This window comes from Euprymna scolopes, chromosome 45, assembly GCF_053919585.1.
Source record: "Euprymna scolopes isolate OS-2025 chromosome 45, ASM5391958v1, whole genome shotgun sequence".
In the NCBI taxonomy this organism is placed as follows: Eukaryota; Metazoa; Mollusca; class Cephalopoda; order Sepiida; family Sepiolidae; genus Euprymna; species Euprymna scolopes.
The window spans coordinates 67,618,219-67,762,397 of record NC_136526.1 but is presented as its reverse complement, the minus strand read 5'-3'; the positions used below and the strand labels follow the sequence as shown (position 1 = coordinate 67,762,397).

The 144,179-nt window shown below is 32.1% G+C and overlaps 2 protein-coding genes and 1 pseudogene across 4 annotated transcripts in view; 2 read left to right on the top strand and 1 right to left on the bottom strand.

Moving 5' to 3' along the window:
* Positions 1-3,400, top strand: part of LOC145269873 (serine/threonine-protein kinase DCLK2-like) — a 107,011-nt gene extending 103,611 nt beyond the window's left edge. For both annotated transcript variants that reach the window (XM_080125619.1, XM_080125618.1), the window contains exon 16: positions 3,181-3,400. In XM_080125619.1, the coding sequence (XP_079981745.1) occupies positions 3,181-3,261 (81 nt within the window). In that variant the 3' untranslated portion in view covers positions 3,262-3,400. The remainder of the gene's footprint in view (positions 1-3,180) is intronic.
* Positions 3,401-25,148: 21,748 nt separating this feature from the next.
* Positions 25,149-114,171, bottom strand: LOC145269872 (RING-type E3 ubiquitin-protein ligase PPIL2-like). The gene is made up of 20 exons (XM_080125616.1): positions 114,018-114,171; positions 110,208-110,303; positions 104,466-104,528; positions 103,259-103,310; positions 101,397-101,448; positions 98,758-98,849; positions 93,432-93,521; positions 92,143-92,218; positions 90,871-90,971; positions 85,609-85,656; positions 85,385-85,460; positions 81,471-81,577; positions 69,588-69,677; positions 66,416-66,449; positions 64,706-64,823; positions 62,581-62,637; positions 59,513-59,582; positions 53,216-53,278; positions 49,642-49,781; positions 25,149-25,317 (listed from the first exon to the last, which is right to left on the bottom strand). The coding sequence occupies exons 1-20, from the start codon at positions 114,047-114,049 to the stop codon at positions 25,224-25,226; spliced, it is 1,551 nt and encodes a 516-aa protein (XP_079981742.1). The 5' UTR covers positions 114,050-114,171; the 3' UTR covers positions 25,149-25,223.
* Positions 114,172-121,305: 7,134 nt separating this feature from the next.
* On the top strand, positions 121,306-124,032 carry LOC145269096 (E3 ubiquitin ligase Rnf121 pseudogene; annotated as a pseudogene). Its single transcript, XR_013864953.1, has one exon. The product of XR_013864953.1 is annotated as an E3 ubiquitin ligase Rnf121 pseudogene (transcript).
* The last annotated feature ends 20,147 nt before the right edge of the window (positions 124,033-144,179 follow it).

Sequence of the window (144,179 nt, the reverse complement as noted above, 5' to 3'; positions counted from 1 at the left end):
TGTGCGCCTTTTTCTGTATGTCCGCCAAAGGCTTTTTCCGCCGGGCTTCTCGGTCGGCTCACTCCTTCTGAAAACTTTTTATATGCTGTCTAAATCATAATATATATGACTTAAGAAAGCGAATGATGGGACGGGGGAAACAGAAACTGGCTTGCAGCGCAAAACTAGGTCAAACATCACGCAAGTTAGCATTCTCGCACCTGTCAATTTAATTTTATAAACGTTAACTTAAGACGCTTATTACTTCCTCCCCCCTCGTGGCCGAGATGGTTAGGTCGCAGGTTTTTTTCCATTTCGTTTCCCCCTTCGCGTCAAGGCTCTACTGTGAAGAGGTGGGATTTAGCTGCTTGTTGGGGGGTTTCACATCGAAGGGGTACAAGTGTTTGTAGTTCATTAGAGCATTCACCATTACAGTACTTGTAGAACAGGCAGAGGGATGCAACATTTCGTCGATGGGACAGAGGCTGAAGCTTAGATGACAATTCAGGACCTATCAGATTGGTAACTCTCTTTTGAACCCTGTCAAGGAGTGAGAGACTAGTAGCAGATGTACTAGCCCAAATGTGACAACAGTACTCCATACATGGGCGAATGGTGGCCTTATAGAGGTACAGGATACTTTCAGGTGTAAGTAGCTTTCTAGCACGGTAGAGAGAGACTACCTTAATGCTCTCAATTTATCTATTTCCCTATAAAGGTTAGACTGAGTTTAAAGAAAGTACTTTCGGGTAATTTGTTCTTCGCCATTGTTATTGGTGGTAGTGAAGGTTTCTTGTAGTTATTGCCGGAAACAATCTTAGTCTTGGCAACATTGAATGTGACCATCCATTTTGTCCCCATTCCACTACTGATTTGAGGTCATCCTCTAGTGTTTCTGCCATTTCTTTAGATATGTGTTTATTTTCTCCTCGTGCCTGTTATCGAGAGTGGTGTTATCAGCAAATACACCCATCTCAGAAACAATTTTATGAGGGAGGTCATTTATGAATATCAGGAATAATAAAGGTCCAAGAATAAAGCCTTGAGGTACTCCCACATTTATATCATATTGTTTAGATGTACGATCATCGAGGACAACCTGGATTTTCTCCTACTTAAGAAGGATTTAATTACATTATGTATTCTTCCAGTGATACCATATGATCTAATTTTCCTTAAAAGACCATCGTGCCATACCCTGTCAAAAGCCTTAGATATATCGAGGACTACCGCTCTATCCTCCTCTGTTTATACGTTCAGAGATTACAGTTAGGATATCTGCTGTCGAACGGGCTTGCCTAAATCCATATTGTTTGTTGGTCAGGAGTTTAACTTGTTTCTTCGACAAGGGTCCTGGTAAAAAAAAGGATAATTATTCACTGAAAATTACAAAATTCTGATCATTCATAAGTTTTTGGCTCAAGATGCTTCTATTAGTATAATATGAGGGCTTCTTCACAGTTTGAATTCAATGGTTCGAAACCGAGTAATACTTAAGTCAAGGGTTTTTGTTTTCTCTGTATCTCTGACCGCCACTTTCAACAGGAGGGCCCATTGCTTTCACTCTCCATTAGGTTTCTACCTTTTACCATCACTCACGTGGCAGGGACCCTCCTCCTCTTGCTTGATTTGCATAACCAAGGGTTTTTCCTCAAATGCCATATTATATAAGTAAAGAAATAAATACATTTAAGAGATAAGCGAATTCCCAAACAACAATTAATGGACACTTAAATTCGTATCCACCATCTTTTTTTTTTTTTCCTATCCAAAGAAATTCATAATATCTGGCCTATATCTCGGGTCACCCACAAATAACTTGGCCACCCCAAAAATAAGGTTACCTGTTTTTCTTAACAAGGGTGGTATTGAGATGAAACTTGTCAAATTGCCAAAAAGCGCTATTTCTAACATTTTTCGAGATATCTTTGTAATCTAAAACGTCAACTTTTTCAGCTGATGTGTTTTTAATGGCTGCTTGTGCCAACCCCAATTACCAATGGAAGAAGACAATTTTCTCCTTTATCCAATTTATTATATCTACAAATAATTGTGTGTACATTGAATTAATACAATAACAACCTTTCTTAACAATGTTTTTTCTTTCCATCATCATCATCATCATCATCATCATCATCATCATCATTACTGTCTCATGTACAAATTTGGAAACTCATTCGTCAAGGAGAATTGTCTAACTAGAGAGGAATGGGCTGGGCAGATTAGTAAGATGGATAGGGTAAAAAAAAAAGTGGGGAGAGAGAAATATATAGAGACGGATATATAGAGAGAAAGGGGTAGAAATATATAAGTTGTAATATAACTATGTTGCACTTTTTTCCTGGACAACACAGGATGGCCCTGCTAGTGATCTCTATTATTATATAAAAGGAATTTTGTGTGTGTGTATGTGAGAGAGAGAGAGAGAGAGAGAGTTCCCTATGGACTCGAAAACAGCTGGGCTGATTTTTATGAAATTTCACATGAAGCTACTTGATATGCCTGGCAATGTTCTTAGATAGGTTTTGTATCGGAATGTCTTTGATAAGTATCAATAATCGATAATCGAAATAATCCGATGAAAGAAGGGGCATGCGATTTTGACCAAAGTCAACACCTTATAAAGCCTAACATCACAAGTGCATTTGTGAAGTTTGATTACCACACAAGCTGAAAGGCCCGACATATAAACTCAACAGTAGGTTCTTTGATATGGCAGGTGCACGTTCAAAATGAATGTTTCCGTTTACAGCACAATAGAAGCATGATACTTGGTTTTGCATTTTAAAATTTAATTCAAGCCATTATTACCGCACAAGCAGTAAGGCCAGGCATATAAAATCAACAGTAGGTTCTTTGATATGACAAGGACGCGTTCGAAAATAATATTTCTGTTTAGAACACGATTGAAGCATGAAACTTGACGTTTTGCATTTTTGTCAGGTTATTTGGGAGTATTTACATCGAGGTGGCATAAATGCTACGAGTTTGTCAGAGAAGAATACATTAAATTACTTGTAAAATAGACACAGAGATATCGCTGTGTGATGGGACAGGGTTTGGAGCTTGGTTGATAATGCGGGACCTATTAGATTGGACACTTCCTAAGAGGGACAGACTATAACAATAATAACCAAGATAATTGAAACTGCCTGAAAATTACTGAACTTATTGTTTTTTTGTTTTTTTGTTTGTTTGCAGAATACAGCACTTGACAAGAGATCCAGGTTTTTCCAGGGACGCGGTGGTTTCAGCCTTCATCCACAAGATGAAATATTCTAATTCAAATCAAGAAAATTTCTTTTCCTCCTCTTCGATGTATTTTAAATTGAAAAATCTATTCTTGTTTAAACCGAGTGAATTTTCAGTCATTGTCGTTTTTTTTTCTTTTCTACGTTTAATAAAGAATTTTTCCTCAGAATTTTCCAATCGTTTTTTTTTTTTAGTTTGTACCGGAAGTTACTGTTTTTTTTTTTTTGGAATTTTTTCATAAAGATTGATAGTCTATATACTAATAAAACTCAGATCATCTTGCTTGCTTGATTGGGCGTTTAAACTGTCCATCCGGTTTCTGACTTCCAGTTTCAAAAAATTTGTCTGCTTATCTATTTCATGGCCGCCATGTCTTAAGTCCTATATTAAAAGTTACTTCTGCTATTCAAATCATACGCAAGGTCAACAATATGTTTTTGTTGTTTTAACTTATTTTAACGTGTTTTCCTTACAAATAAATGTAATTTAACCATGTGGAATTAAAAAAAATTATTTAAATATACATATACAATATATAGCAATAATATATTTACTGCTTTTAGTAGCGCTCTTGTGGATTCTGACGATTTATTTTTTTCAGGCCTTACTTAAAAAATATTTTCTCTTCAAGGAGGGGAGGTAGAAACTTGATTTTAGTAGTGCTTTTAATAGGGCCTCTTTAATTTAAATTAGTGCTTGCATTGGTGCTCTGGAGGCTTACTGGTTTTTTTTTCACTCATCACTTAAAAAAATGTTTTCTCAAGACAATGAAATACAATATAATCTCAAAATCACTTTTTATTTTGAACATTTTTCATCTTGCCCTTTAAGGGCCAACGAATAGACTAATATATATATATATATATATATATATATATATATATATATATATATATATATATATATATATATATGCTCTCTCCCATCATTATATATAGACCCAAATCTTCCGACTCTCTCGTCAATGACCATCCCTCTTGAAAAAGCCCGAATAAATCAGGCGAAACATTGAGTATTCAGGTCCTTTCACCTACATTTTATTTCATATCGTCGGATTTCATCCAGCTCAACAATTATATATATATATATATATATATATATATATATATATATATATATATATATATATGGTACCCGGAAAACTCGTCCCGGGAAAACTCGTCTCCGGAAAACCCATACCCGAAAAACTCGTAGCCGGAAAACTCTCTCCTTTTTGCTAGGTAGGAAAACTGGTCCCTTATTGAATAAATATCGATTGAAAACACATTTTATGACCGTTCTTGAAGGAGATATTGTTTTTAAAAGAGACTATGTACCCCCATAATATTTTTAAAAAATATTTTAACTCTTGCTTAAAAAAAAATAAACTTTATCACGGAGTCAAGATACGAAAACCGAAACCAAATATTTATTTTTAAAAAATACTCTAGTTTTAACACTTTTTGTGTCATTACAACACGTTTTATCAAAGAAAATAATTATTTTATTTAGAAGAATTAATTTAGTTTAAATAATTCTTGTGTTATTACAAAACAACAAAAAAGAAAACACGGTCTTATGTCATTTTGGTACCGTGCTGAAATAATAACGTTATTATTTCGAAAACCATTCTTAACATCGGGAGGGGAAGGTATCGTTTAAAAGTCATTTCGGGGGCACTTGTGCAGTACTTAAAAATATACAAATTTATTTTCTTTTGGAGGTGGGGGAGGCTCGTTTTAAAACCATATCTACCTCAGTATTTTCTTTAATTTTCGGACATTTTTTTGTTAAAAATTATTTACTAAGTAATGTCGAGTGCGACATTACTTGTTATTTCTTTTTAATTAAATAAACTCTTTAAAATAAGTTTAAACACCAAAACTTACAAAGCTAGGTAGAAAACGGAAACTTAGAAAAATCAATTTAATTTTTTTAAAACAATAAACATGTAAAAATATTTTTCAAAAATATTATGGGATGTACATTATTTCCTAAAAATATACAAATTTATTTTCTTTTGGAGGGGGGGGGGCTCGTTTTAAAACTATATCTACCTTAATATTTTCTTTATTTTTTTATTTTTGAGCAATTATCCTCCTAAGACGTGATCCTCTTATGTCGGACATTTTTTGTTCATAAGTAACACTCGACATTACTTTTTTTTTTTTAACTAAATAAACTCTTTAAAATAAGTTTAAAGACCAAAAACTAGATAGAAACTAAACTAAAACTAATTTAATTTTTTTAAAACAACAGTAAACAAGTAAAAAATATTTTTTTTAAATATTATGGGATGTGTATTCTCTTTTAAAGACAATATCTTCTTCAAGAACCGTCATAAAATGTGTTTTCAATCGATATTTATTCAATAAGGAACCAGTTTTCCTACATAGCAAAAGGGGGCGAGTTTTCCGGAGTCGAGTTTTCCGGGTACGAGTTTTCCGGAGATGAGTTTTCCGGAGACGAGCTTTCCAGGGACGAGTTTTCCTAAATTCATATATATATATATATATATATATATATATATATATATATATATATATATATATATATATATATATATATATATATATATATATATCGGCAGTAGAGTGAAAAGCATATCTTATTTTTCTTTTCTTAATGTTATTGGAATTTTTTCCTTTTTTTTTGTGAATTATTTCATTGATTTCTGCATTTGGATTATTTTGGACCATCTTCCAATTACGGAATTTCCTTGGATTTTACTTGTGCAAATGGAAATTCAATTAACTTTCTTGAAGTTTGGATTTTACCGTCATTGGATTATTTATCTTTCACCAGACTATCAATTCACGTGTAATCACCTTTTTCTTTACCATATTCCCTCTGCTTCACGTTTTTGTTATCAAGTAAAATCTTTGACTTGTTGTTTCATCAAATACTTTTGTATGCAAAATCCGATCCCGCATTTTGCTAATTCCTACTCTCTGATGAGAAGGAAAGTATTTCTTCGAAACTCCGCGGATTAAGGACTATCCGCTTATCAAGTGTGTCCTTTTCAGATTAAATATGTTTTTAACTCTTTTTAAAAGTATTTTTAACATATTTTATTAACTGTTTGCTCATATTTATATATATATATATATATATATATATATATATATATATATATATATATATATATAGAGAGAGAGAGAGAGAGAGAGAGAGAGAGAGAGAGAGAGAGAGAGAGAGACTAGTATTGATATTAAATAGGGAAAAAATCGGCTATGAAATTCTGTTAATCGCACATAAAGGTAGGCCCTAACTTTCAAACACGCCGGCAGGTGGCGCCTACATCTGCCAATTGTGATATGGAAGCACAAAATGAGTATGATTTTAAAATATATTTTATGTTTATATTATAAAAATATATAAAAATAAGTAAACATTTTTAATTTATCGATTAATTTTTTACTTTTATCGCATATCTTTTCAAATATGAAAAAAAAAACGTAATTATATTTGAAAAAACAAAAAAAAGAAAAGGTAAATATATTTGAAAAAAAAATATTAACAAAAAATGTCTTAATATTTTGCGCAAGCATATAAATAAGCAGTTTTGGAGAATATCGGAAGTATTGCATCCATTTTGTGCTTCTATGCCTCAATGGACAGACGTGGGCGCCACCTACCGGCGTGTTCGAAAGTTAGGGTCTCCCTTTGTGCCCAATTGCCGAAATTCTGGCGGAATCTGGAAATTTATCCTTTCTAATTCACTTAAACAGAAAACTCTTGAAAATACGTGAAGAATTATTCACGTGCCGTTGTGTGTCAGAAATTTCGTGAAAAATAGTGAATAATTCCACCCCGTCTTTCCAAGCTTATAACTCCTCGAAAAATGTAATTCAAGCCCTAATTTTTTTTCAGTTAAAAGGAGCAAGGACCAAGGTTTCATTAAAAAAAAAAACAAAAAAACAAACAACGTGTTTTTTTTAAAAAAAAGGTTTTAAACTTCGAACTTTACAGGTACATTTCTAAAAGACACTACTTTTTTGTTTTAAATTTGAATATATTATTTATTGACATTTTCTCTTCAATTTGTAATATATAACACTTTGGGGAGTAAATTAATTATTTCCTTTTTAATAGACATTTCAAAATGGGAGGCGTGAATTATTCGACCCCCTGTCTTTACAAGCTTATAACTACTCGAAAAATGTAATTAAAGCCCTAATTTTTTTTTCAATTAAAGGAGCAAGGACCAATGTTTCATAAAAAAAAAACAAAAGAAAAAACAAACGACGTGGTTTTAAAAAAAAGGTTTTAAACTTCGAACTTTACAGGTAAATTTCTAAAAAACACTACTTTTTTTGTTTTAAATTTGAACATATTATTTATTGACCTTTTCTCTTCAATTTGTGATATATAAAACTTTGGTGAGTAAATTAATTATTTACTTTTTAATAGACACTTGAAAATGGGGGGGGGGGGCGTGAATTTAAAAAAAAACGTTTGTCTAAAATAATATATCCGGTTTATTGGAAGAGCATAAAATTTCACATTGACCCTGAAAATATCGTAAAAATAGAATCAATAGAAAAATTTTGATAGATTTTTAAAGTTTAAAAATTGAAAAATATTGAGTTCGTAAAATTCATTACTGTTTTTTAAAAAATAAAAAAAATATATTTCTCTTACTTTTAAAACAACTTTAATAGTTTATTCTGGAAGTATAATCCATAAAGAAAATAAACAACCCACTTTTAAAAGAGAAATTACGAGTTTTTTATATTTTATTCGCAGTTTCGTGTTAGGGGTGTCAAAAATTCCTACAAAAATCCTGATACACTTAGCCGTTCGCACTGTAAGCGGCAGAAATGTTTAGTTCATTTTCTTCTCTCTTAGAGGAAAAAGGAATCGCTCACTTTGGTGAATGTACTATTCTAAAGCGTGGAAGAATTTATGCAAAGAAGAAAAAAAAACGTACGAGGTGCTAAACATTATTTAATTCATTTTCTACCCCTCCATTAAATATCTCTCCTGATGCAGTTCTCTACCTATATGTAAGCCAAGTATATCCAGGGATGGAATATTGTCGCCACAACTGGGCAGGAGCTGCCAGAAGCAGCTTATCCTACTCTTGACAGAGTTCAAAATAGACTCCGTAACTTAGTGGGGGATGGATGCCTTTTTCTCTTCCCTGCAACCTCTTCCCCACAGAAGGGCCGTTGCGAGCCTGCCTTTGTTTTATCGGTGATTCCACGGCAAGTGCTCGTCTGAGTTCCAATCTCTGCCCCCCTCGCCAATCTTTCATTAAAAACACCCGTCTAGCTGAACCCACTATCAGTAACTTTCCCCACTCTATATCTGTACCTAAATCAAAACGTAGATTCCATGAACAAAGCTTCTTTCTTAGAAGTGCACGCCTGTGGAACTCTCTTCTGTTTGCCTGTTTCCCATCTGGCTACAACTTGGTTGTCTTCAAGTCCGACATAAACAAATTCTTGAAGAACCGCGCCCTTAAGTAATCCAATCTACCAAATTTCCACTAATAAGGACTACTACGATAGTATCCCTTTTATTACTGTACACTCAATAACTCTTATCCTCGAGTGGCCTCAGGACTTTGATAAGTGTTGACTTCTTTGTAAAAAAAAATTGGAATTCATTACTAATTTGTATTATTTATTGCGGATTATTATCCTTATCTTTTAGTTGTTTCACGACGTTTCGGCCAACTATTCCTCTGGTGGTTAATTCGTCAGGTGCTAAGTTGAGGTTGTAAAATAAAAACATAATCAGCTCTTCTAACATATTGAGCACTTTTTATCCCATTTTTTACCACTCATACTTGTAAGTATATATATATAAATTTTAAAATTCAAAATGGCGTAATGGAAACATATCATAAGGTATTTGCAGCTTCTCTACCAATTTTCGAATTTTAATCATTTCAAATCACACTTCAATTCCTTTTGACGGATCGATTGTTGCTATTTCTTCTAATCAGTTAAGGGCAAAATAGATTCACTGATTGATATAATAATTGATTGATTTTGTGCTACGAAACAGATACTGTCAAGAATTGTAAATGTCAACTGAATTAAATGAATAAATTATAAGATGGTCAACACCATGAATTTTGGAATATAAATTTTTATCATTTATTCTATATATTGCTCTGTAATCACATTGAGCTTCTTATATAAGGATTGATATATAATAAGAAAATATATTTCTACAGAAATATATATATATATATATATATATATATATACATATATATATGGTTAAAAATATCCAAAAGTAAAAACCATTGAATTCGAACAAGCTTGTTGATAGCGCTCAATAAAAATTCAATTAAAGTAGACAAAATTACTATAAGTCGCTACAATAAATCTACTGTTTCAGTTTAAAAAGACACGCCCGGTCTTACTCGAGACTAGTCTTTTAATGAAAATGAAAAACGAATTTAAAAAAATAGAGAAAAAAAAAATAGAAAAAAAAAAAACATTTTTGGAGGGCTTTTTCTTAAAATTAATAAATTCTATATTTTGCGTCTAGACATATGGAAACTAAGAAAAGAGAAAGTTGGTTTAAGCAGTTATAATGAATATAGCTTTCGTTACTTAAATTAATAATCGTCTCTCTCAGGTGGGAGGGGAGTTAGGTAGTTTTGGTCGTGGTGGGACATTTATAGCGACGATGATGGCGGCTTCCAAGTGCGAATGGACACTCCACACACCTGTGGCCGTATCCGGGGTTTTGAAATGGAAAGAGTGTGACCGAGGCTCTGGAAACCCCTCGTTCCTCCGCCCTAATTTTGGTTACAAGAATCGTCCGGCTGGGGATGGGAGGAGGGGGGGGGGGGTGAAGAGGGCAGAGCAGAGGCTCTTTTTTTATTTTTGTTTTTTTTTTGTTGGTGTGATAACTATATTTTCCGGCAGAATGCCAAAGTCACGTGAAGTTTTGTACCGGAAAAAGAAAGAGTCAGGGGAGTAGGGGTAAGGGTTTAAAGAAAGAAAAGAGGGGGGGGAGAACAAAAGAACAAAAGAGAATGCTCACGAGAAAGGAGGAAAAAGAAAAGCATAAAAGACAGAAAAGAAGAAGAAAATAAAAATAAGAAACTTGCGTAGATCATCGTATAACGATTTGATCACTGTCTGTATGACGTAATGAACATTTAAATTAAAAATGTTTAAAATTCAATGCTATTTCACACGGTTAATAGTAGCCGAATGGATACGGCCTCCGCTAATCGAGCCAGAGATGTCTCGTGTCGCGGGGTTCGAATCGTTCGACTGGTAGTAATCGTGACACCCTGCACTGAAGAATCCCGAGAGGATGAAACACTAGTGTCTGTAGGTATTTGATTATTATAGTAAAAAAATTATTATATATATATGTATATATATATATATATATATACACACACACACACACAAGGTAGAACGATAAAATTGTCGCCCTAAAGAAAACAACGCTACAGCTTTATTTTAAAACTTTTATTGAAAAATCAATTCAGGTAACTTGATTTTGTAGTAGAACTGACATCTATTCAATGTAGCTGCCTTCAGCCTCAATCACTGCCTCGATACGGTCCGGAACTGGGAGCATGCCTTCCACAAGCGCTGGCGAGAGCTCGGCGAATACCCGGCAGATGGCAGCGATCAGGCTGGCTTTGGTGTTGTGGGAGGTCATGTTGGTGATGTTCTCGACGTATGACCAAACGAAGTAGTCCAGCAGGTTCAGGTCGGGGAGGAGGGGGGGGAGTCAGTGAATGAGGACTACAAAGTCATAGCACACTTTCTAAAGCCAAGCCTGGGTCTCTTATGACGTGTAAGCTGGCGCCGAGTCTTGCTGCCACACCCAGGTTATGCCAGTGGCCACCTAATTGCACCAGAGGATCACCACACTCCAGTAGAACCAACTTCGAACATGTGAGGTGGTATGATGTGGCTTCGTGGTTGGAAACTGTGTTTTCATCACCCTAGACATATCCCTGTTATTCATGGCAATCCAGCAATCTAGCAATACATTTTGTGGATGCTGGTCCTGTTGTCATAACTTGGATCGGTAGAGAGCATGAGTTGTACAGCGGCGCATCTCCGATCTCGTTCATTGAACATTGTGTCACTTTCACACATGATAAAAGGCTCATATCGCTCTTGGGATGTGTACATAGCTGACCAACTAATCTGCAAAAAAAAAAAAAAAAAGAAAAAGAAAACCAGTTTTCGTGAAACGGAAATGGAATCATGTCGTCTTTTCTAGGGCAAGAATTTTATCGTTCCACTTCGTGAGAAAAGAAAAAATAAGAGAAAAGGAAAAAAAAAAAAAAAAAAGAAAAAATAGGAAAAAGAAAACAAAAAGAAAAAATAAGAGAAAACAAAAAAAAAACGAAAACAAAAATCAGTTCATTCTTAACATTTTCAACGATGCAGACCATCTTGTTAAAATGCGTGAACGTCTCTAAAAATATGAACTTCACAGAAAGAAAGAGAAAAGCGAGGAGGAGAGAAAGACACAAATACACGCGCACATATATGTTGTATGTTAAGTGGTCCATTGTGTCTGGTTTATCAGCGTAGACACACAACTTTCCAAATCCCCATATTAAGTAATTTAATAGGGTTCAATAGTATGAAATTACATAAAATTATTCGTTTATCAAATGTTTCCATCAGTAAATTGATTGTATCATTTGCAATTTGTCTCTTCACTGTGAATTGCCAAACCAAGCTGAATTCAAAGTAACCGATAATTATAGAAAATAGAGCTGCCAATTTAAAATTCACCGTTTCACACACACACACACACACACACACACACACACACACACACACATATATATATATATATATATATATATTAAATTTATTTATACAAACATTAATGGCTACATATGTGCATATGTGCATACATGTTTCTGTAATCACCCGCGTTGGGGGACTACGTCTTCAGGCCAAGAATTACCGTCGAAAACTGATATTTCAACCAAAAAACATTTTCCTATTTAGTTTGTAAAGTTAGAATGTAACCTGGGTGGGAGTCATAACGCGGTGAAAGAACAAATGAGGTCTTTGAAGATAATAAACATCTTCTTTTTCATTTCCCTTTTTCTCTATCCATCCCATCTTTGAATAAATTAAGTAGTTATATATATATATATATATATATATATATATATATATATATATATATATATATATATATATATATATATATATAAAACGAATTTAGGAAAACTCGTCCCCGAAAAACTCGTCTCCGGAAAACTCGTCTCCAGAAAACTCGATCCCGGAAAACTCGTCCCTTTTTGCTAGGTAGGAAAACTGGTCCCTTATTGGATAAATATCGATTGAAAACACATTTTATGACCGTTCTTAAAGAAGATATTGTCTTTAAAAGAGAATACACATACAATAATATTTTTTTTTAAAATATTTTTACTTGTTTACTGTTGTTTTAAAAAAATTAAATTAGTTTTAGTTTTCTACCTAGTTTTGAAAGTTTTTTGTCTTTCAACTTATTTTAAAGAGTTTATTTAGTTAAAAAAAAACAAAAAAAAACAAGTAATGTAAAGTGTTACTTTTGTACAAAAAATGTCCGACATGAGATAATCACATCTTGGGAGTCTCGATAATCACTCAAAAATAGAAAATTAAAAAAAATACTGATGTAGATATAGTTTTAAAACGAACTCCCCCCACCCCCGATAATAAATTTGTATATTTTTAGGTAATGTCCAAGAACACTGCTCGGAAAAAAATCAAGCTACTGGATACGGTTGATTATGTAACGAAACCGAACGAAAGACACGAAAAACGAAACCGAACGGAAGACACGAAAAACGAAACCACATATTTCTAAAAAATACTCTAGTTTTTAACATTTCTTGTGTTATTACGAAATAAACAAAAAAAGAAAACGCTTCTTGTATTATCAAATAATAAAACAAATATTTTATTTAGAAAATTTGGTACTTCACGGGAACGTGGGCCCTGATGTTTTTATTTAATCATTACTCCTTCAAAGCACATGCGCAAAAGGTTTTCTTTGGTTTATTTAATCACGAAAACCTTTTGAAGGTACTATTTGGGGCCAAAAAAGGGGGGGAGCAAAAGCATTATTTAAATATGTACGAAAAATAATTTAACAAAAAAATAATATTTAGTGGAGAAAATAATAAATAAAAATTAAATTAAATTAAACACTGCGCAATGACTTTTAAACGATACCCTCCCCTCCCCATGTTAAGAATGGCTTTCGAAATTATATGGTTATTATTTCAGCGCGGTACCAAAAAGACATAATACCGTGTTTTCTTTTTTGTTGTTTCGTAATAACATAAGAATTGATTAAACTAAATTAATTCTTCTAAATAAAATAATTGCTTTCTTTGATAATACGTGTTTTCTTTCTTTTATTTTTGTTTCGTAATGACACATAAAGTGTTAAAACTAGAGTTTTTATTTTTAATAAATATTTGGTTTCGTTTTTCGTGTCTTGACTCCGTGATCGAGTTTATTTTTTTAAAACAAGAGATAAAAATAATTTTTAAAAATATTATGGGATGTGTATTCTCTTTTAAAGACAGTTTCTTCTTTAAGAATGCTCATAAAATGTGTTTTCAATCGATATTTATTCAATAAGGGACCAGTTTTCCTACCTAGCAAAAAGGGGGGGGTCCGGGGACGAGATTTCCGGGGACGAGTTTTCGGGCACCATATGAAACAGATACTGTCAAGAAATGCAAATATCAACTGAATTAAAGGAATAAATTATAAGATGGTCAACAACATGAACTTTGGAATATAGTCTTTTGTCATTTATTCACTATATTGCTCTGTAATTGCATTGAGCTTCTTAAATAAGGATTGGCATATATTATAAGAATATATATTTCCACAGAAATATACATATATATATATATATATATACTTGTTTATTGTTATATAAACATGCTCACATCCCGCTGCTACAAATAGCCACTTGTTTCAATCAAACAACAGATATCATCAGGCAGCGACTTGACTATTCAAAAGTTCAATGAATAATATTATTCATTGAACTTTTGAATAGTCAAGTCGCTGCCTGATGATATCTGTTGTTTGATTGAAACAAGTGGCTATTTGTAGCAGCGGGATGTGAGCATGTTTATATAACAATAAACAAGTATTATCAGCTCTTTTTATTGAGCACTATCTAACAACCTCGTTGAATTCATTAGTCCATTACTTTTGAATATAAAAAAACCCCGAGTATATATATATATATATATATATATATATATATATATATATATATATATATATATATATATTTCTTCAGTTTTTATTAATTACCATTTCCACTAAATATATATATATATGTTTGTGAACAGATATATTTACATTTGATGGATATATTCAATGAAGTTATCCAAAATTGTCACAATTAAATAAGCTCAGTAGAAATAGATTTACACTTTCAGAACATATATTTAATATTCCAATGCCATAGGCAACTTTGGCCATATCTTATTTGTTTTAAAAAATAGGTTCTTTTCACCAAATGTTATAAAATTTTAACCATAGAATAGAATTATAATCTTCAAAAAGCCTGCAAAATTTCATGTAGAACCAAAGATATGAACATTTCAATATTCAATTTGACTACGAGTATCAAGAATAGAGCACGCCGAGCAATTCCTGTCCACATGTACTCCATGTTAGGGTGTATCTGACTCTCTTTTACAGATAGAGGATTGCATCAGCAGTGAGGTACCTACTGGAGCGGTAGAGTTATCCAACAATTTTTTTTTACATTGGACTTTATAGCTACCATGTTGTATTCAACTAGGAAGCAAGCCAACAGAACAGTGTTCCGCAGGCAGTCCTGGGAAAGGAGGTTTGTTTATGAAATTTGCGTTTAGATTTAGGCGTATATAGTTATTGTAGGTAATCGAGTGTTTTTGTGAAAGTTTTGCAAGGGGAACGATAGATTGAAGTTTATTTGAGCACTTGCCACTAAAATAAGGATAGAAAATCTCGCAAAGTCTTCTTGCAGGAAAGAGTAAAGGGCATCATATACTCGGTTTCGAAGCCGGTCTTGAATTGAATCAAGATAAGACAGGGCGCACCGAGCAGTTCCTGCTCAAATATGGTAACAATACTCCATTTTAGGGCGTACCCAGCTCTTAAACAGATAGAGGATTGTAATTGTCTGTATTGTTGAGATGAGGTGTTTTCATTGATTGAGATTATCGGACTGACTTCCTCATCTTGGTTGTTATCGTCACAACGTTTCAGCCGTTTTGCCCTCCGGCCTTCATCAGGTGTTTTGTATCGAACTGGAGAACCCTTTATTAGGAGTCTTGAACCCAACCCTTTATTATTATTACGGGGGTACCGTGTTCGGACTCCAGCTAGGCTCTGGGACATAGTTGCTGATTCTCTGTTCAGCCTAGCTGGAGTCCGAACACGGTACCCCCGTAATAATAATAAAGGGTTGGGTTCGAGACTCCTAACAAACGATTCTCCAGTTCGATGAAGGCCGGAGGGCAAAACGGCCGAAATGTTGTGACGATAACAACCAAGATGAGGAAGTCAGTCCGACAATCTCAATCAAAGATAGAGGATCGCACCGGCAGCAAGATACCTACTAGAGCGGTAGAGTGATCCAATAATTTTTTCAGCAATGTTGGCAACAGATTTGATGTATGTGTTCGATTTCAGATCAGGAGTGAAGGTCAGTTCCAAAAGTGTGTCAAGATATGGAGCTTCCCCGAAGCCATTAATTTCAACTGGGGCATGATTATCCGTCATGTCTATTATAGAACTTGGTGTTATCAGCAAATATACCCATCTCAGACATAATTTTACCAAGGAGATCATTTATGAATATCAGGAATAATAAAAATCCAAAAATCGCGTTTCTGAGACACACCTGCATTAATATTGTTGTTTAGACGTACGGCCATCAAGTACAACATGGATTTTTCTCTTGTATAAGAAATGTCTGATTATGTGTAGTATTGTTGCATAGGTGTCATATTTAGAAACAATGGGTACATATACAATTTGATGAGTTTATTTATACAGTTCTGTGAATGTTTCTTTTTAACACATGTATTAGGAGAGGGATGAGTTATCAGTTCTTTTATCACAGGAGGAGACAGTCATTACTTATGATAGAGAGGGAGATACATTTCTTAAGATGATGGAGAGACACATTACTTAAGGATGGGATTTATACACAAAGTTCATATAAGATTACACATTACCTTTGTTTGTTGAGACGCAACACGAAGACGCAATTACAAAATTGGTGAGACGTTCCTTTATTACTTTGGCCAGTTGCAATGATTTCACATCCAGGAATTCAAAAGTCCACTACATGATTAAAACTCGCTAACCCTTCGCTTCCAAAGGGGGATTACCTTCTGTCTCCCGTCTGTCCAACTCTGACTCTCTGTCCGACTCTCTCCCTCTCTCTCTCTCTCTCTCTCTCTCTCTCTGTCTAATCTCCTCAAACTAGCAAACATTTCTCCATGACGCCATACGCGTGTCTGGTCACATGTTCAGTCCATGTGGCCTAACATGCGTCCGTCCGGCACGTTTCCAAACCACTTTTTTAGACAATGAATTTCTCTAACCTATTTCTCGACCTGACTTATTTTCCAACATATTTAAATTTGCTATTGTTCGTTCTCTTAACTGACCTTATTTTAATTCAGTTTTCATAAAAAAGAATTGACAATCAAAATTCCTTTTTACACAAACATCTCTAAACAATCGAATTCCTTCTGAATCTATTTCCTGAACCTATTTCCGAACCTAGCTTACCAAGTTCAAATCTCGGTCTATCCTATCTCATTTTACTTATTTAATGTTTTTCTTACTCACAAGTAAGTATTTTTTTTTATTCAATTTTCACCCCAAACAAGGCACAGTGCCACTTTGAAGCAGGGGGCTACTATCAGGGACTTAATTAGCGGGGTCATTATGAAGGGAGATGAGTAGAAAGATGTTTGTTAACATTACACTTCTTGAACTTCTGCATATCAGTGCAGTTGGGAAAGCAGAATCCCGGAAGGGAGTTCCAAAGACCCGCAGTTCTGGGGAAGAAACTATTGGAGTAAAAGGCTTTCTTGCACCTAGGGATCTCTACTGTAAAAGGATGAAACTTAGTAGCTTGTCGGGTTTGTCGGGGGTAGTTACGTCGGGGAGGTACAAGTGTTTGCAGTTCGTCAGAGCATTCACCATTAAAGTATTTGTAGAACAGACAGAGGGATGCAATATCTCATCGATGGGACTGAGGCTGAAGCCTAGATGACAGTTCAGGACCTATCAGGTTGGCAACTCTCTTTTGAACCCTGTCCAGGAGCGAGAGACAAACAGCAGATGCACCAGCCCAGATGTGACAACAGTACTCCATACATGGGCGAATGGTGGCCTTATAGAGGTATAGGATACTGTCAGACGTTAGTAGTTTTCTAGCACGGTAGAGGGAGCCAACCTTCCTTGCAGCAGCCTTGGCAATGCTCTCAATGTATCTATTCCAGTTCATATTCCCTGTAAACGTTAGGCCGAGGAGTTTAAAAGAAGTACTTTCAGGCAATGTGTTCTTGGCCATTGCTATTGGTGGTAGAGAAGGTTTCTTGTAGTTATTGAAGGAAACAAGCTTAGTCTTAGCAGCACTAAATGTGACCAACCATTTTTGTCCCCATTCCACTACAGTTAAACGTTCGCAACATCTCTTCAGTGAGAAAGACGTTGTAAGAAAGTGTTAAGGGAATCACATACTAGATTTCGAAGCTGGTCTTGAATTCTATCAAGTTAAGGCAGAGCGCACCGAGCAGCGGTTCCTGCCCAGATGTGGCAACAGTACTCCATTTTAGGGCGTACCTGGCTCTTACACAGATAGAGGATTGCATCGGCAGTGAGACGTCTACTAGAGTGGTAGAATGATCCAATCATTTTTTCAGCAATCTTGGCAACAGATTTGATGTATATGTTCTATTTCAGATCAGGAGTAAAGTTCAGTCCCAGAAGCTTGTCAAGAAATGGAGCTTCCCCAAGACGAAAGCCATTCATTTCAATTGGGGCGTGGTGGGGGTCAGAGATGGACGGAGATGCATTATTCAGCAAGATAGTGCTCGAAACGTGACAAGAAAAGCACTTCGAGACATGTGGGTGACGTCACAGCTGAGACGAAAAGTCACACATGGGCAGAGAAGGAAAAATAAACTGTTTAAATATTAAAAAAAAAATGTGTTGTTGAAAATACGAGATATAAAGGCTTTTTTTTTTAAATACAGTGAGTCGATTTTTTTTTCTGTTTCTAGAAGTGTAAGCCATGTTTAGTTTCAGAACAGTTTCCGATGGTTCGTTGTTCTACACAAGTCCTGAGAGTTAACTAGTTTGCAGTAGACAGTTCTCGAGTTGTAGTCCACAGAGCAAAAGATCTTTCCCATGTCGAGACGGAAAAAACATATGCGAAATTGCTACAGAAAGGTTTAATATTTATGGAGCAATTCTGGTTTCTCATTGGTTGGTAGCAGAACATGAATTAATTCGATTCGTCAGTTCCTAGCAGCATCGTTTATAAATACAATCTCCCGACTATCCAGGATCATACCCCATTATATTGCAAAAATATTGTAACAGAGTCTACAACGTGTTGGGTCCAGTAAAATGTAACGGCACCGTTTTACAAAGATATACAATATTACACGATGTTCTGCCGTTGCCCGGAAAAGTAGGTTAATGAAAGAAATTTCTTACTCTAACCTTTAAGTATTGAATTATTGTCTGCTTATTATAGTCCAGTATGAACCCTAACCCCACGGAACTAACGTAAAACAGCAACCAAAAAATATTTAAAAAAAAAAAAAAAAAAAAAACTTTGTATGAAATTTGCAAATTATCACCTGCCGTAATTATTGTTTTTGTGGGGTAGGACAAAAAAATGTAAAAGAATATCGCTTGTAATAAGAATTGAACCTTCAACCTCCAAAAGACTGTCATTTAGAAGTGTAATCAATGCCTTTATCCATTACACCATATGTCTACGTGGAATAAATGGTTAATCAAAATAGGTTTGATTTTGGCGTAAAGATTTGCAAATTTGAAAAGACGCACCTGAAGAAGGTCGGAGGTTGCATCGGACAAAATATTGTGAAAATAACAATCGCGATGAAAATAGTGATCACAATAATACCAATTATCAATCCTCATCTCAAAAAATCCGAATCATGTATAGAAGTATTGGGATTCAGTAATAATAAATACACCCTCCCCCTCCCCTCCCCACCCCCCACCAAAAAAAAAATGGGTTGATATGCCGTCCAGCAGACAGATCCAAACTAAATCACACTGGTTCGTTCTTTTCTCAACGACAAATGATGATAACGGCTCGCTCAAATTACTCTTAATGTGTTAACGATATCGTCGCAGCCATTTTGGCGTCCGGTCAGAAGAAACGCAGCCGACGAAAGTAGACGATAAGTAATTAAAAAAAAAAAAGAAAAGAAAGAAAGAAAGAAAGAAAGAAAGAAAATCATGGGAAAAGCTGAATATTTTTTTACATTTTGTGGTTGTCGCGACATACAACTGACCGAGAGACGAACCATCCAATATAATTTGGCAAACGATAAATCTTTTATGGATACGAATTTCCAGGCTTGGACGAGTCAGAACAACGGACACATGGAAGCATCACTATTTATTCTACTTTGATTTCTTTCGAACATTCATTTCGGGCCAATACACACACAAAAAAAAAAAAAAAAAAAAAAAAAATGCACACACAACATACAGAAATGAATATACAAATTGTACTTAGTTAAATTTTACATTGAACGCTGGGGTTATTAGTTAGATTAAGATCCACAGAGTGATTGAGGTATTTTGGTAAATGTTGCCAGTCAAGAGTAAGACTTCAAAGTCTCATCTGTTACATAGTCAAAAAGACCCTGTACCCTCCCCCTCCCAATTTCTTGTAGGGCCTTGTGCCTAATTTTGTTGAATTGAATTTTTTGTACGTTTTTTATGTTCAATTTTTTCTTTCTCAATAAAATATATAAACAAGATCACAGTGTAGTATCTGTTCTACTGCTAGCCCTCATCTTTTCTGTCCTCGGTCAGTGGAGGAAAGATCCTTCATGACTGAAGCAAATTTTATTTTTGCTCGTATCCAGAGTACCACATTTAGGAGGGCTGGATTTTCTCTACATTAAAAACCGACTTTGTGTTCACCTCTGCCCTCGTGAAAACTATTGAATAATTCCACCCGCTATCTTTCCAAGCTTATAACTCCTCGAAAAATGTAATTCAAGCCCTAACTTTTTTTTTCAGTTAAAGGAGCAAGGACCAATGTTTCATTTAAAAAAAATAATAAAATAAAATAAATAAAAAACAACGTGGGTTTTTTTATAAAAAAAAAGTTTTAAACTTCGGACTTTACAGGTAAATTTCTAAAAAACACTATGTTTTTGTTGTTTTAAATTTGAATATATTATTTATTGATCTTTTATCTCCAATTTGTGATATATAAAACTTTGGTACATAAATTAATTATTTACTTTTTAATAGACATTTCAAAATGGGGGGGGGGCGTGAATTAAAAAAAAAATTGTTTGTCTAAAATATTATATTCGGTTTATTGGAAAGAACATAAAATTTCACATTGACCCTGAAAATATCGTAAAAATAGAATCAATAGAAAATTTTGATAGATTTTTAAAGTTTAAAAATTGAAAAATACTGAACTCGTAAAATTCAATTAATTTCATTACTGTTTTTTAAAAAATATTTCTATTACTTTTTATACAACTTTAATAGTTTATTTTGGAGGTATAATCTATAAAGAAAATAAACAACCCACTTTTAAAAGAGAAATTATGAGTTTTTTTTTTATATTTTCAATAGAAAAATTTTGATAGATTTTTAAAGTTTAAAAATTGAAAAATATTGAGTTCGTAAAATTCATTACTGTTTTTTTTTTAAATAAAAAAATATATTTCTCTTACTTTTAAAACAACTTTAATAGTTTATTTTGGAAGTATAATCCATAAAGAAAATAAACAACCCATTTTTAAAAGAGAAATTACGAGTTTTTTAATATTTTATTTGCAGTTCCGTGTTAGGGGTGTCAAAAATTCCTACAAAAATTCTGATACACCTAGTGTTAGAATGTCCGTCTAATCTTGACTAAAACAAAAAATTGTGTGTGTGTGTGACAGAGAGAGAGAGAGAGAGAGAGAGAGAGAGAGAGAGAGAGAGAGAGAGAGAGAGAGAGTTTCTTATAGACTCCACAACGGCTGGGCCGATTTTTATGAAATTTCACACAAATGTACTGTACGGTTCTTTTCATATTTTTTTTTCTACTTGTGTTCAACCCAAACAAGGCATATTGCCGCTTCTTGGACGTAATGGGCTACTATTTGGGACCATGCCTAAAAAAGATTAACAAGATGTTGGTTTACGTTACAGTTAAATTTCTGCATATCAGTACAGCCAAGGAAGCGGGCAGCAGAAAGGGATTTCCAAAGTCTAGCTGTCTGAGGGAAGAAACTATTAGAATAGAAAGCTTTCTATAAGTTTTCATATATATATATATATATATATATTTTATTACATTTTCACCCCAAACAAGGCACATTGCCACTTTGGTGTAGAGGGCTACTATCAGGGGCAACAACTACTGGGGTACTATGTAGGGATTTGGGCAGCAAGATGTTGGTTCACGTTGCACTTGAACTTCTGCATGTCAGTACAGTTGGGGAAGCAGGGACCTGGAATGGAATTCCAAAGTCTAGCGGTTCTGGGGAAGAAACTACTAGAGTAGAAAGATCTTTTACATCTAGGGATCACTACAGTGTGGGGGTAGGATTTTGCAGCCTGTCGGGTTTGTCGAGGGTGTTAATGTCGTGGGGGCACAAGTGCTTGCAGTTCGTCAGAGCATTCACCATTAAAATACTTGTAGAAAAGGCAGAGGGATGCAACGTTTCGTCGATGGGACAGAGGCTGAAGCTTAGATGCCAGTTCAGGGCCTGTCAGATTTGCGACTCTCTTTTGAACCTTGTCAAAGAGCGAAAGACTAGTAGCCGATGCACCAGCCCAAATATGACAGCAATACTCCATACAGGGGCGAATGGTTGCCTTATCTCTATAGGATACTTTCGGGCGTTAGTAGTTTTCTAGCACGGTAGAGAGAGCCCACTTTCCTTGCAGCGGCCCTGGCAATGCCCTCGATGTAGTTGTTCCAACTCATGTTTCGTGTGAACGTTAGGCTAAGGAGTTTGAAAGACGTACTCTCAGATAAAGAGTCGTTGGCCATTGCTATTGGTGGTAGAGAAGGTTTCTTGTAGTTATTGATATATATATTATAGTTATTATATATAGTTATATAGTTATTATATATAGTTATATAGTTATTATATATATAGTTATTATATATAGTTATATAGTTATTATATATATAGTTATTATATATATAGTTATTATATATATAGTTATTATATATTATAGTTATTATATATATAGTTATTATATATAGTTATATAGTTATTATATATATAGTTATTATATATAGTTATTATATATATAGTTATTATATATTATAGTTATTATATATATAGTTATTATATATAGTTATATAGTTATTATATAGTTATATATATAGTTATTATATATATAGTTATTATATATATAGTTATTATATATATAGTTATTATATATATAGTTATATATATAGTTATTATATATATAGTTATTATATATATAGTTATTATATATATAGTTATTATATATATAGTTATATATATATATAGTTATATATATAGTTATTATATATATAGTTATTATATATATAGTTATTATTTCAATGGTTGTCGTTCTTTCATTTGAGTTGTTTATCTCTTTCTCAATACTGGGACATATAATATACTAGCGAGGGTATCTGGCGTTGCCCGAGTGCTTGGGGGGTGGGGTAAATCAAAGCAAAATGAAAAATAAAGAACGTAATAATCCTGTTTAAATGTAATTTTTAAAATTTTTTAACAGCGAACGTGATGCAAACGTGAAGCGAACGATGTTAAAACTTTTTTTTTTAAAAATCCAAAAAACAAAAACAAAAAAACATGATGAAAAAATAAAAAAATAAAAAACGAACGAAAACGTGGCATAAATAACCGTTTCAATATTAAGACTTTAAAATTAATTGCAGTTAATTTTTATCTTTTTTTGCACTAGCCCGTTTTTTTTTTGTTTTTTTTTTTTTACACGGTAGTCACCACTTATCAAGGCCCGGAAGCCACTCTTGGATAAGGGTTATTGCAAGTACAGTACGTTAGTGTGGAGATTTGATGAAGTGTTTACTTAAAGGGGCGGTACATTAGGAATTTGTTAACTTTGGACTTGAAGACATCCAAGTTGTAGTCAGGTGGGAAGCAGGCAGACGGAACAGAGTTCCACAAGCGTGCAGTTCTAAGAAAGAAGCTTTGTTCATGGAATCCACGTTTTGATTTAGGGTACTCGTTGCTATTTTGATTGAAACAAAAGTTAATTTTTTTTTGGGGGGGGGGGGTTGCTCAATAGCTTTACTCTACCACTTCTCCACACCCGGGCAACACCGGGTACTCATGCTAGTCTATTATATAAATCTCAAACGTCAGTTTGTTTGTGTGTTCATAAGTGTGCTAAAAACTTTTCTCATTGGCATCAGACCAGGTCAAAACTGGTACCATCTGAAAAACCCGATCCCTCGGACGCATAATATGTGAAAATTAGAAAAAAATATTACTTCTGTGGTCGTCAACTTGATCATTTCTTGTAAGGAAGGGGGGGGATCACTTTTTGTGTTGAGATTTTCACAAGTCATACACGCGTAGCAAACTGAAAGCATGTTTAAAAACGTTATTAACTTTTTCTCTTTTGCATTTCAGGTTTTGAGCCTGCCTACCGCAGCTAATTTTTTCATTTTTGGCGTTCGCATGACACTTGCTGCTATTGTGATTGAAATAAAAGTTGTTTTCATTCAATTATTCTTTTGGGGGGGGGGGAAGGGTTCCAGCGTACAGGCTGCCGAAATGGTGGGGAAGTTGTCATCTACTTCTTTTGCTGGGTGATTCCATTCTTTTATGGGGGTTGTTCAATATCCCTAGCATAGCAGCTCTGTCCAAACCGAACTTCATAACTACCTGGGCAATGCCGGGTATCCATGCCAATTTAAATTCATATAATGTCATATACACCAATATGTAACAATTCAAGAACTCAAGTTTATCGTGGTAGAAAAAGCAATAATATGCATTGTTTTCTTCCTGGAGAGTGAGTAGCTTTTTCCGTTGAAGTTGTGTCCGTTTGGGGGGGGGGGGGGGCTTTTCTTCTTTCAGGTCATTAATCTATATATCTACAAAAGCGAGACTGTATTTGTGGATGCGTGAGGACGATTCTCAACCTATATACTCAACGAATTTTCGATCTACAGATTTGAAACTTGGTATATAGAGTATTCAGACATGTGGAAAACTTTTTAATCAGTTTTTATTAGGAAAAAAATGGGCTGTTAAGGGGTCATCGAATTTTTATCTATTTTTCAACTGTTTCATGAATGCGCATGCGCGAATTGTTCACATGACAGATTACTTATTTTAAAAATAAGTTTGAAAACATTTTAAAGATCGTGTCAAGTTGGCCTAATGGTTATCGTACTTGACTCACTGTCTTTAGGTGTTAGTTTCGATCTATATTTATGCATATTTTATGATTGGGCAACACCTCATATAAAAATAAATCTGTAGTTCTTCCAAGATGAGGTTCTTTTTCTTTTTTTAGGGATAATATTTGTGTGTGTGTGTGTGTGTGTGTGTGTGTGTGTGTGTGTGTGTGTGTGTGTTTGTGTGTGTGTGAAGTGGGGGGGGTAGATTATTTAGAAATTTCTTTTTATTTATTTTATTAAAAACCTAATAATTCGACATGAAATAAAGCAAAAACAAAAAAATATTTGAATACAAAAAAGAAAATTTTATTTTTTGAATTTTGTGATCATGTTGAAAAATGAATTTGATTTTCTGGTCGTCACCAGCCGCTAAAATCTTTAAATCCATATGATCCTTTCAGTTTCTTTTTTTCCGTTTCAGAAACGGTGGATCCGGTATCGTCTTTGCGTTTCCTAAAAAGAACAAAAAACAGACAAAATTTAAAAACATTAAATTCAAAAATTGAAAAATCGATTTGTAAAGTGTGTTCGATTCACAATTAAACGTAACAGACAATTATTTAAAAATTTAATGTTTTTTTTTTCTTTACTCACGTTCAACCCTAGCAAGAACTATCGCTACTTGGACTTAAGGGGCTAATATTTGGGACCATGCAGAGGAAATATAAACAAGATGTTGGTTTACGTTACATTTAAAGTTCTGCATATCAGTACAGTCAGGGAAGCAGGAAGGGAATTCCAAAGTCTAGATGTTCGAGGGAAGAAACTATTAGAGTCGAAAGCTTTCTGGTATTTAAGAACCTCAACAGGGAAGGGGTGTGATTTTGTTGTTAAGCGGGTTTGTCGGAGATATATACATCAAGGGGACACAAGTGCAACAAGTTCATCAGAGCACATTCCATTAAAAAATACTTGTAAAACAGGTATAGAGATGCAACGTTGCAGCGATGAGACAGGGATTTGAGCTTAGTTGACAAAGTTGGACCTATTAGATTGAAAATTCGTTTTTGGATCTTATCTGTAGAAGAGGGAACAGGATGGCCTGCTTGTGTTATTGACGATCCTGTCCCCAATGTGTATGTTTGATGAATTGAATGGTAGAAGGATTGAAAAGCAAAAGGTCGTATAATGACGACAAAAACACACCGGTATAAAATCAGCGAAAGAATGCAGATTTATTTACATGAGAAATATTAAGAATACAGATAGAAAGCATGACAGTTCGTTGACAATAAAAGTTTGTTACTTGCGATTGATAACTGCGAGAGACTGACGGATAGTCAGGAGCGCTGTTGTTGCCCCCACCAAGAGCGACTCTTCGTTACATGTCGACTGGTCGAGGGTTCAGCGGAGAAGAGGGAGAAATATGAGAGACAGGAAGTCACGTGGCTATGTTGCTCTTCAGTTATCAGAGTTAAAGGGCGACAATCAAGTTAGCCTGGGAATTTCCATTCCCACAATCCAAGAGGTAGAGACTAGTTGGCAGATGCACAAGTTGTTGTATAGTGGGGGAAATATTGCCTTTTATTTACTAGAATTTTATAAATTTTCCAGAAATGACAAGTTCCTCTCTTTTGCAATTCTAAGCGTTTCCTGGTTATTTTAGCAAGCTTTCTTTTGGCTGTCGCTATTTCTTAAAATACAATTGAAAATGTTATTTGAAAATTTGGACTTAACACAAAAATTAAAATGATATTTCAAATTTGGATGTAACACACAAATAAAAATGATATTTAAAAATTAGATGTAACACACAAATAAAAATGATATTTAAAATTTGGATGTCACACACAAATAAAAATGATATTTAAAATTTGTATGTCACACACAAATAAAAATGATATTTAAAATTTGGATGTAACACACAAATAAAAATGATATTTAAAATTTGTATGTCACACACAAATAAAAATGATATTTAAAATTTGGATGTAACACACAAATAAAAATGATATTTAAAATTTGAATGTAACACACAAATAAAAATGATATTTAAAATTTGAATGTAACACACAAATAAAAATGATATTTAAAATTTGGATGTAACACACAAATAAAAATGATATTTAAAATTTGGATGTAACACACAAATAAAAATGATATTTAAAATTTGAATGTAACACACAAATAAAAATGATATTTTAAATTTGAATGTAACAAACAAATAAAAATGATATTTAAAATTTGAATGTAACACACAAATAAAAATGATATTTAAAATTTGAATGTAACACACAAATAAAAATGATATTTAAAATTTCAATTATTTTAAAAGTTTTAAATTTAACTGAGTAAACGGGTAAAGCATAAAGGATAAACTACCATCTTTCTCTATGGCTGTGAAACGTGACCTATGAGAATGGTGAATTTGCGCAAACTGGAAGCCTTTGACACCAACGATCTTCACAGCATTCTGCATTGCTGTCAAGATTGTGTTTCCGGTTTCTACTTTCCGCTGAAGACTAAACCTATGCCATCTGCTATCCATCCTCTTCAACAATGATCTTGGTGATTTGCACTTTCGACCCATCGACCAGAAGGAGAGCTCATTCACAAGGCCCTTTTCCCCCCATTGTCTGGCTGGCACAAACGTGTTGGTGGGCGATGGAAGACCTGGGTGACAACAATTAAGGATGACCTGATGATATTATCGGTAGTTGGTATCAGCCGTTGATGGAAGCAAGATTGCTTAGTCAGAACCTGTCACCTGGTCCAAGATCAACAAAACTAGACTGCAATGGTTTAAGATGCAGTTTGTGCTCAGAAGGAAACCAGGTCAAGTACAAGTTTGACCAAAATGAACAAATCTAAAAATGTAAAATGATTTTTTTTTTTATTGATTGATTTATTGATCAATCCGTTGTTTTATTGATTGATCCAGTTTTTTTATTGATTGATTTATTGATCAATCCGTTGTTTTATTGATTGATCCGGGTTTTTTATTGATTGATTTGTTTTTTTTATTGATTGATTTATTTTTTTATTGATTGATCCAGTTTTTTTATTGATTGATTTATTTTTTTATTGATTGATCCAGTTTTTTTATTGATTGATTTGTTTTTTTTATTGATTGATTTGTTTTTTTATTGATTGATTCGTTTTTTTATTGATTGATTCGGGTTTTTTATTGATTGATTTGTTTTTTATTGATTGATCCAGTTTTTTTATTGATTGATTCGGGTTTTTTATTGATTGATTAATTTTTTATTGATTGATTTGTTTTTTTATTGATTGATTCGTTTTTTTATTGATTGATTCGGGTTTTTTATTGATTGATTTATTTTTTTATTGATTGATCCAGTTTTTTTATTGATTGATTCGTTTTTTTATTGATTGATTTGTTTTTTTATTGATTGATTCGTTTTTTTATTGATTGATTTGTTTTTTTTATTGATTGATTTATTTTTTTATTGATTGATTTGTTTTTTTATTGATTGATTTGTTTTTTTATTGATTGATCCAGTTTTTTTATTGATTGATTCGTTTTTTTATTGATTGATTCGTTTTTTTATTGATTGATTCGTTTTTTTATTGATTGATTTGTTTTTTTATTGATTGATTTGTTTTTTTATTGATTGATTTGTTTTTTTATTGATTGATTCGTTTTTTTATTGATTGATTCGTTTTTTTATTGATTGATTTGTTTTTTTATTGATTGATTTGTTTTTTTATTGATTGATTTGTTTTTTTATTGATTGATTCGTTTTTTTATTGATTGATTTGTTTTTTTATTGATTGATTTGTTTTTTTATTGATTGATTTGTTTTTTTATTGATTGATTTGTTTTTTTATTGATTGATTCGTTTTTTTATTGATTGATTTGTTTTTTTATTGATTGATTTGTTTTTTTATTGATTGATTTATTTTTTTATTGATTGATTCGTTTTTTTATTGATTGATACGTTTTTTTATTGATTGATTTGTTTTTTTATTGATTGATTTGTTTTTTTATTGATTGATTTGTTTTTTTATTGATTGATTTGTTTTTTCATTGATTGATCCAGTTTTTTTTATTGATAGATTTGTTTTTTTATTGATTGATTTGTTTTTTTATTGATTGATTCGGGTTTTTTATTGATTGATTTGTTTTTTTATTGATTGATTTGTTTTTTTATTGATTGATTCGTTTTTTTATTGATTGATTCGTTTTTTTATTGATTGATTCGTTTTTTTATTGATTGATTTGTTTTTTTATTGATTGATTTGTTTTTTTATTGATTGATTCGGGTTTTTTTATTGATTGATTCGTTTTTTTATTGATTGATTTGTTTTTTTATTGATTGATTCGTTTTTTTATTGATTGATTCGGGTTTTTTTATTGATTGATTCGTTTTTTTATTGATTGATTCGGGTTTTTTTTATTGATTGATTCGTTTTTTTATTGATTGATTCGGGTTTTTATTGATTGATTTGTTTTTTTATTGATTGATTTGTTTTTTCATTGATTGATCCAGTTTTTTATTGATGGATTTGTTTTTTTATTGATTGATTCGGGTTTTTTATTGATTGATTTGTTTTTTTATTGATTGATTCGTTTTTTTATTGATTGATTTGTTTTTTTATTGATTGATTTGTTTTTTTATTGATTGATTTGTTTTTTTATTGATTGATTCGGGTTTTTTTATTGATTGATTTGTTTTTTTATTGATTGATTTGTTTTTTTATTGATTGATTCGTTTTTTTATTGATTGATTTGTTTTTTTATTGATTGATTTGTTTTTTTATTGATTGATTTGTTTTTTTATTGATTGATTCGTTTTTTTATTGATTGATTTGTTTTTTTATTGATTGATTTGTTTTTTTATTGATTGATTCGTTTTTTTATTGATTGATTTGTTTTTTTATTGATTGATTCGGGTTTTTTATTGATTGATTTGTTTTTTTATTGATTGATTCGTTTTTTTATTGATTGATTCGTTTTTTTATTGATTGATTTGTTTTTTTATTGATTGATTCGGGTTTTTTTATTGATTGATTTGTTTTTTTATTGATTGATTTGGGTTTTTTATTGATTGATTTGTTTTTTTATTGATTGATTCGTTTTTTTATTGATTGATTCGTTTTTTTATTGATTGATTTGTTTTTTTATTGATTGATTTGTTTTTTTATTGATTGATTTGTTTTTTTATTGATTGATTCGTTTTTTTATTGATTGATTTGTTTTTTTATTGATTGATTTGTTTTTTTATTGATTGATTCGTTTTTTTATTGATTGATTTGTTTTTTTATTGATTGATTTGTTTTTTTATTGATTGATTTGTTTTTTTATTGATTGATTTGTTTTTTTATTGATTGATTCGTTTTTTTATTGATTGATTCGTTTTTTTATTGATTGATTTGTTTTTTTATTGATTGATTTGTTTTTTTATTGATTGATTTGTTTTTTTATTGATTGATTTATTTTTTTATTGATTGATTCGTTTTTTTATTGATTGATTTGTTTTTTTATTGATTGATTTGTTTTTTTATTGATTGATTTGTTTTTTTATTGATTGATTTGTTTTTTTATTGATTGATTTGTTTTTTTATTGATTGATTCGTTTTTTTATTGATTGATTCGTTTTTTTATTGATTGATTTGTTTTTTTATTGATTGATTCGTTTTTTTATTGATTGATTTGTTTTTTTATTGATTGATTCGGGTTTTTATTGATTGATTCGTTTTTTTATTGATTGATTTGTTTTTTTATTGATTGATTTGTTTTTTTATTGATTGATTTGTTTTTTTATTGATTGATTTGTTTTTTTATTGATTGATTCGTTTTTTTATTGATTGATTTGTTTTTTTATTGATTGATTTGTTTTTTTATTGATTGATTTGTTTTTTTATTGATTGATTTGTTTTTTTATTGATTGATTTGTTTTTTTATTGATTGATTTGTTTTTTTATTGATTGATTCGTTTTTTTATTGATTGATTTGTTTTTTTATTGATTGATTTGTTTTTTTATTGATTGATTTATTTTTTTATTGCTTGATTCGTTTTTTTATTGATTGATTCGTTTTTTTATTGATTGATTTGTTTTTTTATTGATTGATTTGTTTTTTTATTGATTGATTTGTTTTTTCATTGATTGATCCAGTTTTTTTTATTGATTGATTTGTTTTTTTATTGATTGATTTGTTTTTTTATTGATTGATTCGGGTTTTTTATTGATTGATTTGTTTTTTTATTGATTGATTTGTTTTTTTATTGATTGATTTGTTTTTTTATTGATTGATTCGTTTTTTTATTGATTGATTCGTTTTTTTATTGATTCGTTTTTTTATTGATTGATTTGTTTTTTTATTGATTGATTTGTTTTTTTATTGATTGATTCGGGTTTTTTTATTGATTGATTCGTTTTTCTATTGATTGATTTGTTTTTTTATTGATTGATTCGTTTTTTTATTGATTGATTCGGGTTTTTTTATTGATTGATTCGTTTTTTTATTGATTGATTCGGGTTTTTTTTATTGATTGATTCGTTTTTTTATTGATTGATTCGGGTTTTTTTTATTGATTGATTCGTTTTTTTATTGATTGATTCGGGTTTTTATTGATTGATTCGTTTTTTTATTGATTGATTTGTTTTTTTATTGATTGATTTGTTTTTTTATTGATTGATTTGTTTTTTTATTGATTGATTCGTTTTTTTATTGATTGATTTGTTTTTTTATTGATTGATTTGTTTTTTTATTGATTGATTTGTTTTTTTATTGATTGATTCGGGTTTTTTTATTGATTGATTTGTTTTTTTATTGATTGATTCGTTTTTTTATTGATTGATTTGTTTTTTTATTGATTGATTTGTTTTTTTATTGATTGATTTGTTTTTTTATTGATTGATTTGTTTTTTTATTGATTGATTCGTTTTTTTATTGATTGATTTGTTTTTTTATTGATTGATTTGTTTTTTTATTGATTGATTCGTTTTTTTATTGATTGATTTGTTTTTTTATTGATTGATTTGTTTTTTTTATTGATTGATTTGTTTTTTTATTGATTGATTTGTTTTTTTATTGATTGATTCGTTTTTTTATTGATTGATTCGTTTTTTTATTGATTGATTTGTTTTTTTATTGATTGATTTGTTTTTTTATTGATTGATTTGTTTTTTTATTGATTGATTTATTTTTTTATTGATTGATTCGTTTTTTTATTGATTGATTCGTTTTTTTATTGATTGATTTGTTTTTTTATTGATTGATTTGTTTTTTTATTGATTGATTTGTTTTTTTATTGATTGATTTGTTTTTTCATTGATTGATCCAGTTTTTTTTATTGATTGATTTGTTTTTTTATTGATTGATTTGTTTTTTTATTGATTGATTCGGGTTTTTTATTGATTGATTTGTTGTTTTATTGATTGATTTGTTTTTTTATTGATTGATTTGTTTTTTTATTGATTGATTCGTTTTTTTATTGATTGATTCGTTTTTTTATTGATTGATTCGTTTTTTTATTGATTGATTTATTTTTTTATTGATTGATTCGGGTTTTTTTATTGATTGATTCGGGTTTTTTTATTGATTGATTCGTTTTTTTATTGATTGATTCGGGTTTTTTTATTGATTGATTCGTTTTTTTATTGATTGATTTGTTTTTTTATTGATTGATTTGTTTTTTCATTGATTGATCCAGTTTTTTATTGATTGATTTGTTTTTTTATTGATTGATTCGGGTTTTTTATTGATTGATTTGTTTTTTTATTGATTGATTCGTTTTTTTATTGATTGATTTGTTTTTTTATTGATTGATTTGTTTTTTTATTGATTGATTTGTTTTTTTATTGATTGATTCGGGTTTTTTTATTGATTGATTCGTTTTTTTATTGATTGATTTGTTTTTTTATTGATTGATTTGTTTTTTTATTGATTGATTCGGGTTTTTTTATTGATTGATTTATTTTTTTATTGATTGATTTATTTTTTTATTGATTGATTTGTTTTTTTATTGATTGATTTGTTTTTTTATTGATTTATTCGGGTTTTTTTATTGATTGATTTGTTTTTTTATTGATTGATTTATTTTTTTATTGATTGATCCGGGTTTTTTTATTGATTGATTTGTTTTTTTATTGATTGATCCGGGTTTTTTTATTGATTGATTTATTTTTTTATTGATTGATTCGTTTTTTTATTGATTGATTTGTTTTTTTATTGATTGATCCGGGTTTTTTATTGATTGATTTATTTTTTTATTGATTGATCCAGTTTTTTTATTGATTGATTTATTTTTTTATTGATTGATCCAGTTTTTTTATTGATTGATTTGTTTTTTTATTGATTGATTCGTTTTTTTATTGATTGATTCGTTTTTTTATTGATTGATTTATTTTTTTATTGATTGATCCAGTTTTTTTATTGATTGATTTGTTTTTTTATTGATTGATTCGTTTTTTTATTGATTGATTCGGGTTTTTTTATTGATTGATTTATTTTTTTATTGATTGATTTTTTTTTTATTGATTGATTTGTTTTTTTATTGATTGATTCGGGTTTTTTTATTGATTGATTTGTTTTTTTATTGATTGATTCGTTTTTTTATTGATTGATTCGTTTTTTTATTGATTGATTTGTTTTTTTATTGATTGATTTGTTTTTTTATTGATTGATTTGTTTTTTTATTGATTGATTCGTTTTTTTATTGATTGATTCGTTTTTTTATTGATTGATTTGTTTTTTTATTGATTGATTTGTTTTTTTATTGATTGATTCGTTTTTTTATTGATTTATTCGTTTTTTTATTGATTGATTTATTTTTTTATTGATTGATTTGTTTTTTTATTGATTGATTTGTTTTTTTATTGATTGATTCGGGTTTTTTTATTGATTGATTTGTTTTTTTATTGATTGATTTGTTTTTTTATTGATTGATTTATTTTTTTATTGATTGATTCGTTTTTTTATTGATTGATTTGTTTTTTTATTGATTGATTTGTTTTTTTATTGATTGATTTGTTTTTTTATTGATTGATTTGTTTTTTTATTGATTGATTCGTTTTTTTATTGATTGATTCGTTTTTTTATTGATTGATTTATTTTTTTATTGATTGATCCAGTTTTTTTATTGATTGATTTGTTTTTTTATTGATTGATTCGTTTTTTTATTGATTGATTCGGGTTTTTTTATTGATTGATTTATTTTTTTATTGATTGATTTTTTTTTATTGATTGATTTGTTTTTTTATTGATTGATTCGGGTTTTTTTATTGATTGATTTGTTTTTTTTATTGATTGATTTGTTTTTTTATTGATTGATTTGTTTTTTTATTGATTGATTCGTTTTTTTATTGATTGATTTGTTTTTTTATTGATTGATTTGTTTTTTTTATTGATTGATTTGTTTTTTTTATTGATTGATTTGTTTTTTTTATTGATTGATTTGTTTTTTTATTGATTGATTTGTTTTTTTATTGATTGATTTGTTTTTTTTATTGATTGATTTGTTTTTTTTATTGATTGATTTGTTTTTTTATTGATTGATTTGTTTTTTTATTGATTGATTCGGGTTTTTTTATTGATTGATTTATTTTTGTATTGATTGATTTGTTTTTTTATTGATTGATTTGTTTTTTTATTGATTGATTCGGGTTTTTTTATTGATTGATTTGTTTTTTTATTGATTGATTTATTTTTTTATTGATTGATCCGGGTTTTTTTATTGATTGATTTATTTTTTTATTGATTGATTCGTTTTTTTATTGATTGATCCGGGTTTTTTATTGATTGATTTATTTTTTTATTGATTGATTTATTTTTTTATTGATTGATCCAGTTTTTTTATTGATTGATTTGTTTTTTTTATTGATTGATTTGTTTTTTTATTGATTGATTCGTTTTTTTATTGATTGATTTGTTTTTTTATTGATTGATTTGTTTTTTTTATTGATTGATTTATTTTTTTATTGATTGATTCGTTTCTTTATTGATTGATTTGTTTTTTTATTGATTGATTTGTTTTTTTATTGATTGATTCGGGTTTTTTATTGATTGATTTGTTTTTTTTATTGATTGATTTGTTTTTTATTGATTGATCCGGGTTTTTTTATTGATTGATTTATTTTTTTTATTGATTGATTTGTTTTTTTATTGATTGATTCGTTTTTTTTTTATTGATTTGTTTTTTTATTGATTGATTTGTTTTTTATTGATTGATTTGTTTTTTTATTGATTGATTTATTTTTTTATTGATTGATTTGTTTTTTTATTGATTGATTCGTTTTTTTATTGATTTATTTATTTTTTTATTGATTGATTTGTTTTTTTATTGATTGATTTGTTTTTTTATTGATTGATTTGTTTTTTTATTGATTGATCCGGGTTTTTTATTGATTGATTTGTTTTTTTTATTGATTGATTTGTTTTTTTATTGATTGATCCGGGTTTTTTTATTGATTGATTTATTTTTTTTATTGATTGATTTGTTTTTTTATTGATTGATTCGTTTTTTTATTGATTGATTTGTTTTTTTATTGATTGATTTGTTTTTTATTGATTGATTTGTTTTTTTATTGATTGATTTATTTTTTTATTGATTGATTTGTTTTTTTATTGATTGATTCGTTTTTTTATTGATTGATTTATTTTTTTATTGATTGATTTGTTTTTTTATTGATTGATTTGTTTTTTTATTGATTGATTTGTTTTTTTATTGATTGATTTATTTTTTATTGATTGATTTGTTTTTTTATTGATTGATTTGTTTTTTTATTGATTGATTCGTTTTTTTATTGATTGATTTGTTTTTTTATTGATTGATTTGTTTTTTTATTGATTGATCCGGGTTTTTTTATTGATTGATTTGTTTTTTTTATTGATTGATTTGTTTTTTTATTGATTGATTTGTTTTTTTATTTATTGATTTGTTTTTTTATTGATTGATCCGGGTTTTTTTATTGATTGATTTGTTTTTTTTATTGATTGATTTGTTTTTTTATTGATTGATCCAGTTTTTTTATTGATTGATTTGTTTTTTTATTGATTGATTAGTTTTTTTATTGATTGATTTATTTTTTTATTGATTGATTCGGGTTTTTTATTGATTGATTTGTTTTTTTTATTGATTGATTTGTTTTTTTATTGATTGATCCGGGTTTTTTTATTGATTGATTTATTTTTTTATTGATTGATTTGTTTTTTTATTGATTGATCCGGGTTTTTTATTGATTGATTGGTTTTTTTATTGATTGATTTATTTTTTTATTGATTGATCCAGTTTTTTATTGATTGATTTATTTTTTTATTGATTGATTCGTTTTTTTATTGATTGATTTGTTTTTTTATTGATTGATTCGTTTTTTTATTGATTGATTTATTTTTTTATTGATTGATTCGGGTTTTTTATTGATTGATTTGTTTTTTTTATTGATTGATTTGTTTTATTATTGATTGATCCGGGTTTTTTTATTGATTGATTTATTTTTTTATTGATTGATTCGGGTTTTTTATTGATTGATTTGTTTTTTCATTGATTGATCCAGTTTTTTATTGATTGATTTGTTTTTTTATTGATTGATTCGGGTTTTTTATTGATTGATTTGTTTTTTTATTGATTGATTCGTTTTTTTATTGATTGATTTGTTTTTTTATTGATTGATTTGTTTTTTTATTGATTGATTCGTTTTTTTATTGATTAATTCGTTTTTTTATTGATTGATTTGTTTTTTTATTGATTGATTTGTTTTTTTATTGATTGATTTGTTTTTTCATTGATTGATCCAGTTTTTTTTATTGATTGATTTGTTTTTTTATTGATTGATTTGTTTTTTTATTGATTGATTCGGGTTTTTTATTGATTGATTTGTTGTTTTATTGATTGATTTGTTTTTTTATTGATTGATTTGTTTTTTTATTGATTGATTCGTTTTTTTATTGATTGATTCGTTTTTTTATTGATTGATTCGTTTTTTTATTGATTGATTTATTTTTTTATTGATTGATTCGTTTTTTTATTGATTGATTCGGGTTTTTTTATTGATTGATTCGTTTTTTTATTGATTGATTCGGGTTTTTTTATTGATTGATTCGTTTTTTTATTGATTGATTCGGGTTTTTATTGATTGATTTGTTTTTTTATTGATTGATTTGTTTTTTCATTGATTGATCCAGTTTTTTATTGATTGATTTGTTTTTTTATTGATTGATTCGGGTTTTTTATTGATTGATTTGTTTTTTTATTGATTGATTCGTTTTTTTATTGATTGATTTGTTTTTTTATTGATTGATTTGTTTTTTTATTGATTGATTTGTTTTTTTATTGATTGATTCGGGTTTTTTTATTGATTGATTCGTTTTTTTATTGATTGATTTGTTTTTTTATTGATTGATTTGTTTTTTTATTGATTGATTCGGGTTTTTTTATTGATTGATTTATTTTTTTATTGATTGATTTATTTTTTTATTGATTGATTTGTTTTTTTATTGATTGATTTGTTTTTTTATTGATTGATTCGGGTTTTTTTATTGATTGATTTGTTTTTTTATTGATTGATTTATTTTTTTATTGATTGATCCGGGTTTTTTTATTGATTGATTTTTTTTTTTATTGATTGATCCGGGTTTTTTTATTGATTGATTCGTTTTTTTATTGATTGATTTGTTTTTTTATTGATTGATCCGGGTTTTTTATTGATTGATTTATTTTGTTATTGATTGATCCAGTTTTTTTATTGATTGATTTATTTTTTTATTGATTGATCCAGTTTTTTTATTGATTGATTTGTTTTTTTATTGATTGATTCGTTTTTTTATTGATTGATTCGTTTTTTTATTGATTGATTTATTTTTTTATTGATTGATCCAGTTTTTTTATTGATTGATTTGTTTTTTTATTGATTGATTCGTTTTTTTATTGATTGATTCGGGTTTTTTTATTGATTGATTTATTTTTTTATTGATTGATTTTTTTTTTTATTGATTGATTTGTTTTTTTATTGATTGATTCGGGTTTTTTTATTGATTGATTTGTTTTTTTATTGATTGATTCGTTTTTTTATTGATTGATTCGTTTTTTTATTGATTGATTTGTTTTTTTATTGATTGATTTGTTTTTTTATTGATTGATTTGTTTTTTTATTGATTGATTCGTTTTTTTATTGATTGATTCGTTTTTTTATTGATTGATTTGTTTCTTTATTGATTGATTTGTTTTTTTATTGATTGATTCGTTTTTTTATTGATTTATTCGTTTTTTTATTGATTGATTTATTTTTTTATTGATTGATTTGTTTTTTTATTGATTGATTTGTTTTTTTATTGATTGATTCGGGTTTTTTTATTGATTGATTTGTTTTTTTATTGATTGATTTGTTTTTTTATTGATTGATTTATTTTTTTATTGATTGATTCGTTTTTTTATTGATTGATTTGTTTTTTTATTGATTGATTTGTTTTTTTATTGATTGATTTGTTTTTTTATTGATTGATTTGTTTTTTTATTGATTGATTCGTTTTTTTATTGATTGATTCGTTTTTTTATTGATTGATTTATTTTTTTATTGATTGATCCAGTTTTTTTATTGATTGATTTGTTTTTTTATTGATTGATTCGTTTTTTTATTGATTGATCCGGGTTTTTTTATTGATTGATTTATTTTTTTATTGATTGATTCGTTTTTTTATTGATTGATTTGTTTTTTTATTGATTGATCCGGGTTTTTTATTGATTGATTTATTTTTTTATTGATTGATTTATTTTTTTATTGATTGATCCAGTTTTTTTATTGATTGATTTGTTTTTTTTATTGATTGATTTGTTTTTTTATTGATTGATTCGTTTTTTTATTGATTGATTAGTTTTTTTATTGATTGATTTGTTTTTTTTATTGATTGATTTATTTTTTTATTGATTGATTCGTTTCTTTATTGATTGATTTGTTTTTTTATTGATTGATTTGTTTTTTTATTGATTGATTCGGGTTTTTTATTGATTGATTTGTTTTTTTTATTGATTGATTTGTTTTTTTATTGATTGATCCGGGTTTTTTTATTGATTGATTTATTTTTTTTATTGATTGATTTGTTTTTTTATTGATTGATTCGTTTTTTTATTGATTGATTTGTTTTTTTATTGATTGATTTGTTTTTTTTATTGATTGATTTGTTTTTTTATTGATTGATTTGTTTTTTTATTGATTGATTCGTTTTTTTATTGATTGATTTATTTTTTTATTGATTGATTTGTTTTTTTATTGATTGATTTGTTTTTTTATTGATTGATTTGTTTTTTTATTGATTGATCCGGGTTTTTTATTGATTGATTTGTTTTTTTATTGATTGATTTGTTTTTTTATTGATTGATTTATTTTTTTATTGATTGATTTGTTTTTTTATTGATTGATTTGTTTTTTTATTGATTGATTCGTTTTTTTATTGATTGATTTGTTTTTTTATTGATTGATTTGTTTTTTTATTGATTGATCCGGGTTTTTTTATTGATTGATTTGTTTTTTTTATTGATTGATTTGTTTTTTTATTGATTGATTTGTTTTTTTATTTATTGATTTGTTTTTTTATTGATTGATCCGGGTTTTTTTATTGATTGATTTGTTTTTTTTATTGATTGATTTGTTTTTTTATTGATTGATCCAGTTTTTTTATTGATTGATTTGTTTTTTTATTGATTGATTAGTTTTTTTATTGATTGATTTATTTTTTTATTGATTGATTCGGGTTTTTTATTGATTGATTTGTTTTTTTTATTGATTGATTTGTTTTTTTATTGATTGATCCGGGTTTTTTTATTGATTGATTTATTTTTTTATTGATTGATTTGTTTTTTTATTGATTGATCCGGGTTTTTTATTGATTGATTTGTTTTTTTATTGATTGATTTATTTTTTTATTGATTGATCCAGTTTTTTATTGATTGATTTATTTTTTTATTGATTGATTCGTTTTTTTATTGATTGATTTGTTTTTTTATTGATTGATTTGTTTTTTTTATTGATTGATTTGTTTTTTTATTGATTGATTTGTTTTTTTATTGATTGATTCGTTTTTTTATTGATTGATTCGTTTTTTTATTGATTGATTTGTTTTTTTATTGATTGATTTGTTTTTTTATTGATTGATTTGTTTTTTTATTGATTGATTTATTTTTTTATTGATTGATTCGTTTTTTTATTGATTGATTCGTTTTTTTATTGATTGATTTGTTTTTTTATTGATTGATTTGTTTTTTTATTGATTGATTTGTTTTTTTATTGATTGATTTGTTTTTTCATTGATTGATCCAGTTTTTTTTATTGATTGATTTGTTTTTTTATTGATTGATTTGTTTTTTTATTGATTGATTCGGGTTTTTTATTGATTGATTTGTTGTTTTATTGATTGATTTGTTTTTTTATTGATTGATTTGTTTTTTTATTGATTAATTCGTTTTTTTATTGATTGATTCGTTTTTTTATTGATTGATTCGTTTTTTTATTGATTGATTTATTTTTTTATTGATTGATTCGGGTTTTTTTATTGATTGATTCGGGTTTTTTTATTGATTGATTCGTTTTTTTATTGATTGATTTATTTTTTTATTGATTGATTCGTTTTTTTATTGATTGATTCGGGTTTTTTTATTGATTGATTCGTTTTTTTATTGATTGATTCGGGTTTTTTTATTGATTGATTCGTTTTTTTATTGATTGATTCGGGTTTTTATTGATTGATTTGTTTTTTTATTGATTGATTTGTTTTTTCATTGATTGATCCAGTTTTTTATTGATTGATTTGTTTTTTTATTGATTGATTCGGGTTTTTTATTGATTGATTTGTTTTTTTATTGATTGATTCGTTTTTTTATTGATTGATTTGTTTTTTTATTGATTGATTTGTTTTTTTATTGATTGATTTGTTTTTTTATTGATTGATTCGGGTTTTTTTATTGATTGATTTGTTTTTTTATTGATTGATTTGTTTTTTTATTGATTGATTCGGGTTTTTTTATTGATTGATTTATTTTTTTATTGATTGATTTATTTTTTTATTGATTGATTTGTTTTTTTATTGATTGATTTGTTTTTTTATTGATTGATTCGGGTTTTTTTATTGATTGATTTGTTTTTTTATTGATTGATTTATTTTTTTATTGATTGATCCGGGTTTTTTTATTGATTGATTTGTTTTTTTATTGATTGATCCGGGTTTTTTTATTGATTGATTTATTTTTTTATTGATTGATTCGTTTTTTTATTGATTGATTTGTTTTTTTATTGATTGATCCGGGTTTTTTATTGATTGATTTATTTTTTTATTGATTGATCCAGTTTTTTTATTGATTGATTTATTTTTTTATTGATTGATCCAGTTTTTTTATTGATTGATTTGTTTTTTTATTGATTGATTCGTTTTTTTATTGATTGATTCGTTTTTTTATTGATTGATTTATTTTTTTATTGATTGATCCAGTTTTTTTATTGATTGATTTGTTTTTTTATTGATTGATTCGTTTTTTTATTGATTGATTCGGGTTTTTTTATTGATTGATTTATTTTTTTATTGATTGATTTTTTTTTTATTGATTGATTTGTTTTTTTATTGATTGATTCGGGTTTTTTTATTGATTGATTTGTTTTTTTATTGATTGATTCGTTTTTTTATTGATTGATTCGTTTTTTTATTGATTGATTTGTTTTTTTATTGATTGATTTGTTTTTTTATTGATTGATTTGTTTTTTTATTGATTGATTCGTTTTTTTATTGATTGATTCGTTTTTTTATTGATTGATTCGTTTTTTTATTGATTGATTTGTTTTTTTATTGATTGATTTGTTTTTTTATTGATTGATTCGTTTTTTTATTGATTTATTCGTTTTTTTATTGATTGATTTGTTTTTTTATTGATTGATTTGTTTTTTTATTGATTGATTTGTTTTTTTATTGATTGATTCGGGTTTTTTTATTGATTGATTTGTTTTTTTATTGATTGATTTGTTTTTTTATTGATTGATTTATTTTTTTATTGATTGATTCGTTTTTTTATTGATTGATTTGTTTTTTTATTTATTGATTTGTTTTTTTATTGATTGATTTGTTTTTTTATTGATTGATTTGTTTTTTTATTGATTGATTCGTTTTTTTATTGATTGATTCGTTTTTTTATTGATTGATTTATTTTTTTATTGATTGATCCAGTTTTTTTATTGATTGATTTGTTTTTTTATTGATTGATTCGTTTTTTTATTGATTGATTCGGGTTTTTTTATTGATTGATTTATTTTTTTATTGATTGATTTTTTTTTTATTGATTGATTTGTTTTTTTATTGATTGATTCGGGTTTTTTTATTGATTGATTTGTTTTTTTTATTGATTGATTTGTTTTTTTATTGATTGATTTGTTTTTTTATTGATTTATTCGTTTTTTTATTGATTGATTTGTTTTTTTATTGATTGATTTGTTTTTTTTATTGATTGATTTGTTTTTTTTATTGATTGATTTGTTTTTTTTATTGATTGATTTGTTTTTTTATTGATTGATTTGTTTTTTTATTGATTGATTCGGGTTTTTTTATTGATTGATTTGTTTTTTTTATTGATTGATTTGTTTTTTTTATTGATTGATTTGTTTTTTTTATTGATTGATTTGTTTTTTTATTGATTGATTTGTTTTTTTATTGATTGATTCGGGTTTTTTTATTGATTGATTTATTTTTGTATTGATTGATTTGTTTTTTTATTGATTGATTTGTTTTTTTATTGATTGATTCGGGTTTTTTTATTGATTGATTTGTTTTTTTATTGATTGATTTATTTTTTTATTGATTGATCCGGGTTTTTTTATTGATTGATTTATTTTTTTATTGATTGATTCGTTTTTTTATTGATTGATTTGTTTTTTTATTGATTGATCCGGGTTTTTTATTGATTGATTTATTTTTTTATTGATTGATTTATTTTTTTATTGATTGATCCAGTTTTTTTATTGATTGATTTGTTTTTTTTATTGATTGATTTGTTTTTTTATTGATTGATTCGTTTTTTTATTGATTGATTTGTTTTTTTATTGATTGATTTGTTTTTTTTATTGATTGATTTATTTTTTTATTGATTGATTCGTTTCTTTATTGATTGATTTGTTTTTTTATTGATTGATTTGTTTTTTTATTGATTGATTCGGGTTTTTTATTGATTGATTTGTTTTTTCTATTGATTGATTTGTTTTTTTATTGATTGATCCGGGTTTTTTTATTGATTGATTTATTTTTTTTATTGATTGATTTGTTTTTTTATTGATTGATTCGTTTTTTTATTGATTGATTTGTTTTTTTATTGATTGATTTGTTTTTTATTGATTGATTTGTTTTTTTATTGATTGATTTATTTTTTTATTGATTGATTTGTTTTTTTATTGATTGATTCGTTTTTTTATTGATTGATTTATTTTTTTATTGATTGATTTGTTTTTTTATTGATTGATTTGTTTTTTTATTGATTGATTTGTTTTTTTATTGATTGATCCGGGTTTTTTATTGATTGATTTGTTTTTTTATTGATTGATTTGTTTTTTTATTGATTGATTTGTTTTTTTATTGATTGATTCGGGTTTTTTATTGATTGATTTATTTTTTTATTGATTGATCCGTTTTTTTATTGATTGATTTATTTTTTTATTGATTGATTCGTTTTTTTATTGATTGATTTGTTTTTTTATTGATTGATTCGGGTTTTTTATTGATTGATTTATTTTTTTATTGATTGATCCGTTTTTTTATTGATTGATTTATTTTTTTATTGATTGATTCGTTTTTTTATTGATTGATTTGTTTTTTTATTGATTGATCCGGGTTTTTTATTGATTGATTTGTTTTTTTAATTGATTGATTTATTTTTTTATTGATTGATCCAGTTTTTTTATTGATTGATTTATTTTTTTATTGATTGATTCGTTTTTTTATTGATTGATTCGGGTTTTTTATTGATTGATTTATTTTTTTATTGATTGATTTGTTTTTTTTATTGATTGATTTATTTTTTTATTGATTGATCCGGGTTTTTTATTGATTGATTTGTTTTTTTATTGATTGATTCGGGTTTTTTATTGATTGATTTGTTTTTTTTATTGATTGATTTGTTTTTTTATTGATTGATCCGGGTTTTTTATCGATTGATTTGTTTTTTTTATTGATTGATTTATTTTTTTATTGATTGATCCAGTTTTTTTATTGATTGATTTATTTTTTTATTGATTGATCCAGTTTTTTTATTGATTGATTTATTTTTTTATTGATTGATTCGTTTTTTTATTGATTGATTTGTTTTTTTATTGATTGATTTGTTTTTTTATTGATTGATTTATTTTTTTATTGATTGATCCAGTTTTTTTATTGATTGATTTATTTTTTTATTGATTGATCCAGTTTTTTTATTGATTGATTCGTTTTTTTATTGATTGATTTATTTTTTTATTGATTGATCCAGTTTTTTTATTGATTGATCCAGTTTTTTTATTGATTGATTTGTTTTTTTTATTGATTGATTTGTTTTTTTATTGATTGATCCAGTTTTTTTATTGATTGATTTATTTTTTTATTGATTGATTCGTTTTATTATTGATTGATTTGTTTTTTTATTTATTGATTCGGGTTTTTTATTGATTGATTTGTTTTTTTTATTGATTGATTTGTTTTTTTATTGATTGATCCGGGTTTTTTATTGATTGATTTGTTTTTTTTATTGATTGATTTATTTTTTTATTTATTGATCCAGTTTTTTTATTGATTGATTTATTTTTTTATTGATTGATCCAGTTTTTTTATTGATTGATTTGTTTTTTTATTGATTGATTCGTTTTTTTATTGATTGATTTATTTTTTTATTGATTGATCCAGTTTTTTTATTGATTGATTTATTTTTTTATTGATTGATCCAGTTTTTTTATTGATTGATTTGTTTTTTTTATTGATTGATTTGTTTTTTTATTGATTGATCCAGTTTTTTTATTGATTGATTTATTTTTTTATTGATTGATTCGTTTTATTATTGATTGATTTGTTTTTTTATTGATTGATTCGGGTTTTTTATTGATTGATTTGTTTTTTTTATTGATTGATTTGTTTTTTTATTGATTGATCCGGGTTTTTTATTGATTGATTTGTTTTTTTTATTGATTGATTTATTTTTTTATTGATTGATCCAGTTTTTTTATTGATTGATTTATTTTTTTATTGATTGATCCAGTTTTTTTATTGATTGATTTGTTTTTTTATTGATTGATTCGTTTTTTTATTGATTGATTTATTTTTGTATTGATTGATCCAGTTTTTTTATTGATTGATTTATTTTTTTATTGATTGATTCGTTTTTTTATTGATTGATTTGTTTTTTTATTGATTGATTTGTTTTTTTATTGATTGATCCAGTTTTTTTATTGATTGATCCAGTTTTTTTATTGATTGATTCGGGTTTTTTATTGATTGATTTATTTTTTCATTGATTGATTTATTTTTTTATTGATTGATCCAGTTTTTTTATTGATTGATTTATTTTTTTATTGATTGATTCGTTTTTTTAATAATTGATTTGTTTTTTTATTGATTGATTTGTTTTTTTATTGATTGATCCAGTTTTTTTATTGATTGATCCAGTTTTTTTATTGATTGATTCGGGTTTTTTATTGATTGATTTGTTTTTTTATTGATTGATTTATTTTTTTATTGATTGATCCAGTTTTTTTATTGATTGATTTATTTTTTTATTGATTGATTCGTTTTTTATTGATTGATTTGTTTTTTTATTGATTGATCCGGGTTTTTTATTGATTGATTTGTTTTTTTTATTGATTGATTTATTTTTTTATTGATTGATCCAGTTTTTTTATTGATTGATTTATTTTTTTATTGATTGATTCGTTTTTTTATTGATTGATCCGGGTTTTTTATTGATTGATTTGTTTTTTTATTGATTGATTCGGGTTTTTTATTGATTGATTTGTTTTTTTTATTGATTGATTTGTTTTTTTATTGATTGATCCGGGTTTTGTATTGATTGATTTGTTTTTTTTATTGATTGATTTATTTTTTTATTGATTGATCCAGTTTTTTTATTGATTGATTTATTTTTTTATTGATTGATTCGTTTTTTTATTGATTGATTTGTTTTTTTATTGATTGATCCAGTTTTTTTATTGATTGATTTATTTTTTTATTGATTGATCCAGTTTTTTTATTGATTGATTTATTTTTTTATTGATTGATCCAGTTTTTTTATTGATTGATTTATTTTTTTATTGATTGATTCGTTTTTTCATTGATTGATCCGTTTTTTTATTGATTGATTCGGGTTTTTTATTGATTGATTTGTTTTATTTATTGATTGATTTGTTTTTTTATTGATTGATTCGGGTTTTTTATTGATTGATTTGTTTTTTTTATTGATTGATTTGTTTTTTTATTGATTGATCCGGGTTTTTTATTGATTGATTTGTTTTTTTTTATTGATTGATTTATTTTTTTATTGATTGATCCAGTTTTTTTATTGATTGATTTATTTTTTTATTGATTGATCCAGTTTTTTATTGATTGATTTGTTTTTTTATTGATTGATTCGTTTTTTTATTGATTGATTTATTTTTTTATTGATTGATCCAGTTTTTTATTGATTGATTTATTTTTTTATTGATTGATTCGTTTTTTTATTGATTGATTTGTTTTTTTATTGATTGATTCGGGTTTTTTATTGATTGATTTATTTTTTTATTGATTGATCCGTTTTTTTATTGATTGATTTATTTTTTTATTGATTGATTCGTTTTTTTATTGATTGATTTGTTTTTTTATTAATTGATCCGGGTTTTTTATCGATTGATTTGTTTTTTTTATTGATTGATTTATTTTTTTATTGATTGATCCAGTTTTTTTATTGATTGATTTATTTTTTTATTGATTGATCCAGTTTTTTTATTGATTGATTTATTTTTTTATTGATTGATTCGTTTTTTTATTGATTGATTTGTTTTTTTATTGATTGATTTGTTTTTTTATTGATTGATTTATTTTTTTATTGATTGATCCAGTTTTTTTATTGATTGATTTATTTTTTTATTGATTGATCCAGTTTTTTTATTGATTGATTCGTTTTTTTATTGATTGATTTATTTTTTTATTGATTGATCCAGTTTTTTTATTGATTGATCCAGTTTTTTTATTGATTGATTTGTTTTTTTTATTGATTGATTTGTTTTTTTATTGATTGATCCAGTTTTTTTATTGATTGATTTATTTTTTTATTGATTGATTCGTTTTATTATTGATTGATTTGTTTTTTTATTTATTGATTCGGGTTTTTTATTGATTGATTTGTTTTTTTTATTGATTGATTTGTTTTTTTATTGATTGATCCGGGTTTTTTATTGATTGATTTGTTTTTTTTATTGATTGATTTATTTTTTTATTTATTGATCCAGTTTTTTTATTGATTGATTTATTTTTTTATTGATTGATCCAGTTTTTTTATTGATTGATTTGTTTTTTTATTGATTGATTCGTTTTTTTATTGATTGATTTATTTTTTTATTGATTGATCCAGTTTTTTTATTGATTGATTTATTTTTTTATTGATTGATCCAGTTTTTTTATTGATTGATTTGTTTTTTTTTATTGATTGATTTGTTTTTTTATTGATTGATCCAGTTTTTTTATTGATTGATTTATTTTTTTATTGATTGATTCGTTTTATTATTGATTGATTTGTTTTTTTATTGATTGATTCGGGTTTTTTATTGATTGATTTGTTTTTTTTATTGATTGATTTGTTTTTTTATTGATTGATCCGGGTTTTTTATTGATTGATTTGTTTTTTTTATTGATTGATTTATTTTTTTATTGATTGATCCAGTTTTTTTATTGATTGATTTATTTTTTTATTGATTGATCCAGTTTTTTTATTGATTGATTTGTTTTTTTATTGATTGATTCGTTTTTTTATTGATTGATTTATTTTTGTATTGATTGATCCAGTTTTTTTATTGATTGATTTATTTTTTTATTGATTGATTCGTTTTTTTATTGATTGATTTGTTTTTTTATTGATTGATTTGTTTTTTTATTGATTGATCCAGTTTTTTTATTGATTGATCCAGTTTTTTTATTGATTGATTCTGGTTTTTTATTGATTGATTTATTTTTTCATTGATTGATTTATTTTTTTATTGATTGATCCAGTTTTTTTATTGATTGATTTATTTTTTTATTGATTGATTCGTTTTTTTAATGATTGATTTGTTTTTTTATTGATTGATTTGTTTTTTTATTGATTGATCCAGTTTTTTTATTGATTGATCCAGTTTTTTTATTGATTGATTCGGGTTTTTTATTGATTGATTTGTTTTTTTATTGATTGATTTATTTTTTTATTGATTGATCCAGTTTTTTTATTGATTGATTTATTTTTTTATTGATTGATTCGTTTTTTATTGATTGATTTGTTTTTTTATTGATTGATCCGGGTTTTTTATTGATTGATTTGTTTTTTTTATTGATTGATTTATTTTTTTATTGATTGATCCAGTTTTTTTATTGATTGATTTATTTTTTTATTGATTGATTCGTTTTTTTATTGATTGATCCGGGTTTTTTATTGATTGATTTGTTTTTTTATTGATTGATTCGGGTTTTTTATTGATTGATTTTTTTTTTTTATTGATTGATTTGTTTTTTTATTGATTGATCCGGGTTTTGTATTGATTGATTTGTTTTTTTTATTGATTGATTTATTTTTTTATTGATTGATCCAGTTTTTTTATTGATTGATTTATTTTTTTATTGATTGATTCGTTTTTTTATTGATTGATTTGTTTTTTTATTGATTGATCCAGTTTTTTTATTGATTGATTTATTTTTTTATTGATTGATCCAGTTTTTTTATTGATTGATTTATTTTTTTATTGATTGATCCAGTTTTTTTATTGATTGATTTATTTTTTTATTGATTGATTCGTTTTTTCATTGATTGATCCGTTTTTTTATTGATTGATTCGTTTTTTTATTGATTGATTTGTTTTTTTATTGATTGATTCGTTTTTTTATTGATTGATTTATTTTTTTATTGATTGATCCGTTTTTTCATTGATTGATCCGTTTTTTTATTGATTGATTCGTTTTTTTATTGATTGATTTATTTTTTTATTGATTGATTTGTTTTTTTATTGATTGATTCGTTTTTTTATTGATTGATTCGTTTTTTTATTGATTGATTTGTTTTTTTATTGATTGATTCGTTTTTTCATTGATTGATCCGTTTTTTTATTGACTGATACGTTTTCAGAAAACATTTTAGTTTAAAAAGAAAAATAATTGCTTGCAACCTTTTAGCAAGAGCTGTTGAACATGCACCTTATACCTCAACACCGAAGGGCAAGAACATTCCAACATGGCCATGAGTTGGCTGTGGGTAGAGACCCATAATGTCTAAGGACAATATCATGTAACTGATCAATCTGTGTCCTGGCTGCCTAAATATTCGCATGGTTTGAAATCAGCAACGAGAATAACACATTTTGAACTGAAGAATACAGTGGAAGTTGTCTACCTTTAGTTTAAAAAATATGCAAATAAACTAAATACAAATTACAAACTGAACTCATTTTGAACTGAAGAATACAGTGGAAGTTGTCTACCTTAAATATAAAAAATATGCAACTAAACTAATTACAAATTAAAATAACTTGTCTACATCATGGACAGTGCTACTCGTCTAAAACTAAACATTCAATTTATTTGACGCCCGGACAACACTGGGTAGGTCAGCACCTGTTTCACAAAAAACAGAACAAAAATGACGGATGAGGTGAAAACAACATTCTTACACTAATGATGGGTTGATGTATTTGCCGATTCCAGACTTGTAGACTTTTGGTGCCAGATCGATTTTCGGATGAATTCGTGCCAATTTCGATTCGGCTTCAAGACGATTTTTCTCTTCTTCCTCTTCACGATCTTTCTTCAACTGAAAAAAAAATGAAAGAAGAAACAAATTTTAATTCGATTCAGATTTCCACAAAAAAATCCGTGCTCAGAAATGGCGAACATTACAGATTATCCCATCTTTTTGGATTTTATTCACACAAATCCCAAGAACGATTGGAGCCTTCTATCATGTCTGAAAGTGACGCAATGGGAGCTAGTTCAGCTGAGCATTTCTTAGTATAGCAGGGATGAGATTAGGCCCACACGCCTACAAGATGTCTAAGTATTTTATGATATCACGGACATGAGAAGGAATGTATTTTCACATTGTCTAGTGTGACTTCAGTCCGCATAGGAAAATTTAGGAAGGAAGTAGTTTGTGGGATCAAAGGTGAAGTTGGAGGTGAATCGCTGGCAAACAATTCTGCCGTCCGAGTTGCCATACACGCAACCTTCTGTTCTTTTATTCACAACACTGTTATATTATATTGCCAGAAATCATGAGTTTCTATCTTTTGCAATTCTATGCGTTCCCTGGTTATTTTAGCGTGCTTTCTTTTGGCTGTTGCTATTCTCTCTTAAAATAAAAATGATATTTCAAATTTGAATAACACACAAAATGAAATTATATTTCAAATTTGAATGTAACACAAAAATCTTAAAAATGATATTTCAAATTTGAATGTAACAAAAAAATAAAATGATATTTCAAATTTGAATGTAACACAAAAAAATAAAAATGATATTTCAAATTTGAATGTAACACAAAAAAATAAAAATGGTATTTCAAATTTGAATGTGACAAAAAAATAAAAATGATATTTAAAATTTGAATGTAACACAAAAAAATAAAAAAAGTATATTTCAAATTTGAATGTGACAAAAAAATAAAAATGATATTTCAAATTTGAATGTAACACAAAAAAAATAAAAATGATATTTCAAATTTGAATGTAACACAAAAATGAAAATATTTCAAATTTGAATATCTATATATCTATAAAAGAATGGGGCCCCAGCAAAACCAAGCTGACTTGCTAGTATATATATATATATATATATATATATATATATACTCTTTATTTGTGCCTAAATCAAAACGTGGATTCCATGAACAAAGCTTCTTTCTTAGAACTGCACGCCTGTGGAACTCTGTTCTGTCTGCCTGCTTCCCACCTGACTACAACTTGGATGTCTTCCAAGTCCCACGTTAACAGATTCCTGATGAACCGCCCCCTTAAGTAAACACTTCATCAAATCTCCACACTAACGTACTGTACTTGCAATAACCCTTATCCCTGAGTGGCTTCCGGGCCTTGATAAGTGGTGACCTCCATGTAAAAAAATAAAAAAGGCATGGAACTACCAAACCAAACAGAAATAAGGGCACTAGGGGAACAAGACGACTATAAATTCTGGAAGCGGACACCATCAGAGCAACAGAAATGAAAGAGAAAGTTGGAAAGGAATACCTCAGGAGAACAAGAAAACTCCTGGAAACTAAATTATATAGTAGAAACCTAATTAAAGGTATAAATACATGGGCAGTGTTACTAGTAAGATACTCTGGACCGTTTATAGGGTGGACAAAAGAAGAACTGAGATAACTCGATCAGAAAACCAGGAAACTCATGACCATGCATAATGCACTACACCCAAAGGATGATATTGACAAACTACGTGAAAAGGAAAGATGGTGGGAGGGGACTGATTTGTGAAGGACATGAAAAAAGAACTAGAAAAATACATAATGCAAAACACTGAAAGAATAATTATGGCAGCGAGAGACACTGAAAAAAACAAAACAGAAAACAGAGAGACAAACGACAAAATGAAAAAAAAGAAATGGGAAGAGAAAAAACTCCACAGAAGATTCATAAGAATGACAAAAGATGAGAATAACGAAAACACATGGACATGGATGCGAAAAGGACATATAAACTGAGAAACTGAATCTCTAATAACTGCAGCCAGCACAAGATAACTCGATAAGAACCAACCATATCAAAGCAAGGATCGATAAAACACAACGAAACAGCAAATGCAGACTCTGTGGACAAAGAGACGAAACGATAAACCATATAGTAAGTGAATGCAGCAAACTTGCCCAAAAGGAATACAAAAACAGGCATGACCGAGTGGGGAAGGGTGGTACACTGGGAATTGTGCAAACGACTGCATTTTGAGCGTGCAGACAAATGGTACAAGCATAAACCCGCAACAGCACACGAAAACGAGAACCACAAAATCCTATGGGACATGGACATACAGACGGACAAACCCATCCAAGCAAGAAGACCAGATGTCGTAATAATTAACAAGAAAGAAAAACCCTGTCAAATCGTGGACTTTGCAGTCCCAGCTGATCACAAGGTGAGTATGAAAGAAAAGGAGAAACGAAGCAAATACACAGAGCTAGCCAGAGAGTTAAAAGGGATTTGGATGATGAAGAAAGTCCAAATAGTACTGATAATAGTAGGAGCACTAGGAACAATTCTGAAAAACTTCAAAGAAAGAATGTCAGAAATTGGAATCAGAGGAATAACTGCAAAAGTACAATGACTAATGAAACGATTGAAATATTAATGCGGAGAATAATACAAGACAATATAACAAAGAAGCGTTACAGGGAATGAAGAACACTGAAACTGCATATCTACAAGTTCTACACCCCCCATCATGCATCCCCCCCCATTGTTTCATCACCGTTCCCCTCAATAAAAAAGGAATACCAAAGGGCCGAGAAGGGTCAATAAGGACTGAAAGACCGAGGAGCGAGTGCAACCAGACCTTGGCTGGACAAGCGCAAAGAGAATTGGGACCTTGGGAAGGCTGAGTACCACTCAAATTCCAGTATAAACCAATGGCCACTACCAGCGAGAAATCAATGGTAAGCGGCTGTTGCGATGATACAAATTCATTTGCAAATGCTATCGAAGTAGGTGGAGAGAGCTGGACGTCTGAGGACACTTGTTGTCACTCAGCTTCCAGAAAACACCACAGGTTTCCAATCAGATCGTTTGTTGACTTGTGGGAAAGCTCCATGTGAGCCAATAATAACAATAATAATAATAATAATGATAATAATAATAACAATAATAATAATAATAATAACAGTTGAAAAGATATTTTTCATTCAGTAATGAAGTTTGGAAGATTGTCGTGAAAGAAATGCAATCACCAAAATATAATCGTTTCATTATTTTTAGTCGCCAGTTGAAAAAATATCACAAATGTGACTGTTTCACTCGCAATGTAAAGCCCTGTACATCCATACGGCATATTTTTTAAAACATAGTTAGCCATGCACATGGGCATATATCTATACATATCGACCGAAAAATTGTAAAAATAGAAATGGAAAACTCAACTTCTTAGGTCATCCATCAATATATCATGTTTTTTTTTTCTTAACCATATAATTTTTGCAGAATATAAAACTTTTAAAAAACAAGAAAAAATAAGCACACCAACCTGATCTGCTGCCTCTTTGAATGGATCAACGAACACAACACAAGTGTGCAACCGGATTTCTTCCTAAAAAAAAGTGAAATAATAAAATAATTTTTAATTTAAAAAAAAAATAAATAAATAAACAATTTTTAATTGTAAAAATTAAATTCAAAGGTAGTGAAGAAGCAATCATTTTTTGTATTCAAAATGGTTATGTGTATTTCAAGAATTTTTTTCTTGTTTTTTTTTTTTTTTTACAAAGAGGTCACCACTTATCAAGGCCCGGAAGCCACTCAGGGATAAGGGTTATTGCATGTACAGTACGTTGTACGTTAGTGTTGAGATTTCATAAAGTGTCTACTTAAGGGAGCGGTTCATCAGGAATTTGTTTACGTTGGATTTGAAGACATCCAAGTTGGTGGGAAACAGGCAGACGGAACAGAGTTCCACTGGCGTGCTGTTCTAAGAAAGAAGCTTTGTTCATGGAATCTACGTTTTGATTTAGGCACAAATAGCGAGTGGGGAAAATTTTTGACAGTGGCTTCAGCTAGACGGGTGTTTTTCGTAAAAGATTTAGTTTTAACACATTCACTGCCAACTACGATTAATCTCCTACTCACTTAGCCTGGTCCACTACGAGTAAACTCATAGTAAACTCATAGTAACAAAATTATTTTTCTATTAGTCAATGCGTGGTCGGCACGTACGATAACTGCCGTTAACTTGAACTTGCATCTCAAAATAACACATATTGAATAGAATATTTATGAGTTATCTCGTATTTGGCCTCAGCCATGCATTAATGTTTTTTTCTAAAGAATACGTATATAAGTTATAAGTTGATTCATTATAAATAAAAGCTGATTTGAGTTATTTTATTACAAAAAATATGTAAACTCATAAAAACTGAGAATTCCTTTAGTAAAATGGCCAACAACTCTTTATCTGAGAGTATGTCTTTCAAGCTCCTTAGCCTAACGTTCACAAGAAACATGAGTTGGAACAATTACATTGAAGGCATTGCCAGGGCCACTGCAAGGAAAGTGGGCTCTCTCTACCGTGCTAGAAAACTACTAACACCCGAAAGTATCCTGTACCTCTATAAGGCAACCATTCGCCCATGTATGGGGTATTGCTGTCATATTTGGGCTGGTGCATCGGCTACTAGTCTCTCGCTCCTTGACAAGGTTCAAAAGAGAGTCGCAAATCTGACAGGCCCTGAACTGGCATCTAAGCTTCAGCCTCTGTCCCATCGACGAAACGTTGCATCCCTCTGCCTTTTCTACAAGTATTTTAATGGTGAATGCTCTGACGAACAGCAAGCACTTGTGCTCGCACCACGTGGACAAACCCGACAGGCAGCTAAATCCCACCCCCACACAGTAGAAATCCCTAGATGTAAAAGATCTTTTTACTCCAGTAGTTTCTTCCCCAGAACCGCTAGACTTTGGAATTCCATTCCAGGTCCCTGCTTCCCCAACTGAAACGATATGCAGAAGTTCAAGTGCAACGTGAACTGACATCTTGCTGCCCAAATCCCTACATAGTACCCCAGTAGTTGTTGCCCCTGATAGTAGCCCCCTACACCAAAGTGGCAATGTGCCTTGTTTGGGGTGAAAATGTAATAAAAAATAAATAAATAAATTAAAAAAAAAATGGCTTGTAGCAATTCCTTTAGTAAGTCATTTCAGCCCATTTTTCGGTCATTTTAGTTTATCTTTAAGAATTTCATGTCAATCCTACATTCACGCATTCATCCATTACATGAGAGCATGCAACTAATCCCTGAGTGGCTTCCGGGCCTTGATAAGTGGTGACCACTGTGTAAAAAAAAAAAAAAAAATGGCTTGTAACAATTCCTTTAGTAAAAATGGCTCGTAACAATTCTTTTAAAAATAAATAATTCAAATTTAATAAAGTTTCCATATTATATTCATATGCATTATTTATTTTTGGCAAATTACAGAAAAAATAGCTTGACAATGACAATAAATTCATAGCAAATAGAGTTATAGCTGGCAGCAAATGTGTTAATCAACGTCTCAACACAAGAACTCTTTCCACGACGAATCCTTTTTCGATACAACTAACAAAGACAATCACTTAAGCTGTTTTTTAATGATGGAAGGCGACTTCTTTTCTTGTCTTTCATTTTTACATTTAGTCTTACTTTACAGACGCTTTAAAGTGTCTGTATATCTCTTCGGTAAATATAGTCTGTTTATTAAACAAACATTATTAGTTACATATGTGCATACATGTTTCAGTGGAATCCCAATTCAAAGAGACCCACTTCATCAGACCAAAAATTATTATATTCATATGCATTATTTGTGGACTTAGTTTTTGGAAATTACAGAAAAATAGCTTGGCAATGACAATAAATTTAATGGAGTTGCAGCAGCGGATGTGTTAATCAGAAAATGCACCTGTGTGGCACAATGGAGAGCGCCCCTTTTGGGGGAGCTGGGGGCTTCTACATTAATGAACCTGTACTTGTGAGGTGCAAATGTGTTAGACAGGTGCTTTGTGGGTTTGGGAAGGTAAGAGTATGTTGTTTATTAATATTCAACCAAGTCAAAACGATTTGAGATTCTAGAATTTGAAAGGTCAAACCTGAAAGAACTCATCATCGAGGCATACGAAAACAAAACAACATTCAAACTGTATGAATATATCTTTCTCTCTCTTTCAATCCCCTTCTCTCTCTTTTCATGAAGGAAGAGAGAATTAAATATAATTATATTGTTTTTAAAACAGTTGAACCTTGTATTCTGGGGTTGGCAGCAGTTTTAGCTACATGCGTCTGGTTTCAACTGGTCTTTATAAAAATATGCTTCCTACTTGTTAAATGTTAAATAAATTATATTTTTTTTTAAAAATGCATTTGTTCGCTATTTTTGTACAAGCGTTCGATTTCAGCATGAGGTCCCAGCCAGTTAAGCTGACGATGAAAATGTTGCCTGTGATGACGCAATGAAGATAAAAGAAGTGACCCATGCTAGCCAGTCATAGTCGACGATATATAAACCCGTTGTGTTGATGTTCCTACGTGCCTATCGTTTGATATCGTGTCTAACCTCAACCAAGTAATTCTCCCCGGGAAGCAATAGTGTCACCTGCAATTTTTTTTTTATGTAATCACTAACAGGCACTTATAGATCAGGCTGTTTGAAGATACAGACTTCCTGGCCTAAAATACACCAAAACATTGATGTCAATGTGTTTTTTTTTTCTGTTTCCGAAACTCAATCAGGTTTTGCAAAACCAAAAACAACAATTTTCTTCTACAAAAACAAACACCACGAATAAATATTTAAAAATATAAAGAACTTGAAGCAAAAAACATTTTTCCAAAATTACTGAATTTAGCATAAAATAATACAAAAAAGGGTTGATATGCCGTAAAACAACCAAACCAAACCAAACCAAACACCATGAATAAATATTTGAAAATATAAAAAAACTTGAAGCATAAAAACTTTGTTTCCAAACTGGATTCAGCATTAATTGACCTCAAAAGGGTTGATATTCAGTAAAACTAAATAACCAAATCAATCCATATTTCTTTATGGTGTAATGGGTTACAAGAAAGAGGACTTAGTACAGTAGGGAGGCTAATTACTCCTACTAACATATAAATAGTTTTTCTGTCAACAAAATGATATGAAAACCTGGTGATAAACAAACAATAGATTGACAGAGGGAAACATTCGCCTCAAAAAACAATGAATTAAAGACATATTTTTTCTTGCAGATTTTTTACTGACAAACAGACAAAGGAATAGAGAAAGAAACAAAAAGGGTTGATGTGTCGTTTAGTGATGATGCATTTATATACAAAACAAATTGCTGTAAAAGAAAACAATCAAACTGGATGAAAAAAAATCAAATAGAAAAAATTGAATCAGAAACATAAAAGCTTTTTCCAAAATCACTGAATTTGACATAAAAGACTCCAAAAATTCTCCAACTGTGACAATCAGCCTGAAATCATAAAACTTGGTCAGTCATCTCATAAGATGTACAGCATTAAAATACTGAATTTTCAAGTCTTTTTTTTTTTTTTTTACACAGGCATCACCACATTATCAAGGCCAAGAGGCCACTCAAGGATAAGGGTTAAAGAGCGTACAGTAGAAATTGGAAAATAGTGTAATCTTAGTAATCTGCCGAAACAGATACTACACCCTGATCTTGGCCAAAAGGCCAAAAAAAGCTTAAAAAGCTAAGAACAACATCTATTAACAACAGATCTTTGATCTTAACCAAAAAGGCCAAGCACAAAAGTGTTACGGACAGACCGACCGACCAACTGACCAACAGACCGACAGAGTGACTTATAGAGTCGCTTGCACGCGACTAAAAACTCCAAAAAATGTTAACAGGTAGTTTTATATGAGCATACCAGGTCAATGCTGAGTAACCTGGTCGATTATTATTATTGGAAAAATAAAACAATTAGATGTTGGAAAATATAGATTTACAGTTTTGAACGTCTAATCAAGAATTTAACTCAGAAATTATATAAACAAAGTCAATTTTGGAATTTTCAGAGTAGTTATGGAATTTAAGCTAACAATAATATAAACAAAGATACATAACAAAAAACCAGCAAGGGATCTTTAGGCTATGTGTAGTAATGACATAATAGATTTGAGATTTACACATAGGAAGTTAGTTAGCAGAGATCAAGATAAGAGTTGGCAAGAAACATGTTAGCGAACAGACGTGTGGACAATCCCATTGGAAGCAGGAGGAGAAACAACTGAAAATGTAGAAAGAGACTTAGTGTGTCAAATTTCAACAAAGGAATCCATAAGACAAATAAAGATTGTGTAAAATATTACTCATTGTTATGGCGCCCATTTGGGATTTGAACAAATAAGAAGGAATATGGTTCTTTTGGTCTGAGACAATATATGTTCTCCATTTGATTGAAAGTTTATGTGTCACGTTTGTTAATTACATGTATTTGCAAATTTACATACATACAACAATAGAAAAACATTTTAACTGCTAGACGACACACTGTATATATGACAATGTTAAAGAGACATTAGTTATATAGACGTCATGCTATTTATATATAGTGACAATAATGTTATACATCCACCAGCTACATAACAGATATGCCATAAAACAAAACAGATATAGCAGGGCAATGCCAACGGTATTGCTAGTCGACAATTTTTATGATCATTGTAATAAAATGTTATCAAAGCAAAATAAACATTTACAGAGAAAATTTTTTATGTTTTAATAGAAAAGCACATAGAATATAAACAATAATCTATTTAGATTGACCTCTAGAGTCTGACGTAGTCTTATGTAGAGGTTATTTTAAACTGGCATGGACTTTAGGTAAGGCTTGGAAAAGATACATATAATTTGATTAGTCAGAGATCGTGAGTGATAGAAAGCAGATGCAATTGGAGTCAAGAGTGGGAGAAAGACGGTCTACAGATGGTGATGGCTCCCAGTAGAGGGGATCAGAATGCGTTAGTCTGGGACCAGCATTACAGTTTTCTAAAGGGGGACATCGATAATAAAGTTGCTGAAAAACAATCCAAGATTTGTTCATTCACTGGAATTGAATTTTCTTTGCAGCTTTTCTGAGGATCCATCAAACAAGATTAGGAACAGACCAGGTATGTTTCTTCGATTGGCTCGATGTTACAACCCCAGAGAACTGTTATTTGTCTTTTTCTGTTGTAACTGTTACATGTCTGTTGTTTAAACTTTATCTGTTGGTGAAAGTTTTATACTAAACGATGCACGAGTTTACGTGTACAGAACACCTCAACAATATTACAAAACAACCAAATCAATCTATATTCCATAGTCTTTCTGTCAACCAAATTTTGTGAGAATTTGATGACAAACAGAAGAATGGAAATGATTTAAAAAAATAAAATAAAACCCTGATATTTTTATGCAAACAAAGTGACAAACACAGGGGTATTTAGTTCTCTCCCAATGCAAGAACTGTCACACCAGAGTTGGAAAGTGCGATTGAAAAGTCAGCGCTCCGAGGAGGGCAATATGACTTGCAATAAACTGCCTGGAAAGCCCCGTCAGCATTCTCTGGTAATGGTGCGTAGCAATAAACTATCCCCATCTCAAAGAAAGAAGACAAAGCCTGGGAAGGTGGACCTCCTAGAACTACACAGAACCAGCACTACACCATAATCAACGGGGAACAAGTCATTGCTGGAATGGTCCAATCTCTGTTGATTTTGGGGGCTAAGGATAAAAATCCATAGCCAAGTGAACGAAACGCTGATAAAAATCTTATCCTCATCAAATATAACTCACCAATGGTTTATCGTTATCATCAGTTTCGATTTTCTCCATTTTTTCCAAAGTATCAAGACCCCCGACGACTCTGAAAAGAAAGAACATTAAAATCGGTTATGAACATAAAGTTAGGACTCTACAGACAATTTTTTAGTTGACCTTTGACAACTAAATATTTAACTATATTAGCCAAATAAAAAGTTACTAGTCAAATCCACATGATTTTTAGAATATGACATCTTTGTACCATGATGAGTACGTTCATCATAAAGATTTTTCTGTATTTTTTTTTTTAAATAAGTGTTAAGATTTGAAGATATAAACATTCGAATTTCTTCAGCTGTTTTTTAACAGCCTTTGTTAAAAAGTACTTCTTTTTTTACATGGAGGTCACCACTTATCAAGGCTCGGAAGCCACTCGGGGATAAGGGTTATTGTGTGTACAGTAATCAATGGGATAGTTTCATAGTAATAGTTAGTATTGGAGATTTGATAAAGTGTCTTACTTAAGGAGGTGATTCATCAGGAATTTGTTTACGTTGGACTTAAGGACATCCAAGTTGTAGTCAGGTGGGAATCAGGCAAACGGATGAGAATTCCACAGGCATGCACTTCTCAGAATCTACGTTTTGATTTAGGCACAGATAAAGAGTGGGGAAAATTACTGACAGTGGTTTCAGCTAGACGGGTGTTTTTCATGAAGGATTGGTGAGGGGAACCAGAGATTGGAGCTCGGACGAGCACTTGCCATGGAAATAACGATAAAACAAAGGCAGGCTCGCAATGTCTTTTCTGTGGGAGAGAGGCTGCAGAGAAGAGAAAAGGGCATCCCCCACTAGGCCACGAAGCCTATTTTGTACTCTGTCAAGGCAGAATAGGCTGTTTTTAGCAGCTCCAGCCCAGATATGGCAACAGTATTCCATCCTTGGACGTACTTGGCTTTTATATAGATAGAGAATTGCATCAGTAGTGAGATATCTTCTGGAGCGTTAGAAGGATCCTACCATTTTCCTAGTGACCTTGGCAACAGACTTGATGTACGTGCCCCATTTAAGATCAAGAGTAAGGGTCAAACTCAGAAGCTTATCAAAACATGAAGTCCCCCCCAAGACAAGAGCCATCCATTTCAACTAATGCCAGATGGGGATCAGAGCGTTGATGATATAAAGATAAAAGCTTGGTTTTAGATGCATTAAAAGTAACCAGCCACCTATTCCCCCATTGTACCACACGCTCAAGATCAGAGGAGAGAGAATCTGAAAGAACTTTGTCATTTACGGCCTTTGATGTGTTGCCATGGTCGTGTCATCAGAATAGATGTCAACTTATTTTTCTATTAAACTTTTAAAATCCTTCATTAAAAAAGTATATTTTTCTATTAAACTTTTAAAATCCTTCATTAAAAAAAGTATATTTTTCTATTAAACTTTTAAAATCCTTCATTAAAAAAAGTATATTTTTCTATTAAACTTTTAAAATCCTTCATCAAAAAAAAGTATATTTTTCTATTAAAATTTTTAAATTCTTCATTATAAAAGTATATTTTTCTATTAAACTTTTAAAATCCTTCATTAAAAAAAGTATATTTTTCTATTAAAATTTTAAAATCCTTCATTAAAAAAAAGGATATTTTTGTATTAAAACGTGTTTAAATAATTTGACTTTGCTCATTTTATTCAAACAAAAGAAAAAAAGATTAAAAAGACATTTTTCACTCAACTTTGGATGAAAAAAAAAAAAATCACCAAAAGATAAGCATTTTATTATTTCTAGTCATCACTTTGAAAAATCACTCGCAAATATCATTCATAGATGCAATTTATTTATTTTATTTGTCATACTTGAATGAATTCAACTATTTCTACAGAAAAGCATTTTACCTAAATGCTACATGGGAATAATGTTTATTTCCCCAATATGATACCTCAGGGTTCTACAGACAAATTTATTTTTACTTAACCTTTGATAACTAAATATTTTTTGTTTACAAGCCAAACCCACGTGATTTTTGGAATATGACATCTTCATTCCATGAGGAGTATGTACATCATAAAGATTTTTATGTACTTTTTTTTTTTAAATAAGTGAAATTCTAAATATGCACCAAATTTTATGTTTTTATTCAGATGTTTTTTAAAAGTCTTCATTAAAAAAAGCATATTTTTCTATTAAACTTTTATTGTTTAATAATTTGACTTTGCTCGTTTTTATTAAAAATAAAAAGATTAAAAAGACATTTTTTTGCTCTACTTTAAAAAATCACTCGCAAATGCAACCGTTTCATTTGCTATGTAAAAACCCTGAAAGTCAAAATTTGTATCAAACTATACTATAACGTTCTTAACATGAGGTCGGGGGTGTTTATTCTGAAAGCCATTCTTAACATGAGGAGGTTGGGGTGTTTATACTACACTCAGACAGGTCATAAAAAATATCAAAATAACTTTCCATACACAAACAAAACAAAACATATATTTGTTCACCAATTCAAAGAAAAAAAAAATTTTATTACCCCCCCCCCTCCCTCCAAAAAAATTCAAAGAAAAAAATTTTCATTACCCCCCCCCCCAAAAAAACCGCAGTTGCCATAAAATAAATAAATAAGTAAAATTTATGAAATTATTACGGTGTTTGTTTTATTTTCTTTCTTTTTTGTTCATTTTTGTTTTTATTGACTTCCAATCACTCGGTATAATCGGTATAATCGGCCGATTGAGATTCATGGAAAAATGTGCTTTAAACTGCAGAAGTACCAAAAAGTTTTATTTAAATAGTTTTATTAAACAGTTTTCTAACAATAAAAAAACATACCCTACATTAAAAAAAAAAGATGAATCTTACTGACTTAAAAACAAACAACGCGGGTTTTAGGTTTTCTTTACAGAAGGTCAACTGGTGTTGACCGAAAGCTGTTCCTCTTGTTTCCCCCTCCTACTAGAGTTCTTAAACCCTAAATAATCCAAAGTTTTTAGATATAACGAAAATAAAATTTTCTTTTGAGATATTTATTACCGATAATCGATCAGGAAGTGGGTGATCATTATATATATATTATCAAGTTGGTCTGGTAATTAAAAAATGCTTACCTGCCAAAAACCGAATGTTTGCCATCCAAATGTCGACATGAACGAAATGTGATAAAGCTGGAAAAGAAAGCAAACTAAATGTTCAGTCATAATAAACACAGATGATGGTTAAGCAACAGTATTCCAGGTCAATAATATATAGGTGACAGAACAATCGCCATGAGAATTCCACAACAGATTCATTAGCTCATGAGTCGGATTGAGACCTTTTAATAAACACAAAATTAAAAAATTTGTTGTATATTTTGTAAATTCATCTTAGTTTATTTTTAATCGGTTCATATGTAACGTAATCCTTCATTGAGGAGCATTAGAACTACACTGAAGTAGCCTTTTATTCCCGGGTGATGCCAGATAACCCAAGGATTTAAGATAGAGAACATAAATATAGATATATTTTAATTCACTGTCAAAATGGATATATTTGTTTTTTTTTGGTTGAAAGACCTGAGATATTTTGTTATTTGGGAAAAACTCAACAACAGAAAATGCCAGGATGTTAGACGAACATATTGTACTGGCTGAGTGATAGCTGATGACCTCGAGGTTATAGGATTTTTAGTCTTGAATGGGGTCTCAGATCGTTGGGGCTTAGCGTGATTTGATTGGCTGGGGAGACTTCCACCTCACCCACATCGGGTCGATATGCTCTAAAATTAAACAGATTGCTTGTTGAATTTAGGGAGAACAGGTCGTATAAACCCGCCGTTCCCTGGAGAGGGGCCCCCTCTACCTACCTCATCCAACTGTCTGTCGCTGTCTGTGAAGAGATTTGAGACTTTGGAAAAACTTACTACGAATTGAATGAGAATTGTAAAAACATTTTTGTACATAATTTTGTGAAAATTAAGCTTCTGTATATAGACTACAATTGTTTGTCTTTCTTTCTTTCGATATTCGCTTTCAGCATACCAGATTTCATGTAACAACCTCAGAGGAGACTAGATGACACGATCCAAGAATTCTAGAGAAATAAGAGTCCTTAACCACCTTCTCTCGAGTGAGGGGTTACATGCATGTCATGTTGGTACAGTGGTAACATCACCAGCTTTGAATGCTGCAGTTTTGATTTCGGTTTCGATTCTAGCTGATGGCACTCAAATACTTTTTTTTATTTTGAAATCACGACTCTATAATAATATATATGAAATCTGGACAAATTAAAATATCATATTTAAGCATATTTTATGACCAGGCTTCCCTGCTAGTTAAGACTTATTAATGAAATTTGCTGCTGATAGCAAAAATGGCTTCCATTTGTAATTTACATTTGTTGCTGAAAAGAAATATGTCTCTCTGTGAAAAAATATTCCGAGTATGATAAATTATTTTTGTAAATAAAAATAAAAATTTATTGTTAACAACATGCACTAACGTTCACCAAAAGGAAACTGGTGGTTAGAATCAATCATTTATTTATCAGATACAATGCTTTTAGAATAGGACTAATTTAATTTTTTATACTTTAAGGGGGGGGGGTAGTGTTGCCCGGGTTTTTTTTTGGGTTTTTTTACACAGTGATCACCACTTATCAAGGCCCGGAAGCCACTCAGGGATAAGGGTTGTAAAATACAGTTAAATATGATGTTTTAATTGATGGAGATTTCATAATAAAGTCAATCAAAAAAAACAAAAAAACTAAATAGGACTTGGGTGCCATTTTGTGTTATCAAAAGGAAAAAAAATGCCATGTGTTAGGCACGCGTAAGAAAGTTGAGAATGTTAAAAGATAGGCAAGAAAAAACGTTATTAAAAGAAAAAAAAGAAAAATACTGCATGCTGGGCACGAACTTGCAAAAGTAAAGTTTGTGAGTGAATACGTTATAGATCTGACCAAAACGGCCACCAATGTTATCACATTGCAAATTTAGCTTTTTTTAGAATCGACCATTCGCACAATCAACAAACAAACAAGATTTTTACCTGACCCCGTCCTTCAAACAAAACAACATTTCTACATGAAATATTGATGAGTTTTTTCTAATTTTTAAATATGTCCGAGAGATCGTTGTTTCAAATCGTACCAGGTTCATGCCAGTTCCATGTTGATGAAAAAAGATTTTAGCAAACACACATAAGACTGAGATTTATAGATGATAATCAGAGATAAATGATTTTTACTTACAACTGAGATTTGTTCGTGTTTGGTCCTGAATTGGCCATGCTTAAAACGCCGCGGCCCGAGTGAGTCAGGTTGGGCTTGAATTCATCCTTAAATGGCGTATCCCATGCTGATGTACCCCCTACAAAACAAAGAGAAAAAAGTGATTGACTATAGTCAAGAGCGACACAAAGCCTCCCTTTTCATTAGTTGCTGCACAGAGGCACCATTCACAAGATTACTCCATTTGTTCTTGCTTTATAATGCCAATAGGGTATCAAGTACTACTTTTTTTAAGTCTTTGGTATGACCTTTTGTATGAAAATCGCTCCAGACAAGGCATAAAGTCACTTGATGTAAGAAGTTAAAAGAAAACAACAAATACTACTTAAAGTTATGGTTCTGAATTTTTGAGATGAGGATTAATTCTTCATATTATTTGGATTCTTCAGACTACTGGTTTCCTCTTGAGTGTTATTTTCACAACGTTTCAGTCAATGTAACTTCCGACCTTCTTCAGGTGTATCTTATCAAACTCGGGAATGTTTCTGTTGAACTCAGGAATTTAGATGGAATTTTAAATATTCCCGAGTTCGACAAGATACATGTGAAGAAGGTCGAAGGTTACATCCACCGAAACGTGAAAATCACATTCAAGATGAGAACAGTAGTGCAATGAATCCAAATAATACAAACTACTTCAAGGATGACAAGTGTTAGATGGATAAATTCCGATCAAGAAAAAAAAGCAATTCTTCCCCCTTTGTCAGAAACATTGCTCGTGGAATATAAGAACTAAAGGACAAAATAATGCATCCAAAACCAAGCTTCTATCTTTACATCATCAATGTTCTGATCCCCATCTGGCATCAATTGAAATGAATGGCTCTCGCCTTGAGGAGGCCTCAAGTTTTGACAAGCTTCTGGGCTTGACCTTTATTCCTGGTCTTAAGTGGAACACGTGCATCATATCTGTTGCCAAGGCCGCTGGAAAAATGGTGGGATCCTTTTATCGATCCAGTAGATATCTCACTGCTGATGCAATTCTCTATCTATATAAGATCCAGGTACGTCCAAGAATGGAATATTGTTGCCGCATCTGAGCAGGAGCTGCTAGAAAGGACTTGTCCTGCCTTGATAGAGTTCAAAATAGACTTCGTAGCTTCGTAGATGTCCTTTTCTCTTCCCTGCAACCTCTATCTCACAGAAGAGATATTGCGAGTTTGTCTCTGCTGTATCGTTATTTTCATGAAAAGTGTTCGACTGAGCTTCAATCTATGGTCCCTTCTCGCCAAACTTTCACAAGAAACACTCGTCTAGCTGAAACACTATCAATAATTCCCCCCCACTCTTTATCTGTGCCTAAATCTAAACGTAGATTCCATGAACAAAGCTTCTTTCTTAGAACTGCACGCCTGTGGAATTGTCTTCCGTTTTCCTGCTTTCCAGCTGACTACAATATGGTTGTCTTCAAGTCTAACGCAAACTAGTTCTTGATGAGCCGTTCCACTTGTTAACAAATTTACCAAATTGCCATTACTAACGGTTACTATATTGTCCAATTTCTACTGTACACTCTTTAACCCTTATCCTCGTGGCCTCTTGGCCTTGATAAGTGGTGCTACCTATATATAAAAAAAAAAAAAGTTACAACTAACAGGATTATCTTGCCTGCGATTGTGTCGAGTCATGGTTTTACAATAAAGAAACAATTTTAAATCCATTTAATTTTACCTTTTCCAGTTCCATCAGGATCTCCACCCTGAATCTGAAACAAAAATGTTAAATAATTAGGTTGTAAATAGACATGATGAATCAGCATTAAAAAAAAAAAAAACTCTTTATAAAATGGGTTGGCCTTAAAAAAGAATATATTTTTTTTATGCTTTAAAACAATAAAATATCCTTGAAATCCCTCCCCCGCCACCTCTCAATGTAAATATCGCCACCTCACCTGACAAGTAGCCAAATCCCACTCCTTCACTGGATGACAAAAAACTACTCGAACAGTTTCTTCTCCCAAACTTTTTTTTTTTTACATTTTCATCCCAAACAAGGCAAATGCCACTTTGATCTAATTTGATCTTGGTCTTTTGGCCGAGATCAAAGTGTAGCATCTGTTCCGGCAGATGCTGCAAGCTATGACTAGCAAAGACCAGATGTGGGGGCAACCCCACATGCCTGACCTTTAACCAGCTACCATTTCCCACCTCTCGGGAGCTGGTCCCCTTTTTCCCTTCCCCCTCCCTTCACTCCTCACATTAAAAATTGGCCTTGTGCCTAATTTGCTCGGTGGGGGAGCAAATAAATACCATCTGTTCTTCAGATGCTGCACTTCAATTTCTTATTCCCTCTCAGTGAAGGAAAAATCCTTCACGACTGAGACAATATTTATTTTTGCTCCTTTTCTCCACATTAAAAAAATGACCCTGGTGTCTAACTCTGTCCCATGAAGAGGCATTGTAAATAGTTACTATCTGGGACATAAGTTGCAGGAATACTATGTATGGGAGTTGAGCAGCAAGATGCCTGTTCACATTACACTTGAACTTCTGTATGTCAGTACCGTTGGGGAAGCAGCAATCCGCAAGGGAATTCCAAAATCTAGCAGTTCTAGGGAAGAAACTATCAGAGTAGAAGGCTTTCTTACATCTAGGGATTTCTACTGCGTAGGGGTGGGACTTTGCTGCTTGTTGAGTTTGTCGGGGTTATTTACATCACTGGGGGTACAAGGGCTTGTAGTTTATCAGAGCATCCACTATTAAAATACTTGTAAAACAGGTAGAGGGATGCAACATTTCGTAGATGATAGAGGTTGAAGCTTAGGTGATAGTTCAGGACCTATCAGGTTGGCGACTCTCTTTTGAACTCTGTCCAGGAGCGAGAGACTAGCAGCAGATGAACCAGCCCAAATGTGACAACAATACTCCATATATGGGTGAATAGTGGCCTTGTAGAGGTACAGGATACTTTCAGGTGTAAGTAACTTTCTAGCATGGTAGAGAGAGCCCACCTTTTTCGCAGCGGCCTTAGCAATGCGCTTAATGTATCTGTTCCAACTCATGCTTCCTGTGAACGTTAAGCTGAGGAGTTTGAAAGAAGTATTTTCAGGTAATGTATCTTTAGCCATATCTACTGGTATTGAGAAGGTTTCTTGTAATTATTAAAGGAAACAAGCTGAATCTTGGCAGCATTGAACGTTACCATCCATTTTTGACCCCATTCCACTACAAACTGGAGGTATTCCTCTCGGGTTTTCGCCATTGCCTTGGGTATGTGTTCATTTGTTTTCCCCTCATCAAGCTTTGAAATTCATTCCCAGGTCCCTGCTTTCCTTACTGAAATTTAAATGTAATGTGAACAGACATCTTGCTGCTAACCTCCTTACACAGTATCCCCGTAGATTTGGTCCCAAATAGTAGCCTCCTTACATTCAAGTGGCGTTCTGCTGTGTTTGGGGTGAAATAACAGAACAAAAAAATATGTTGGCTTAAAAAAAAAGCATTGGTTTTAGCAAATAAGAAATATATTTTGTGTTTTAAAAAATTTAAACATGTTTTGTCCTTTAAAAAAAATTTTTTTTAATATGTATTGGCTTTACAAAGTAAGCAAAACCTTTTATAAAAGTGTTGATTTCAAAAAATGCATTGGGCCTAAAAATTAAAAAAATAAATTAAAGAATATATTTTGTGCTTTAAAAATATGTATTGGCTTTAAAAAAAGAAGAAAATATGTATGTGTAAAAAATTTTTTTCAAATATGCATTGGCCTTAAAAAATAATATGTATTGGCCTTAAAAAATAATATGTATTGGCCTTAAAAAATAATATGTGTTGGCCTTAAAAAATATGTATTGACCTTAAAAAATAAGATGTATTGGCCTTAAAAAATAAGATGTATTGGCCTTAAAAAATAATATTTATTGGCCTTAAAAAATAATATGTGTTGGCCTTAAAAAATAATATGTATTGACCTTAAAAAATAAGATGTATTGGCCTTAAAAAATAAGATGTATTGGCCTTAAAAAATAAGATGTATTGGCCTTAAAAAATAAGATGTGTTGGCCTTAAAAAATAAGATGTGTTGGCCTTAAAAAATAAGATGTATTGGCCTTAAAAAATAAGATGTGTTGGCCTTAAAAAATAAGATGTGTTGGCCTTAAAAAATAAGATGTGTTGGCCTTAAAAAATAAGATGTGTTGGCCTTAAAAAATAAGATGTGTTGGCCTTAAAAAATAAGATGTGTTGGCCTTAAAAAATAAGATGTGTTGGCCTTAAAAATAATATGTATTGGCCTTAAAAATAAGATGTATTGGCCTTAAAAATAAGATGTATTGGCTTTAAAAAATAATATGTATTGGCCTTAAAAAATAATATGTATTGGCCTTTAAAAAATAATATGTATTAAACTTAAAGAATAATATGTATTCGCCTTAAAAAATAGTGAAAATATAAAGATAACCAAACCAAACACTGAAAATGGTTAATATGCCATAAAACAAAACAACCAAACCAAACACCATGACTAAATATTGGAGCATATTAGCAACTTGAAGCATAAAACCTTTTTCCAAAATTACTGGATTCGTCATTAAAAAACCTGAAAAAGGTTGATATGCCATAAAACAAATGGAGAAAGTCTCTGGCCATTGGTTATTCAGTCGATCTTAAGAAAGAAAGAAATATTTCCATTACGAAACGCATCAGTCCCCCCTGTCGGACATGGTTATGTTTGAAATAACATTTTCATCGCTCAACGTGCAGATTAAGAAACGCATCTTAAAAATATCAACACTTATTTTCTTCTCAAATTTGAACCAATTTGAAACATCAATACATTATCAGGCTACACTAACCTAAGGCTAAGGTGACATTTCCTTGTCCGCATGCTAAATTGTTAAACTCACCATGAAGTTGCGAATCGAACGATGAAATATGGTATCATTGTAGTAACCCTGTGTGCATAGCTTTATGAAATTGTCGCATGTTTTGGGAACCTGAAAAAAAATAAAAAACAAGAAATGTCAATAAATCAACCTTTGAATATTTAAAAGCTACAACCTCCCTCTCGTCACCAAAATGTGGCATCTGTGTGCCTGTTTTACAAGTACTTTAATGTTCAGACAAACTCAAAGCACTAGTACGCCCTCAACAGAAATATCCTTAACAAAACAAGCAGCAAAATCTCACCCCTGCACTGTAGAAATCCCTAGATGTCATAAAGCATTATTGGGGGTGGGTGGGGCACTCTTCCACCGAGCAATGCCGGTTAGCGAGTACTGCTAATCTATAAATATAAAAGCGAAAATGTGTGTATGTTCGCTTTTTGTGTATGTCCAAGAAAGGCTTTTTTCCGAGAAGAGGTCGGTCGGCTCACAACTTCTTAAAACTTTTTATATCACATATAAATCATAATATCTACGAGTTAACAACGGAGGTCGCCTGTCTATTTAATTTGCTCGATTTTGAAAAAATAAATATTCAACATTTTTCGCTCGCCACATGTAGATTAGGCTTTTTCATATAATAAAAGCGACACTAATTCTGGCGGTATTTTTTTCCGGTCGCGATCGCCTGAAATGTCCGAAAGCAATCAGCTTTGATCAATGTGGAAATATTTTCCTTATATCAGAGAATTGCTATTCAATTTGGACAATCCCCTTTTTATGGGGAGCTGGTTTCCCCCACAACATCTTGGGGAAACAGAAAATAAATAAAAAAAGCTGCCCCACAGTAAATACTGGCCCACAATCAAAGCTTACTACATTAAGTCATTAAAACGTGCACCTGCCAATTCTAAATAGTTAAATAAATTCAAACGTGTTTCAATTAGCATTTCGCGGTGGCCCAATGGTTAACGTCGCACATTTTTTTTTCACCTTTAATTTCCAACTTTGCCTCAAGGGTTCGCGTTCGATCCTCATACTTACCTCCCAAAACTGCTCAAATAGTTTTTTCCCTCAAACTGCTAGACTTTGGAATTCCCTCTCAGGCCTCTGCTTTCCTGACTGTACTGATATGCAGAAGTTCAAGTGTAATGTGAACAAACATCTTGCTGCCCAACTCCCTACATAGTATCACATATAACAAATCTAATCCCTATTAGTAGCCTTTTATGACTTTGTGCCACTGTGCTTTGTTAGAGGTGAATAAACAATTGAAAAAAACAACCACCTCTATTGAGGATTGAACCTGCAACCTATTCAAGTAAAAGCTATTACTTCATTATGCTATTGATTTATGCGATAGGACAAGAACAATATACCCCCAATCGATTAATAAAATGATTTAGTTGGAAATTTTGTGCAGATTCCGGAGTTCAGAAAGATGCATCTGAAGACGATCGAAACGTGTAGCATTCGACCTTCTTCAGGAACACCTTTCTGAACATGGGAACCTTCTTGCTAAACTTGAAAACTAGCATAGAATTTTGAACTGAATCCTTTTATTTAATCCACAGGTTAGATTGTTCTCATTCCAGCAGTCTTGATTTAGTATAAGTTTTGTTTTTATCTATTATTGCTCATATTCATCCCAAACAAAGCAAATTGCTCTTGAGATGTAGGGAACCACTTTGAATAATACAGGGGCATTCTAAGTAGGGACTTGAGTAGCAAGATGTCTGAACAGACATTGCATTTAATTTTCTGCATGTTAACACAATCCAAGAAGCAGGAAACAGGGAGGGAATTCCAAAGTCTAGTAGTTTGAGTGAAGAAAATTTCGCAGTAGAAATCTTTTTGGCATTAGTGAAGACGTGGAATGTTGCTGCTGTCGGGTTAGTCAGATGTATTTATGTCGAGGGGAGGGGGCACCAATGCTACAAGTTTGTTGGAGCACATTCCATTAAAGTACTTGTAAAACAAGCACAGGGATAAAAAATCGCAGTGATGGAACAGGGGCTGGAAATTGGTTGATAGTGAGAGACCTATTAGCTTATCAACTCTTTTTTTGGACCGTGTCTAAGAGTAAAAGACTAGTGGTAGACGCACCGCTGGTCCATGTGTGGCAACAAAGTTCCATGTATGCGCGAATGGTGGCTTTGAAAAAATATAGGATACTCTCAGTGGTGAGTATTTTTCTAGCATGCTAGAATTATTAATAAAAGATTAAAATGGCTGATTTGTTTGCAAAGAAACTAAAAATGCATTCTGGTGAATTTAATTTCTGAAATGTTTTTCCAAATAGTAAAAAAAAAAAATTGTAGTCCAGGAACCAACACGTTGTAGCTTCCGTTGTAAAGTAGACAACGAATAGAAAAAACTTCAACTTAACTTTTTTTGTACATTTATTTCGTATTACTTGTTTTGATCGAACTACTGTTCTCATCTTGAGTGTTATTTTTACAAGGTTTCAGTTGATGTAGCCTCTGACCTTCATCAGGCATAAAAGACTTATCCTGCCTTGATAGAGTCCAAAATAGACTTCGTAGCCTCATAGGAGATGTCCTTTTTTCTTCCCTGCAACCTCTTTTTCACAGAAGAGATGTAGCGAGTTTGTTTTTGCTGTATCATTATTTTCATGGCAAGTGCTCGACTGAGCTTCAATCTATGGTCTCTCTTCGCCAAACTTTCACAAGAAACACTCGTCTAGCTGTAAACACTATCAATAATTCCCCCCCACTCTTTATCTGTGCCTAAATCTAAACGTAGATTCCATGAACAAAGCTTCTTTCTTAGAACTGCACGCTTGTGGAATTGTCTTCCGTTTTCCTGCTTTCCAGCTGACTACAATATGGTTGTCTTCAAGTCTAACGCAAACAAGTTCTTGATGAGCCGTTCCCCTTAAGTTAACAAATTTAATGAATTTCCATTACTGACAAATACTATATTGTCCAATTGACTACTGTACACGCTTTAACCCTTATCCTCGAGTGGCCCGTGGGCCTTGATAAGTGGTGTTGCCTTTGTAAAAAAAAATAAATAAATAAAAAAACGAAAGCACAGTAAAAAAAAAAAAAAAAACTTCAAGAATACAAAACCATCTAGGGAGCCAGTAACTGTTCTCCTTTCTTTTCCAAGATGGCAACCAGCATGCCTGACGAAGGTCGAAGGATAATCCGATCGAAACGTTGCACAAATAACACTCAAGATGAGAACAATAGTGCGATCAATACAAGTAATACAAACAATCATCTCTCATCTCAAAAATTCAGAACTGTAACATTTCTTCATTGTTGTGACGTCGTCCATGTGATCATGCTCTTGAGCAATATCCACACCTCTCACATGATCTTGAACATGCTCCACGTCTCTAATGTGATCATTCTCTTTCTCCTTTTTACAGTCTTTTTTGTTTACCAGTGGCGTAATTTCACATACATTTATATACGTGCATCCGTGCTATGTTACAGAGAGAACCCACCTTCTTTGCAGCAAACTTGGCAGTGTCTTCTATGTATTTGTTTCAATTTATAATGTATCTAGAAAGGATTTAACTTACATCCACCAGAAGACAAAAGTCATTGCCAAGCAACACCATTACCTGTTATGCAATATATTATGCGATATATTATGCAATATTTTATTTGACATTTTTCTTAAACTTTTTCTTCTAGGGGATGGGACATCCAACCAGATGTCTGACATTTACCCCTATTTTAGTGAGTCCAACCAAGACATCTTTTTAGAGTTCTAGCCGTCCCTTTCAGTGCAATCGTTTGTATTTCACTTGCACTTGGTTCACAGGGTGTGACATAGTATGTGACATGTTATGTGATATATCATGCAATATTTTATGTGATATATCATGTGATATGTTGTGTGATATGTTATGCGATGTTATGTGATATGTGATGTGATATATTATATGATGTGTTATATGATATGTGATATTTTACGTGATATGTTATGCGATGTGTTATGCGATATGTTATGTTATATGTTATGTGATATGTAATGCGATGTTATGTGTTATGTTATGTGATATGTTATGCGATATATTATGCGTTATGTTATGCGATATGTTATGCGATATATTATGTGATATGTTATGTGATATGTTATGTGATATGTAATGTGATATGTAATGTGATATGTTATGTGATATGTGATGTTATATGTTATGTGATATGTTATGTTATATGTTATGTGATATGTTATATGTTATGTGATATGTGATGTGATATGTGATGTTATATGTTATGTTTTATGTTATGTTTTATGTTATTTTATGTTATATATTATGTTATATGTTATGTGATATGTTATGTGATATGTTTGTGATATGTTATGTTATATGTTATGTTATATGTTATGTGATATGTTATGTGATATGTTATGTGATATGTTATGTTATATGTTATGTTATATGTTATGTTATATGTTATGTTATATGTTATGTGATATGTTATGTGATATGTTATGTTATATGTTATCTGATATGTTATGTGATATGTTATGTTATATATTATGTTATATGTTATGTGATATGTTATGTTATATGTTATGTGATATTTTATGTGATACGTTATGTTTTATGTTATATGTTATGTGATATGTTATGTTTTATGTTATGTTTTATGTTATGTTATATGTTATGTTATATGTTATGTGATATCTTATGTTTTATGTTATGTTTTATGTTATGTTATATGTTATGTTATATGTTATGTGATATGTTATGCGATGTTATGTTTTATGTTATGTTATATGCTATGTTATATGTTATGTGATATGTTATGTGATATGTTATGTTATATGTTATGTGATATGTTATGTTATATGTTATGTGATATGTTATGTTTTATGTTATGTTTTATGTTATGTTTTATGTTATATGTTATGTTATATGTTATGTTATATGTTATGTGATATGTTATGTTTTATGTTATGTTATATGTTATGTGATATGTTATGTTATATGTTATGTTATATGTTATGTGATATGTTATGTTATATGTTATGTTATGTGATATGTTATGTGATATGTTAAGTTATATGTTATGTGATATGTTATGTGATATGTTATGTGATATGTTATGTTATATGTTATGTTATATGTTATGTTATATGTTATGTGATATGTTATGTGATATGTTATGTTATATGTTATGTTATATGTTATGTGATATGTTATGTTATATGTTATGTGATATGTTATGTGATATGCTTTGTGATATGTTATGTTATATGTTATGTTATATGTTATGTTATATGTTATGTGATATGTTATGTGATATGTGATATGTTATGTTATATGTTATGTTATATGTTATGTGATATGTGATGTGATATGTGATGTTATATGTTATGTGATATTTTATGTGATATGTTATGTGATATGTTATATGTTATGTTATGTGATATGTTATGTGATATGTTATATGTTATGTTATATGTTATGTGATATGTTATGTTTTATGTTATGTTATATGTTATGTTATATGTTATGTTATATGTTATGTGATATGTTATGTGATATGTGATGTGATATGTTATGTGATATGTGATGTGATATGTGATGTGATATGCTATGTGATATGTTATGTTATATGTGATATGTTATGTTATATGTTATTGTTGGATTGTGTAGTGGACTTTCGGTCAGCGTTCAAGTTGTGGATAACTTGACAAAGACTAAAGTTACTTCTCATGAAAGAGGAGAACTATTTATGGCACAATGGGAGATTCCATTATGCACACATGGGCCAGTCTATTCCTTGGATTGTGATTGGCTGAATCACCTGATTGGATATGCTTGTACATAAATACAAGCCCTCAGTCCAGCTCAATCTGATGTCTGTCTTGTGCATGAGCTGGACCCTTGGTAAGTGTTGCTGTTATTATTATTATTATTATTGTTGTTGTTGTGTGTTATTGACTAACACAGTTCTTTTGATTATTCTACATCTCCCCTCTTCCCCCCCCCCACGAGTAGGCTGGGTTGTGTGAGAGGTGTATCACTCTTTTAGGCCTAGTTTGTTGTGTGGTAGTAACCTAGAAAGAGCTTGGGGTATCCTTGATCGAAAGCGTGGGGATATATGTGTGGTTTGTTGTTGGGGTTTGGTTGCTGTGTATGTCCTATTACAGGGAGATAGTGGGAGATGCAAGAATGTAGTATTGCTTGAGGGAATTGTTGGTCCTAGTGCTGCACTTGGTATTGGGGTTGGTGCAGGCTTAAGTTCGCATTTTCTGAGGAAACGGCGGTTCCTAAGTATGATCCTTCCGTATCCGTTAACCCTGATTCGGTATTGTCGATCTGGTAGGGAACTGATGATTTTGCCCGTTGTGTTCCATCTGCGATTGACTGGATTTTGGATGGTTACAGTGTCACCAGCTTGTAATGGTGGAAGGTTGTGGGTATATTTATTGTATCTTTCTACTATTTTTGCATTGCGGTGGTGGAGCATTTCCTCGCGATGTTGTGCCGCTGACACCCATTCAGGATGAGGCTTGTAGAGGATTGGCTGTGATGGGATGGAGTCACGTAGTCGACGGTGAAGTAATAATTGGGCCGGTGATAGGCCAATGCTTTGGATTGGGGTATTCCGATACTGCAATATGGCCCGGGCAACACTGTCATTGTCCAAGGAACCGTGGGGGCCTGTGTTTCCTTTCACAATCCTCTTTGCAGTTTTTACTGCGAGCTCTGCCCTGCCATTGGATTGGGGATACGCAACAGAAGATAATCTGTGCCTAACACACCATGTTTTCAGAAATTCTTGGAACGTGCTGGAAGTGAAAGGTGGGCCGCCATCGGTGCTGAGTTCTTCTGGGGCACCATATGTTTGGAACAGTTGTCGGCATATGGACATCAATTTGGTTGCAGTAGTGTGTCCTGATTCTAGGCGGTATAAAATTAGCCAACCAGTTAGCCTATCTGCGCAGGCAAGGTATGTGTGATCTCCAATATAAAAAATATCCATGACGATTTGTTGGAATGGCCACTCTGGGGATCGTGTTAGAATGATAGGCTCCCTTGGTTGACTAGGTGCGATGGTTGAGCATACCATGCAATTCGCCCTAATACTGCGGATTGATGCATCCATCCCTGGCCAGTACACCGATTTGTTGGCACGTGCTTTCATGCCGACTACTCCTTGGTGTGCAGAATGCAGGCAGTGTAGGACCTTTTTTCGTTGTGTTTTGGGGATGACGATCCTTCGATCCAACAATACTAGACCATTGTCAGTGCTAAGGCGGTGCCTCACCTCTCAATACTCACGGATTTCGGGCGCAGTAAGATTACGTGTTTTTGGGAAGCCTTGCTGTATTGTGTCTATTAATTTGTTATATTGTTGATCGCCACGACCTGCTGAACGAATTAGGTCTGGTGATAGCATGGCTATATTACTGCTGTCTGCAAATGTTGCTATTAAGGCTGTTGACTCTGTTATGTTGCTTATGTTGTTCGACTCCAGTATATCCATTTGAGAGGGTTTTGTTGGAAATACATTGAGGAGGGCTTGCACCATCGTCACTGGGTGGCGGGAAACTGCATCAGGGCCTCTGTGCCACTTCCCGGGGCAATGCTGTATGGTAAATCTGTATCTCAGGGTCTTTTCCTTTAGTCTAAAGAGCCGGGGGTTTTGGATCTTGCTCAGATCACGATCGCCAAATATCCCCTTCAGAGGTTCATGGTCTGTGACCACTATGATGTTTGGAGAACCCATGACGAACATACGGCATTTCTCCAATGCCCATGCTATTGCTGCTGCCTCACCCTCTATTGGTGCGTATCTGCGCTCAGCATCCGTGCAAAATCTGCTGCCGGCATATATCAGATGCCAACCTTCGGAACAGCAGATTGGGGCTTTTTCCATGGTACATTGGCAATGTTTTTGTAGGAGTAGGAAGCCCATTCCTTCTTTGCTCCAATCTGGAGCAAGGCAAGTTGCTCTGTCTTTGTCAAATGTTGCTACCCCCTTCTGGACTAGGTGAATTATAACTCGCTTGGAATCTTTGAATGCGTCTTCAAGGTTTTGATTCCAAGCAAATTTGGAGTTTTGTTTGACGAGGTCCCGAAAAGGCACCCTAACTGGACCCAGTGAATATGCCTAGGCTACTTGGTTGACAAGCCCAAACCATGATCTGGCATCAGTAATTGTCCTTGGGACTGGAAAATCCTGTATCGCTTGTATCATGGACTCAGAAGGGGTCACTCCTGAAGAAGTTATTTGGAGGCCTCCAAATTGTACGACATCCTGACAGAATTGGAATTTGTCGGTGTTGAGCACAATTCCATTCTTAGCACATTGGAGCAGAAAATCGAAGGTATGATAAAAGGCTCCCTCAATGCTAGAGTCATATAGTAGAGTATCGTCGACTATCTTCACCTTGCGTGGGATATCTTTTATTATCTCATCGTATCTACGAGTGTAAGCATCCCCAGATGCGACATATCCTTGAGGCATCCTAAGATACATGTATCTTCCCCACTCAGTTATGAAGGTGGTTAATGGTTGAGATTCTTTGTCTAAGAGAATCGAGTGGTATCCATCAACAGCGTCTAGGACTGTTTTCTTTGTTCTAGGTGGCACTTGCAGTGCCAACTGGAATGGCGACCCAGTATGGTGGGTTTCTCGCTTGCATTGAGAGTTAAGGTGTTGGTAATCTATTGTTCTCCTTGGATTACCATTCTTTTTGGCAGTTATTACCATAGTACTGCACCAATCAGTAGGCATACCCACGGGTACTGGAGCTATGATACCTTTTTCTACATCCTTCCAAAGGGCTTGTCTTACTGGTTCCTTGAAGTGGAAGGGTACAGGAATTGGGTTATGCCTGGCTTTAGGGATTGCTCCCTCTTTGAGGTGAATGTGGGCAGCTGGGCCGGACATGGCTGGAAATATCCCATCTTTGTTGAATGTCGTTTTGGCAAACTTTTCTAGGAGCCAGCTCTTAAGTTTGCCTATGTTATCTTCTGTTGCGGGAAAAGGGAGGTTTTTGGGGCGATTTGGCAATTGATCTACACACTTTTTAGACTCGGTGTCTACCTCTTCATGTACGTCTGCTAAAGGGTTTGGAAAATGTTTGTGCAATATTCCCACATCGATGCAGGCTGCTCTGCTGAGATAAAGCCGTTGTATGCCCTTGCATATGTAGAGGGCTTGTTTAGTTGTTTTCCCTCTGACCACAAACTCAACTGGTAGCCAACCCTGACACATGAGTGTGAAACCTCCTACTGTTCGTATGATCTTTCTTGATTGGATAAGACTAATCTCTATGAGGCCCATTTTGATTAAATGCTTTGGTCCCCCAAGACAAATGGCGGCACCACTGTCGGGAAAAACCTTTATCGTTGTACTACAACTCCTAGGGATATTGACAGCTCGTCTGGGATCTGGTTTTGGTGAGAATGGGATTACTGATGCATTTATTTCAGTTAACAGATCACCTTCTGTAGTCATAATGGTGCCCCTCATTTGATCGAATGTGATATGGGCCATGAGTGTATTCATGGGAGCTTCTTGGTCTTCAAAACTCTTTATCACTGCCGGGCGATATTTCTTTGTCCGGCACACTGCTGAGAAATGGTTAAGTTTCTCACAAGTGTTGCACATTTGATTCCATGCCGGACATGTTAAATGGCGGGCACTTGTCCTTGGAGTACCGTGTTGGTGACTACCGCAACCTATGCAGGTTTGACGGGGTTTTTTATCAGCAATGTTATCGTTGTGAGTAGCAGTAGAGCTAGTGCGAATATTGCCTCTGCTAGTCCTTTCAGCACTGTGTTTTTTTTTTTTGCGATACATTGACATCCGGACTGTAGCTATGTCTGAGGTATCAGTCATTGCGGTTTGGTCCCGTAGTGCAGACTCAAATGCCTCAGCATGACAAATATTTTGGTTGAGAGTTTTTAGCAACCCGGCTTTTGCCAGTAGATCGGTCTGAAGCGTATCATTCGATATCCCTTTGATAAATTGGTCCTTGATGTAAATGTCGGACAGATCGTGATCGCAGTTGGGGCATGAAAAATTACAGTCTATGGCCGTGGACCTAAGACGAACAAGGTATTGTTGGATGGGTTCATCTTCATGCTGTGATATAGCTGCAAATGTCATCCGATGGACCATGGGATTTGATTTTTGAGTTACCAATGCTTCTGTCATCTCTAGCAGCTTGTCTGGGTTGGTGATGAAGAACTTAGGGTACGTATTTATGATTGCGTTTTGAACGGATTCATCAGCGCAACTGTATAACTGGGTATTGGCCTGAGAAGTTGGCATGTCCGTTATTCTGGTGAATACTTCCCAGTCAATCCGAAATTTTCTGAATTGTTGAGGGGTCATTTCGAGATGAAGTTGGGGAGGCCTGGCAGCTGGTGCCTTAGCATAGGTGGTCTGGGTAGCGGGCTCCTTGGCTTGTCGAAGGATAGACAGAGCTTCTCCCATTGTTGTGATTCCCAATTCTCTTAGCATGGCTCGATCCATTACTTGAAGGTTTTCTTTCCTCAGTTTTTCCTTCACAAAAGTTGCAGCGTAGCTCTTGGCGGAATCGGCAGCAATGCCTGCTTTGAGGAAATAGTCTTCCCAATCTTCTATCTCGAATCCTGTTCATAGCGCCATGTTGGATTGTGTAGTGGACTTTCGGTCAGCGTTCAAGTTGTGGATAACTTGACAAAGACTAAAGTTACTTCTCATGAAAGAGGAGAACTATTTATGGCACAATGGGAGATTCCATTATGCACACATGGGCCAGTCTATTCCTTGGATTGTGATTGGCTGAATCACCTGATTGGATATGCTTGTACATAAATACAAGCCCTCAGTCCAGCTCAATCTGATGTCTGTCTTGTGCATGAGCTGGACCCTTGGTAAGTGTTGCTGCTATTATTATTATTATTATTGTTATTGTTGTGTGTTATTGACTAACACAGTTCTTTTGATTATTCTACAGTTATGTAATATGTTATGTGATATGTTATGTGATATGTTATGTTATATGTTATGTTATATGTTATGTGATATGTTATGTGATATGTTATGTTATATGTTATGTTATGTTATATGTTATGTGATATGTTATGTGATATGTTATGGTATATGATATATTATGTGTTATGTTATGCGTTATATTATGCGTTATGTTATGCGATATGTTATTCGATATATTATGCGATATGTTATATGATATATTATGCGTTATGTTATGCGATATGTTATGTGATATGTCTGTGTGAACAATTCTCGTCTAAATGTGCAGGATTACTACTTATTACTATAGAATTTTTTATGGAAACTATCCCCCCTCCTAGGATGGAGTAAACATTTCAGACAGAGCAAGCCAAGCACGCGAGGTCCCTCTTCCTGAGTGAAAAATTTACTTTCACCATAAATAATGTTTGTGCAAAATTTCAAAAAAATTCAAGGAGTGGTTACTAAGAAAAGTGTGAACAAATGAACAGATGAACGATTTGGGGGCAATTTTAGTCCTATAATGCCCCTTAAGGGAGCAATCAGAGTTATCTCGAAAAATCCATTCTGCCAAAAATTTTCTTTCATCATGACTAATGTTTGTGCAAAATTTCCACAAAATATGTTATGCGATATGTTATATGATATATAACTCGATAAGTTATGCGATGTTACGTGATGTGTTATATTATACATACATTGTTGTTTTTGCTTTGTATTTTTTTTGGGGGGGGGGGGGGTTCAGTTATTAATAAAAGATTAAAATAGCTGATTTGTTTGCAAAGAAACTAAAAATGCATTCTGGTAAATTTAATTTCTCAAATATTTTTCTAAATCATAAAAAAAAAAATAATTAAATATTTCATTAACATAAAAAAGACGCACAGATGAGAAGTGGATACACGGTTTAATTGACGTGGAAATGATGACGTACCATTTCACAGTGTAGTTCTAAATTCAGGCTTCCCATATTGCTCACGAGTCGAACGTAACCTTTCTTTTTGACGCGTTCATATGTCAGCACTTCATCAGCGATCATCTCTATTGAAAATCAACAAAAAAGAGAAAAAAAAGTTTTAAAAAAAAAAAAACAATACTTTTCTTTACCAATTGTCCTCATGGTGTTAACTATGCTGTCCACTTTGTTGACAGCCAGAATAAACTCAGACTCACAAACGCAAAAAAAAAATATTGGGTTTGTATTACTGTACACATAGATTCGAAAAAGTTGTCAAAAAACAAATATAGAACAAATAAATGTTATCAAAGGCAAGATAAGTTACTTTTCTACCTAACTGGATATATTTTTGTGTTTTTATTCAGTGTAACATGTTTATTCAGCTCGAAAAACATGCAGAGTTTACCGATGTATTGGAAAATTCAAAATGGCAGCCGACTCTCTCTCGGAGAGGGTACGTTTGGGAAAAGGTATTATAAATAATAAACTAGACAAAATACTGTTAGAAAACAACCGAATACATGTCAACTTATGTCACGGTAACATATATTGAGCGAAGTGTTTTGATAACGGAAGAATATTTTGAAATGGGACTGGAATTTAATGTAGAAATAATTAAACCAAAAATATTTAAAACAATAAAATGCTTAGAAGGATGTTTAATAAAATCGGATTTGAATGTTTGGCTTTAATAAACAAAGATATGTGACAAAAGACCAGGCAAGGATATTTGGTTACATAGACACATGATGTAATGAGTTTAGAGAGATTTTAGAAAGTTAGTCAGTAGAAAGTCTGTAATGGGCATCTGAGAGAGATGGTCGACAGATGGGATGGCACCCACCAGGAGCAAGATTGATAATTAAGATGTAAACAGCATTCAACCATTCCAAGATGGAAACAACATTTTGGAATAAAGGTTGCCAAAATAAACCAGAGGTCTGTTGTTCGTGGTAGAATTTTTGTTGCAGCTTTCTGTCCAACAAGATCAAAGATGGGTCAAGTGTGTTCCCTAATTGGTTAAATGTTGTAATCCCATAGAATGGTATTTGTCCCTTTTGTTGAAGGTATGTACTTCCTTTGCCTGGCAAGAGACAAAGGGGTTTATTTTGTCCCTTATTTGTCGTTTTATGTGAACATGCACCAGATAAGTTGTTTGTGACATTTTGAAAACTAGACAATCACACGTGAATACATTTATGAAGAACAGATGCGTAATCAATAAGACACTAGTTATGTACACGTATATATATATATATAATATATATATATATATATATATATATATATATATATATATATATGTACAGAATATATACACACACACCCATGAGAATACAACATGTATCCGTTTGGTGCCATTTCAAAACTATACTATATATGATATAACATATCAAAACTATACTATATATAACATTTCAAAACTATACTATATATGATATAACATATCAAAACTGTACTATATATGATATAACATTTCAAAGCTATACTATATATAACATTTCAAAACTATACTATATACGATATAACATTTCAAAACTATACTATATATAACATTTCAAAACTATACTATATATAACAATTCAAAACTATACTATATATAACATATCACAACTATACTATATATAACATTTCAAAACTATACTATATATAACATTTCAAAACTATACTATATATAACATTTCAAAACTATACTATATATGATATAACATTTCAAAACTATACTATATATAACATTTCAAAACTATACTATATATAACATTTCAAAACTATACTATATATGATATAACATTTCAAAACTATACTATATATGATATAACATTTCAAAACTATACTATATATGATATAACATTTCAAAACTATACTATATATGATATAACATTTCAAAACTATACTATATATAACATTTCAAAACTATACTATATATAACATTTCAAACTATACTATATATGATATAACATATCAAAACTATACTATATATAACATTTCAAAATTATACTACATATGATATAACATTTCAAAACTATACTATATATGATATAACATTTCAAAACTATACTATTATTTATATAACATATCAAAACTATACTATATATGATATAACATATCAAAACTATACTATATATAACATTTCAAAACTATACTATATATAACATTTCAAAACTATACTATATATAACATATCAAAACTATACTATATATGATATAACATATCAAAACTATACTATATATGATATAACATTTCAAAACTATACTATATATGATATAACATTTCAAAACTATACTATATATGATATAACATTTCAAAACTATACTATATATGATATAACATTTCAAAACTATACTATATATAACATTTCAAAACTATACTATATATAACATTTCAAAACTATACTATATATAACATTTTGAAACTATACTATATATGATATAACATGTCAATAAATAAGTTCAGTCTCAGCAAGAACGAACAAAAAAAAATCATTTAATGCATAAAAACATGGTTCAAAAGTTTTGTGATTAGAAGAAAGAATTATAGGTTAAAGTTAGGGTTAGGGGTAGCTCAAATGATAATAGCTTATCAACGTAGATTCATGACATAACGAGTTTAGAAACACCTTAGAAAGTTAGCAGTAGAGTCTGTAATGGGCTGCCGAGAGGAAGGGTTGACAGACGGAATGGCACCCAGCAGGGTCATTAAGATCATCAAGTCTGTGGCCAAGGTCGCTGGGAAAATGGTGGGATCCTTCTACCGCTCCAGAGGATATCTCACTAATAATGCAATTCTCTATCTATATAAAAGCCAAGTACGTCCAAGGATGTAGTACCGCTGCCACATCTGGGCAGGAGCTGCTAAAAACAGCCTATCCTGCCTTGACTGAGTACAAAATAGACTTTGTGGCTTGGTGGGGGATGCCCTTTTCTCTTCCCTGCAACCTCTTTCCCACAGAAGAAACGTAGCGAGCCTGTCTTTGTTTTATCGCTATTTCCATGGCAAGTGCTCGTCTGAGCTCCATTCTCTGGCCCCCCCCTCGCCAATCTCTTTCAAAAAACACCCGACTAGCTGAAACCACCGTCAATAATTTTCCCCACTCCTCATCTGTGCCTAAATCAAAACGTAGATTCCATGAACAAAGCTTCTTTCTTAGAACTGCGCGCCTGTGGAACTCTGTTCCGCTTGCCTGTTTCCCTCCCGACTTCAACCTGGATGTCTTCAAGTCCAACACAAACAAATTCCTGATGAACCGCCCCCTTAAGTACTGACACCTTATCAATTCTCCAATACTATTACTACACTATTCCATTGATTACTGTACACACAACAACCCTTATCCCCGAGTGGCCCTTGGGCCTTGATAAGTGGTGACCACCATGTAAAAAAAAAAAAAAAAAAGATGTAAATAGGACTGTATCAACGTTCAACTTTTCCAAGATGGAAACAATGTTTGGATTAAAGATTGCCGAAAATAAATCCGAGGTCTGTTGTTCATGGTAGAATTTTTGTTCTAGCTGTCCGTTCAACAAGATCAAAGATGGGTCAAGCGTGTTCCCTAATTGGCAAAATGTTGTAATCCCATAGAATGGTATTTGCCCCTTTTGTTGAGGGTGTGTCTTCCTTTGTCTGGCAAGAGACAAAGGGGTTTATTTCATCCCTTATTTGTCGTTTTATGTGAACATGCACAAGATAAGTTGTCTGTGACATTTTGAAAACTAGGTGGTCACACGTAAATACATTTATGAAAAACAGAAGCACAATCAATAAGACAATCATTACACGCACGTGTATATATGTAGAAAATATATACACAAACACGCGAGAATATAATAAGACGTAGCGGGTGGGTTAGTGGGAAGCTAGCGTAAGTCAGGATGACTGAAAAGATTACTCACCAGGTACATGTTCGGTATTAGGAGCCATGGCTGTTGACGTAAATGACGCAGCCACAGTGCCAGTAGAATAATGGGCCTTAAAAAGAAAAAAAGTGACAAAATGAAACCATGCGCAAATATCAAATCACAATGCGCATACACAATATGACCCTCAATTAACAACTCCTACAAGTGGCACAAATTTTGCAAATATCAAATCAGCAGTAAAAAAATTTTAAACTTACAGAATTAAATTTATCCAAGTTTTTCTTCTCTGTGACAATTTTTTCTTCCTGCGAAAATAAATGAGAAAATCTTTAATAGAGAAACGAGAAAATTTAAAAAATAGAAACAAGAAAATTTTTCAATTTCAACATGCGACACAACGGATATTTCCTTGGGAATCGCCAGCATATCGAAGTGCCAAGAACACACTGTTGAAATAAAAAAATCCGTCTCCAACTGTTCAGGGTCTTCAAAGAATATTACCCCACTGAGAAAGAGGAGTCCTGATGACAGTATGAAACTATAGTGCTGAAATCCTGCTTCTCATAATGAAGTACATTCTGCTGAAGACACAATCATATCTGACAGTTGGAAAGCCTACAGTACATAAAAATCAGAAAGGTTCCAACACCTAACGGTGAACGATGCAGTCTTAATTTCATAAAGCCTACAACAAAGGCTACTACAAATCATGTGGAGATGATGTGGAAGGAGGCAAAACAACGCAACAAGAAAGAATGTGGAAACAAGCCAGGAGCTACTAATTTATGTGGAGCACAAAAATATAATCCATTTGTCTCCAAAAGAATGTCCCCTATGCAAAAGAAATTGCATGAAAAAAATCCATTTGTCTCCATAAAAAATGTCCCCCATGCAAAAAAGAAATTGCATGAAAAAAATCAATTTGGCCCCATAAAAAATGTCCCCCATGCAAAAAAAAAATTGCATGAAAAAAATCCATTTGTCCCCATAAAAAATGTCCCCCATGCAAAAAAAAAATTCCATGAAAAAAATCCATTTGTCCCCATAAAAAATGTCCCCCATGCAAAAAAAATTGCATGAAAAAAAATCCATTTGTCTCCATAAAAAATGTCCCCCATGCAAAAAAAATTGCATGAAAAAAATCCATTTGTCCCCATAAAAAATGTCCCCATGCTAAAAAAAATGCATGAAAAAAATCCATTTGTCACTATGAAAAATGTCACACATGCAAAAAAAATTGCATGAAAAAAATCCATTTGTCTCTATAAAAAATGTCCCCCATGCAAAAAAAATTGCATGAAAAAAATCCATTTGTCACCATAAAAAATGTCCCCCATGCAAAAAGAATTGCATTAAAAAAATCCATTTGTCTCTATAAAAAATGTCCCCCATGCAAAAAAAATTGCATGAAAAAAATCCATTTGTCACCATAAAAAATGTCCCCCATGCAAAAAAAAATGCATGAAAAAAATCCATTTGTCTCCATAAAAAATGTCCCCCATGCAAAAAAAATTGCATGAAAAAAATCCATGTCACCATAAAAAATGTCCCCCATGCAAAAAAAATTGCATGAAAAAAATCCATTTGTCACCATAAAAAATGTCCCCCATGCAAAAAAAATTGCATGAAAAAAATCCATTTGTCACCATAAAAAATGTCCCCCATGCAAAAAAAATTGCATGAAAAAAATCCATTTGTCCCCATAAAAAATGTCCCCCATGCAAAAAAAATTGCATGAAAAAAATCCATTTGTCCCCATAAAAAATGTCCCCATGCTAAAAAAAATGCATGAAAAAAATCCATTTGTCACCATAAAAATGTCCCCAATGAAAAAAAATTGCATGAAAAAAATCCATTTGTCCCCATAAAAAATGTCCCCCATGCAAAAAAAATTGCATGAAAAAAATCCATTTGTCACCATAAAAAATGTCCCCAATGCAAAAATAATTGCATGAAAAAAATCCATTTGTCACCATAAAAAATGTCCCCCATGCAAAAAGAATTGCATGAAAAAAATCCATTTGTCACTATGAAAAATGTCACACATGCAAAAAAAATTGCATGAAAAAAATCCATTTGTCTCTATAAAAAATGTCCCCCATGCAAAAAAAATTGCATGAAAAAAATCCATTTGTCACCATAAAAAATGTCCCCCATGCAAAAAGAATTGCATGAAAAAAATCCATTTGTCTCTATAAAAAATGTCCCCCATGCAAAAAAAATTGCATGAAAAAAATCCATTTGTCACTATAAAAAATGTCACACATGCAAAAAGAATTGCATGAAAAAAATCCATTTGTCTCTATAAAAAATGTCCCCCATGCAAAAAAAATTGCATGAAAAAAATCCATTTGTCACCATAAAAAATGTCCCCCATGCAAAAAAAATTGCATGAAAAAAATCCATATGTCACCATAAAAAATGTCCCCCATGCAAAAAAAGTGCATGAAAAAAATCCATTTGTCCCCATAAAAAATGTCCCCATGCAAAAAAAATTGCATGAAAAAAATACATTTGTCACCATAAAAAATGTCCCCCATGCAAAAAAAATTGCATGAAAAAAATCTGCTTTACAACAAAAAAAAACAAATACCAAAAACAAAACAATAAAAGATGTTTTCAAAATCTTTTCTTACAAAAAAAAATAATTTCATTTGTTGTTAAACATTATTTAAAAAAAATATTTATTCATTAAACTGTTATATTTTATATTGTTTTCCCATTTTTTTTTTTTTTTTTAAATTATGATACTTTTTCTGACATTTTAAAATTTGATCAATGCTTGGCATATTTTGGTGATTTACATTATCACGAAAATGCATGTCATGGGCTATGCCGAGAGAAGATCACGGAAATGCATGTCATGGGCTATGTCGAGAGAAGATCACGAAAATGCATGTCATGGGCTATGTCGAGAGAAGATCACGAAAATGCATGTCATGGGCTATGCCGAGAGAAGATCACGGAAATGCATGTCATGGGCTATGTCGAGAGAAGATCACGAAAATGCATGTCATGGGCTATGTCGAGAGAAGATCACGGAAATGCATGTCATGGGCTATGTCGAGAGAAGATCACGGAAATGCATGTCATGGGCTATGTCGAGAGAAGATCACGGAAATGCATGTCATGGGCTATGCCGAGAGAAGATCACGGAAATGCATGTCATGGGCTATGTCGAGAGAAGATCACGGAAATGCATGTCATGGGCTATGTCGAGAGAAGATCACGGAAATGCATGTCATGGGCTATGTCGAGAGAAGATCACGGAAATGCATGTCATGGGCTATGCCGAGAGAAGATCACGGAAATGCATGTCATGGGCTATGTCGAGAGAAGATCACGAAAATGCATGTCATGGGCTATGCCGAGAGAAGATCACGGAAATGCATGTCATGGGCTATGCCGAGAGAAGATCACGGAAATGCATGTCATGGGCTATGTCGAGAGAAGATCACGGAAATGCATGTCATGGGCTATGTCGAGAGAAGATCACGGAAATGCATGTCATGGGCTATGTCGAGAGAAGATCACGGAAATGCATGTCATGGGCTATGTCGAGAGAAGATCACGAAAATGCATGTCATGGGCTATGTCGAGAGAAGATCACGGAAATGCATGTCATGGGCTATGTCGAGAGAAGATCACGGAAATGCATGTCATGGGCTATGTCGAGAGAAGATCACGAAAACGCATGTCATGGGCTATGCCGAGAGAAGATCACGGAAATGCATGTCATGGGCTATGTCGAGAGAAGATCACGGAAATGCATGTCATGGGCTATGTCGAGAGAAGATCACGAAAATGCATGTCATGGGCTATGTCGAGAGAAGATCACGAAAATGCACGTCAGTAAAAAATGCAACTCAATGATGTTTGTATGGAATACTTTCAGGAAACAACATTAGGATCGACACCACCAACGCAATGTGGTTGCGATATGTGAATGACACATTAATACTCTTGCCTCGTCAGAAAGATGTTCAAACATTACTAGACCATGCGAATTCTATTCATCTGTCTGTACAGTTTATGATGGAAAAAAGAACAAAATATCGTCCCTAGATGTGCTGATAACGCACACTGGTCAAGAGATTATGTCATCTGTATAGTGAAAGCCAACTTTCACTGGACAATACCTGAACTTCAACTGCCACCATCCACGTACCCTAAAGAAAGGAGATGACTTTACAGAAAATGTTGTTGCTTTTTTTTCTTAAAATTTTATCAGTACTCAGCATATTCCGGCGTTTTACATAAGCTGCCGGGATATATTGAGGCAACTTCAGAGAAATACGGGTCAGTAAATGCTGAAGTCGGTGTCCCTAATGATACTGGCTTAATCAGAGCTGAGAGAGAAAAGATAATGAAATATAATATAAAAAGAGATTGGAATTGTAGGAAGATCTCCATCATTCCAGTATTTCTGGTGGGCGCATAAAAAAGAATTTCAAAAACTACCTAGCAAATATACCTGGTGAACTAAGTGCCAACGGCATTTATCCTAGGCAGGTTGAAATTCACAGTTGCATGTATATCAGGTTTTTGTAGTTCTTGCAGGGAGGTGTTGAGGTTCTCCTACATACAATGCCTGGTTTTCCCAAATGGTCACCCATCTGATACTGACCAGGTGCAATTTTGCTTAACTTCAGTGATATAACTATATTGTGAATGATCATTTATTCTTTATTTGCACTTACACCTCTGAAACATGCCTCCCTGGTCAGGTGTCCCGACCTCCACTCCATATCTAATACGCGATATCCAGCATTTGGAATGTTCACTTACTGGCTATTCGAATCGTGCAACGTCTTATCAGATCTGCCAGCTTGACCTTTTTGATCTTGATAATAACTGATGATTACATTATGATCTCATTTTCGTCTACAATTTCTTCAACGACTGGCCAAAGCAGCACTAACCCTAGCCCGACTACAACTTAACATAATTCTTGATGACCCCCCCCCACTTAAGTAATCCAATCTACCAAATTTCCATTACTAACGATTACTACGATATTATTCCATTGATTACTGTACATTCAATAACCCTTATCCTCGAGTGGCCTCTGGGCCTTGATAGTGGTGATTTCTATGTGAAAAAAAGGGGGGGGGCAGGTTTAACTAACTTCATCCAAAGGAGGAGGTTTCATGGTAGTATGAAATTCACAAACAGTCCCCAGTCACATGTATATCTTCCGTTAGGAGAGATGACAACGTTAGGTTTTTGCAACTCTTGCAGGGAGGTATTGACATCCTCCTACGTACAGTGCTTGGAATTCCTAAATTGGTCACCCACCTGGTACTGATCAGGTTCAATGTTGTTTAACTTTGGTGGTCTAACGAGAATCGGTGTATCAATGTGATTTTGTCAACTATAATCTCTTTATTATTTGATCTTGCACCATTTGTATTGATCGACTTTGTTATTTCATTTGATGTTGCCCTTCTTCTCCAATTTTTAACACGATGTATAAAATCCAATTTTTAAACACATCTTACGCATCTGTGAAGCTTTACCTTGGGTTTGTAGACATCATCCAATTCTTTAAGCGCTTCCATTGTTGTAGAGTTTATGCATTTCAGATGGAATTTGGGATCCTTTTTGGCTGCTTCCATTTCTAAAACAGAGGAAAACAAATGTGAATTTTTAATCAAATATTTTATTTAAAATTTTTTTCAAAATTTGTTGAGTGAAAATATTCAAGATATTTTAGTATTTAATACTATTTTATTATTTACTAGCATGGGTATCCGGTGTTGTCTGGGTTGACATAAAGTTCCGTTTGGAACACATCTGCTAATAAGAGCCAACAAAAAAAAAATAAGCGTTGAGAAAAATATATATACGACAAATGTTACGAAAGGCAAGATAAGTTACTCTTCTACATAATTGAATAAGTATTTTGTGTTTTAACTTATTTTAAAGTGTTTATTTACTTTGAAACTAAAGCAGTGTCACATATGTTGAGTCCGAATAAAAAAAAAAAACAATGGCGATCTCATTACAGCCATTTAGACTCCTGATAATTGCTAAAAAATTGAAAATTAAACTAAATACTGGTAGAAACACATCCAATAAATGTCTGTATTTTCCAGTTGATGACATTTTTTGGATGTGCTTCTACCAGTATTTTGTTTAATTTTCGCTTTTTTTAGCAATTATATTTTGGTCCTTGTGGTGTAATGCTTATGGTTGGCATTTTTTGTCCTAACCCGACAGCAGACACTCTTTATTTTAAACAAAAGAAAAACTATTTTAAAATACAAAAAAAAAAAAAAAAATATCCAGGTAGGTAAAAGAGTAACATCTTGCCTTTGTTAACTAATTTGTTGTATATTTGTTTTTTTTTTCGTTCTTTTTTGTTTCGTTGGCTGTTGTTAAAAATACCCAGAATGTCATTTATTGAATCGATTTCAAAATGATTTTACATTTTCTTTTTAAATAAAATCATCAAATTTATCCCGGAAAATATGTTCGGGCAAAAAACTAACTTTCACCATGACTAATGTTTGCGCAAGATTTTTTAAAAATCCAATGCGCAATTATTGAGAAAAGTGCAAACAAACAGAAGTAAATTACTAGGTCCAATCCCTCCTTTGTCGGGGGACCAAAAATTGTCCCTTTTTCTATTCAGCAGAACCTATCAGGCGTTTGGCCCCTTGTTCAACAAGGAGATAAAAAAAATCCATCAGTCAAAACCAAAAGTGGAAACAAAATTTAAGAAAAAAAAGCTTTAAAATGGACAACAATACTCATGATAAAAAAATTAAAAAAAAGTTCACTTTTACCTTCGTCAACGACTTTCAAATTATTTTTCAAGTGGAAAAAATCTGACATGTTGAATTTTTTTAATTCCGTCGGATCCTGAAAGAAAAAAATTTTGTTAAATGAAAAACAGGATTGTGTTGTTTCGACATTTCATAATTGACCACATTTTCGCGAAAATATAAAGTTAGACATACATGTTGCCCTCTACTATCCTCACGCACGATGGGATCCTGCATTGTGTAAAATTATCGACGGCCTTTTGTGTGAAGGATATGTGTTGTCTTATATGATAACCCCACTATGTTTCCAGCAGTCGACTGCATGGCTTTGGGCCATCAATGTGGAACACATTTTGGAGCGTTTTTGATGACAAACAGCAAGTAGTGTGATCAGTCTAGTTTCAAGGTGGACATTTATATCGAGATAGAAATTTGAAGTATCACAAAAAAAGATATATCGCAGAGCAATTTCAAAATAGGAACGTCGATAGAGTAATTCCGAAATAGGAGGGTCGATAGAGTAATTCCGAAAGCCGACAAGATCACGTTTTTGTTAGAGAGCATAGAGTATATCGATAAATAAGAAAACGGATTATAAGGAAAATGGTATTAGAGTTCTCCAAAGAGCACCATGACTGAGAGAATCTTATATAATATAAATAATCAAAACGAAATTTGAGTACACGATTCTTACGATTACTATGTATAATCCCATTGACTACTGTACACCCATTAACCGTTATCCTTGAGTAGCCTCTGGGCCTTGATAAGTGGTAACTCCTATGTAAAAAAAAAAAAAAAGAAAAAGAAATGCAGTTCCATGGATACAAATTAAATGATTGCTCAGAAACTGCATGAGAGCGACTGGAAAGATCACATGTCAAAATGTGAGAGATATTTCTGCTGGACCCTGTACGACACTTTTTGTTGATAAGACGAAACGCAATGAAGATTCAGAAATATCAGCTAAGAATCTATCTGTATTTCGATTGTTTCAACTACTGAAAAAGAGAAAGTAAAATCCAATTCTAAGTGACATTTGAAAGTTCAATTCTCAATCGTAACACTATTGCATGAGCAGAGTCCCAGTGACTCCTCAGTGTGGCTAGTCCTGATTAAGATGAGCATTATGTGTCGACTAGTTCTACAGTGTAATCGTCACTAATTACTCAAGATTTCTACATGGTCATGGCTGATGGAACAAAAGTATTCTACCCTGTAGATGAAATAAAAGAAATCACATGTATTTCTCCTTCCCCCACTCTCTTCCTGAACTGTGAAAAAAACAAAAAAAATGACATATACGTCACCTGAAGAGTGATGATGTCGTGTCTCGTGAATGGTTCATCTGTTATCAAATCGCGCATGTTTGCCGCTTTAATGTTCAACTGATGAACAGCCTGCAGCAAAAGATGCAAAAGAAAAAAACATTAAAAAACATTGAACAAAAAACAACAACGGATCAATTCTATTGTTCAAAAACAATGACAAATAAGAAAATATTGAAAAAAAAACATAGACAAACAAAAAAACATAGACAAACAAAAAAACAGACAAACGAAAAAATAATAACAAAAAACATTGACAAAAAACAAACAAAAAACATAGACAAACAAAAAACATAGACAAACAAAAAACATAGACAAACAAAAAAACATAAACAAAAATAAAATAGACAAACAAAAAAACATAGACAAACAAAAAAACAGACAAACGAAAAAATAATAACAAAAAACATTGACAAAAAACAAACAAAAAACAGACAAACAAAAAAAACATAGACAAACAAAAACATAGACAAACAAAAAACATAGACAAACAAAAAACATAGACAAACAAAAAACATAGACAAACAAAAAACATAGACAAACAAAAAACATAGACAAACAAAAAACATAGACAAACAAAAAACATAGACAAACAAAAAAACATAGACAAACAAAAAAACATAAACAAAAAAACATAGACAAACAAAAAAACATAGACAAACAAAAAACATAGAAAAACAAAAAACATAGACAAACAAAAAAACATAGACAAACAAAAAACATAGACAAACAAAAAACATAGAAAAAAAAAATAGACAAACAAAAACCATAGACAAACAAAAAAAACAGACAAACAAAAAAACAGACAAACGAAAAAATAGTAACAAAAAACATAAACAAACAAAAAACATAGACAAACAAAAAACAGACAAACAAAAAAAACATAGACAAACAAAAAAACATAGACAAACAAAACATAGACAAACAAAAAAACATAGACAAACAAAAAAAACATAGACAAACAAAAAACAGACAAACGAAAAAAACAGACAAACGAAAAAATAGTAACAAAAAACATAAACAAACAAAAAACAGACAAACAAAAAACAGACAAACAAAAAAACATAGACAAACAAAAAAACATAGACAAACAAAAAAAACATAGACAAACAGAAACATAGACAAACAAAAAAAACATAGACAAACAAAAAAAACATAGACAAACAAAAAACATAGACAAACAAAAAACATAGACAAACAAAAAACATAGAAAAAAAAACATAGACAAACAAAAAACAGAAAAACAAAAACAACATAGACAAACAAAAACATAGACAAACAAAAAACATAGACAAACAAAAAAACATAGACAAACAAAAAACAGACAAACAAAAAAAACATAGACAAACAAAAAAAACATAGACAAACAAAAACATAGACAAACAAAAAACAGACAAACAAAAAAACATAGACAAACAAAAAAAACATAGACAAACAAAAAAACATAGACAAACAAAAAAAACATAGACAAAAAAAAACATAGACAAACAAAAAACATAGACAAACAAAAAAACATAGACAAACAAAAAACATAGACAAACAAAAAACATAGACAAAGAAAAAAACATAGACAAACAAAAAAACAGACAAACAAAAAAAAACATAGACAAACAAAAAACATAGACAAACAAAAACATAGACAAAAAAAACATAGACAAACAAAAAACATAAACAAACAAAAAACATAGACAAACAAAAAAAACATAGACAAAAAAAAAACATAGACAAACAAAAAAAACATAGACAAACAAAAAACATAGACAAACAAAAAAAACAGACAAACAAAAAAAACATAGACAAACAAAAACATAGACAAACAAAAAACATAGACAAACAAAAAACATAGACAAACAAAAAAAACATAGACAAATAAAAACATAGACAAAAAAAAACAGACAAACAAAAAAACATAGACAAACAAAAAACATAGACAAACAAAAAACATAGACAAACAAAAAACATAGACAAACAAAAAAACATAGACAAACAAAAAAACAGACAAACAAAAAAACATAGACAAACAAAAAAAACAAACAAACAAAAAAAACATAGACAAACAAAAAAAACATAGACAAACGAAAAAAACAGACAAACAAAAAAATAGTGACAAAAAACATTGACAAAAAACATAAACAAAAAAAAACATAGACAAACAAAAAAAAACAGTGACAATAAAAAACAAACAGTGACTATAAAAAACAAACAGTGACAATAAAAAACATTGACAAAAACATTAACAAACAAAAAACAGTGACAAATAAAAAAAAGCATTAACAAACAAAAAACATTGACAAACAAAAAAGCAGTGGCAAACAAAAAACATTAACAAACAAACAAAAAACATTAATAACCAAAAAAAACATTGACAAACAAAAGAGACATTGAAAAACAGAAAAACATTGAGAATGTGGAAAATGCAGATGTGGGTTAGTAGATATAGAACAAGGGAAGGCGAAGGTGCTAGCGTGAAAAGGGAGTCGGGTGCAATTGTCCAGAAGAAGAAGCTGATGATTCAGTGCGTGTGAAACAAAGTTAAAGACTTGGAGGAATGTACAGATTTGGCAGTGGATATTACCAAGACTAAGGGGATATAACCCGACACATCCACCTTAGAGAGGTACACCAGTATACTAGTTCATTTTAGACTTTTCCGATCACGGAATGCCCAAAAAAGTTCAACAGTTATTCTGATAGATGGCTCCTGAAAAATACCTCGAGTTGATCATCCCGTCTCGTGGCAATGTTGTTACCAACTTCGCAGAATCAATAAGTAAAAAAAAAACTCCGGTCATTGGTTTTCTTTTTTTATGAAAATTAGATTAACAGTAACTATATAACGACAAAGTACTAATATAATGCCACTGTACAAAGAGAACTGTATAAGAAGTTGAAATTAAATCACTTCAGAGTCCGCAGTTCAACACGCGTCACATTATCTGAAAGAGGACAATCAGTTTTCGTGCAAGAAATCTTAGACAATGGAGACGGATGAGATGTGGAGAAAGTATATTTGGATGTCAAATATTGATGTTGTTCAGAAGTTTTGTTACCATGGTGATATTATGGAAGGATAGGGTGGAACAGGTGCTGGTGTCATACCATGAATTAGCGATGAACAAAGTAAATTTCATGGAACTTGCGTCATTACTAACCAGCATAACGTTACCACTATTGATACAGTTAAGAGACTATTATGTATGTGTGATGATGTATGGAAGTGAAATTTGGCCAGTGAGGGTTGAAGACATGTGTTGCATGGAGAGAAATGATATGATGGACGTGTAATGCCAGTCTTAGATGTGGACTTGGATCTGATGACCTCAGAGGAAATTTAAAATCTGGACAGTATAGGGAGATATGTGCAGAACAGGAGACTTTGATGGTATGGCCACATTAAAAGAATGAATGAGAGTTTATTTATTGCAGATTATTATCCTCATCTTTCTTAGTTGTTTCAGCCAACTATTCCTCTGGCCTTCGTCAGGTGGTAACCATGATGGGATAGGAACTCCAAATCTCCTAACTGCATCCTTTTAGCAATTACTGCCTTCCATAGTTGTTGTCGTCGCACCATTAATTGCTGAGAATGCAGTTAGGAGCTTCGGAGTTCCTATCCCGTCACGGTTACCATCTGGCAAACCTCTCTCCCACAGAAGAGACGTTGCGAGCCTATCCTTGTTTTATCGTTGTTTTCATGGCGGGTGCTCGTCTGAACTCCAATCCCTGGTCCCCCCTCGCCAATCTTTCACGAAAAACACCCGTTTAGCTGAATCAACTGTGAAAAATTTCCCCCACTCTATATCTGTGCCTGGGTCGGAACGCGGATTCCAGGAGCAAAGCTTCTTTCTTAGGGCTGCACGCCTGTGGAGCTCTGTTCCGTCTGCCTGCTTCCCTCCGGACTACAGCTTGGATGTCTTCAAGTCCAATGTTAACAAATTCCTAATGAACCGCCCCCCCCCTAATTAAACACTTCATCAAATCTCCACACTAACGTAATGTACTTGCAATAACCCTTATCCCTGAGTGGCTTCCGGGCCTTGATAAGTGGTGATCACTGTGTGAAAAAAAAAAAGGTATAGTTGGCCGAAACATTGTGAAACAACTAATAAAGATGAGAATAATAGTCTGCCATAAATTAAATTAATAAAACAAAACTCATCTCAATAATGAATTCCAATTAAATGGATAAAAGTTTTTAGTAAGGTACTCATTTGTATACACTAATAAAATATATTTAATGAACACAGCGTGAAATGAACAACAAACTTCTTTTCAACAGTAACAACGTAAAAAGGTATTTATTTCCAGCAGAAGTTGAAGGGAGGAATAGAACGTTTTGGAATCGGTGTCGGTCAGTTAGGACATTTCCTGTGTTGTCCTCAATCAGCAGTTGTCCCCAGTGGAGACCGTCGATGTTAGGGCAAGATATCCGGTGGGCAGGGGATGAGAGAGGAGAGGTGTTGCTAGGCTGAAGGTCCGGTCCTTACTGACTGACGTTCTCTCAAGTCGTTTTAGGGAGCAGATGAATAAATGCACCCTGTTAACTGATAGGTCAACCTATGACCAAAGAATTTAGAGGGGGAGGGGGGCATTGATTCCCTAGAGAATTTTTTGTAACTGCTACAAGTTCTTGGTTGGTTGGTTGTTTTTGTTTTACGGCATATCAACCTTTTTCAGGTTATTTAATGCCGAATCCAGTTATTTTGAGGAACGATTTTTAATGGAGTATATATTTTTTTTAAGTCAGATTCTATTTAACCCATAGTTGGGACCCTAACAGGTACTACCACTCCGGGTCAGAGTGGACCTGGGAGCAATGGCAATTAAAGGGTGGCTCCACACTCCCCAAGGCCCACAAGGTGGGGCCTCACCATCGGATATAGTTTTAGGTCATATCCAGGACTACAAGTTCTTGGGTTAGTAAATGTAGCACGGTTGAGGTAGCAGGGTTAGTTGGCAGGGAAAAATGAAAGAAAACATGGGAGAAAGTGATAAGAATGGAGTTGAAAGAAAGAAGGATAAATAAAGACCTGGCCGGAGATAATTTAGAAATTAATTTCTAAAAGCTATGCATTCAATATGTAAAATGGATGCAACGATGATGATGATGATGACAGTAATGGCTATTAGCTATGAGTGCATCACACCATAATAAACAATAATAAAGAAAACTATGCACAGGACCTCTCCCAGCAAGATCACGTATGGTATAAGGCCAATTTTTAAGAGAGTCCTTTATCTCATGGAATGTATTTCTTTCTAACAAGAGCAAGTATTGTTGAAGGTCAATTTTAAGCGAGGCCCTTACTTCTTTAGCATAGACATTTCCCGTCGTTTTTATGGCAACAATGTTGCTGTTCTCGTTGAAGACCTTGAACGTGACAGGACAGTGGTATTTACCTGCAAAAAACAACAGACATTTTTTGAGAAGCAATTCATACTTCAGATATCACAAACATTAAGCGTTGTTTATCATCATTTGTTTTCCTAGTTTTGCGTATGAATTACAAAATATCTGATATTTTATCATAGTCATTTATTTTCCTAGTTTTGCGTATGAATTACAAAATATCTGATATTTTATCATAGTCATTTATTTTCCTAGTTTTGCGTATGAATTACAAAATATCTGATATTTTATCATAGTCATTTATTTTCCTAGTTTTGCATATGAATTACAAAATATCTGATATTTTCCCCAAAAAATGTTGGAGACACAGATTAACATTTAATCTTTTGCCAAAATTTCTTAGACAATTCTTCTAGTATTGCTTCATTCAGACAATGGGGGTAAATTATTTTTAATTAATTTTTAAAATGAAGTTCCTCTCTTTTCATCTCCATTGTTTATTCATGTGGTGGAAAAGTTGGAAACCATAATTAACATTTAACTCTTTGTGAAAACTTTCAATTCATCGATGATTAAGACCTTTCGGACTTTCTCTCTCTCTTCGTACTTGCTCCTCTCTTTCCAACACCAGTGATCCTCATTTTTTCTCCAATCAAAACAAACAGCTCTTTTGTTGAGGAAGCCCCCTTATAATCCCAGTTAATCTCTACCTGTGCATCGACTGGATACCATAATACTTAGTTTGCTGCACCTTATCATAATTAATGCACCTTATCATAATTAATGCAGAATTGTTTATTTATCATAAACAGAAATACCGTAGGTATTAAACGTAATGTCAATTTCCTTTTAAAAAATGAAGTAAAAATAAAAACTAAAACAGAAAGAAACTAAGACATCTGCACACAATTATGTTTTTTTTCTAAACAGTTTTTTTTCTAAACAGTTTTTTTTTCTAAACAGTTTACTTCTTGTAAGTAAAAAAAAAAAAATACTTGAGCTGAAATCAAAATCAAAACCTAAAATCAGCGAGTCAAATACGATAACCATTAGACTATCTTGCCACGGCCTTTAAAGTGTTTTCAAACCTACTTATTCTTAACATAAGGAAGTTGTTATGTGAACGATTCACAAAACAGTGCAGTCGTGCAACAGTTGACAAAGATAAAAATCCAATGACCCTCCCCCAAGTACTAATTTTTTAATTTTAACCCCTTAACATCCCTTTATTCCACATAAAAATGGATTAAAACATTTTCCACGTGTCTGAATACTCTATATACCAAATTTCTAGTCTGTAGGTCAAACATTCATTGAGTATATAGGTTGAGCAGTGTCCTGGCGCACACACCCACAAATTTTCACTTTGATACATATATACATTTAAAAATGCGGTTGCATATATAAATTATGCATGAATAATAAAAATATCCAATACTCATGCACTTAATGATCCATGCTGAAATAATAACGTTATTATTTAAAAAGCCAGATTACTTACCTCAGCGGTTCTCAACCGGGGGCGAATCGCCCCCTAGTGGGCGAAAATCAAATTTTGGGGGGCGATTTTCAATCAATTTTATCTGTGAAAAATTTTGACATTTTTGCGAGTAAATTTTTAAAATTTTTTTAAATTATAAACGCGTAGCTAAACTATTAGTGCGAAACTTTGGTCACGTGACCTATGAATTGCTCTCTTATACATGAATTGTCAGTTTTGAATATTCAATTTATTTCAGTAAATCCGATTCTCCAGTGACATTGTCTTACAAGTGTATGTACATTCACCTAACAATTTAATGGAACAAAACATACCGTAAAAATTGAGTATAACTTAAAAATCCTATCTACAAAATAGCACGGCCCGTATCCTGCATAAGTACCAAAACCACACACACACACACACACACACACAACATTCATTCCATTACGTGAATTTACAAAAACAAAAACACAAAAAACAGTTAGCGTTAATCAAGTTTTCATTATTATAATTGTTGTAAAATACTTTATTTGCATTAAATTAGTTTTCATTTAAAAATAAAGTTTAATTATATAATATTTATTTGTTTATTAAAAGCTCAAAAAATTATATTGAGAAATAGAATATTGTTTTATGACCAAAAATTATAAGGGGGTCCACCAAGAAAAAAAAGAAGGGAAAAGGGGTCCATGGGTCAAAAAAGGTTGAGAACCGCTGACTTATCTTATGTATAAAAAATATTTTTACTTAGTAGAATTAAAGGGAAATAACTCATAAGATTATTACCTCCCTTTAATGTTAAAGAATGGTTTGTGAGTAAGAGAAAAAGTTTTCTTAGCTGGAACAAGTATTTTCAAAAAGAATAATTATCTTTCATCATTCAACTGACAATCCATCCCTCTATGTAACCCTTATCCTCGAATGGCTTCTAGCCTTGGTGAGTGGTGACTCATAAAAAATACATCAGATGGCAGAATATATCAGAAACCGCTTCCTATTTTTATCAGAGTATATTCTGTGTTTATCATTTCAGATGGAAGTGTGCCCCCCTTTTTTACTTGTTGTAAATTAAAAAGTGTTGGGTTTTTTTGTTTTTGTTTTTTTTAATACGAACCATCTGCATTTTTTTGATAATTAAGTTTCGTCATGTCTTTCATGGAGATTTTCTGAAAAAAAAAAAAAAAAAATTATTGAAAAATGAGAAATTTTAGCTCTTACAAAAACAGTTTCTGATCTGTAAGTTTAATAAAAAAAATAAAAAAACATTTTATTTTCATTGAAAAAAAGACTTTTGGAGGGCAAACTGCTTCCAAAAAAGGCCAAATTCACAAAAAATGAGACCCATGTGGCAACTCTTCGGCAAAATGTTATATAAAAAAAGGAACATTCAAAATAAACAGGGTAAAAAGTGAAGAACATTGTTTGACATTCTAGCCTCGTTTTCAAATATCATAATAATAATATTATGATCATTGTTATAATGACATGAGGAAGAAACTCATGGTAATTTCGCCGTGCAACAGTTCTTCAGCGAAATATTGCAGAAAAAAAGTGAATATTAAAAAAAGACAGTGGAAAAAAATTAACATTGTCTGCCAAGAAGTGCTGGAATGAAGGAGTAAATTAAAGATTGTCTCTTACAATGTAATTTTATTATTTGTATTGAACTATGTAGCACAATATTACTTTCTTATTAATTTATAAGTACTTATTAATTTATTTCATTTGAGTCAGTTTTATATTTAAAATACAATGGACACTATTTTTATAGAAATCTTTATAAACTCATATTTGCTGTGTTGGGTTTTAGTTTTTCTATCCAAAAAAAAAAACTAATTTTTTTTTTGTGTGCTATTCAGAAAAATATCACTCTCATTCTGTGGAATTTCCACAGGTCCTGCTAATCTAAAATTGTTGCCGATTATATTAATCATTTTTTAATCTTAAATCAAAATGATATGTCGAATTTTTGGGTCGCTGGTTTTCCCTCGCATTAAAAACGACCGCGCAAGTAAGCAAATAAACACCAACTCATATTTCCTGTGTGTTATTTGTTTTTCCGTCCAAAAAATCTCATTTTTTTTTTTGTTCGATATCCAGAAAATTACCAGTTTTGTCAAAACTTTTTTTTTATTCACTATATTTCGTGTTCCGTGCAATTTCTAGTATAAGAAATTCATTCATAAAGAATAAAATTCATTCATAAAATTAGAAGAAAGATGATGAAAAAGACGAAAAGATAAACATGAATTTTAAGAATTTTTGTTATTTTTACTAGCAATGTGCTTTTTTTTTCGCTCACCTTCACACCAAACAAGGTATATTGCCACTTGGACACAAGAGGCTACTAACTGGAACCATTCCTAAGAAAGATTATGACATTGGTTTACATTACATTTGAACTTCTGCATATCAGTACAGTTTGGGAAACAAGTAGCAAGAAGGGAATTCCAAAATCTAACTGTTCTAGAGAAAAAGCCATAACAGTAGAAAGCTTTCTGGTATTTAGGGACCTCAACAGTGAAGGGGCGTGATTTTGTTGCTAAGCGGGTTTGTCGGAGATATGTATGTCAAGGGGGCACAAGTGCAACGAGTTCATCAGAGCACATTCCATTAAAATACTTGTAAAACAAGCACAGAGATGCAACATTACAGTGATGGGACAGGGGTTGGAGCTTAGTTGACAAAGTGGACCCTATTAAGTTAGAGACTCTTTTTTTTTTGGACCCTATCAAATAAAGAGAGACAAGTGGTAAATGCATCAGCCCAGATGCGGCAACGATACTCCATGCATGGGCGAGTGGTGGCTTTGTAGAGGTACAGGATACTCTCAGGTGTGAGTAGTTTCCTAGCACAATAGAGAGAGCCCACCTTTAAAAAAGTATCTTAACTGCACGAAAAGCAGAGGATTCAAAAAAAAAAAAAAAAAGTTAGGAGGGGGGGGGGACAAAAAAAAAATTGGTATTTTTTACTTACTTCTCCCGTGACTGGATTCCTTCCATACTTCTTCAAGAAAGGGACAATATTCCTAAAAGAATAAAATAGATGATTTTTTTTTATCCAATATAACTTATATGCCATATATATATATATATATATATATATATATACATATATATATATAGTAATTTATAAAATATATATGGCCATATATATTTTATAAATTACTAACTAGCTCTACCTACATATTGAGCACTTTTGAAGTAAATACTTAAAGTTTACGCATAAATCTATACTTTCGTATATTAAATTTGTGTGAGTAAATGAAGTAGTTATATATATATATATATATATTTATTTTACATTTTTACCCAAAATAAGGCACAGTACCACTTTGATGTAAGCGGCTACTATCAGGGACATAAGTTGCAGGGATACTATGTAGGGAGTTGAGCAGCAAGATGTCTTTTTTTTTTTATTATTACATTTTCACCCCAAATAAGGCACATTGCCACTTTGGTGTAGAGGGCTACTATCAGGGGCAACAACTACTGGGGTACTATGTAAGGATTTGGGCAGCAAGATGTCGGTTCACGTTGCACTTGAACTTCTGCACGTCAGTACAGTTGGGGAAGCAGGGACCTGGAATGGAATTCCAAAGTCTAGCGGTTCTGGGGAAGAAACTACTGGAGTAGAAAGATCTTTTACATCTAAGGACCTCTACAGTGTGGGGGTGGGATTTTGCAGCCTGTCGGGTTTGTCGAGGCTGTTCACGTCATTTTTTTTTATTTATTTCAATATAACTTGTTTCAAAATAATTTGCCACACAGCTAAGATACAATACAGTGGAATATGAGAAATTTTTTGTTTATTTATTCACCACAATCATTAATGGTGTAAATTGGGTAGAATTTGATTATTTATCAAGACGGCTCAACAAAGCAAAAACTTGTTTACATTGGACTTGAAAGCTACCATGTTGTATTCAACTAGAAAGTGGAACAGTGTTCCATAGACGGGTAGTTCTGGAAAAGAAGCTTTGTTCATGGAATCTGCATTTAGATTTAGGCACAGATAGAGAGTGGGAGAGGGGGGTGTTGATAGTGGTTGTAGCTAGCTGAGTGTTTTTTTGTGAAAGTTTGGCAATGGTGGGGGGGGGCACATATAAAATGTAAACCCAAACAGCATGAATACATTAAAAACTGACAGGAAATAAAGAAACAGAAGAAAATATTTCACTTACATGAGATCGAATACGATTCCTTCTTTTGTTGAATATGGATGCTCGAATGGTTGGAGCGACAAACTGTGAATAGAAAGAGCAAGAAATTCAGTAATTAACTTGAAAGACGAAGGAGAGTGTTCGAAAATTCACATCTTTTATCCAATGGACAGAATAGTGTCTTTTATGTTACAATAGAATTCGTTCTCAAAGTTTTTTTCGTAACAAGTGAGAATATATATATATATCTATATCTATATATATCCATAAAAGTGAGAATGTGTGTGTGTGTGTGTGTGTGTGTGTGTGTGTGTGTGTGTGTGTGTGTGTGTGTGTGCATGCGTGCGAGGACAATTCCCAAGCCATATCTTTTTTTTCTTTTTTTATTATTCAACTTTCACCCCCAAACAAGGCACAGTACCACTTTGAATTTGGTATATAGGATATTCAGACATGTGGAAACCTTTTTAACTTTGAAGAAGGGGGCTACTATCGGGGACATAAGTTGCAAGGGTATTATGAACGGATAAGAGCAGCAAAATGTCTGTTCACGTTACACTAGAACTTCTGCATGTCAGTACAGTTGAGAAAGCAGAATCCCGAAACTGAGTCCAAAGTTTAGCAATTCTGAAGAAGAAACTATTGAAGTAGAATGCTTTCTTGCACTTAGGGATCTCTGTGAAGGCGTGGGATTTAGCTGCTAGTTGGGTTTGTCGGGGGTATTCACGTTGAGGGGGTACAAGTGCTTATAGTTCGTCAGAGTATTCACCATTACAAATTTTTGATCAACAGACTTGAAATTTGGTATATAGGATATTCAGACATGTGGAAACCTTTTTAATAGGTTTTCATTCAAAATAAAAAAGGCGAGGCTGCTAAGGGGTAAAAATTGAAAAATGGTGCTTGGGGTCATCGGATTTTTATCTGTTTGTCAACTGTTTCACAAATGCACGTGTGAATCGTTCACATGACAATTTCCTTATGTTAAGAATAAATAGGTTTGAAAACACTTTTTAAAGACCGTGGCAAGCTGGCCTAATGGTTATCATACTTGATTCACTGTCTTTAGATTTTGGTTTCGACTTCAGCTTGAGTATTTTTATTTTTACTTACAAGAAGTGAACCGTTTAGAAAAAACACAATATTCATATGTACATGTCTCAGTTTCTTTCGATTTTGTTTACTTTTTTTAGATCATGGAGAGAGGGAGAGAGCACTGTCCAAACCTCCACTAGTATTGGAATCTTGAAATGGTTTTTTGTTGCTTGGATTCCAGAGAAAACCGACAGTTATTGCCAGTCAGAAATCAATGGTAAACAGCTGGTGTGATAATCCATAATAATTTGCAACAGTAATCAAAAGAGACAGACACCACTTGCTATTGTCAGTGATCAATCACTGATTATGACTTGTGGGAAAACTTCAAGTGAGTAAACAATCTATAAAAGTGAAATGGTGTCTGTGTGTGTCTGTACATTTTCCTACCAAACTACTCTGTCAATTTTTAGTCTACAGACTCAGGATTTGACATAAGAGGTATTGAGATTTGGGAAAATCTTTGAATTGGTTTTCAGCCAGAAATTTGGCTGTCAATGGGTCAAAGTTCAACGATTTGACCTTTGAGAACTCTACCAAACTCCTTCGCCAATTTTGAGTTTAAACACTTGAAATTTTAGATGTAGGTTACTTGAACATGGATCAAACTTTTTAATTTGATTTGAGCCCAAAACAATAAATGTTAAGGAGTCAAAATTGGGGTCAAAGTTTTAAAAAATTTTTATCTCTGCAGTCTCTACCAAATTACTCAGCCAATTTTTGGTCTAAACATTTGAAATTTTACATAAAACGTATTCAGACATAAGGCAAGCTTTTTAATCGGTTTTTGGCCAAAAATTTTACTGCTAAGGAGTCAAAGTTCACAAGATTTTACCTTTGTGGTCACTTGCAAACTATTCAGCTAATTTTGGGTCTAAACATTTGAAATTTTACATACAGGCATGCAGCAAGCTTTTTAATCAGTTTTTAGGAAAAAAATTGGTTGCTATTGGTGTTTGGAGGTGTGTATGTAGGAGAGGATGACCCTGTTTTAATATTATAAAAAAAAAACACGATGTTAAAAAAAATTGGAAAAACCAAAACAAAGCAAAACAGCGACCAAACATAAAAAGAAAGGGAAAAAAAACGTGTAAAATAGGAAAAAAAGTTTAGGTAGGAAGGTAGGCTCGAACCCAAAGCATCGAGGCTAAGGCCGAAAAAAAAACGACATGTTACCCCTACGTCAAAGAGATATACAATTGAGAACAGATAAAATAAACCCTTAAAAACACTTGCAGGTGGTTTAAACTAACATCAATGTTTTCTAGGTCAAACATGATGTCATTGTCGTAGTAGCAGAAGACAAAATGAAGGAACAATTTTTTCGGCACTCCTCCTTGTAGAAAAAGGTCCAGTTTAGGATGAAGGAATTAATGTTTTTGGTCGATTTTTTGATATTTGTCGTCCAAGATGTCGAGCTTCAAAATGATACCAAACTCGTGAAAATCCGTCGCCTCTGACATACACACATTTTCGCTTTTATATATATAGATTAACAGTTCTTGTATTGTGTTAAATTCTATACTAGGTCTGCTTAATAATTGCTTGTCATCCATCATATGTGTTGCTTAATAATTGCTCGTCATCCATCATATGTGTTGCTAATAATTGCTTGTCATCCATCATATGTGTTGCTTTATAATTGCTCGTCATTCATCATATGTGTTGCTTAATAATTGCTTGTCATCCATCATATGTGTTGCTTAATAATTGCTTGTCATCCATCATATGTGTTGCTTTATAATTGCTCGTCATCCATCATATGTGTTGCTTTATAATTGCTCGTCATTCATCATATGTGTTGCTTAATAATTGCTTGTCATCCATCATATGTGTTGCTTAATAATTGCTCGCCATCCATCATATGTGTTGCTTAATAATTGCTCGTCATTCATCATATGTGTTGCTTAATAATTGCTTGTCATCCATCATATGTGTTGCTTAATAATTGCTTGTCATCCATCATATGTGTTGCTTAATAATTGCTCGTCATTCATCATATGTGTTGCTTAATAATTGCTCGTCATCCATCATATGTGTTGCTTAATAATTGCTTGTCATCCATCATATGTGTTGCTTAATAATTGCTTGTCATCCATCATATGTGTTGCTTAATAATTGCTTGTCATCCATCATATGTGTTGCTTAATAATTGCTTGTCATCCATCATATGTGTTGCTTAATAATTGCTCGTCATCCACCATATGTGTTGCTTAATAATTGCTCGTCATCCATCATATGTGTTGCTTAATAATTGCTCGTCATTCATCATATGTGTTGCTTAATAATTGCTTGTCATCCATCATATGTGTTGCTTAATAATTGCTTGTCATCCACCATATGTGTTGCTTAATAATTGCTCGTCATCCATCATATGTGTTGCTTAATAATTGCTTGTCATCCATCATATGTGCTGCTTAATAATTGCTCGTCATCCACCATATGTTTTGCTTAATAATTGCTCGTCATCCATCATATGTGTTGCTTAATAATTGCTCGTCATCCATCATATGTGTTGCTTAATAATTGCTTGTCATCCATCATATGTGTTGCTTAATAATTGCTTGTCATCCATCATATGTGTTGCTTAATAATTGCTTGTCATCCACCATATGTGTTGCTTAATAATTGCTCGTCATCCATCATATGTGTTGCTTAATAATTGCTCGTCATCCATCATATGTGTTGCTTAATAATTGCTTGTCATCCATCATATGTGTTGCTAATAATTGCTTGTCATCCATCATATGTGTTGCTTAATAATTGCTCGTCATTCATCATATGTGTTGCTTAATAATTGCTCGTCATCCATCATATGTGTTGCTTAATAATTGCTCGTCATCCATCATATGTGTTGCTTAATAATTGCTTGTCATCCATCATATGTGTTGCTTAATAATTGCCTGTCATCCATCATATGTGTTGCTTAATAATTGCTCATCATTCATCATATGTGTTGCTTAATAATTGCTCCTCATCCATCATATGTGTTGCTTAATAATTGCTCGTCATTCATCATATGTGTTGCTTAATAATTGCTCCTCATCCATCATATGTGTTGCTTAATAATTGCTCGTCATCCATCATATGTGTTGCTTAATAATTGCTCATCATCCATCATATGTGTTGCTTAATAATTGCTTGTCATCCATCATATGTGTTGTTCAATAATTGCTCCTCATCCATCATATGTGTTGCTTAATAATTGCTCCTCATCCATCATATGTGTTGCTTAATAATTGCTCGTCATCCATCATATGTGTTGCTTAATAATTGCTCATCATCCATCATATGTGTTGCTTAATAATTGCTTGTCATCCATCATATGTGTTGCTAATAATTGCTTGTCATCCATCATATGTGTTGCTTAATAATTGCTCGTCATTCATCATATGTGTTGCTTAATAATTGCTCGTCATCCATCATATGTGTTGCTTAATAATTGCTCGTCATTCATCATATGTGTTGCTTAATAATTGCTCCTCATCCATCATATGTGTTGCTTAATAATTGCTCGTCATCCATCATATGTGTTGCTTAATAATTGCTCATCATCCATCATATGTGTTGCTTAATAATTGCTCATCATCCATCATATGTGTTGCTTAATAATTGCTCGTCATCCATCATATGTGTTGCTTAATAATTGCTCCTCATCCATCATATGTGTTGCTTAATAATTGCTCATCATTCATCATATGTGTTGCTTAATAATTGCTCATCATTCATCATATGTGTTGCTTAATAATTGCTCATCATCCATCATATGTGTTGCTTAATAATTGCTTGTCATCCATCATATGTGTTGCTAATAATTGCTTGTCATCCATCATATGTGTTGCTTAATAATTGCTCATCATTCATCATATGTGTTGCTTAATAATTGCTCGTCATCCATCATATGTGTTGCTTAATAATTGCTCATCATCCATCATATGTGTTGCTTAATAATTGCTCGTCATCCATCATATGTGTTGCTTAATAATCGCTCCTCATCCATCATATGTGTTGCTTAATAATTGCTCGTCATCCATCATATGTGTTGCTTAATAATTGCTCATCATTCATCATATGTGTTGCTTAATAATTGCTCGTCATCCATCATATGTGTTGCTTAATAATTGCTCGTCATCCATCATATGTGTTGTTTAATAATTGATCGTCATCCATCATATGTGTTGCTTAATAATTGCTCATCATCCATCATATGTGTTGCTTAATAATTGCTCGTCATCCATCATATGTGTTGCTTAATAATCGCTCCTCATCCATCATATGTGTTGCTTAATAATTGCTCGTCATCCATCATATGTGTTGCTTAATAATTGCTCGTCATTCATCATATGTGTTGCTTAATAATTGCTTGTCATCCATCATATGTGTTGCTTCTTTGAGTCATCTTACTCTTAACCGTTCTTCTGTCTATAATTTTTACTTTGTCTCATAAGGGTAGATGATTTCTCTTTTCACTCCATATATGGTCAATCTTACCCAATTTTTCAATGTCTCCACATATTACGGCTTTTCTGATATTCTTCTAACCATACCTGTAATGGACGACAAACTCTTTTTCATACCAAGTTCCCTCATTTCCCTAATTAATAGGCGTCTACTTCCCCTACAGATGAAAGTGTGACGCAAAAGAAACAACCGCATCAAAGTACTCACCTGCAGCAAAAAAATGGTAACCTGCGGAATCTGGACAGATCCTGTTTTTCTTTGTAACCTCCAAACTCTGTCTTCCATTCTGTGTGGGTGAGATACCTGCGAACATGAAAACAGGGAGGAAGAAAAAAAAGAGGTTTCGTTTAACTTCATCTCCATTTTTTAAAATTTAGTAGTTTTGAGGGAGAGTTCCAAAATTAATTTCATTTTATATTAGGCATATGGAGAAACAGGTAGAAGATGAGTTCTTGCTGTGAATGTCCTATAGGGGAGAACCAAAGATTAGAGCTTAGTATTATCGCAAGAGAACTTCAGCATCGCTCTAAACATTTTCTCACATCCAGTGCTATTCTCTATCTCTACAAATCTACTATCAGACCATCTTTGGAATACTGTTATCATATTTAGGCTGGTGAATCTCTGTTCCATTTGAAAGGTCTCGATAAATTGCAGAAACATATCTGTAATTTGATTATCCCAACACTTTCCTCTTCAATGCAACCTCTTTCTCACAGACGTGATGCTGCTAGTCTCAGTCTTTCCTGTAAATATTATTATGCCATGTGTTCTTCAGAATTGTCTGATGTATTCCCTGCTTCCTTTGTTCCAGCTTGTTTGACTCGTTGGTCTAGTGGTCTTCATCAATTTGCTGTTTTAATACCTCATTGTAATACAGCTTCTGATTCGAGTAGTTTCTTTCCAAACCCATGACATGTTTTCATAAAAATTCCTTTCCTTTTGTAATGTTTTAATTTTTTTTTGTTTTTTTAAAAGCAGTCACATCTTTGTTTTTTACAATTCTCCAAAGTTGCATTGGTTTTAGAGTCTTGTACGAAAAAAAATGAACGAATCCCTTAGTAAAATGGAGTTATCTCCCTCAGACCAACGACAAGTTCTCAAAGAGCGCCTGAAAGGGGTTCGTTCAAAATTATGGGAAAGACAGTTTTGGTGTTCAACTTGTCGTCTGTTTTTTCATTGCATAAGTGCTCCGGCATTCCCCTGGTTGTTTACTTAAACAGCCAAGTCAAACAAAGTCGGTTTTGTCGGGTTCAAAAGCTTTTGTGGCATCTTGTTTTTATCCCACTTGTTATCGATCATATGCCGCCATATTGGAAATAAGCTGATGTACTAATTTAAAAGGGTTTTTTTTCCTATTCATACATAACTAATACTAAATTGTACGGCATAATCACATTGACACACCGGTTCCCACTGGATCACTGAAGTTAAGCAACGTTAAACCTGGTCAGTACTAAATGGGTGACCAATTGGGACTCCCAGGTGCTGTATGTGCTCTCCGCTTATCTCGGCATTGTTTCCAGTCGTCCTGGTCTTCTCCTTGCCACTGGACTCAAACAGTGCCGATTCAGAAGAGGTGTGGTTGGAGATTGTGCAACCCTTGCCTCTCAATTACACATGTAGCTGTCCATATAGGGAGTATCCTTTGTCTTTCGAGACTGAACGGAGGCATCGGTAATATTAAATTGATTTAAACCCCAAAGTTCAGCATGTCATGATCTTTCTCGTAATACAAATTTTGGGATGCTTGTATAGAGTTCCCCTATATTAAAACAAAAAATCAGAAAAATCTGTTTGGTGACATGATGAAAAAAAAATCATATTCACGTAACTTAATCATGTAATTTTATTTTTATTAAAAAAAAAAAATAATTTTTAAGCAATTAATGAGAATTCATAGGCATTACAATAAAAATCTCACAAGTTTGAATTCTCACTGAATTATTTCCCATTATTTCTTCAGATTGTTTTCAAAATGGTGACGTGAGACAGTCACCTTTTGGTTACTCATAACATTTGATTTTCTTTATAAATATAAAAGTACTTTATCAATTTACAGTATTTTTGGAATGTGATATTTTCGTCATGAGTACATCACTACGATTTTTCTTTATTTTTGTGTTCTAAGAACCAGATTCCACATTTCCGAAAAACTTTTTGTCACCTAAACTGAACATGTCTTTTTGGTATTTTTTTTACTAGAGTACCCAGCATAGTATAAACACCCCCAATCTCCCCATGTTAAGAACAGCTTTCAAGGTTAGGGATGTTTACTCCAAAAGCCGGTCTTAACATGGGGAGGTTGGGGGTGTTTATACTACGCTGGGTATTCTCATAAAAAATACCGTTTTGGGGGGTGGGGGGTGGAGGAGGGGGGATTTTTTATTGAAACCGCCCGAGACAAGACATGAAGCCACTTGATGTAAGGAGCTAACAAGAGCAAAAGCTGATTACTGCAAAGACAGGAGATGCTTATTGGCCTTAGCGTGTTGAAGAAGGAAAACAGCCTTGGTATTTTCATTTTTCTGAGATACCTAACAGATACTTAGGTTATTGTTATTAAAAAAGAGAGATGCCTGGCATTTCTGTTTTTTAATAACAATAACCAAAGTGTAGTATCTGTTATGATGCTACACTTCACCTTTTCTCTCCTCAGTCAGTGGAGAAGAAATCCTTCATGACTGAAACAATTGATATTTTTGTTCCTATCCAGAGTGCCCCTTTTTCTCCATATTAAAACCCGACCTTGTGTCTACCTCTGCTCTCATGGGGAGGTAGGTAAGTAGGGACACTAATCTATGTTGTACGTCCGGCAAAACTCGATTTGGTTAGGTTAAAATTCTCTAAAAAACAACGTTTCTCTTTTGTTCTTGTTTTCTTTTGTGTGTGTGTGTGTGTGTGTGTGTTTTTGTTTTGTTTTAGAGAGGCAAAGCAAACAGGAACTTTATATGTTTATCTTTTGAATGTTGTCGAAATTCGTTACCGTATTTTACCGAACGTTTCATCAGGTTGGTCTGTACAATTTATTTATTTCAAAACTTACTAATTACAAAGAAGTACATATAAATCTTAAAAGCCTCGAATTTTACCGATATTTTTATTTATTTATGTTTTTTTTTTTTGTACATGTACAGTTTAAGCAAGACATTAAAAAATGAAAATATCGAAAAAAAAAAAAAAGGTTATATTGTACGTATCCGTTTTGAACTGAAGATCTAAAAAAATTCACTTAATTTGATCGAGTATTTTTTTTACAGCGGAAAAACGCGTTTTTATGACAGCGTGTTGAAGGCAAACATCTTGGATTTTTTTTAAATCTTTGTTTGAATTTTAGAAACGCCACGGGGAGATAACTCAGTTAAAGCGACGACACTCCCTCCCCATCTTTAATAACTAGCTTTTCTTCCTAAAAATCAAACCTTTTGCTCGGTATCATAAAAAATTGCTTTTCGCTGTAAAACGGAAACTACTTGATCAAATTAAGTGGAATTTTTTTTTCGGAGAACTTCATTCCATAACGGATACGTACAATTAAAATTTTTTTCGATATTTTCATTTTTTGGTATTAGTGCACTTATTGATCCGTGCTGAAATAATAACGTTATTATTTAAAAAGCTATTCTTAACATGGGGAGGGGCGTGTGTTTTGTAACTATTCTATACTTTAACCTTACAATTGAATAAAAAAAAAACATATCATAAAACTTTAATTAAACTTTTAAAAAAATAGCGCGGATCAGTAAGTGCACTGCACTGCACTAGCGCCCATTTTTTAATGTCTTGATTAAACTGTACAAGTACCGTTTTTTTTTTTTTTTTTTTCAAAATTTTCGAAAAAGATTCGGTACTTTCCAAACGATGTAAACATTGCCATCGACGGCTCCGACCTCCTAGGAAGCAAAACGATTGCATACACACTAGAAATCTCCACAATCTTTGCACAATTATTTCATAAAGGAGAGAAAAAAAGCAAAATTATTTCTACAGAAACGAAATCGGTGGAAAATTACTCACAATTTATCTTTCTGGTGTTGTTTTTTGCCCATTTTGATAATAAGATATTGTTTGTTGGTTTCGACACCGGTGTTCCTGTGTTTTTACCTCCTTTTTTGAAGAGCTCTAATAATTGAGTTTCCCCCCCTTGAAAAATCCTCCATTCATTTTTAACTTAGTATTTTGTTTTTCTTTAAGGAGGATTCCTTCTTTTTTTTTTTTTTTTTTTTTTTTTTTTTACACAGTGATCACCACTTATCAAGGCCCGGAAGCCACTCAGGGATAAGGGTTATTGCAAGTAGATTACGTTAGTGTGGAGATTTGATGAAGTGTTTACTTAAGGGGGCGGTTCATTAGGAATTTGTTAACATTGGACTTGAACACATCCAAGTTGTAGTCCGGTGGGAAGCAGGCAGACGGAACAGAGTTCCACAGGCGTGCAGTTCCAAGAAAGAAGCTTTGTTCATGGAATCCGCATTTTGATTTAGGCACAGATATAGAGTGGGGGAAATTTTTCACAGTGGATTCAGCTAGACGGGTGTTTTTTGTGAAAGATTGGCGAGGGGGGACCAGAGATTGGAGTTCAGACGAGCACCTGCCATGAAAATAACGATAAAACAAGGATAGGCTCGCAACGTCTCTTCTGTGGGAGAGAGGTTTCAGGGTAGAGAAAAGGGCATCCCCCACTAAGCCACAAAGTCTATTTTGTACTCTGTCAAGGCAGGATAGGCTGTTTTTAGCAGCTCCTGCCCAGATATGGCAACAGTATTCTATCCTTGGACGTACTTGGCTTTTATATAGATAGAGAATTGCATCAGTAGTGAGATATCTTCTGGAGCGGTAGAAGGATCCCACCATCTTTCCAGCGACCTTGGCAACAGATTTGATGTACATGTTCCATTTCAGATCAGGAGTAAAGGTCAAACCCAGAAGCTTGTCAAAACACGGGGCCTCACCCAGACGAGAGCCATACATCACAATTGATGCCAGATGGGGATCAGAGCGTTGATGATGTAAGGATAGGAGTTTGGTTTTGGATGCATTAAAGGTAACCAGTCACATCTTCCCCCACTGAACCACGCGCTCGAGATCAGAGGAGAGAGAATCAGAGAGAACTTTGTCATTTACTGCCTTTGATGTGTTGCCGTAGATGGTCGTGTCATCAGCATAGATGTCAACGAATGATTTAAGTATGTGTTTAGGGAGGTCATTGATGTAGGTCTTTCGGATTGTACAATGTCTTAATATTCATTTTTATTCAGAGTGTCCTCTTAGATTAAAATCTAGGGTTTTGCTCGTAATAAACCATATCTCCCATTTTTTTTACGGACCAATATTTTCCTTTTTTTCTGTCACTAGATATTTTTAGTTTCTAATTTTTATTTATTTATTTATTTTACATTTTCACCCCAAACAAGGCAACGTGCCACTTTAATGTAGAGGGCTACTATCAGGGACATAAGATCAAAGTGTAGTATCTGTTCTTCAGATGCTGCACTTCTATTTCTTGTTCTCTTTCGTTGGAGGAGAAATCCTTCACGACTGAGACAATTTTTAGTTTTGTACCTTTTCTCCACGTTAAAAAACGACCCTGGTGTCTAACTCTGTCCCGTGGGGAGGCATAGTAAATAGGTACTATCAGGGACATAAGTTGCAGGGATATTATGTAGGGAGTTGAGCAGCAAGACGTCTGTTCACATTACTTGAACTTCTGCATGTCAGTACAGTTGGGGAAGTAGGAACCCTGAAGGGAATTCCAAAGTCTAGCAGTTCTTACCATGGAGTGAGGACTTAAATTTTCCTTTAAACAATTTTATTTTGATACAGCCCCTCCCCCCATGTATTCACTTATATGATTTATGGTCTGTTCTTCTCACTCTTATGGCACTCTTATCATGAAAAATTAGTAATTTCAAGCTTCGTGATATTTTCACAAAATCCTCATTTCCCTAACCCTTCATTATAAACATTCCACACAAGAAAACACTTATGTTGGGACAATTTAAACTAATATTCGTAATATATATTATTCCTTAATTGAAATTCATTTTTGAGATGAGCATTATATATATTAATTTATTTTTATTTTATTTTCTCATCTTTATTAGTTGTTGTTTTTCATCTTTATTTGGAACAATTTGAACTAATATTCGTAATAAATGTTGTTTATTTACATGTTAATACAGTGATGCAAGTAATCTCTTAAAATCAATCGGGTGTTCGAATAGTCTATTTCTTTTTTTTTTTTTTTTACATAGGCATCACCACTCATCAAGGCCAAGAGGCCACTCGAGGATAAGGGTTAAAGAGTGTACAGTAGAAATTGTACAATATAGTAATCGTTAGTAATGGAAATTCAGTAAATTTGTTAACAAGTGGAACGGCTCATCAAAAACTTGTTTACGTTAGACTTGAAGACAATCATATCGTAGTCAGCTGGAAAGCAGGAAAACGGAAGACAATTCCGTAGGCGTGCAGTTCTAAGAAAGAAGCTTTGCTCATGGAATCTACGTTTAGGTTTAGGCACAGATAAGGAGTGGGGGAAATTATTGATAGTGTTTTCTGCTAGACAGGGGTTTCTTGTGAAAGTTTGGCGAGGGGGACCATAGATTGGAGCTCAGCTGAGCAATTGCCATGAAAATAACGATAAAGCAGAGACAAACTCGCAACATCTCTTCTGTGAGAAAGAGGTTGCAGGGAAGAGAAAAGGACATCCCCCACAAGGCTACGAAGTCTATTTTGAACTCTATCAAGACAAGAAAAGTCCTTTCAAGTAGCTCCTGTCCAAATGTAGCAACAATATTCCATCCTTGGATGCATTTGGCTCTTATATAGATAGAGAATTACATCAGCAGTGAGATATCTACTCGACCGATAGAAGAATCCCACCATTTTTCTACCATTTCAAAGTAATATATTCAAAAAGTTTGCAAAATATTTATGAATTGCATTGATTTTTGTATACTAAAACATTAGGGTAGAAAGTCTTTATCAACATTAGTTTCATACTTGGTGGGAATCGTTTCAATAAGCAGAAAAATACTTGATTTCGAACGGTTGCTATTGTTGAAAAAAAAATAGTTCATATTATAATTTAGATTATGTTTTCTATATGTCAACCAGGTTCTTGACTGAGAGCTATCCCACCGATCCAAATATTTTCCAGGCATGGAATACTGCTGCCATATCTGGGCAGGAGCTGCTAAAAACAGCCTATCCTGCCTTGACAGAGTACAAAATAGACTTTGTGGCTTAGTGGGGGATGCCCTTTTCTCTACCCTGAAACCTCTCTCCCACAGAAGAGACGTTGCGAGCCTATCCTTGTTTTACCGTTATTTCCATGGCAGGTGCTCGTCTGAACTCCAATCTCTGGTCCCCCCTCGCCAATCTTTCACGAAAAACACCCGTCTAGCTGAATCCACTGTGAAAAATTTCCCCCACTCTTTATCTGTGCCTAAATCAAAACGCGGATTCCATGAACAAAGCTTCTTTCTTAGAACTGCACGCCTGTGGAACTCTGTTCCGTCTGCCTGCTTCCCAACTGACTACAACTTGGATCTCTTCAAGTCCAACGTTAACAAATTCCTAATGAACCGCCCCTTAAGTAAACACTTCATCAAATTTCCACACTAACGTACTGTACTTGCAATAACCCTTATCCCTGAATGGCTTCCGGGCCTTGATAAGTGGTGACCACCGTGTAAAAAAAAACGCATACTCTGTAATCTAAACAATTTTCTGTAACCTAGTTGAGGTTCCTGCAGTCATAAATGGATAAATGTACATGTCAAACTCTAATCATCTTTAAAAGAACTTTCATACTTTCATTCAAATTTCTACAGACACTTTTAAAATCGGTGATTAGAGATAACTACTGTTAGAAACAAAGAAAACACACCTCTTTTATTTACTGGACATGCTTCCCTCCTGACTACAACTTGGATGTCTTCAAATCCAACGTAAACAAATTCCTGATGACCCGCCCCCTTAAGTAGACACTTTAAATATCCACACTAAGTACTGTGCTTACAATAACCCTTATCCCTGAGTGGCTTCCGGGCCTTGATAAGTGGTGACCACCTTATAAAAAAAAAAAAACTCTTTTATTTACTGGACATAGAACATTAACCATCTTCGCCTGAAGTTCACTGCTAATCGACCTATAACTGCCTAAAATATTGTAATTTTGTTTTTTTAAGTGTCGTTATTTTCCGGATTTCATTTTTATTTCTTTATGTAAGGATGTGGATTGGTGAAACCTTTTTATTAATTGGCGATCTGGTTAAATTTACCTTTAATGGTCCTGCGGGTACACTCCTACTTTTGATTTCAATAAAATTGTGACACACACAACCTCGGTCCTAAAAATTGATAAATCTGATTATAAATTGGTGACCTCCCGACCTACATCCTGTAAGCACTTAAGAGTTAAATTTTAGATATTAAAAAAAAAATCGATTTGAGAATTTTAAGTAAGACGACTTTAGAGTGAATGTGGTATTAAGGTGATTGAAAATTCTAGCTAGGAATAGCTTAGACAATTATAAGGTAGAGTGACAAGGATGACCATAGACCCCCCCCCCGCTTTCCCTGACTGTACCGATATGCAGAAATTTAAATGTAATGTGAACCAACATATTGTTAATTTTTCCGAGGTATGGTCCTAAACAGTAGCCCCTTTTATGCCTAAGTGGCGATATGCATTGTTAGGAGTGAACATGAGTAAATAAAAAAAATTTTTTAAAAGTCCATGCTCTACGTACCAAATTATGTAATGGATCTTGATCAAAATTTGAATAAGGATTCTAGATATATATATTTTTATAGCATTATAATTTGCGATATTAAATTCTTTATTCAAGCTAAAATTACACAATAAGTTCCAACTGAACAAAAAACTCAGGCACAAAGCCAACTCAAAAAGGAGAAAAAAAAAAGGGGGGGTCGTTGATCATCCCTTGTCACTCCAGAAACTAAACAAAAGTTTCTCTTAGCTAGTATCTTCTTTCACCATAATACCGCATTCACCCTTTCGTACTGGGGAACGTCCTACTTAGAACCGAATTGTTTAAAACATTTTTTTTTTTATTTACATGTAAAAACAAAAAAGATAATAATGATGATACAATAATTCATTAGTGTCGAGGGCGGGGGGGAGGAGAAAAATACAAAAGTGGTTAGTAGGACCCTCCCAACCCCGCCTTATTGATAGACCGCCTGTTCCACTTCGGTTTGTAAAGGAACCTGAACTCCTGCAGGCCAGTCTCTAAGTGGGGATGCTCTCTAGATGGGACAAAATGGAGAACAGAAAATGTTGTGGGTGAGGGATGGAGCATTAGTCATTGATCTTTTGGCCAAGATCAAAGTGTAGTATCTGTTCCGGCAGATGCTGCGCTTGGGATAATTTGTACCAGTCAATGGAGGGGAAACCCTCTATACTGGGACAATTATTATTTTTGGTAACCAGAGTGCCCCCTTTTTGCCTACTTTTAGGGGAGCTGGTTTTTACCTCACATTAAAAACGGCCTTGTGCCTAATTTGCTCAGTGGGGGAGCAAATAAACACCATCTGTTCCGGCAGATGCTGCACTTAAGATAATTTGTACCAGTCAATGGAGGGGAAACCCTCTATACTGGAACAATTATTATTTTTGGTAACCAGAGTGCCCCCTTTTTGCCTACTTTTAGGGGAGCTGGTTTTTACCTCACCTTAAAAACGGCCTTGTGCCTAATTTGCTCAGTGGGGGAGCAAATAAATACCATCTGTTCCGGCAGATACTGCACTTAAGATAATTTGTACCAGTCAATGGAGGGGAAACCCTCTATACTGGGACAATTATTATTTTTGGTAACACTCTGGTTACCAAAAATAATAATTGTCCCAGTATAGAGGGTTTCCCCTCCATTGACTGGTACCAGTATAGAGGGTTTTCCCCTCCATTGACTGGTACTGGCCCCCTTTTTGCCTACTTTAAGGGGAGCTGGTTTTTACCTCACATTAAAAACGGCCTTGTGCCTAATTTGCTCAGTGGGGGAGCAAATAAATACCATCTGTTCCGGCAGATGCTGCAAGCTATGACTAGCAAAGACCAGATGTGGGGGCAACCCCACATGCCTGACCTTTAACCAGCTCCCATTTCCCACCTCTCGGGAGCTGGTCCCCTTTTTCCCTTCCCCCTCCCTTCACTCCTCACATTAAAAATCGGCCTTGTGCCTAATTTGCTCGGTGGGGGAGCAAATAAATACCATCTGTTCCGGCAGATACTGCAAGCTATGACTAGCAAAGACCAGATGTGGGGGCAACCCCACATGCCTGACCTTTAACCAGCTCCCATTTCCCACCTCTCGGGAGCTGGTCCCCTTTTTCCCTTCCCCCTCCCTTCACTCCTCACATTAAAAATCGGCCTTGTGCCTAATTTGCTCGGTGGGGGAGCAAATAAATACCATCTGTTCCGGCAGATACTGCAAGCTATGACTAGCAAAGACCAGATGTGGGGGCAACCCCACATGCCTGACCTTTAACCAGCTCCCATTTCCCACCTCTCGGGAGCTGGTCCCCTTTTTTCCCTTCCCCCTCCCTTCACTCCTCACATTAAAAATCGGCCTTGTGCCTAATTTGCTCGGTGGGGGAGCAAATAAATACCATCTGTTCCGGCAGATGCTGCACTTCATTTTCTTGTTCTCTTTCGGTGGAGGCGAAATCCTTCACGACTGAGACAATTTTTATTTTTGTACCTTTTCTTCACATTAAAAAACGACCCTGGTGTCTAACTCTGTCCCGTGGGGAGGCATTGTAAATAGGTACAAGATGGGTGAAATTTAGAGTGAGGGGTGAAAAGAAAAATTGCAGATAGGAGTGGGTGGGGATCTTGGAGGCTTCCTAGTTCGGGAGGGATGAATTCACTCGGCTAGCTAAGAAGAGGCTGAAAATTGATTACACTTGACTAGGCACGTTTCACGCCTAGGCGGGGAACACGTATTCAAATTTGGTTCCTTTTCGTACACACAGACTTGCTACATGTATCCATCTTTTGTCAAATGTCGCACGATTCAGCCTTCTTCTATCATATTTTGATGTCTTCGTACGGGGACAAAAGAAAATGATGCGACACTATTGAGAGAGAGAGAGAGAGAGAGAGAGAGAGAGAGAGAGAGAGAGAGAGTGAGAGAAAGAGAGAGAGAAAGAGAGAGAGAGAGAGAGAGAGAGAAAGAGAGAAAGAGAGAGAGAGTGAGAGAAAGAGAGAGAGATTGTTAGCGTAAAATATTAAAAAACGAATCTCTTTTGCAGACGCCATAAAGAGCGTCGAAATCCAAGGGCGATAACTCTAAACTACCCACATTCAAAGATGGCTGTTCATGTTGACAGTTTGACGGCCGGTTTCTCTCCTGCCGCTGTCAACAGCGTACTCTTGGCCGGACTAGAAGTAATTACTTCTGCCCCACGCGTTAACCTCCAGGCCGAAAGTAAAACCATCGATACAGACGCTCGAAATCGACCATTAAATAATTTCCCAGTTGGTAGGATACCAGGAGGAGAAGGGAGGGGCGGCTATCATCATGCCGTTGCGATACGGCTAAATCGACCGCCCCATTTGATTCCAGCCGGACATGGTCACCTTCACGGACATTTTAATATGAGTATGGACATGTCGAAACTGTCGCCAGACCAACAACACTGGGTACGAGAGCATCAGCGACTACACGAAAAACACAGAGGACACGAGACGATGCATGTGGAGATGCTATTAATCCTGTTGGCGACCTTATTTCTAGCGCAAGTCCTTCTTGTCCAGTGGAAACAGAGATATTTTCGCTCGTACGAAAGGGCTACCCTCTTGGGGATGTGTCTCATCCCGTGTGCATGCAGCATCTACTTTCACTGGTACCGGTTCATCATCGTTTGGACTCTATTTTCCATTGTAACTGGGTTTATCACTTTCAAGGCCACCCGGAAACCCTTAGCAGGTGGCACTCCTCGCCTTGTTTACACCTGGTTTCTTTTTATCTACAAACTCAGTTACGCTCTCGGGATGATCGGCTATTTTATTATCATGTTTACCCTATTCGGTTTGAATATTTTGTTTCTAATCAAGTTCCAAGTCGCCATGGACATCGGCCTCTTGGTGCTTTTTTATGGTCTCTACTTCGGCGTAGTGACCCGCGATTTTGCCGAGGTCTGCTCGGACACGATGGCCTCACGTGTTGGGTTCTACACGCCGTCCGGTTTACCCAATCGCCACTTGGATCGACGACAGTGCGCAGTCTGTGGGCACCCAACCTCCACTAAGCGATTGTCTGCTAGCAACGCCCACAAAAACTGGTACATGCCGCAGAATTCAGAAGAGTCTGACAGTGACTCGAACGAAGAATCCAGGGAATTGTCCGCCGTTCCCGGTGAGAGAACTTATAAGTTGACGTGTGGTCATTTTTTTCACGAGTTTTGCATCCGTGGTTGGTGTATTGTGGGCAAAAAGCAGACGTGTCCCTACTGCAAAGAGAAGGTCGACTTGAAGCGCATGTTTCCGGGTCCCTGGGAACGACCCCATGTCCTTTATGGCAACCTTCTTGATTGGATTCGGTACTTGCTTGTCTGGCAGCCGGTGATTATAGTTCTTGTGCAAACCATTACTTGGACCCTCGGTCTCGAGTGATGCACGCACTTCACTTTGATTTTTAATTTTGTACTTGTGCACTTATTGTACCGCGCTCAAATAATAACGTTATTATTTAGAAAGCCATTCTTAACATGAGGAGGGGAGGGTGAACTCTGTACTTTCACCTAACAATTTAATAAACAAAAGGTTACGTATGCAAAATGCTGACTGTGTTAAAATAATAACGTTATTATTTAGGGTGCTAGTGCACTTACTGATCCGCTCTATTTTTTAAATCGTGTTTCCAAGTTTAATTAAAGTTTTATGATATGGGTTTTTTTTAATTCAATTTTAAGGTTAAAGTATAGAATAGGTAAAAAACACCCTCCCCATGTTAAGAATGGCTTTTTAAATAATAACGTTATTATTTCAGCATGGATCAATAAGTGCACTAGTACTTTATTCAGAAAGCTATTCAGAACACGAGGCGGACGATACTGTTTTGAAACTAGTCTGTACTTTCACCTAACAATAAAAAAAAGATATCGTAAAACTTGAATTTAACTTAAAAATACTATTTTTAAAAAATAGCGCATTACAATACGTGCATAAGCACTTTTTAATTTATTTCTCGCCATGTCTGTTGGAAAAAAACAAAAAACGTTAGAATCAAATTCCGTCCATCTTTGTTTACATTCTTTGTCAACTGATGTTTGTGCTTCACGATGAATTTTTTGCAAACGAACTTGGCTGTTTTTTCAGAATAACAGAATATTTTAAAACTGGTAAACATTAATCAGAAGTGACTTTTCCAGGGCATTCATCGCGAAGCATAAACATCCGCTGACAAAGAACGTAAAAAAAGATGTACGGAACTTGATTTGAACAAAACAAAAAGGTTATATGGGAGGAGGTCAGATTGCCAACAATCATTGTTATAAGATTTCGGTTCAATTATATTATAGGGGCGATTAAAATATCTCCCCGCATTGCTTGGTTCTATCGGGGTGGATAAAAGGATAGATTTCTGTTTTTCAAGAATCACCATCACACATAATAAAAAAAAAAAATCTGTAAGATATACATACCCGTAACAGAAAAGAAAATATCATCCACCCAAAATCGGGTTTGTATTACTATACACACAAGATTCGAAAAAGGCGCCGAACTTTCTGCTTAACACGGTAAGTTTGGGAAAATGAGTTAAAAATAAAAAGTATGCAAAATACTGTTAGAAACTCGCTCAATATATGTTACCGTGACATAGGCTGACATATATTGGGTGGGTTTTTAACAGTATTTTGTAGAGTTTTTTTATTTTTAACTCATTTTCCCAAACTTGCCACGTTCAACAGTGAGTCCGACCCCATTTAAAATTTTCCAATACATCGGTAAACACTGTATGTTTTTCAAGCTGAATAAACATGTTACATTAAATAAAAACACTAACAAATTATCCAGTTTAGTAGAAAAGTAACTTATCTTGCTTTTGATAACATTTATTTGTTATATTTTTTTTGACAACTTTTTTCGAATCTATGTGTACAGTAATACAAACCCCAAAAATCATAAACTAATCAAGTAGTTTTATTTTTAAATAAGAAACTTACATTTTATAGCTAAACACGAGCATCATGACTCTTGAAAAATGTTCTTGACACAATGAAATTGGAAACACTCAAATTTGCTTTAAAATGGGGTGCTTATTCAGATGGGCACAAAGCGATAAACAAAAGTGAAAAAAAACTGATATTTTTTTGTACGACCTTCCCCAAAGTAGTATAAACACCCCCAAACCACCCCATGTTAAGAACGTCTTTCAAAATAAACACCTCCCAAGAACGGTTTTCGTGGTTAGGGGTGTTTATTCTGAAAGCCGTTCTTAACATGGTGAGGTTGGGGTGTTTATAATACGCTGGGGCACATCATAAAAATTTATCGAAAAACTTTTATATTGTACCTATTTGTCACAGAATTAAGTTAGTATTTCACGTTTTATGGCGAAACTACGAGCGACAATCTTGCAATGTTATCTTGAAAAATATTCGGAAGAAACAAGGCAGATAACTCCTAAGCGAGATTTTAGGAAGGCATTCTTAACATGAAACTGGAAACACCCAAATTCGCTTAAAAATGGTTTTCTTTCGGAAAAAATAAAACTACTTGATCAATTTACGTGATTTTTTGGAATATATTTTCTTTTTGTCACGTGTTCATATATAAGACAGATTTTTATTATTTTTATTTTTAGGTGGGGGAGTTCTGGACAAGCAACAAGATATCCAATAATGATGACCATAGATGTCATAATAATTTTGTTTCCATTGTACTATAGGGACCGTTAAAATATCTCAACTATGTCACTTTTTTTTTTTTTACCAAATTTTTTTTTCTTTTTTTTTACCAAATTTTTTTTTTTTTTTTACCAAATTTTTTTTTCTTTTCTTTTACCAAATTTTTTTTTCTTTTTTTTTACCAAATTTTTTTTTTCTTTTTTTTTTACCAAATTTTTTTTTTCTTTTTTTTTACCAAATTTTTTTTTTTTTTTTACCAAATTTTTTTTTTCTTTTTTTTTACCAAATTTTTTTTACTTTTCTTTTACCAAATTTTTTTTTCTTTTTTTTTACCAAATTTTTTTTTTTTTTTACCAAATTTTTTTTTTTCTTTTCTTTTACCAAATTTTTTTTTTCTTTTTTTTTACCAAATTTTTTTTTTTTTTTACCAAATTTTTTTTTTCTTTTCTTTTACCAAATTTTTTTTTTCTTTTCTTTTACCAAATTTTTTTTTTCTTTTCTTTTTACCAAATTTTTTTTTCTTTTACCAAATTTTTTTTTCTTTTCTTTTACCAAATTTTTTTTTTCTTTTCTTTTACCAAATTTTTTTTTCTTTTACCAAATTTTTTTTTCTTTTCTTTTACCAAATTTTTTTTTCTTTTACCAAATTTTTTTTTCTTTTCTTTTACCAAATTTTTTTTTTTTTTACCAAATTTTTTTTTTTTTCCAATTTTCACCCCAAACAAGGTACAGTGCCACTTTGAAGTAGAGGGCTACATAAGTTGCAGGGTTATTATGAAGAGAGATGAGTCTGTTCATATTACACTTGAATTTCTGCATGTCAGTACAGTTGAGAAAGCAGAATCCCGGAAGAAAGTTCCAAAGTCTAGCAGTTCTGGGGGAAAAAAAACTATTGGAGTAGAAGGCTTTCTTACACCTAGGGATCTCTACTGTGGGATTAAGCTGTTTGTCGGGTTTGTCGGGGGTATTCACGTCGAGGGGGTACAAGTGCTTGTAGTTCGTCAGAGCATCCACCATTAAAATACTTGTAGAACAGGCAGAGGGATGCAGCATTTCGTTGATGGGACAGACGCTGAAGCCTAGATGACAGTTCAGGACTTATCAGGTTGGCGACTCTCTTTTGAATCCTATCAATGATTTCAACTGATTTTTTTTTTTTTTGTCAATTCTAATAAGTTATAATGGCAGCTTCCAAATTATGCAGTTTGGAATTACATGAATATTACTGAATTATTGAAAAAAAAACAATTTTAATTGTCTTAGCAGGTGAAAAATTGCCGCCATTTTGTTTAAATCGAAATGGAACTCTTTTTGACCTTTTGAACTCTCCTGTGTCTTACGATCGTTTTCAGCAGATTCTATTTTTTTATTTTCTTTAATAAATAATTTTCCATCTTATCGATTTTCGTAATTTTTTGAAATAATCATCTTAAAAATACGAGGGATACATAGATAGCATTGTTTTCATTTGAAATTCAGTTTTACGACTTCTGAAATCTCGTCCCAGTAGAGTAGAAGCGCTATATTCTGCGCTTCCAGCTAACAATTTAATAATAAAAAAAAGATATTATGAAACTTGAATTTAACCTGAAAAACTATTTAAAAATAGTATGGTAACCAAAGTGCATAAGCACCCCCCCCCCAATTTTTTTTAAAAATAATAATTTAAAAAAAATGTCACAAAAATAATTGGTTCTTCTACGTTACGATAACAAAAACAATATTAAATTTCAAATAAAACAAATGGTACTTACGTAATCATAATGTTGCAAATAGTAGCATATCCAAAAATTAGGAAAAACGACAACGTAGAAAAATAATTATTAACAAAAAACTTGGAAAAGGTTTATAAAATTTTGTCAGACATTTTGAATTATGTTCGTCACGTGACATTAGCAATCTTTTCTAATGGTGAGATTTCATTTGACCCTCTAGGTGACATTGACAAAAATAAAGATTTGTTTTAATTAATATTTCGGAGTTAGACTCCATCCTCAGAATTTTATACATTTTTTTTTTTTCCTCACCATGATGTTAACGTCAAGAAAAAACAGTAAATAATCCACGTGTTGTCTGTCTGCGGTGTTATTTTGAAATGCTAGAAGAATATGCTTGGCGCACATGATATAATTTTGTTTAAGAAAAATTACAATATTTTACATATTTGTTAATAAATGAAGTCATTTTTAAATATGTCATTGTTTTCTTAAAATTCTTAGTAAAATAGTTACCTCCATTAAAACGCAGAGTTAAGCTTCCGAATTCATAATTCGTTAAAAAGCAAAATTCATTTTTCTTTCATTTCAAGACATAATAAAATTTCAAATCAAAATTTTTTTGGGAAAAAAAGAAAACGCCATAAGAGAGTTATTCTTCCAGTCTTTATAGTACAATTGAACCAAATCTTTCATCGTTTTTTTTTCTTTTTAAACCTATTATCACATTTGATTTTGAAAGTTTGTAGAAAAAATCATGAAATTAAATTAAAGAAAAAAAAAAGTGAACACTTTATATTTAAAAAAATACTGATTTCTGGAATAAAACTCGTTTTTTCGGTAATGTCACTAAATCTAGTATCTAGTTGATTGCGGGTCCTGGATATGACCTTAAACTCTATCCGATGGTGAGGCCCCAGCTTGCAGGCCTTAGGGAGTGTGGAGCCACCCTTTAATTGCCATTGCTCCCAGGTCCACTCTGACCCGGAGTGGTAGTACCTGTTAGGGTCTCAACTATGGGTTAAATAGAAACCGACTTAAAAAAGATATACTCTATTAAAAAATTGTTCTTCAAAATCACTAGATTCGGCATTAAATAACTTGATATGCCGTAAAACAAAAACAAACAAACAAAAATAATTTTGAGTTGATTGCAAGAAAAAAATTTGTGTGAAAATTGAAAAATGTTTTTAGTGTTGAATATTATTATACATAGCCTGCTTTTGAGGTAATATTTATTTATTTTTGTAAGCATTTAAATATTTTCTCATTTAAATGCTTACAAAAAAAAAATAAATATTAACTCAAAATCAGGCTATGTATAATAAACACGATTTAAATGCGTAAACATTAGTTAAGAACTAACATAGCAGATATGAAGTGTCAGTGCTTGTGCAGTTTAGCAAAAATATTAAAAAATGAAGCATCTACAAGATGGTAATCTCAGTCTACACTGATCTTTTTTTTCCTCACAATTAACTCAATACTGAATTTAGTGACATTACCTGGTTCTTTACTATAACAGAGGCCTCACCTTTGAGAAATACCACTTATTTTTGGATTTGACTTTGATTTATACACTATGGACTTGTTTATTTGTTTTGTTTTTTAAATAAATATCCATTTTTTAATTTAGTTTGGAAGGTAGAGCATGGTAATCTATTCCACAGAAAGTTCTTAAAAATAAACTTTGTCTATGGAAATTTTGTTTCATGTTAGGAACACCAAAAAAAATGTTCTCTGCAGTTGTGGTAAAAAGACGAGTTTTTACTGTGAATGTTTTTAGTTTAAAATAATTGTTTTAAGTAATATACAGTGCCGGCAAAAAGAAAGTCTGCACTTGTAATTTTTTTCAAAGACTGCAAATTAAAGCTAAATTTAATGTAACTGTTTAAACAACCTATACCTCATTTGATTTGCCTTTTATTCCTCTATAATTTTACCTGTTCATATTTGACTTTTAATTGAAATATTCCAGTGTTCACGTCAATTTAAATATGAACAGGTAAAATTATAGACGAATAAAAGGCCAATCAAATGAGGTATAGTTTGTTTGCATTAAATTTAGCTTAAATTTGCAGTTTTTGAAAGCATTATAAGTGGGGACTTTCTTTCTGCCTCCTGTGTAGATCGTTGGACTTGAATTTAATTTTAAATTGGATTTATTCAACACAATTTACTTTTCGATAAGAATACAATTTTTTTTTTTTAATTTCTTATTCCATGGAGTTTTATATCCTCAAAGGAAACGTTTTTAATCTAGTTGTGATTGTCTAATATTTATACCTGCTTTAAGTTTACAGTATTCAATTTGTAAACTAAAATAAAATTTTTATTATATATATATATATATATATATATATATATATGGGACTCTCCTGTCAGTTTCGACGCATGAGGTTCCAACAACTTATTGTTTAAATTCATTCATGCTTTAAGTGTGGATTCAGTGATGTGGTCGATGGTATGGCTGCTGACCATTTAGCCCTTTATCTTATATATATATTTTTTTTTTTTCTCTCTATTTTCTTTCTCTATTTCTTTTTTTCTCTTCTTAATCACTCTCTCTCCATTATAATATTTTAACTTTATTTAAATTGCCCCCTCCCTCTTTACATCTTATAATTAAAGTTCTGTGTTTTAAGTTTTTTAACTCCAAATTTTAAAGAGTTCCTACCTAAAATAAAAATCCATTATTCATTGAACTTTTGAATAGTCAAGTCGCTGCCTGATGATATCTGTTGTTTGATTGAAACAAGTGGCTATTTATAGCAGCAGGATGTGACCATGTTTATATAACAATAAACAAGTATTATCAGCTCTTTTTATTGAGCACTATCTAACAACCTCGTTGAATTCATTAGTCCATTACTTTTGAATAAAAAAACCCGAGTATATATATATATATATATATATATATAAATATATCCATTAACGTGAAATCACCTTTTTCTTCACCATATTCCCTCTGCTCCACTTTTTGTTATCAAGTAAGATCTTTGACTTACTTTTTGTTTCATCAAATACTTTTATATGCAAAATCCGATCCCGCATTTTGCTAATTCCTACCCTCTGATGAGAAGGAAAGTATTTCTTCGAAACTCCACGGATTAAGGACTATCCACTTATCAAGTGTTTCCTTTTCAGATTAAATATGTTTTTAACTCTTTTTCAACATGTTTTATTAACTGTTTGCTCTTATATATATATATATATGTGAATAAAAAGGAAAAACCTAAAAGAGTAAAAACAAAAATAAAATCAATGTTTCGTCCCTATTTCAGGGGATAGCATCAGGATTTCTATGCGAGGATGTACAGGAAGACGGTCATATATCACATGCGAAAGAGGAGAAGTTCAGTTCTCTTTCTGTTCTGGAGAGAAAAACTCGCCTAGAAATCCTGATGATGTCCCCTGAAATAGGGGCGAAACGTTGATTTTATTTTTGTTTTTACTCTTTTAGGTTTTTCCTTTTTATTCACATAACGTCTAAAGCATCGTTTATATCTTGCTTTATTTTATTCATATATATATATATATCATCATCATCATCATCATCATGCAGTCCGTCAGATAAGGAATATAAAAATTTCAACTTAAAATTTTTGCATTCTTCGTCAAACAATAAATTTGTCGCTAATTTTTTAAGTTACTGAATTTAATCCCAAGTTTTCAAATCAAGCAAACACAGATAGTAAATGTTTATGAAATTATAATGTTTTTGTCCTTTTAATAAGGTTAAATTCAGTAGAAAGGCGCAAATAAAATTCAAGTGAAACCCTTTCTATAAATTCAATTCTAAACTATAGAAACACTCCAAGTATGAGATAGGGTAAAAAAAAAAAATAATTTTGATGTGAAGAAAAAGCGAAGGAACAATATAGGTGAAAAAATGATTGAAAATTTATTTTCAGTTTAATTTTATTTTAATTTATTGAATTTAATCCCAAATTTTCCAATCAAGCCCCCCCCCCAAAAAAAAATATATATATATATTCAAAATGGCGTAATTAAAAAATATAAAGGTATTTGCAGCTTCTCTTCCAATTTTCGGATTTTAATAATGTCAAATAACATTTCAATTCCTTTTGACGGATTGATTGTTGCTATTTCTTCTGATGAGTTAAGGGCAAAATAGATTCATTGATTGATATAATAATTAAGTGATTGATTTTGCGCTACGAAACAGATACTGTTAAGAATTGTAGAAGTCAACAGAATTAAAGGAATAAATTATAAGATGGTCAACATCATGAATTTTGGAATATAACTTTTTGTCATTTATTCTCTATATTGCTCTGTAATTACATTGAGCTTCTTAAATAAGGATTGATATATATTATAAGAAAATGTATTTCTACAGAAATATATATATATATATATATATATATATATATATATATATATATATATATATATATATAGCTGTACTTTAAATAATTTTTATTTCCTCGATCTGTTCAACTGAATTGCTTTGTATCCCATTTCAAGTGGATTGTAATTGTCATATCCCTCAATCTCTCGGATTGCTGTATAATTGAGGGCCATTATTCTTGATGCTATGTTTTTTTTACTGCAAATTTGATGCTTATCCCCTGTGTGGATAAGGAGACTTGATATCAGTAAAACTCCATATTCATCTCAAAAACGATTGTACGCCAAAATGTTTTTAAAATAATGATGAAAAGAAGTTCTTTTTAAAAAAAATATTCCATAATGCATTCGTCAACAGATATTGAATCATGTTGAATCGCAAATGAGCCATAATATTTGATTTTTCTCTCTAAACTTTCATTCTAATCAAAAATTACTCTACACCCACCGTTTTAAAAAGGCTTAAAAAAGCTTTGGCAGGACCATTTTTTAATATATATATTAGCAGGTCACATGGTGTTGCCCGGTCATAAGATACACTTGAATATGATATTTTAATTCATGCAGACGACTGAGACAATTTTTATTTTTGTACATTTTCTCCACGTTAAAAAACGACCCTGGTGTCTAACTCTGTCCCGTGGGGAGGCATAGTAAATAGGTACATATTTTTCATTATAGTGACCATTCTCAATTGATTATTATTATATTTCACCTAATGTAGTGTAGTGAGATCAAAACAACAAAATATATATATGACTTGGATGCCATTAGCTAGAATCGAAATATATATATATATATATATATATATATATATATATATATATATCAACCTTCTTCTGACTCACGTGTCTCATCTTTATCCTTATCCTTGACGTATTTCTCTTACCCTATATATCTTTGATATCTCTTTCTTCCCCCCTCTGACTTCCTCTCTCTCTTTCTCTCTCACTATATATATATATATATATATATATATATAATGAATATTAATAAATCTCATTTAATAATTATTTTTATATCAAACGACACGAGTGTTTTATGCTTTTGCAACCATCAGTGTAGGAACTTATAGTTACTGCTGATCGAATTCATGTCTCAGTTTTTCTAAATCTTTGCCCCATTCTCCTTGCGTGTATTTCTTACCATATCTATCTCTAGCTCTTCATATTCCTCTCTCTCTCTCTCTCTCTCTCTGTTCTGCGATCTCATTTGTTTCTCATTTTCTATTCTTGCACCCTCTCTCCTTTACGTTTATTTACTATTCTATCTCTTTATTTTCTGATATCTTGCTTCGCTCTTCTCTCTCTCTCATATATATATATATATATATACATACATATATATATATATATATATATATATATATATATATATATATATATATATACGAGCAAACAGTTAATAAAACATGTTAAAAACACTTTGAAAAAGAGTTAAAAACATATTTAATCTGAAAAGGAAACACTTGATAAGTGGATAGTCCTTAATCCGTGGAGTTTCAAAGAAATACTTTCCTTCTTATCAGAGGGTAGGAATTAGCAAAATACGGGATCGGATTTTGCATACAAAAGTATTTGATGAAACAATAAGTAAGTCAAAGATTTTGTATGCAAAATTTGATCCCGCATTTTGCTAATTCCTACCCTCTGATGAGAAGGAAAGTATTTCTTCGAAACTCTGCGGATTAAGGACTATCCACTTATTAAGTGTTTCCTTTTCAGATTAAATATGTTTTTAACTCTTTTCAACATGTTTTATTAACATATTTTATTAACTGTTTGCTCCTATTATAAACTCTATCTCCTATTTGGTTTTATCGAGCTTTTACATCTGGTTGAGATTAATTTATAAATATTAATTCTTTAATATTTATAATATACTTTAGTTTTACCATCTTGGATCATTTTGGTAAATTTAATTGTAATTTTTATTTTATATATATATATATATATATATATTATATATGGTTTAATATAATAATCGACAGAGAATTGTCTCTATAGTAATTACAAATATATATATACACACAATATTTATTACAACACTATATCTACATATTTCAAGGTCATACCAGTGGTTTCATTGCGCTGGTACGACCTTGAAATATGTACATTATAGTGTCATAATAAATATTGTGTCTTCAGCTTTCACATCCACGATCGAGCACTTTATTGGATTTTTTTTATCGCCTCCTGACACGCTCTCTCTCTCTCTCTCTCTCTCTCTCTCTCTATATATATATATATATATATATATATATATATATATATGCCGATTAAGCTACACTGAATATTCGGCGCTTCATCCACTCTAGGACTCCTCAGGCTTATGCGCATAAGCCTGAGGAGTCCTAGAGTGGATGAAACGTCGAATATTCAGTGTAGCTTAATCGCCATATATATTTTATAAGTTACTAACTAGCTCTACCTATGTATTGAGAACTTTTGAAGTAAATACTTAAAGTTTACGCGTAAATTTATACTTTCGTATATTAATTTTATGTGATTAAATGAATTAGTTATATATAATTTTCTTTTTATATAAATAGTCATATCTTGCTATGATGTGCAGACCGTTTCAATCCTTATTGATTTTGTCAGGCAAGAAAATTAAAAAGATTTAAGAGTATTTTTAATTTTAGAGGAGAAACAGTAACCATGCCTTAGATCAGACATGGCATGTAAATGTATTTTTTCTCCTCTAAAATCAAAAATGCTCTTAAATGTTGCATCTCTCTGCCTTTTCTACAAGTATTTTAGTGGTGAATGCTCTGACGAACTGCAATCACTTGTGCCCCCACGACGTGAGCACCCTCGACAAACCCGACAGGCTGCTAAATCCCACCCCCACACTGTAGAGATCCCTAGATGTAAAAGATCTTTTTACTCCAATAGTTTCTTCCCCAGAACCGCAAGACTCTGGAATTCCATTCCAGGTCCCTGCTTCCCCAACAGTACTGACGTGCAGAAGTTCAAGTGTAACGTGAACCGACACCTTGCTTCCCAAATCCCTACATAGTACCCCAGTAGTTGCTGCCCCTGATAGTAGCCCCCTACACCAAAGTGGCAATTTGCCTTGTTTGGGGTGAAAATGTAATAAAAAAAAAAAAAAAAAAAAAAAAAAACTTTTTAATTTTCTTGCCTGATTGAAACGGTCTGCAAATCGTAGCAAGATATGACTGCATTTACTTAAAGAAAATAAAAAATTTATAATTTGCTCTTTTGACTATCAACGACCCTTGTTAGAATTCAGTGATTCTAATTTTTTAAATATTTTTCAATCTGGAATATATATATATATATTCTGCATCCTTTTTTGCAAGATGAAATCGCCTGAACAACAAAATATATATATGACTTGGGTGCAAAAATTCAGACAAAATTCAAGTGAGCAAGCCCACAGAGATCTTACATGTACTGTGTTCCCACTTGTGTTAGTATAGTCATGTGGAAGATCTGCATTGTAATATTTCAGGGAATATCCCATCGTCAGATGTGTTGAACTTTCAAAAGTGCATATTATGACTGTTGTACAAATGAGAAAATTCAGTGGAAATTGGAATTTAATTTATTTGTTTTAAATCTATTATTTAAACTTAATGATATAGGATTGTGTTGATGCCCAATTTTTTAAAATTTTATTTTTAATATTTTAGTTTATTTTCTTGCATTAATCGTAAACATTCGAAATTGATTTTGAAGCCTTAACGTTTGCGGATGGAAGTAAAGTTTTTGAGCAAAGATCAAGTATCATGGTTCAGTTGTGCTCCTAAACTGAAGCAAAGTATTTAAAAGAATCAAAATATCTTCTTTTTTTTTATAACAAATTGTTTTGTTTTTTTTTAAATTATAACAAATTGTTTTTTTTTTGTTTTTTTTTTTAATTATAACAAATTGCTTTTTTGTTGTTTTTTTTTTGCAACGAAATCGCTAAAAAAAAAACTGTAACAAAACCGTGTTGCTTTCATAACAGTTGCTAACATTCCAGCATGCTCCCCTTTTGAGAACACACACAAACAGGTTATATCGCTTTTCTCCATTAAAAAATATGTATATATAGTGACTGTATCACTGTAGTTGCTGAAATGAAAATTCACTGAAAGTGCTTATTGACATGCAGAGTGTAATTATAGTGTATTTATACAAAAATCAATGGCTACATGTGTGCATACATGTTTAGAGAAGCAGCTTTTCCAAAGGACTTGCAGCAGAAACATGTATGCGCATATGTAGGCCATAATGTTTGTATAAATAAACATACTATATATATAGATATATATATGTATATGTATATATATATATATATATATATATGTGATGAGAATAATGGAATGAGTCTTCGGACGAAATAAAGAAATAAAAAAGAAACAAACCGAGTTATGTGTTCATCAACGTTTTGTCTTTATTTCAAGACTTTCTCTGAATGAATCATTCATTTATTCCTCCTTTATTTCTCTCTCTCTCTCTCTCTCTCTCTCTCTCTATATATATATATATATATATATATATATATATATATATATATATATATATATATTTGTTAAAATATAATTATCCACTTTCGTATAGATAAATGAATTTATTCAAAAAGTATTGCAAAACAAATAACATATATATGTCTGAGTAAACTTCGAAACTAATATAACAATGGTTAAAAATTTAGAACACCGCTGTGAGGTGTGTGAATTGGTAATGTGGGCTATATTTAGTTTAATTTATTGTAAATATACAAAATTTTACATTACAAGTGAAACAGTTGCATTTGGGAGTGATTTTTTTATTAGAAATACTAAAATGCTTATCTTTTGGATTATGGGAGAGACCACATGAAGGTTGCCAACATTCAAAGGAAAAGTGATTTTTGTGGAACGAACTGGATTCGAACCTGGGACACCCATGTTTTTAGTTGATGTTGTTAACCACTTGACCACCGTCACCCCTCTCCCAAATAGTTATCCCCTCGCCTTGCATGAAGGATTTTCATGCAAGAGACAATAGAATCATCCCTTCTCCAAAATGAAAAGATAATACCTGGGAGAATGGCCTCTTAAGACCAAGCAGATTCTACACTTTGATCCTTGCCTGAAGAAATTTAACATTCCACAAACTGAAAACTGGTATAATTGATGGAAAACCACAATGGTGCCAGTTTGAAAATTATTTATTAGAAAAATTGCAGAGAGTGGGCATTTGTGGATCCACCCTTATATATATATATATATATATATATATAGTTTGAACACTCTAGATTGTCTAGTTCTTAATTCCTTTCATTCTCATAGTAATTGTTTTGTGGCCCGGAGGTAAAGGCTTGGCAAATGGAGTTGAAGTTGGCTTCATGGCTGGATTTAAATCTCCCGCCCAGCAGGAATTATCCTACACTGGTGATTGCGTAAGCATGAAACACTAGTGTCTATAGGTAAAAAGAATAAGTGTTATTTATTATATATATATATATATATATATATATATATATATAATAAGTGTTATTTAATTATATATATAATATATATAGTCCTGGACCAAATCATAAGATCACTTAAGAAAGTAAGCGTTTACGCATATTATCAAATTTTTAATCAAACAAATGGTTGAAACCATTGCCAAAAGGGAAAATATGATGGAAAAAAAATGAAATCTGTTTCATTCGAAACCTTAACCCTGATCTAATAATTATTTTTTAAAAAACAAACATGGTCGAAATGATAAGACCACTGATAATTTATCTAACAAAAGGCAATTATAAATTACTAAAAAGGGTCTTGGTATTTAGTATAGCCTACATTATTATGAATTACTTCAAAAATTCTCTTTGGCATGCTTGCGACTAAGTTTTTTTTATCAGTTGCGAAGGAATTTTATCCCATGTACTGAAAACTGAATCAGAAAGTTCCTTTATCGAATCATACTTTCATATGTTTCAGTGACCACCCTGCTAGGGAAAATCACATCATCAGGTCAAGAATATCTCTGGAGATATTCTTGACCTGATGATGTGATTTTTCCTAGCAGGGTGGTCACTGAAACATATTTGCATATGTGTAGCCACTAGTTTTCATATTTAATATATATATATATATATATATATATATATATATATATATATATATATAATACATACATATATATATATATAACTACTTAATTTACTCACATAAAATTAATATACAAAAGTATAGATTTATGCGTAAAATTTAAGTATTTACTTCAAAAGTGCTCAATAAAGAACCCCAACATCTATTAAACTTTAGAAGAGAAATAGCAAACAACTGTGTTCACAAGATAAAATTTACTCTAGGATAGCGATATAAAATAGTTTTAAAACTAACAAAAACAATAGAAAATAAACAAATAAATAAATTAAATAAACATGAATATACATCAATGATCACACATATATGTATGTATGTATATATATATATATATATATATATATATATATGTATATATATATGTGCATATATATGTGTGTACACATATATATATTTATATATAAACTAACATTAAAAAAAACACTAACCTAGATTTAAAACAGATCAAGAAACTAAATATCCAGGCTAAATAGAGCACACACAAAGGAACGGGTCAACCAGAGGTCAAATAGGTCTTTGTCTGATAAATGCATTCTCATTGGCTGATAGGAAGGGCGCAGTGGATACTAGAAAGCTGATTGGCTAACTAAAATTACAATAGAAGATGTACATATAAAAACAACAAACAACCACAGAATTCGCGCATAAGCCTGAAGAATCCTAGAGTGGATGAAACGCGGAATATTCAGTGTAGCTTAATCACCATATACATTTTTATAACTTACTATATATATATATATATAAAAAATAAAAGTTACAATAAGTTTACTAAGGTAATCAAAATGGTAAACTTAAAATATATTATAAATATTAAAGAGTTAATATAATTTTTTTGATTCATCCAGCCTTGACAGACGTGTTTCAAATATTATCTCTTTCTTTTTGATTTGGAATTCATTCCATTTGCGCTTTTTTCCAAGGAACTCTGTCTTTTGGATGATTTTGGACCATTTGGAATTTACCCAGTGGATTGAAATTTTAAATTCGAACGTTTTGGATTTTACCATTTTTGGATTTTTACCCTTCACCGGACTATCCATTCATGTGAAATCTTTTTATTATTTTTCTTTTGCCTCCTGTTCCCCTTACCTCACCCTTTTTTTAACCAAGTAAGATCTCTGACTCACTTGTAGTTTCATTAAATACTTTAATATGCAAAATCCGATCCTGCATTTTGCTAATTCCTGCCCTCTGATGAGAAGGAGAGTATTTCTTCGAAACTCCGTGGATTAAGGACTATCCACTTATCTTGTGCTTCCTTTTTTAAAATTAAATATGTTTTTAACTCTTTTTCAAGATGTATTTTAACATATTTTATTAATCATTTGTTCATATATATATATATATATATATATAGGTTGAATAGTCTGGTTTCCTAGATGTAAATCCAATGAAACTCGTGTGATTATTAAAGAGTGCTCAATGCAGGACAGAGCTGGTATATATAGTCTGTTTATTATACAAACATTATTGGTTGCATATGTGCATACATGGTTTGGTGGAATCCCAATTCCGAGAGATCCACCTCATCAGACCAGGAAAGGAAATTGAAATGAAAAGCAAGCTTCATTCATTTTGTATATAAAAAAAGTATATCCGGGCGTGAAGTGGGTCTCTTTAAATTGGGACTCTACTGAAACATGTATGCACATATGTAACTAATAATGTTTGTATAATAAACATAATATATATATTAAGCAAAGCCCATTGTTGGTTTGCTTGAGGAGAAATATTTACGGGCACTGATCTGTGGTCCGATGGTTAGAGCTGCCAACTGTCAACACGATGGTTTTAGGTTCGATCCACGGCTGGGTAAAGGTGTATGTCTAGCCACACTGATGAGTTGTGATACTACGAAACAGTACTGTATGTGGATGACTAAGATATATATAACCAATTTACATGGTTGTGACACTGGACATGTTAAAACCAGAAGTCCTCCTCAGGTGACTTAATAAATGGTTGCTTTCCACAGATGAAACCAGTTCTATGTAAATTTGTTTACATTAATAAATATCCTGCTCTTCTTTTATTGAGCACTCTTAATAACCTCATTAAATTCCTTTGTTATCAACCTGGTATATACATATTTTTTCATTTTTAAATATATATATGTATTCACAGACAAGCACTTGCTTCATTTTTATAAGACTCATCAGTGTGGCTATATAACCTTCTGACTGCACAACTTGAATCTTATACCTTAGATCTCAATCGACACACCCAAGTTTCAACTGTACGAACGCGAAGGATAGATACCACATATTATTAGTACACTACAGTATCCCAAGGGTTCCACGTCAAGGGAAAGGAGATAGGTTTGATAGATACAATTCTTCTCAGGAGTGCTCAACCTTTAAGAGAGTTAATCAAATAAATAAAATGCAAAATGTGTGTGTGTATGTCTTACAAAAACTTTCGACAGATGCGATGGATCCTCACAAGATCGGTATCGTTTTCAAATATCGGAAAATTGGCCAAAAACATTCATTCCTTCACCCTCAACTGGGCAGTTTTGTACAAGGAGGGGATCGCTTTTTTCACTGACATTTTAGCAAGCCATCATCACTACGTTTGAATTCAACGCTTTTGACTTCCGGTTGCGCAATGGAGACATTTTTTTTTTTTTTTTTTCTCCTTTGCGTTACGCATTCGAGCCCGCCTGCCTACCTTTTTTTTTTTTCGGGCTTCCTTACTCTACACACCCGGGCAATGCCAAGTACCCCCGCTAGTAATAAATATAATCAAAACTTGTTTTAATGCATCATATCTCCGTCTTAATCTCTCAGACAAGCTCTGTGTTTGTGTGTGTTTATATTTCTCGCCTATGCGTAACTTTGATAAATACATGTTTATTTATTTATTTTGTTATTTATTGTTGATCAAATATTTACTGAAATCATAAAAAAAATGAAAAACTGAAACAAATTTTTTTTTTTCTTTTTCAAATCTGATTCACAAAACCAAAAAAAAAATGCCTGTATAATTGGATGCACACTTTTTATTTGTTACGTTGAACGCAACTTCCAAGTTTTACATCTTTGTATTAATAAAATTATCAAACAAGATCTTGAGTGTGTCTGTGTTTCTCGCTTATACGTAACTTTGATAAGTGTGTGATTTATTTATTATGAACTTGTTTGTTTGTTTTTTTTTTATTTATAAATATCCATTTTTAATTTAGTCTCAAAGGCAGCTCATAGTAGTAATATATCCCACAAATGGGAAAAAAACTTTGTTCATGGAAATTATATTTGATGTAAGGGACACGGAAGAAAAAAAACATTCTTTGCAGTTGTGGTAAAAAGATGAGTGCATGCTTTTAGTGTAAATTAATTGATTTAGGTAATATATATATATATATATATATATATATATATATATATATATATTAATCGTTTACTTCTCAGGTACATGATATCATAAAAAACCTAGACACCTCAAAAGTATGTGGACCCGATCTCATCCCGGCTGTGCTATTAAAAAAAATGCTCCGCTGAGGTTGCTCCAGTTCTCTCCAAACTTTACAATAAATGCCTTAACAAATCTTCCTTTCCCAACTGCTGGAAAACCGCTTCTGTGGTACCAGTCTTCAAGAATTCTGGCGAAAGAACTGACCCATTAAATTATCGCTCCATTAGCCTCCTCCCACTTTTCGCCAAAATATTTGAGTCATTAATTAATGAAACCCTAGTCAAACACCTTACAGCTGCTAAACTCCTGACTGACAATCAATATGGATTTAGGCAAGCCCGTTCCACAGCAGACATCCTAACTGTAGTCTCTGAACGTATATACCGTTCATTAGACAAAACAAGGGAGGGTAGAGTGGTAGCCCTCGATGTATCTAAGGCTTTTAACAGGGTATGGCATGAAGGTCTTCTCAGGAAAATCAGACCATATGGTATCACTGGAAGAATCCATAATGTAATTAAATCTTTCTTAAGTAAGAGAAAACTCTAAGTTGTCCTCGACGGTCGTACATTTGATATAAATGTGGGATACTTTAGGGATCTATCCTCAGACCTTTATTATTCCTAATTTTCATAAATGATCTCCTTGATAAAATTGTTTCTGAGATGGGTATATTTGCTGATGACACCACTCCCTATAGCAGGCATGAGGGGAAAACAAATGAACACATATCTAAGGAAATGTCAGAAACACTAGAGGATGACCTCCAATCTTTAGTGGAATGGAGACAAAAATGGATTAGCTTGTTTCCTTCAATAATTACAAGAAACCTTCCCTACCACCAATAGTAATGGCCAAGAACACATTACCCAAAAGTACTTCCTTTAAACTCCTCAGCCTAATCTCTACAAGGAGCATAAACTGGAATAGATACATTGAGAGCATTGCCAAGGCTGCTGCAAAGAAGAAGGGCTCTCTCTACCGTGCTAGAAAACTACTTATGCCTGAAAGTATCCTATACCTCTATAAGGCCACCATTCGCCCATGTACGGAGTACTGTTGTCATATTTGGGCTGGTGCATCTGCTGCTTGTCTCTCACTCCTGGACAGGGTTTAGAAGAGAGTCTCCAACCTGATATGTCCTGAACTGTCATCTAAGCTTTAGCTTCTGACCCACCAACGAAATGTTGCATCCATCTGCTTGTTCTACAAATACTTTAATGGTGAATACTTTGACGAACTACAAGCACTTGTACCCCCTCGACATGACTACCTCCTACAAACCCGACAAGCAACTAAGTCCCACCCCTTCACAGTAGAGATCCCTAAGTGTAAGAAAGCTTTCTACTCCAGTAGTTTCTTCCCCAGAACTGCTAGACTTTGGAACTCCTTTCTGGGATTCTGCTTTCCCAACTGTACTGACATGCAGAAGTTCAAGTGTAATGTGAACAAACATCTTGCAACTCATCTCTCTTCATAATGTCCCTGCAACTTATGTCCCCGATAGTAGTTCCCTACTTCAAAGTGGTACTGTGCCTTGTTTGAAGTAAAAATTGATTAAAAAAAAAAAAAGTTGTGAAGTTGTGGTAAAAAGATGGGTGCATGCTTTTAGTGTAAAGTAATTGTTTTAGGTAATATATATAAATATATATATTTATATATATATGATTGCAACGTCTTGTCAGACGAGTGCCACTCCCTCAGACACTTAAAGTCCATGAGCCCAAAAATGACTTCCATCGCCACAGGACCATTTTTATAGACAAATGCCTGAGGGAGTATCTATACACAGATGATGTTACAGAGTCTTAGCTTTGTACGACAGCTAAGTCTCTCTCTCGGTTCAAAATGTTTAGATCCAGCAACAAGCAAGAGCAAGATAGCCAGCAATAAGTTAAACTGCAGACCAGGTTAATGCGGGTACGTGTTTCCCACTTTATGGTTTTTTAAATCAGAGATTTGTTTCTCCTAGAAAGGTTGCCTTCACCACAGCTTACGGGAGCCCTCTTCACCCCAACACACACATACATACACACAAACACACATGGTGCTAGTTGGCCGTTGATCTTGAAAAAGAGTTCATTCGCCCTTTGAAAGGTCTTGTTTTTAATCCTTCAGGGAGACTCCTCACCAAACAAGTCTGGTGGGGGAACCAGTTTAGTCGCCAGTGACCCGACCATGAGGCAGGTAGTACTGGGTTACATGGTACCAGTAGCATATGACATGACCTGACTAAATATATATATATATATATATATATATATATATATATATATATATATATATATATACACATCAAAATACATTAAAAAATCTTTCTGATAATAAATTTATTTTTTATAATGGAACAATATTTTTGAAAATTAATAAATGACCAACTGAAAAACTTGATATTTGGAAAATTATTACATAACACACATGTATTGTTATATATATATATATATATATATATATATATATATATATATATATATATATATATATATATATTAGGGTTGGGACGATTAATTGGAATTGGAAAAAGTAGTCATATTCACTTTAGCCATCCATTTTTTTATGAGTTTTGACACATGGATGCTGCAATTGTCTTGCTGTAGAATGAAATCATTCCCCATCTCTCTTCTTATCCTTGGTAGGGCTTTCTCGTCCAGCAACTGTTTGTAGCTTTCACATTTCTGTTGTCATTTCAGCCACTCCAACCATATATTTCCATTAGCAAAGATCATACCCCAAACGATAACTCCTCCTCCTCCTTCTATCTGCCATTTGTTCAGTACAACAGACTCACCCCTTCTCGGCCAAGTACACCATCCATTGGGCCATCAAACTTGAAATGTTTCTCATCAGTAAATATAACCTTCTTAAAGTCAACATGCTTGGTTAACCACTTTTTAGCACTCTCCAGTCTTGCTCCTTTGTGTTTCTTTGTTAGTGTAATTTTTTTCTTAGCTGTTGCATACTTCAAACCAGTCCTATGCAGCGTTCTTTGTATTGTTCGGACGTTTACATCCAATTCACATTTCTCCTTCACTTTTCTTGCTGTAACTTTTTCTTCATATGTCAAAAACCTCTTGCCAATTGATCTTTTCCGTCCTCTCTTCTTTTTCTGCTCAGAGTTTGTCTTCAGCATGTATTTGACGATTGATTTTGACAGCTTCAAATCTATGGCGATCCTGCTGATGCTGAGACTATCTTCCCGCTTCTTCCATACCAAACAAACGACTTTTGAATACATTTTACCTCATTAAACTTAATTATTTTGTCAGTAGAATAGAACAGATAATTGATTCTAATGATGACAGCTAAGTGTGTAAGCAGACAAGGCTGCTGGAAAAATGGTGGGATCTTTCTATCGATCCAGTAGATATCTCACTACTGATGCAATTCTCTATCTATATAAGAGCCAGGTACGTCCAAGGATGGAATATTGTTGCCACATCTGGACAGGAGCTGCTAGAAAGGACTTGTCCTGCCTTGATAGAGTTCAAAATAGACTTCGTAGCCTCGTAGGAGATGCCCTTTTCTCCTCCTTGCAACCTCTATCTCACAGAAGAGATGTTGCGAGTTTGTCTTTGTTGTATCGTTATTTTCATGGAAAGTGTTCGACTGAGCTTCAATCTATGGTCCCCCCTCGCCAAACTTTCACAAGAAACACTCGTCTAGCTGTAAACACTATCAATAATCCCCCCACTCTTTATC

What these genes read in the sequence shown, in the direction of transcription:
- LOC145269872 (XM_080125616.1), bottom strand. Translation starts at nt 114,049, where the DNA reads ATGGGCAAAAAACAACACCAGAAAGATAAATT. An exon ending in TTATCAAAAAAATGCAGATG is followed by an intron (nt 98,850 to 101,396) that starts GTTCGTATTAAA and finishes TGTTTTTTGCAG; the next exon opens with GTAAATACCACTGTCCTGTC. An exon ending in TTTGAAAGTCGTTGACGAAG is followed by an intron (nt 90,972 to 92,142) that starts GTAAAAGTGAAC and finishes CCTCTGTTTTAG; the next exon opens with AAATGGAAGCAGCCAAAAAG.